Raw genomic sequence first — 102,103 nt, forward strand, 5'->3', positions numbered from 1 at the left:
GATGCCGAAGCTGCGCGGGGAGGCGTTCTGGAGGGAGACGCTGCGCGGCGCCCACTACGTGGTGGCTCCCATGGTGGACCAGAGCGAGCTGGCCTGGAGGCTGCTGAGTCGCCGGCACGGCGCCCAGCTCTGCTACACGCCGATGCTGCACGCCCAGGTCTTCCTGAGGGACGCCAACTACCGCCGGGAGAACCTCTACGGCGAGGCCTGTCCCGAGGACCGGCCGCTCATCGTGCAGGTGGGCGCGGAGCGGGGCAGCGCCTGAGGGAGCTTGCAGGCGGGAGGGGACCGAGGGTTCACGCGGGCTGATGGCGGCAGGGCCGGGGGAACGGCTTCAGACGGAAAGAGGGGAGAATGAGGTCAGATGCGAGGAGGAGATTCTTTGCTCAGAGGGCGGTGAGGCCGTGGCACTGCGCAGAGCTGTGGGTTCCTCATCCCTGGAGCTGCCCGAGGACGTGGGGGGGCCCTGGGCAGCCCGAGCTGGGGGCACCCGGCCCAAGGCAGGGCTTGGAGCTCGATGACCTTCAAGGTCCCGTCCGACCTGAGCCGTGCTGTGACCCTGTGGCTCCTGGTGGCGTTCAGGCCTCTGCCCCTCGCCCTGCAGCCCTGCCTGGTGCCCCACTTTGTTCCGTGGGGAGGAGCGCTGGTTTCTGAGAAGCTCTCTGAAACCACGAGCACAGCGCTTCGCTGTAGTGAAAGAGACAGAAAAGCAAACACAAGGAACGGAGGACACGCTTCGAAGCTCGCTGCGTTTCTGCTTCTTGAGTACTGCGCTACATTCAGGTCCCAAAGAGAGAGGGCCCCGTGGAACTGCAGCGCAGCGCAGGGGAGGACACACAGCACGAGCTGGGCGGTTCTCACACGTGGAGCAGCAAAATGGATGAGGTGGACTCTTTGCTGCGGAAGGGGCTCGTCTGCCCTGGCTGCGAGAAGTCTGTGAAAGTCTGACATCGGTGCTGAGCTCTGCTGGGTGGGGGTGAGGAAAGGGCTGTGCCCCCCGGGGCTCCCAGGGCACGGCCCCCAGCTGCCGCAGCTCTTCCATGAAACAGCTTCAGGTTAACCTAATTGTTCGGGATAAATTGATGCGTAGCATCGATAAAGCTGGAATTTTCTCCGGATCCAGAGACCCACAGGTAGCTCCTTTGTTCAGCACTGCCTGGATGTGCTCCCACGATACAGCTGTTTGTTCCCCAGCAGATCTGAAGGGCTGCCTCCTTTTACCATATGTGAAAGACTCCGCAAATATTTCTTTGCTTCTTCAGTGCTCATCTTTTTTTCATTTTTTTTGCTAGAGGGTTGAGGGTCTTTAGCTGGTCAGCGTCACAGATCTGTTCATTTTTAATTATTTTAGTTGAGAAGTGGCAGTTGTTTGGAACCGTGCCCGTTTTATGGAGCAGTGGGTTGCTTTGGCAGTATATCGTGATTTGTTGACGGTGCATGGAGAAAAAGCTATTGCCTGCTTATTTCACTTGTCTTTGTCTCTTTCCCAGTTCTGTGCCAATGATCCTGAAGTATTTGTCCAAGCAGCGCTGTTGGCTCAGGATTATTGTGATGCTATAGACCTAAATTTGGGTTGCCCCCAGATGATTGCGAAGAGAGGTACGTGCAAATTTGAACCCTGGATAAAGAAAGACGCGGGGTGTTTTGGATATGTGCTTTGGCAGCGGGGCATTAAGGTGACAGAATTAAGACTTGGTGGGGGTGGCATCAGTGCTGTTGAAATCAGACTTAATTACACCCGTTTTAACAGATACAGTTTTGTCGTACCTCAAGCAAAATTAAGGATAGTCACGATTCCTATTTCTCTTGAGCAATAGCTCTTGTGTCTAGAATATCCTTCAGAAAAGTCTTTTTTTTTGCAAGAGCTTCCTTTATTTATTTATCTTTCCTGATTTCAGTTGGCCAAAGAGCTTACATTCACAAAACTACACGTAAAATACCACTGTGCGGGCACTCAGCGTGCCCTGTTTCCTCCATGCTTGCACAGAGTTAATTCACAGTAGCATATACGGGGATAAAACCTGTTGAACCCTTAGGGGTGTTGCAAACATAGCTGTGTTTCGAAAACCAGAGCCTGTGTGTGTGAAAACTTGGGGTGCTGAGGATGGATTTGTTCTGCTTCTGTCAGCGAGTGCCTGGATCTTTGCGTGTGAATGTACGTGCATGTCAGAACCTTACTCTTCCACACGAGTCCATCAGATGCTGCTTTGTTATAGGTCACTATGGAGCATTTCTGCAAGAGGAATGGGATCTTCTTCAGAGAATGAGTAAGTTTATAGAGGCTTACTTTGAGAGCAAATGGGTTGAACTCAGCAGTAAGAGGGAGGAAGGGGTGCAGCGTGTCTGTCTGGGGAGGGCTGTGGGGTTTGGTGGGTTTTTTTACGGTCCGTTTATGCCAGCTGCACTGTGTGGTACTTTGTGATACCCCACTCACAGCTCATCCTGGGTCTGCCGAAGGACCTCAGAAACCTTTCACCTGAGATGAGTCACTGAAGTCCCAGTCTGGTGATGGCTTAGTGGCTCCCCAGTTGCTAAAAGCAGGAGAACACCCAGCACGTTACCAGGGAGAGCGGTTCTGCCTGGAGCCCCCGTTGCCCTTTTCTGATCAGCTCTTTGTGAATCTTCTCTTTCTGCCCACGCCTTACCAAGTTACGCCTCTCTTCTCCAAATTTGTGGAGTATGTTCTTGGGGTTATTGGTAGCAGCTGTGAACAGTGATGTAATGTATTTCTTTCTTTTAGGGAACACATTGGGAACTACTTTCTTGTTAAGGAAGGTTTTGTTCATTGTGTAGAGCCAAGAATGTTCCTTCCCCTTGCTTCAAAGCAAGTGTCTGAACTGCGGAGTTATAGAGTGTTACTTCTGTGGTGTTCCCTGTGGTCCAGGGAATCTTGAATGGTGTTCAGCACAAAGACACTATGGAGAACTTAGATAGACAGTGCTTCTGCCAGCATGTCGTGTGGTCGTTGGGGCACTTCTCTTAGGAGTGAGAGCTGTAAATCAGCGGAGCCTTGAGGTGAGAACAGAACACAGCTCATTGGTTTGGAAGAGAGTTGCCTAGTTAGGCTGTTCTGTACAAGATGGGCAAAGCTTCTGCCTCTTCTTCCTTCTCCACCCAGTACTGTTTTCTCCTTGGATCTGTATACACCTCACTTGCTTCTTCAATAGATCTTCTAGGGTTTGGATTAGAAGAAAACAGGTGCCTTTCCACACTGTGCATCTGACCTCCGGAAGAGAACAGGATTTCAGGCGTGCCACTGCTCAGCATTTTCCTATTGGCTGTCTTCATCAGGTCTCTTTTTGGTAGTGTTCCAATTCCACGTGAGCAGGGTGCCCAGGGCTGTGCCCAGATGGCTTTTGGAGATCTGCAGGAGGAGACCTCCCCAGACCTCTCACCGCAAGCTGTGCCAGTACTCTGCCACCTGCACAGTACCAAAGTGCTTCCTGATGTTGGGTGGAATCCCTGTGTTCCAGTTCCTGCCCGTTGTGCCTTGTCCTGGCACTGGGAATCACTGGAAAGAGCCCGACTGTCTTCATTGCATCCTTCTCCCTTCATGTATTTAGGGATCGATGAGGTCCCCCCGAGCCTTGCCTTTCCCAGGCTGAGCAGCCACAAGTCTCAGCTGCTCCTGACAGAAGAGGCACTGCAGTCCCTGTACACTCTTGGTGGCCCGACACCGCGTTCTTTCCAGTAGGTCTGTGTCTGTTGTGCTGGGGGAGCAGAACTGAACGCAGTGCTCTCGGTGTAGCTTCACCAATGCTGAGCAGAGCGGAAGGGTGACCTCCCTGGGCCTGCTGGCAGTGCCTTGCCTAGTGCAACCAAGAAGAAATCCCATTAGCTTTCATAGCAGCAAGGGCACGTGGAGCCCACCAGGATTCACAGGTCCTTTCCTGCAGAGCGGCTCTGCAGCCACTTGTCTTGGTAGCTTGAATAATAATTTGGAAACAGAGCAGAGGAAATGTGAGCAGGTGAGTGCTAATATCGTTGGCAGAGCAGGAGGAGTGCAGCGCACTGGAACAACGGGAAACGTGTGTCAGTGCGGGAAGTCCTTGAAACTGAACGTGAAATGTGGTAGAGTTAGAGCTGTTACATTCTGAGCACTCTGTGCCTCCTTGTTAAAACACACATTTTATGTATTTATTTTCTACTGTTGCTGAACCCCTGCGGTAAGGATGGCAGAGGACACTGCTAATGGTTTAAGCTGTGATTTTCTCAGGCTTTTTTTTCCATACCGCACGCAGCGTCTGATGACAGCGTTGTGCAGCTCACGTTCCTGCCTGTTCTCTCTCTCCTAGTCCTGCTGGCTAACGAGAAGCTCTCTGTTCCCATCACCTGCAAAATCCGCGTCTTCCCAGAAATTGACAAGACGGTGAAATACGCGCAGATGCTGGAGAAGGCCGGCTGCCAGGTGAGGAGGCAGCTGCTCCCTGCCCTTCGGCGTCGGGCACGTCTCTGTGTGAAGCATCTCGTGATCTTGGTGGGCTGTGGAGATGAATCGGCTGCGTTGCTTTACAGACAGGGAGAATGGGCTGCAGCGGGATGTGTGCACTGGCATTCGTGGATGGCGTGCTAGGTTACTAGTGCCATAGGAAATGTGATTTCAGAGTTTCTCTTGGCATCACTACGCGCCGTGGCATCTTGCCCTGTGGGTGAGCATCTCCACCTGACACGGAGCTGCAGGAGGCAGCGTGAGTGCACGGCATCCACAGGGCTACCAGGAAACAAACAAACCAAAAGCAGTATGGCCACCACCAGTGAAGAAATGGGCTATCTGTCCAGGGTCCAAGTTAAATGAGAGGAGACGGTCTGTAGTTAGAGCCAGTACTCCCATACTTGGGCCTTCTGCTGAGGGGCAAGCCAGATCAATCTGTCATCGGTAGGAGCCAATGCAATAGGAAATCTTTAGCTTTTCCCTAGGTCTGCTCCGTGGCGTGACAAGATCATGAAGTCAAATGAAGCCCTGGACTGTGGCAGGGCAGGTGACCTGGTGATACCTTTCTGTTACACCAGAGTCCTTGCACTTTTTAAAAAGCCCTGGGAACTCAGTGGTGCCCATGAAGTGTATGGGATTCGGAGTAATCTTTTGTCAGTGGATTTGTTCCAGTGGTTCATACACTTAAGAAGTAAATAGGACTTTGTGTTCCAGCTGCTGACTGTCCATGGCCGTACGAAGGAGCAGAAGGGACCCCTTGCTGGCGTGGCATCCTGGGAGCACATTCAAGCTGTCAGGTTAGTGAGCAGTGCTGATTTTAGCAGCAGGTAGATTTTAAGCTCTGCATGCAGTGGCACTGAAGTGTCCCTTTGTGTGACAGGAGCAGAATTTCTGGATTAACTCTGAGCAGTCTTCCCTAATGCTCAGTGTTATATGTCTGGTTTATTCACTGATACAGAAAAGCTGTGAGCATTCCTGTGTTCGCAAATGGAAACATCCAGTGTCTCAGTGACGTGGAAGAGTGTATCCGTAAGACGGGAGTGCACGGTGTCATGAGTGCAGGTAACAAGAACGAGCTTTTACTGTCAGTAGATGAAGATACAAACTGTTTCTTTAGCAGCTCCATACACATTTATATAAAGCCTACATCAGGCTGATGTGTGGTGAGCAACTCTGATGGAAAGCTGAGTGTCCTTTCTCTCCCCTCTTACACTGGGCATTTCTTACCAGGATCTGTTGAACTTGTAGTACCATTGAGTAGACAGCTCCCATCTCATTGCTTGGCAAAAACTCTCCCATGGTCCTGGAATGTTCTCGTGGCATCTGATAATCAGTGAAATAGTTTCTGAATGAGTCTTGATGCAGTAAGTGTCCCCGTGATGACATATTCCTGCGGATGATTCATGTTGAGCTGGACAAGAGAGAACTGGCTGTGCTAGCTACAAGAGTCAGGACAGACATCAGAAAAAGCTTCCAAGCACTCCCACATCTAAAGCAGTGCAACATATTGCCTGGGACATTGCAGAATCTTATTTTTAAGAAAGCACTGGTTAAGAAAGGTTTGTCACACTAGTTGAGCACGGCTTAGTAAGAAGCAGTATCTGCATACTTAAGCCAAACAAATGAGACTATAAACTTAAGACGCTCATTGTCTGAATATTTAACCATTTGGTATTGATTTCTTTTTCTTTTTTTTTTTGACTTTTTGTGTGAAGATTTTAATTAGGTGTGAGCTATTGAACTCAATTAATAATTATATTGTGTATAAAGTGTTGTGAGGTCAGATTATAGCATTTATGGAGCCTCCATTCTTCTTTGTGAGGGTGTGTGACTGGCTGGCACAATCACAACGGAGCTGGCCAAGCTGCAGAGCCTGTCTTTTGTTGTCTGTTTCCATCCTGAAATGAAAGTCTGAGTATTTCTTTTCATTCCCTAGAAGGCAATCTTCATAACCCAGCTTTATTTGAGGGACGAAACCCGCTGGTGTGGGAGATGGCTGAGGAGTATCTGGAGATAGTGCAGAAGTACCCTTGTCCGTTGTCTTACGTTAGGGCTCATCTCTTCAAGCTCTGGCATCACACGTGAGTATCTCCAGGACACTCCTGAGGTTTTCAGGGCTCATTCTTCTTTGCAAGTGTCTGACTTTTCTATACAAGAATTTGTTTGACCGGAATTAGTGTGTTGTAAGGTATTCTTTCCTGGACCTGCCAGGAGAGCACATGGGCTGAAGCCTTCAGCCTTCACTACAGGAAGACAGGGCTTGGGGAATGAAGGAGTTACTGGGACATAAATTAGGGTGTGAGCTGGGAGCACATTGGCTGCTATGTGGCAATGGCCTCTATGCATTCATGCACTTCATGGCAAACATGAGCTCCCTGCCTCCTCGTTCACTGTGAGGCAAGCTGTCTTGCATTTATCCTGGAGTGAGAGCACGTTCATGAGCAGCTCCTGAGGAGCAGCTGATGCGTGGTATGCTCATGTTCACTGATCTCAGAGTACCTTGTTTGCGTGCCCAAACTCACAAGTATTTACCTGAAAGAGTAACAGATACTTAGACCTAAAAGATGATAGAAGATAAACTCCTACCACAGGCAAGCACAGTGAGAAAACTCCACAGAAAGCTTTTATGAAGACATTTTAAGATGATCCCCGTAGACTAGGAATAACGAATGAACGTGACTTGGTGTTTGGGTTTTGCCTCAGGCTTCAAGTTTACCAGCAGCTGCGTGAGGAGTTAGCCAAAGTGAAGACTCTCGAGGGAATCGTAGACGTCAACAGGGAGCTGAAACTGCGCTGCCAGGTACCATGGTGGGCCCTGCTCCCCCCACACAGCTCTGTCTGCACATGGTTGGGACACACCAGGCAGTTCCTGTCTGTTAGGCACCTCCCCGTGTAGCTTACCAACTGTGAGAAGCCCAGACAGCTTTGCATCGGCGAAAGCTGATTTAGGAGTTAGAAATCTGCTTCATTTCTGTATTCCTACAGCTGTTTTGTTGTTTGCTTTTTGTTTTTTTACTATATTGAAACTGGCAGTAGCAGTTTAGTTTCAATGACACTGAGTGGTTTCCTGGAGCTTTAAGTACTATTTAGAATGTTTCCTGAGAACTGCAGGAAAGCTGACAGTAACTCTGTGCTGCAGGAAGAAATGGCGAATCAGAAAGAAGGAGAGAAGCCAAAAGAGGGCTTGCCTTTCTTCCACTGGATCTGCCAGCCATACATCAGGCCAGGGTGAGTTACCTCCATTAACGTGGCTGGGTGCACAGATGCTTTTCCTGCCCTTACTGTCACTGCAGAGCAATTCAATCCTGTTTTAGGAGCTCACGTGCATTTGAAAACAAATGAAAACTCCAGGTTATTTTTATTGTGTCTTTGTCTTTTTTTTTCCTTCTTTCCTGGTTATTGTTTTGTTGGTTGGTTGGATGCTGCTTATCGTATGTATCGTCTCCTTCAAGCTCCCCTCGGGTTTCTCTCCCTCCAGAAAGTAAAAAACAAGAATTCCACTGGAGAAAGAGAACCTGGTGTACCTTCACATCTAAAAGGAATGCCATCTCCTTGTAATTTAGCTATGATACAAATATTTGCAGTTTTCTCTAGGCCGTGACAGTGTCCAGGGAACACCTGCTTCTCCCATTCAGCCAACTTACAGAGGTATTCACCATTTCAGGCCAAAGGAGAGATGCAAGGAGAATGGAACCAAGGAGACTGAAAAAGGCGTGCGAGGGAAACGTTCTCTGGAGGAGGAAGAAGATGGAAATTCGGAGCTTCTGTCAAAGAATAAGCAAAAAAAGAAGTTAAGAAATCCAAATAAAAGCTTTGACCCGTCTTTAAAACGTAAGTTCCATCTGTTGGCATACGTGCACTGCTACTGTGTGAGCTGCCAGCTCTTTCTTGGTCGTGTTTATGTAGATGTGGAAACTTTAAAATAGGGTGGGTTGTCGGGCAGTTTGGTAGTAGGCAGCATGATTCAATTTGTGTTCATTTGGAAAGAAACCTCATACTGAAGAAGTAGGTCAGTAGTCCACAGTAAGCAACTTCTTTAAGCTCAAAATGCTTCACAGACAATGTGGGTTTGGTCACTAGTGTTTGAAATTGGAATTTCAGATGTATTTCAAGCAGATTTCCTCCTCTTTTGCACGGGAATTGAAATTAAAATGTTCATATTTGCATCTAACTTAAACACACTTAAAAACTCCTTGTATCTTTACCTGCTCTGCACTGTTCATGGTGGTACTGTATTTTAATATTCAAAAGAGCCCCCCCCGAGTAGAACAGCACCGTGCTTTGTCTGGTACTGAATTTTTAAATGTACTCTTTCCGTGTGAAACACCGTTGCTGAAATCAGTTCTCTGTCTTTTCCAGCTAAATATGCAAAGTGTGATCAATGTGGAAACCCTAAGGTAAGTCAGGGTCAGGGTCCAGGAAAGCATTTTCACGAGGCAGGGCCGTGTCAGCATCCAGCAATACCTGCATGCTGAGCTCTGGGCTGGGGGCAGGGACTGTTGCTCTGTTCTGGAGCACTGTTGTTATGAGCAGCATTCAGCTGGGACTGCTTTGAGCTGCTGCAACAGGAAGATTTCTCGCTGTGCTCATTATTGGGAAGACGTTTTGCTTGGGGGTTGTCTGGTTCTGAAGCCACCGTTTCATCGCTGGAGCAGTTAACAGCTTGGGCCTTCAAGCAGGACTGTTTGAAATGGGACTTGTTCTCATTTTTTGCGTTGAATTTGCATCACTGTAATGGTGCAGGCAGCTCTTAAAGCGTTGAGAATGGGCATGGGTTTTTTTTGTGTTTTGTTTTTTTTTTTCTGGATTGTATTTTCCTCAGCTGTGTCGTGTAGTGGTTAACGAGGAGCAGGAAAAACAAAGCCAAGCAAAATATTCCCCAGACACAAAGATGTTTTTAATGGGGTGGGGGAAATCACTGGAAGCTCACGGAGGCTGTGTGAGCAGCAGAGGCACCCAGCCAAGCTGTAAAAGAGGCAGATGGAACCGCTGCCCTCCCCTGGAGAAGGGTCAGGCATTACATTAAAACACACGCTAACTTAGGTAGAGCTTAAGCTGCAAAAAGGAAATAAATGGATGTGGTCAGATTGATTATTTCAGGCATAGTTACAGGACAGTTACAAGCATCTGTCAGGCACCTTGTCCTGGCTGGTGCTTCTGTAGAGAAAGGCAGCGAGCTCAGCTGTACCAAGCGGCGTAACCCATGTCCCAAAGTGCTCACAGCGTTCCCTGTGTGCGGTGTGGGACCCAGGCTGCCCACAGAGCGGTGCTGGTGCAGAAGTGGGCTGGGGGTTGGTGGCTTTGGGGCTTGGCTGTGGCTTTGTGGGATGTTCTTCCATTTTCTGTGCACAGTTGAGGGCTGCCCTCCCCGCTCTCTGTGCCATCAGCTCTGTCAGCTTCATTGGATTGAGGTGTAAATGCCTCCGGGCTTTTTCCAAAGGTGTGAATGTGCAGAGCTGGATTGTTGATGCTAATTATAGTTAAATATATATGAATATATATATATATGTTTATTTTTGCTAATAAACTGATACAAGCTTCTTTACACCCCCACCCAGGGCAATAAATGCGTGTTTAACATGTGCCGAGGCTGCTGCAAGAAAAGAGCCTTCAAAGAGACAGCAGACTGCCCAGGTAAGTGCAGCTGCTTGCATTCTGTCCTTACAGGGCACTGAGCAAATGCCTTATCCCACATCCAGCCATTGGGTTGTGTCTGTTAAAATCTACACCTATCTAGCTAAAAGTTTTAGTGCACATTCAAGAGCTCTTGTCTGTATTTCTTTTTATTCCAAGGCCCTGGGCTGGGTTCTTTCCAGCCCCATTTGTTCTAGCTACAGGGAATGCTCTGCTCTGTTTTCCAGTGCATTCACCTCCTTTCAGTTCCTCTTTTTAATTTTTTTTTTCCCCTCTCTCATCCTTGCTTCTTCAGGTCATGGATTACTTTTTAAGACCAAATACGAAAAATCCCTTTTGTGGCAGAGCAGTCAAAGAGCAATTCCAAGCCCAGAGCTCAGTCAGAGAGGAGGCGTGGAAGGGGAGGAGGCTGCTGTGCTGAAGGAGGCTGGTGAGGGCGCAGTGTGAAGCTTTGGAAATGAATCAAGAGCTTCTGCCAGGCCTTTGCTTCCCTGGGCCAAAGAACCTGCCATCTCCAGAGCGCCAGCAGCTGCGTGAACCTGTTCCACAGGTTTGTTTTAAGTCCTGGCCAAGTGTTATTTAAGTAAAAAAAAAACTGCTTACTCAGGGAATTATCCTGCATTTGAAATAAAAAGAATGCAACTGATTTTCTCATGCCGTGTTTCAAAGACTGAGAGCGCGCTGCGTTGAGGTGAGTGGGTCAGGCAGCCTCTGTCTGCTGCCAGCACAGTTGGCATCATTACGTTTATTAATCCTTCGTGTCCTGGTTTTAATATTAGGAAATACATTTCATAGAGTAGAGTGGCCTTCAGGAGTGTTAAAAATAGCCATGTTAATGACTGCTTCGCTAAGGGAAAATGTCCCATGTCTCTGACTTTCAGCTGGCCACGTTTTCAATGCAGTAAGGAACCGAGAGCTGCTTCCAAACGTGACTGAAGCTGGCAGTGGCTGCTGCTCCACACGGTGGGCTAACAAGCAGTGGGTGCACACAGTATGCTGAAAGCTTAACTGCTGACTTAAACAGGTCATGCAGCGTCACCCATGGATGGGGCATGGCTGTTCTGAACACAGCAAGGAGGCCAGGAGTGAGGAGGGAGACTTACAGTTTCTTTCCTCGACGCTCTATTAGGCCAACATTTAATTTGTTTTAGAATCCTAATTAAGGAGATTCTGCCCTTGTCTCTCAGTGTTAGACGTTTGTTTTCTTGTAGCCTCAGCCTCGCTACAAGAAAACAAACAGGAAACTCAGCACACAAGATTCTAGGGCTACAAACTACTACACATGTCTGGAAACAGGGAAGACCCAACCACCCTCCCACCCTGAGGAGCTGCTGAAGTCTTGCTACAGAAACGCAGCACCTTTAGGAAGCAGGCACTGACAGCACGGCCTGGAGCCCTTCTAGCCCATTCTTAACTTCAAAAACAAAACCTTTTCAACAAGTACAGCTGAGCCTGTGCACACATGGACACGCACCCCCACACTGAGCTTGGGGAAGACAGAACTCATCATCAGTTCATATTTCCTCACACCTGCTGCAAACTTACAGTTATGAGTTCGTATGTGGACGGGAACTGTAACCTGAAATAAAACCAAAGCCCTAAGTGGCTGCTGCTATTAGCCAGGAACTGTACGCCTCGTTATCAAGGTTGTAATTCAAACAACTAATGAGAGCTGACAAGAAATAATTAACTTGGTAAGCAGAGGCCCCCATAACAAGTTTCCTAGTTGGTGTTGGGATTTTCCACATTATTTCTTCAGGCATCTTCCCTACCATCACATTATGTGTAGCTTTGCACATCTGTCTGCATGTGGTGATCTTCTGTGGAGCTGCTGCCATCCACTCCCACTGTGAGATCTCTAGAGGGATCCCAGGAGCTAAGAACGCATCTCTGGTTGGAAGCTGGGATTAAATGCTGCCTCACAGCTGTGGCATTCCACAGATTTCTGACAATAAAATAGTTCAAACTCTCCTAACGAGTCTTCCCATTTCATTAGTTCATTACTGGGAAGGAAATACATATTTTCCATGATGTTCTGGGAATAGCATCTTCCAAGCTGAATCAGCTTTCCTAATTTCGGACTCCCCTCGTATTCAAGTTCAGACCCTGACCTGGAAGGTGTTCTCCTCCCTCACCTCGTAAGCAGGAACCAGCACAGAAACCAGGGACAGGGAGAGGTATTTACAGACAGGGATCAGTGTGAGAGAAGCAAGTTCAGAAACGCCTCTGTGCTTTATTTAAAGATGGGAACTGGAAGCCACGTCCCTGCCTCCCGTGGAAATGCTCCCCTCCTTCCCTTGCACAGCCGTAACACGGTGAAGTGTTCTGAACAGAGGTAAGAAAACTCCCTCTTTAACAAAGAGCTCAATGTTCATAAGCACGGATATTCCAGCCCTCACTTTACCCCTTTGCTGCTTTACCCAGTTCCCCAAAACCAGAAAGCTCCATCATTCTCTGCACACTGTGCTGGAGAACATGTACTAAACCAGAAGAGGCTTTTGCATGAGCAACGTTAGCCATTGGAAGACAGGAGCGGACTGGGGCTCCTATGAGCAATTGGGATGACGTTCCTAACCTGACAGCCTGCTTTCAGATCACATCTCACGAGCACACGATCTCATCCCCCAATCTCCACTGTGAGGAAAGGACCGAGCTGCCCTTGGGTTCCCCACTTCAGAAAGCGCCTTATGCTTGACAGTCTGAAATGGACTCATCTGTACAGGATTAGTGATGAAGGCCTATTTGTCCCCACCCCCTCCTGCAAGGCCTTGCTTAACACGCAGCACAGCCACACTTCTCCTCTTGGCTCCTGTCCCAGCACACATCAGAAGAGCACAGTGCTCCTAACGTGGGGCTGGGACGCTGCCCAGGCAGGGCCTGCAACACAGAGCTGTGTGCATCCACCTGCACCTCACTGCACCACCGGAAAAAAGATACAACCTGAACCTTCAACAGATGGCACAGGGGATTATAATTACATCCTATTAAATTAAGATTGAAGAGGTAAAGATGACTAGTCTATCAGTTTCTTAACATGCAGTGCTTGTGAATCAGGAGGCAGTGTTACAACACGAGCAAAGTCGGGCCATTTCCCACTGGTGCTGGGCACACCTGCACCTGCATTACCTAGGGATTACTTTCAGGCTAGGCAATACACTAATTACTCCACTTATCTCTAATCAAAAAACATTGCAGCCAGCAAACTCAGCAAGATTATGTCCTATTTTGTTTCTGTTTCAAAAACCCCTGGGAAGAAATGAACAATTTTAGTGGGAGTAGGGGGAGACAGTGCCCTGCAATGCAGAACGATGGAGAGAAAATGATCCTCCACCCCTGGGCGTCCAGGAGACTGCCTTCCTATATTTGTGGCCACCTTCAGAGGCACTGAAGAGGAGCAGCATCTTACCTGACAGAAAGAAAGCCAACTGCCTTCACTTGGCCACCAGCTCATGAGAAAGCAAAGAATGAAGAATAATAAACACCTGGATCTCAGCATGTATGGACACACAGACTTCACAGTTACGTAACCCACAGGACGATGGAGCACGCCGGTCCAAGCTGTGCATGCATCAAGCAATAGAAAACCTCCATAGGATGAAGGGCAGCAAGATGACTGCCAAACCAGGCCTACCAAGGAAGTCAGGTTTTCAGGTCTTGACACTTGAATTCTTGTTTGAGTCAGGCCATCTCCTGCTAATGAAGCTGCCTTTGAGTTTGTGGCTTTTAACATCTACTAAGATCCCAAGCCTGAACTGTTTGGTGTTGTCAAGACACTGTGTTATGAATGTACCAAGCTTCTAAGTCTCACACGTTTCTCTTTGGAGGTTGATTTAACATATTAGCCAACTTCTGTTCCCTATCTAATTCATTTAGGCCGACCAAGTCATCCTACAAGATAATCTACACCAGCCCCTAAACAGAGAACACGAATACAGAAGCCAAACTAGGATCAGCTGAAGTGCAAACCTCACTTGCAAGCAGACAGTACTTCAGCTCTACTTTTTATATAGTCACAAACAGTGCACTCACAGACCAGTGTATTTTCTTTTTACCCCACCACACATTCACAATTAACAGCTAATTAAAAAAAAAAAAAACATATTTACTTGTATTACCCTCAGCTCTCACAAGAGGGAAGCAAACCAAAGCATTTCAGAGCACTGCTGCCCCATTGCCATCTGCTTCACGCAGGGACAGAGGAGATGGCCTAAGAGCCTCCAGCAGCCAAATTAAGCTGAGTCTTCAGTGTCTTTACATGAATAAATGAATAAATAAATGCTTGAACAGCACTTTCTACACTTTTGTGTAGAGTCTTTATCAGCAGCATTGTTGCTGTTACTGAAGTTTCTTTCTTTCTTTGTCTTAAAGTTGATCCTACGTTGCTTTTCTCCCTCACCCACTGAAGTCTCTCAGATGACAGCAGCTCACAGATGAGGATCCTGCACCCAGCCACGCTCCAAGCACTGAACAATCTCCTCCTCACAGACCTCCCTCTAAAGATCCTGGCAACACAGACCACAGTGGCAGACAGGTTCCGTCCAGACAGCAACCAAACATCCCCAAGCGCTCCAGCAGAAGTCTCATCGTGACAATTTCTGCAGCAGGACTCAAATTAATTGAGCCTTAATTAAAGGGTGAGCTGCCTCTGCTGAAAAATAAAATAAAAAAACAAACCACAATCTTCTTTTTAATAGATCCTCACTAATCTCTAGCCAAATCAGGTAAAGAAAGCAGAATTCCCACATGAGCAGACCAGCAGTTCTGGCCTTCCACCAGGATCTCCCTCCTCATCAACCAAAGCTGCTGCACAAGCACATGAAACCCACTTAAATTAAGCACCACTGAACATGGCCTCAACAAACCAACGTGCTACAGGTGTCACAAAACTTCATCCCACCAATCAGCTTGGTGTTCCCAGAGCATCACTCTGAATTCATCCTATGCGAGTCATTATTTTCCTACGAATTACTTCTCTCTCCTAGAAATTGGAGATAGCAATTTTTCAGCGGAGGAAACAGCTTATGAGTGCAGGTTATGCTGAACTAGACCCGTGCTATGTTGTATTTTCTGATTTTTACACTGGAATGATGTTCGGACTGAAGCAGGAGTTGAGCAGCGTCTGAAGACAGCCCTGATTGCAAGGCCCCAAAGCTCCTGCAGCTTCTTTCACAGGCCGAAGAGTTCCAAGCCAGCAGTTCCACACCAAAGCACGCACTGAGCTTGAACAGTGCCAATGAGTTCAGCAAAAAGAGCAAAACGCTCTGCCTGTCCAAAAGAGGTTGTAAGCATTTTTGTCCAGAGAGGAGAAACCGATCACCTCTGCCCTGCCTATGAACTGCTCTGGGCTGCACCAAGTCAGAAACTGCTGTTGGCACCCAGTAGGCTTAGTGCTGCCGGCAAAGGGGTGCTCACTCTCAAGACAGCACAGTGAAGAGGCAGAAGGCTTCTATTTAGAACAGAGGATTCCTCCCTCTATGGGATGGAACAGAAGCAGCCTAATCAAATTAAGAGTGGAAAATGCACATAAGAAAAAATGGCTGGCTGGTGCGATGCACTTGATTGGGCTGCAACATCACCTTTTCAAGAGCAGGGCATAAGATCTTTTCCTCAGACGTGGCATCACTGGCCCACTTTAGGAAGCAAGTACTTGAAACAATAACATTCAGGTAGCGTGATAGCTCTGAGAGGGCTTTCCTTCAGCACCAGCAAAAGGCATGAATATCACTTTCCCAGAATTTCTGCAGAGATGCACAGCAATTTACCTCAGAAGTCAATTAACCACAGAGCTCACACGAACCGTTGCTTCCACTTTCAGTATCCGAGTCACAAAAAGCACAGAGGGAAAGGGCAACGTCTCAATGTAGCAGCTTCACATACACAGACCAGGATTTCTGCTGGGAGGACATTCCCTCAAACAGCACTTCCTTCATAGTTCATCCAGGCTACAACTCCAACCAGACCTGAAGGCAACACACAGCAGCCTGCAAAACGTCTCCAAGCTTAGCAGAAATTTGGGAGCTTGAGATCAGGACACCTAGAAATTAATTTTAAACACAAAACTCCAAACACTCAAAAAAAAAAAAAAACTTTTCAACCCTGCTGTTTAATGCACTAGGTATAACAACATTTATTAATATTAAAAAAAAAAAAAGCATGAACAATAACATCTGTAGTCAGTTGCCAGACCAGACAGGGCTGGAGCAAAATTCTCAGCTTGCCTTATGGATAAGATGAATGCAAGGCTGCAGTGACTTCAGAAAACTCAGTGCATGTCTCCTTTCATTAACACAAAACACAAACACACACACACACCTGGGCTGCCAGCTTTAATCCCTTTATAAAAGGAAAATGGGAATAAATGCACCTGCAGAGCAGGCATCTAGACTGACTGTTGTAAGCTCTGCTCCAGGACTTGCACGGTGCTCTATGGCATTTATCTGTGCTGCTACAAGTGACTGCTGCACGTGTTGGGAAACCATCACACACCGTGGCAGTATGGTTAGACCAGCAGCAGCATTTGTCTAAGGGAGAGATTTACTGCTATGATAAGGGTGGATTCCCAAAGCCAGGTCATGCACAAGTGGAAAAACATCAGGAACCAGGTCTTTGAAAACAGAGACAAGAGAAAAAAAAAACAAAACACAGATCTAGGTACTCATAACACCCTAAAATAAAGGCCTGAGACTGAATGCATGGAAACAGTGCCACGTGTTTAGCTGTAGGTAAACAAATCACTAAGAGTTTCTCAAAACAATCGCATCTCCCAGTTCCATAATTGAGAGCAACGCACTTAAAAGAGTTTATTTGAAACAAAGAGAAAGCACAGCATTGCTCAGAAACAAGGCAATACCTTCCGGCCAGTGAAATTCATCTCAGATCACTCCTGTCCGTTCAGCTTAACACTACCTGTGTTTGCAGCTCAGAACCAAGAAAGCTAACAGCAGCTGAACAAACCTCAAATCAGCATCTGTATAAATAACCTGCCAACGCTGCATGGAGTGACGGATGAAGGAAAAGGAAGGGAGAATCCTACTAACCCTGAAATGATGACCCATTGCAGGGATGCCGTTTTTAGGAAGAATTTCTTTTCAAGGAGAACTGAAGTTATTGGAATATTCGTATTATTCATCATCAGCCCTGACCCTCTCAATCCAAGCACAAAGTGAGGGAGGCAGGAGCAGTTTGTGAAGCTCAGCAGTTTGTGGGTGTGACACTGAACAGAGTCCCAGAGGGACCATTTCTTTTGGTAATGCATGAAGTGTATCACATGTTGGTGCTCATTCTGGACTGGCTGTTAGCTGGAGTAAGCTCCCCTTGGCTACCTTCTCTCGGAGGAGACTGCAACAAAAAGACCAAAACACATTCTAGTTAGTGACGCGTGAATATCCCACAGCATGCTTCCAAGGAGACCGAAGGAAACACACACAGGTGACGACAAGCAGGACAAGGGCAGATGGAGAGCACACCCCCAAATTCATAAATAATGATGGATTTGCAAAAGCTCTGTGTTTACAAATGCTACAGTTCAAGTTCACAGCTCCTATACAAGTTGAACCAGAAGTTTTAAACCACTCTGTTTACTATGCACATGGTGACATTGGCTGCTGAAGTTGAATCTCACCTGGCACTTGGTTATCACAGAGATGAGTGTACTACAGAATTCAGTACCTTCTGTGTCCTATCCTCCCTACTGGCATTCTTTGCATCTTGGAAAGAATACTGCAAACAATTCATGCATTATTTTATTTCCTCTACTAAAAAAACGTTGCTTCAAGTTTCTTTGGTTTTGGTATGATAAAAGATACGTGCATCATGAATTAGGCAGAATGAATGAGAATCAACTCAAGCATATTAATTTCAAAGGACATTCTGAATTGTACAAGTAGTTCAGCATACTGGCCAGAAATTCTTGTTTCTTCTTCCCATTTCATATTTGGTATCTTAAGAATTAGTCCATTAGTGGCAACAGTAAATCCACTACCCTGCTGAATCTTCAACATATCAACTTTCACATTTTCTGGGGAAAAAGATGATGCTACCTGTAACACTGCTCTGAATCTCTGTTTAACATGCCCATACCTTGACATGGATCTGGTTGCGCAGGACTGCGGCTCGCAGGATCATCGCCTTGGCACGGCGCTGGAACTCTTTGCCCATCAGTAAAGACTTCTCAAAAGTTGTGCTGCGCTGGTCTACATCTCGAGCATAAAGAATCTGCAACCAATACAGAAAACTGTACGCAGGAGCATTGACAGGGCTCCACTGCTGGAAGCCCTCTCTGCACAATGGAACAAAGCTGGTGTATCACGAGTCCGGAGATCAGCCCTACTGAAAATGCCATTCACAGCAGATGAACGCAGTTTCAAAGTATCCCAGGAAGAGAGAATTCTGAAATCTTAGGACAGCTGTTCAGCCCATGACCTGTGGCTCAGATGCACTCACCTTACTGTGCGAGTCTATTCGGGCATTGATCAGTCCCTCCAAAATCAGCTGAGTCAGTTCATCTTCCAGAGCAGCCACTGTGGTATTAAAAGCAGTCGCCATCTTGTGCATATCTGCTGACACATAGGGGCTGAAGTACTAGGAATAAGAACATACTCAGTTACCAAGGGGACTCCCCATCCTCTGAAATACCAGAGAAAAATAATGGCAAAGAGATGGCCTCTCTCACCATTTATCCACCTCTCAGGATTACACCAACAATTACCTGAATAAGGGCACGATTTCGAATTTGAGTATAAAGTGTCCTGACGTGAGGTGCAAGGTACATATCCAGCAGCAGGTTGTCCTGTGCAAAAAAAAAAAAAAAGAAACCATCAGAAGCTGAAGCACAGTCTAGAAAAGATACATAATTAATTCCTATGTTCTTAAAATATATATATAAATATACTTAATCCTAAAGGATATTAATATGCACTACAGCAAGGCAAAAAAACCCACAAGAATGAATAAGAGAATTCACAATCTATTGAAGAACTCAACACATGTTTAAAAAATTGCCTGATTTCTCCTCACCATCTGTGCCTAAACTACTCTCAGTTTCCATCTACCATGTCAGGAGGTAGAAGACACCACAGAAAAGATGAACAGGAAACACGTAGTTACTGTTTCTCACAAAAGGCATACGGAAGGAAACTCTCAGAGTCAGTTCCTGCACTGCTCCCCTGCAACTCACCTTCATCTCATCCAGCATCTTCAGGCATGAAGCATATTTAGATTCATAAAACTTGAAGATGATGTCACGAACCTGTGGCTCCAGCTCCAAAAACAATTTGAAGGAACTACAGATAAACACGGCAGTGATCAGACCTTGGAACCCACCACTTCACACCCCACAGCCTCATCACTCCAAAGTTCAAGATCACAAACTCCAGCTATCATCTGGAGATTCCAAGAACTGACTCCCTAACAGACCGGAGAGCCCAGGTGCAGGAGGGCTGGGAGCCTGGAAGACAGAGATGTAGCATCAGAGCTGTGGTAAAAGAAGCCAAAAGACTTTTGCCAAATCAAGTAGCAGAATTGGGATAAAGTCAGAATCAAGCCATACAACCAGAAGACACAGGCCACATCTGTGTGTGCACAGTACCGTGTGCTAGCCAGCTCTGTGATCCCTTTCAAAGCACAGCACACCTGATGCAGGCTCAATATCCAGCAGCCTTGGGAAGATGATCTATCTTAAGCATGGGAGATCTTCAGAACGTACACTGCTTCTCAGTGCTCTCCTAGTTCTCCATCCCAGAATTTTGAACCCTGGGACCTCAGCCAATAAAAACACTCAGGGTAACAACCCTTTTTCCACATCACCTTAAAATTACTGCTTCCATAGCCTTAGCTGTATGGAATTCAGTACCACACTCATTCAATCTATGACACACAAATATCCATCTATTTCTCCAAACCTTGTAATTCTATTAACCTTGCATCTGTCATAGTTAGAATACATTTTAAGTTATATTCACTGTTAAGTTGTATTAATATGATTAACATAGACTAGAAGTCATATCAAGGTAAATTGTCCAAAGCTGCCTCTCACAGAACTCTGTTACTCCCACTGAGCATCTGACCTGGGCCACTAATGGCAATAGGAAACAGGGCTATGCAGATGTTAGATTTGACTTGGGCTGGAAATTTCTGTTAGAATACCAGCTATGATTAACCACTGTGTTTTGACAGGGAAACTTCACCTAATGCTAAAGCCAAATCATGGTTCAGTTCTTCTTTATCTCCAGAATGAGAGAGCTACTGGTCTTTCCAGAATCCATTCTCATATAAAGTGCCATGTCTACAAAGGATGTCCAGTGGCGTACCAGCTCCTCACAAAGCACCACTCACCTGCTAGAGATAACATTTCGTTGCAGTTCCTGACGATCAAAGGTAGCAAGGGCACAGAGACCACCATACACAGCTACATTGCTAGGAGATAACAGCTAGAGAGAGAGATTGAGAGAGCATGCTCTGAATGGTAGCACTGTCACCGACGAGTGAAATGGCAGAAGGCTGGAATTAAGTATTCTGCTCCAGGCCTTTCCTTTACCCATTAATAAGATTAGTGTTTGTCAAATGCAGAACTCAAGCACAGAGTTATTTGTTTGGTTGTGTTTGCCTTGGTTTTTCTGTAAGACGTGGTTCACAGTACCACCAAACCACACAGGAGTGCTGTCAGGGTAGCTACAGTACTTGAATTTTACAAACTAGTGTTTGAAAGAATTACATTCCCTCCAATCCCATGCAGATCCCTCTTGGTCCTCACCTCAGGGAAATCACAGTGATCAAATGATGCCAACAAGAAGCACTTTGCTGCCTGTTTGTATTTCCGTGCAGCTAGTTCAGCCAAGCCTGGAAATCAGGAAAAGTTAGTCCTCTGTTTATGACAGAATACAAGTTAGGAAAAAAAGTGTAAAATCTCCCACTGTAAAAACTGGGAAAGGGAGTGAAACGTGCACCCCTAGGGTTGCTAATGCCTTCGCTACTGAAGTGAAGCAGGACTCTCAGACAGTAACCAGCATCCTTTAAAATACACCGATGAGAGTTCCATCTCATTAAGCCTTATTAAATTCTGCCTTTCTGGTGAGAAAACAAAGTTTATCAAATATGAGAGAAAAAAAAAATCAAAATATTCTGTCGTCTAAGATTCCTATGGACAGATAAGAAGAAGAAAACCAGGCATACAGAATACAGGAAGCTGAAGGATTCACTCACCTGCTGCACATTTCAGTTTAGTGAGAATTGCTTGTGTCTGGCTGTCTCTTTCTCCCCTTTGCTACAAGATGAGAAAAAGCAGCAGTGAACAAGCAGTTTGAAAGTCATTTTGATTACAAATGTCCTTGGGATATTTCATCCTAATAATTAATTTGCAAATCTCAACAGCAAGATAACTTCACCTTATCTATCTTGGGAAACACGGAAAGCACTGAGGACAAGTCTTTCTGCTTTTACCAGGAGTAAGATCTCCTGCATGCATAGCATGGGAGATAATTAACAATGAATCTCAAAAGGAATAGTGTAGGAGATAAGGATTGGCTGGATTAGAGGAAGAGTAGACTGTAAGATGAAGGAAATCTTCAAGGGAACAATTCGTAGAAGGGGTAATTGAATAAATTAATTTACAAACTTTGGAGACAGAAAACAAAGGGTAAATTCGTGCAAATTAAAAAGCAGGACCTTACTTCTGCAATTTCTGGCGTAGACTCAGCCTTGCTTACATAGCTCAGAACATGAGACCAGTTTTGGAGGTAGACACTGACCTGTAGAGAGCCAGGAACAGCATAGAATAGGCATGAATAATGGTGTTACTTCAACAAGTAGTACAGCTGTGGACATGAAAGGTGCAACTGGAGCAAAGTACAGGTGGACTCCATAGCAGATGGCAGAATGACACCAAGTACCACTCCCCACAGTCCTTCCTACCTTGATGACATTGAGACACATGTTGATAACATGCTTAGCACTGGTGCAGTAATCACGGGCTCGCGAGTAACACTTGAGAGCGTTGCTGAGGTCCCCACAGTCAAGGTAATGATCACCTAAGTCGTCGTGGCCTCTCCTGGAGCACAGGAATTAAAATACTAATGAACTGCCTGCTTAGAAAGGGCAGGGAAAAAAAAGGGGCACAGAGTTTGTTCCGAACAAGTGACTCAGCACACTGACCTAAGGCACTGAATGCAGCTGACATTCCGTGTCAGGTGCCTGGAGGAGCAAAAATGCTCTTCCTTGCACCAGCAGAGCCTTCTGCATCTCACCTGATACTCTCCTTGATGGAGTTCCCTTTGTAGTTTTTCAGATCTGTGTCAAGTTTCTCCAGTTTAAGAAGAGCTTTTTTGCGTGTAGCTTCGACCCAAGCTGTGTCGAGAGGAGGAGGTTCAATTCCGCTATCGGGGACAGCATCAGGAGTATTCTGCAGCTCTCTGAAAGAGTTTGATGTGATTAATACCCTGCAAACTCTTCTGAACAAGTGGCTGAGAAGTACCTGCCACTGTTACCCTCAAAAACAGTACCACCAAATGCACCAAACAGACCAAAGGAAAAAACAAAGGCACTGTGGAACGAAAGAAAGAAAAAGCAAAAAAAGAGAAGGAAAGGAATAGAGAGAGGCAAATATTTAGATGAGGTTTTAATCCATGAATACAAGAGCACCAAGCAGCAGCTTCAATTCCATAATTTACCTAGGGATGCTCATTAAAATCTGCAAGGATTCAACTTCTCACAACATCTACCTGTAGCCCTTTAAAATACTATGACTTCAGAACGAGATCAGATGTCGAAGGAACGTTTTGGTGCGACACACGTAAAGTTCCCCGCAATGGAACACCTGTCTTCAGTAGAAAAGCTCCCCAGGTTTCCCCATCATCTTAGTACCTGGTGGCCTCAGACAGCTTCCTGTGGATTTCTTCATACACATCAACGTTGAAAGTTCTCTGGACAAATGACAGAGCCATCTTGAGAGCTTCCACCCGCAGCTGTGGGCAGTGATCAGCAATGAACTGCAGCCGCTCAATCCGCATCAGACCGCTGTAACTGGATGCGTACTGCTCCAAGTCCTGTAAGCAGAGCTCAGACTTAGAAGGCAAAGATGGCACCACTAAATCAAGACACTACACCACGACCTGCCCAGGTTTTCCTGCAGTCTTGGCTCCTACATGGAGACCAACGTGACTCAGAGAAAGCAGTCAGGTAACATTATTCCATTTCCCCTTTCTTCAAAGGAAAGTAAACTGGAATGTACTGCAAATTCTGAGGAAATTACTATTTTATTTATTTTTCTGTAGTCCTGCTGCTAATTAAAGCTGCTCAGTTAATAACCTAACCACCTGTTAATAATTTTGTCAAGATTTCATCATGTGAACTGAATTTTCCTAAACCAGACACCCATTCCAGACATAGTTTTTCCTAGTAGAATCACTTCCAAATGACAATTTGCATTCTTTTGCTCTTAAAATATTTCCTTTGAGAGCCATAAGGACCTCTTACTCTTGAGGAAGGCTCTGAGGTTTAAATTCTGAACACGTAACAATTGTTAAGCCTGCTCCAGAGCTCAGGCTGTCTGTCCACACTTAATTTGCATCTCATACCATTGTCCATCTCCCCCACCCCCGTGTGCCTAAATTAAGATACAGCTATAGATGTACCATTTTCTAACATGATTCTTGCTTGATTCAGTGCCAAGAACGATGCTGCTCTGAGACTGAAATATGATTGCATGCACAGGAAATCTGGCTTTAGAATTCCTGCTTTATTGGATGAAGAATCCAAAAATACAAAGGCAGGAGCATTCTTTCTTCCAGAGATTCACGTGTGACGCTGCACATCACTTCTGAACTCATGGAGTAATTTCACTTTGCTCCTCAGTTATTTGAATATCAGAGGGGAATTACAGTCCGTCATGTCACACAGTTACGGCGAAAAGAAAACCACTAATTTTTGGGGAACGTTTAGACGTTGCAACAGTAAGAAAGACAAAAAAGGTGGCAACATAACCACTCCATCTCTTTAGCTTCAGAAGAAAACTGAAAGGCGCAGAAATCAAACAAGGTGTCAGGCCACATGCTGACCAAAAAAAAAAAAAAAAGAGATGTCTGAGCAGTAAGGAGCAAACGATCATATGAAGGAAATGACAGAAGGGGTTACTGCTATTCTTACCCTGCTATGCATAGAAGAATATGCATTAATCTCTAAGTAACAATTTGACAAGAGGCAAAATGAAGAAGTTTCTCAGGAAACTGAAAGGAAGAAGGTACGCCCAAGAAACGCAGTCCTTCAGCCCGCAAGCAGCACGTACCAGAGTGGGGTTTTCCACTACATAGTTGATGTCAGGTGCGTTTTGTTGGTCTTCTTGCGGATCGACGTCAATCTGCATGGGCTCCACTGCACCCTGAAACAGCAAGACGTGGTCAAACACAGCTGTCTCCTGCTCAAATGTAAGAAGCTGTGACTCGGTGTACCAAGGACTTGGTGAAATACATACCAAATTTTAATAGAATCATAGAATCAGCTAGGTTGGAAAAGATCTACAAGATCACCTAGTCCAACCATCCACCTACCACCAATAACCCCACTAAACCATGTCTCTCAACGCTATATCTAAATGTTTCTTGAACCCCTCCAGGGACGGTGACTCCACCACCTCCCTGGGCAGCCCGTTCTAGCGCCTGACCACTCTATCAGAAAAGTAGTGTTTCCTAATGTCCAGCCTAAATCTCCCCTGGCGCAACTTGAAGCCATTCCCCCTTGTCCTGTCACTAGTTACAAGAGAGAAAAGGCCGACCCCCAGCTCACTACAACCTCCCTTCAGGTAGTTATAGAGAGCCATGAGGTCTCCTCTGAGCCTCCTCTTCTCCAGGCTGAACAATCCCAGCTCCCTCAGCCGCTCCTCATCAGCCCTGTGCTCCAGACCCCTCCCCAGCTTCGTCGCCCTCCTCTGCACACGCTCCAGGGCCTCAATGTCTTTCTTGCAGTGAGGGGCCCAAAACTGGACACAGTACTCGAGGTGGGGCCTCACTAGGGCTGAGTACAGAGGGAGAATGACTTCCCTACTCCTACTGGCAACACTATTTCTGATACAATACAATAATGGAAAGAAAACTAAAACAAACGCCATAACCTCAGCTCTTAGACAGGTTTAGGATTTTTCTGTGTCAACACTACTGCTCAGAATGAAGCTTTTCCTAAATAAGCCACATTAACGCTCATCATTCACACAGAACTTTTTACTTGATCAGGTAGATCATCCAACAAGAAACTGAAGAAATCAATAAATCTGATTATACAAAGCATCTCAGGCATGCATGCTAAATTCTAAATTACATTCCATTTCTCTGCCTTGTGCAAGAGCAGGCATTAACATTCAGCTCATGAAGCTCCAAAACAGTGGGGGAAAAAAAAAAAAAGTACCCATAAAAACTCACCAGACCCTTTTAAAGCTGCTTTAATGCTTAAAAGTAAAACTCTGAGGTGGGGGAGGGGGAGAAGACCACTGTTACACTTTTTAAAGTCTAAAGAAATGTGAAGAACACAATGCAGACGCTGTGGGAAAATATATCTGCCCTGTGAAAATCTGCCACCCCCTGAACTATCCTGCTACTGTTGTCAGAGCACAGCTGGTGTGCAGAAGAATAGCACAGCTCTGAGACTGATGTGTACCAAGCACGCACGTATCTCAACACTGATATGAAATCTCCCAAACCCCGAAGCAAAAAACAAATTAAGTTTAAACAAGTTTGTTTCCTAGTTTGCTACTTTCTTCCATGAAGAGAAGAGAGGGAGAGTGCAAAGGAAAGTCTGATTGTCCAGATCAGTAACTCAGGAAAGCAGTGTGTAAAACCATTTAAGACACCGTGTATTGAGACCATTATTTTTTCCATTTACATCCACCTTTTTTCTTATAAATGCTAACAATCAGGTTGGTTTTTTTAGACCGCACTTGCCTAGCATAGCAAAAATCTGACCCAGACTCCTTAGGAATCACCACTGTGGAAAATAACAGTAACTCCAGTTAGAGAAACCCAAAGATTTGCACCTCGCTAAGCCGGCAGGCTGCCACTCTGCCTTCCTCCCTAAGCTTCCAGGCACAGAAAAACTGGAATGGGCTGCAAGTCTCACTTGGACACACAAACTCAGATGCTTTCAAGCTAATTCTTCATTTTGAAGGGAAGACAGAAGGCTTATTTAAGAAATTCTCACAATTCAAACAACAACAACAAAAAAACGCTCTCTTGCTACAATTCCAAGCCCACGGGAGCACCCTGCTGGCAGGTACCTCGACAGGCCTCGTGCAAGCTGATGAACTGGCTGAAGCCTCCTGCCACACCTGGGAGGAAGCCACTACCGGAGGGGGTGCGGTACGGAGCAGGCAGCGAGGTGCAGAAACTGCCCCCCGCCCTGCCCTGACCTCCCACAACCCCTCACCCGACAGGGAACTTGTGCTTGCTAAAGGATGGAAGCCGGGTAATTCGCAGAGGGATCCCCGTTACGGACACAGAAGGGGCAGCCTACAACCGCGGTGAGTCCCTTCGGGTGCACCTGTGTCCCGCAGCGCCCTCCGCACCCGCCGCTCTATCGCACCTTCTGCTCGCCCAACCCCGCCTGTAACGCCACAAACCGCCGAGGGGGGCCCGGTTGGAGCCGCTCCGCGCGACGCGGGCGGACCTCAGCGGAACGATGGGCGACCGCACCCCGACCGCGAGAGAGGAGCGCCAGGGCCGCCCGGGAGCGCGACGGAGCCGCGGCGCTGGGCCGACGGGGAAGGCCACACCGCGCCGCCCGGAGGCCACGGAGAGGCAGGGCCGCGGAAGGACAGGGCCGGGCCATCGAACGCCGCGCAGAAGCAACGCCGAACGCGGCCGCGACGGAACGGCGACGCCGGGAGCGGCGGGAGAGAGCCGCCTCATACCTGCAGGTTAAAGACCTGGACGGGCAGCGGCATCCTTCCCTCACTACCGCCACTTCCGGCCGACCTCCCCGCCCCCACCGCCAGCCCGACTTTCACTTCCGGGTCTTGCGGCGCGGCCAGACCGCATCCGACAGGTGAAGCCCTTAAAGGGGCCGCGGCCCGCCGCTCCACCCCGCTGGCACCGGGCGGCGGTGCGGACGGGCCGGGGCTGGGCCGCGCGGGGCTACCGCCCCCCGCGGGGATCGGCCGCGCTCGCCAGACTTCTCGCAGCCCGGCCTAGCGCCGGGGCGGCTTCTCTCGCGAGCGGGTCGGCCCGAGGTGCCCGGGAGCTGCTCTCCGCCGGCCCTGGGGGTTCCGCCGCCTCCCGGAGCCGTCTGGTGGAGGTCGCGGGGGAAACCGGCCGCGGGGCTCCCGGGGGCCATGAGGCGGCCGCGCGGCGCGGCGGGGGCCGGCGGGGCCGCAACATGAGCAGCTCCTGCCTGGGGCTCCGCAGAGCCTGCTTCCTGCTGTCCGTCACCGCCGCCGCCGTCCTCCTCCTGCTGCTGCCCCGGGGGCAGCCCCCCGCCGCGCCCCGCCGCCGCCCGCCGCCCGCCGGGCCCAGCAGGCCCTCCCCGAAGCGGGAGGCGCGGCCCGCGGGGAGCGAAGTGCCCGGGGAGCGCGGCGGCGGCTCGGGGGCCGCGGGGGGCGGTCGGGACCTCACCGGTAGCCCGTGGCCTGCGCGGAGGGTCCGCCTCGGGTCTCCCGGGGGCTCGGCCAGGGAGAGCCTGGAGCTGAAGGACATCTTCATTGCGGTGAAAACGACGAGGAAGTATCACAAGACCCGGCTGGAGCTGCTGTTCCAAACCTGGATCTCCCGGGCTCGGGGACAGGTGAGTGCCGGGCCCAGGACTCTGATATTCTCACCTGCTGCTTCCGTGCTGTGCCTGGACACACCTCACCCTGTGAGGCTGAGGAAAACAGGCCTAAGAACTTCATCTGAATATATTGCTGAGTTCGTTCTCGATTCAGCAGCTTTCTCGCTGTCTGAATCCATTCAGAAACCATTTTTTGAGGACTGGGAAAAGCACTAAATGGTAGGACGAGATCTCCAGTCCTGATGTTGGCTTAGACGCCAGCGTTTTGGATGAAGTAGTTCAGTAATTGAGGTTTTTATGGAGACTGACATAGAACCTGTTCCCTTGTTTAGGAATTTCATTACATTCTAGCATCTTAATGCAGTATTGCCCAGCGGTCAGGCCAGGGTTACTGCCTGCCAGTTTCCACTATGACTTTCATTCTTTCCTCTTAGCTTGCTTAAGAGTTGTGGATGGCTCCCAGCCACAGGGAGGAGGTGAAATTGCATAGGAAAATATTCTCAAATAAGATGGTCGTTCTTAGTTGGAAACTCTTTTCTGTACCCTGGGATAAGGAGACCAACGTTTTGGGTGTTTTTCTGAAATAGTTTCTTCTAGTTTGCAATGCAGGAACTTCTCCAGTAAGGAAAGAGCTGAAGTTGCTGGGGTTCCCCCTGCAATGGCTAATATGAAAGAAATCAATAAGATAAAATAGTTGGCATTCTGACAGGGAACTGAGCAAAGTAGACATCCTTAATTATGGACACACCCTTCTCCTAACTCACTTTTGTCTTCTGCAGACATTTATATTCACAGACTGGGAGGATCGAGAGCTCCGCCTGAAAGCAGGTGAGCTACGTGGTGCAGAAGGGCGCTGTCTTTCATAACTGAGTTTTCTGTTGGTCATGCTTTTCCTAGAAGTCCTTATTTCATCCTGTACAAGCAATTAGGGAAGTTAAGACAGTAGAAAATGCTGTGCCTACTTACCTGGACAAAAGGCTTGGTGCTTTCTGAATACTTTGTTCACCTTTTCCTACGCTTCCTTCCTGTTAGGGAGCTTCAGTCTCTTTGGTCCAAAGTTATATTCCCTTTGCATACAGTCTCGTGGCCATATTTACATACCCTGCAATCTAACCACGTCTCTGGAGATACTCAAAACTCCTCTGGATGCTTTTCTGTGCAAGCTGTTTTAGGGAACCTGCTGGTTCTAGATGGTCTCCCTTCTAACCCCTACAATTCTGTGATATTTATGTACTTGACAACTTTATTCCATATGCACAGTGTGTGAGCCCTGCTTGTCCTAACATTTACTCTCCATGCACATACTGTATGCAGTTTTGATGTACTGTAATAGTGCCAAATGTATACTTGGTCATTTCTGGACCACTTATTCTTCCCAAACTTGATGGGGCTGACGTTTATTACTTTTTTCCCCCCAGGGGATCATATGATCAACACCAACTGTTCTGCTGTCCACACCCGGCAAGCTCTCTGCTGCAAGATGTCTGTGGAATATGATAAATTCCTAGAATCTGGACAAAAGTAGGTGTTTTTGTTGACTTTGTTTCTTTCAGCTGCTCTAGCTAAGACATAGTGATGAGCATAAGGAAGATAGTACAGCAGGAAGCAGTGTTTATAAACAAGGATCATCTGAAACCTAGCAGGGCTTCAGCATCTCTGCAGAATTAGGATCTATAGGTGGTTCCAGCTTCCAAGTTATGTTATTCAGGATAATAGGATATGCTTTTTCTTCTAAGCCTGAAAGACCAGGACTCGGCTGTGAAACTGTAACTCATTTCTTTGTGACAGCTCTGCAGTAACTTTGGTGGTGGTGGTTTTTTTTGTTTATTTGAAGGTGGTTTTGCCATGTGGACGATGACAACTATGTGAATCCACGCACTCTCCTGCGTCTCTTATCTGCCTTCTCACCTAGCCAGGATGTCTACGTGGGGCGACCCAGTCTGGACCATCCCATTGAGGCAGCTGACCATGTCCAAAGTGATGGATCAGTAAGCAGTTCCTCAGTTAGGCTGAGAATCATCCTGAGCCTTTTAATTTTTTTTAAACCATGAGAGTTTATAGGTCCCCCATAAAAACAAGTGATATAATGTACAAGTAATGGTCATTGTCAGAGACAGGGTGCCAGGTTAAATGTAACTGTGGTCTGACCTCACATGCTTATGTACGATAGAGTTGTCTCCTGGGTGGATGTCTGCTTCTCTTCCTTTGCTCACTTATGTTGGTGATCTCCCTCACACTGAGGTGAGTAGGGCCTCCCCACCCTGACTCTTCCTTTTGTTTTAATCGTTTTGGGGGGCTGATACTTGTCGCTTTGTTGTGTTGTTGTTGCTGTGTTTTTGTTTTATTTTTGAAGGGTGGGGCTGTTCAGAGCAGTATCCCACCATTACCAGCTTGAACCAACCTCAGATGGGATGGGTGACAGATTCTCTGTGTATTTAAGGCCTAGCATTTCCAATGCTGTTTGGTTACTATGTTTCCAGGATGTAGAAGCAAAGGTGTCTCAGTTGCAAAGTTCATGAGCTGAAATACAAGTTTTCAGAGGTCCTCTATGTTAACAGGCCTGAAAATAAATCAATTCACTAGCCAGAAAGTCAGTTATAAAGCACCTTGTTAGGAAAAACTGCATAACATAACAGTCTCCCTGGAGCCAAGCATGCAACAAAACAGCTATGATTTCCTCAGGAAGATTGTGCTGGCTGTGGCCCTTGGCTAGAATTGTCAGGGGACAGCTGGAATTCTTTAGAAGTGGCACTGTAGTTTCCCACTTCACATGTGCTCTCTCTCAGTTGTGTAAACTCGATGGTATGCCTGTTGTCATTTCCAAGGTGGTATTTAGAGAGAAGAGCTACCCAGGCTTTCAGCAGCCTGAAGAAGTAACATTAGTCTGCAGTTTTGTTCTGACTCAAGTGCAGTGTGATATCCAGTAGAGCCTAGAGTTCTCCTCCTTGCCCTGCCAATCAGAGAAAAGCTGATTATCAGTAACTAGCATGTGTTTTTTGTTTTTTTTCCTTGTTGCTTCTTCAGAAGACAAGCGTGAAATTCTGGTTTGCCACAGGTGGAGCAGGATTCTGTATCAGCAGAGGTCTCGCTCTGAAGATGAGTCCCTGGGCCAGGTAAACACCTCCCCCTAGCTGAGCTCTATTAATGTGTGTTTGGTAAACTTTGAAGTGTATTTGATCTTGTCTCCTGTGCTCCCACAGCCTGGGTAACTTCATCAGTACTGCAGAAAGAGTGCGTCTTCCTGATGACTGCACGATTGGCTACATCATTGAAGGGCTGCTGGAGGTAAAGCTGCTGCACAGCCCATTGTTCCATTCCCATCTGGAAAATCTGCAGAGGCTACAAGGAGAGTCTGTGCTGCAACAGGTAGGGCTGAGCCTCGTGTCCTGTTCTTGTAATCACACCTCAGACTGATCAGAAAGCAGCCTGTGAATCGACTTAGTACGTTTTGGCAAAGAATGATGCCTATGGAGTAGCTCAGAGCTGTGTGCTGTCAAATTCCTTCATTTAGGTAAAAAGCATACTGCCTCCCTAGACAGTCTGGTCATATAGATGTCCTCTCTTTCAGGGGCACATTCTACTACACTAGATCTAAATATTGTGTTTCTCATTTCCTAATATCTGAGTCACAGTAGCAGCAGGTGTAGAAGAAGGCAACATTTAGTTTGCCTTCATTTGCTATGTGACAAAGTATTGTTGTCTAACAAATTCTGTCTTCGTTCATGCTGTTTAACAATATTAGAATCACAGCTGTAGCAAGTATCTCTTCAATAACTAAGGCATAACTAAATGTTTGATCATTTTAAGACTGACTTGCCTGAATCTCAGGAAACTTAATCAGGATAAATCAGACCTAGGTTTGTTTGCTTCGTTTCTTAAATTGCTGGGATACCAGCAGTAGATGGAGCTATGAGGCTATCCAGATGCTTTGTCTGCCTCTTACTGATTGACAACTATGAACAAACAAAAGTGTAGTTTTGCCCCTATGAAATGCTTGCTTATGTTTTCCTGGCAATATTATTACGCAGTACAAACGTACATTTGGGACATGATGTGATCTCCTTCATGTGAGGGACCTTAAGTGTAGGCTGAGTCTGCCTTCTTTTTGGTCATCATGGTTTCCCTGGGGCTGACTGCTCACCCAAAATGCAGATCTGCAGTTTGACAAAACATCATTGCCTTGTACCTGCAAATGTCTTAATACAATACTTGTATAGAAGAGTAGCAATGAGCTGGAATTCCAAGGATCAAAGCTTTGTTGCCAGGTTTGGCAGCCAGCAGTCCTTTGCATGCCATCCAACACCCAAAATGTTTCTCTTTTCCCTTTTTGCTAAGACACTGCTACTGTAGGCTTCAGACTGTGCCTGAGGAAGAACGGATGTAATTTAGTGAAGGTAGAGATGATAGCAGGATTGGTGCCCTTACAAAACTTGGTTGTAACTCATCTTGTCCATTAAGGCAATGAAACTTTAGCTCCTTTGTTTATTTTCCCAGCTTGCCTTTTGATGAGCAGTGATCCACTTGTTTGCTATCATCCAGTGCCAATATTATGTCAAAACTGACCGTTGTTTCTCAGATGTAACCCACCACTCAAATCACACAGGGTCTCTGGAGTCTCTCTTCATACCTCATTAATAATCATGCTATCCTTATTCTGGGTTTTTTTGTAGTAGTAGTAGTGTTGCAGTTTCTGAGTTTTTATTTGCTTTTCCAGGTAACCCTGAGTTATGGGGACCCTGAGAACAAACACAATGTTGTAAGTGTGGGAGGAGTGTTTGGACTTCAGCAAGACCCAACCAGGTAAGTGTCCACTTTCAAAACAAGATCTCCTTGTCTTGTTTGTTTTTCACCTGCAAGATGACCAAACTCACTGATGGGATTACTTTCGCATGCCAGATCTTGTCACAGTTAAAGGTGGGCAGAGCCACCTTCTCTGCTGTGTTAGGCTGCTGCACATTCAATGCTAGCATGTTCCTGGTCTGGAGAATTTCAATCTCACTTTTTTTTTTTTTTTTCCCCTTCACAGATTTAAATCTGTCCATTGTCTTCTCTATCCTGACACTATTTGGTGCCCCAATAAGAAGATGTCATAACTTTTGACCAGTTGTTGACACCTTTATCCTACCTACTTTGCATAAAACAAGAGTTGCGATGGGCTTTTTTCTTCTGGGACGCAAACAGACGTATCTACAAAGGAGGCAGACTATGTACAGAAGCAAGACTGGCTGATTATGGCAAGAAGGTTTTTGTTCAGCTGCAGCCTGGGACGTTCCAGAGAAGAAAATCTTCTATTTCTTGTTCTTTGGTCCAGTGGCTCTTCGTACCATGGCTCCAGTCATAGGTGTACAAAAGTCACTTTATTTTTTCATCTGATGTCACGTGAGCCCTGCCTATCGTGTGAATCTGCTCAGATGCATCCTAGGCAAATGCAGTACTTAGAATGACAGCATTCTGACCACTGTTAGCAGCTTTCAGAGGCCACTGTCTTGAAGCTGGAATGTTAAAGCAGACTGCAGTCCCCGTGGTGTTGAGGGGGATGAAGTTTTTGCTTGCCTTTTTTGAGAGCAGGACTTAAGAACTTCTGTGGCCTGCCATATAATACCTCCTCTGCCTGGGAGCTGGAACACGGTCTGTTTGTAAACACCACAAGTCCTGGAATTGCTAGGGTAGACAAGGGTGAAAGCCTTTGTCATGGGAAAAACCCTGTGTAAGGGTAAACTGACTCAGGACTGCGTAAGAGTTGCTTACAGTGCACATTCTTCCCAGCAGTCCTTGTGTACCTCCCATGGAGGTGATTGTCAGACTTGGCACACTTACCACTGAATGGCAGTGATTACGATGGTGGTCTGCTAGGTCCAAGACTATTCCCTTGGTATTTGATACTGAAGAAGTATTTGCCATACTAGATGGTAACTGTTTCTCCTCCTTTGCCCCTCGGCAGGTTATATGAGCTAGAGCATGCCCGCTGGCTGATGAAACACCCTGTTCTTGAAGTTGTGCTGTATCCTTCACTGTGAGGGAGGAGGAATGCTAGATAGCTGTAGTGCCCCGAGAAAGTTTTTGATGGTATCATTTGAGATCTGTTAATGGTGTGATTGTGGTTACCCCACTTCAGCTTCTTAAGGTGAGCTTTTGAGGCCAGTGTTTATTTTTCCTCTACATCTTAATGTTTCAATAAGTAATTCAGGCACTTGATAAAAGGAAACTGTGTGCTGATACAAAAGCAGGAGTCCAATGCTGTAGCAGTATCACCTGCTGCTGCATTATAAATAAAATAAGCTTAGCTTTGAAAGTGGAAGAATTGAGGCTCCGTATGTTTAGTTTTGTTACCCCAAACTTTGCCTTTGTGCAGTCTATACCTGCCATGAAGAACAGAGTAAAAAATGATTTTGTAAAGCCACTGACTGCTCTCAAACCCTTCAGAAAATACTTGCTGGCTTAGTGCTAGAGGCTGAGGCTGAATTAAGTGGAGAATAATAGCATGATATTGTTTAACCTGAAACTATGACTAATGGCTAGAAGTTGGACCTGGCAAGGTTCAGATGTCTATCAGCTGTGCTGAGCTGTGTATTTCAGCTAGTTGCTTAACTTCTTCCCATTTGAAAAGTGGTATAACGTAGGCAAACACCTGCAGCGTATTCAAGTATGAAATGTAGCGTAGGTGTCAGCCTCCTGTAATATAGTATTCTCTGCTTTCTATTTTTAAAGTAAAACCTTTCAACAACTGGATGCATTGTCCTCTTTGCATGACTTTATTTAATTTTACAGAGGAGCAAACAAGCTGACTACTCGCTACGGTCCAGCAGCTTGTTCTTAAATTTCATTTTCTTTATCTACTAAGGCAGTGCTTTGACCATGAGGCCCAGGAATAAGAGTGCTGCAGGCAATCAGATGGAAGTCCAGCTAGCACAGTGGCTGTTTCAAACAGGAACATCTGTAATACTGACAGCCTGTTATAGAGAGTGGAGGAGGATTTGTGGCATGTTCTACCTCTCCATTAGGTGTTCTGCTCACTAGAACTGAGGTGTCCTATGGTTTAATGATATGTCATTAACAGCTCTGGTGTTACTGGTATCTATATAAACACTTTTTTCTTTTTTAAACGTTTGTTGGGTTCTTGTTTTCAACCTCCTTGTAGCAAAAAGTTGTGAAGCTGCATAAGCACTTGGTGAGAATTCATCCTCGGTGATTTCTGAGTTCTCCTGCTGGAGCTTTTCTTCCTCTCCTACTGGGAGTAGGAGAGTGGTAGAGTATCTTATGTTAGATACTACAGACAGCACGGGCTGGGTAGTAATGATGTGGCAAAGTGCAGTTCAAAAACGACAGTACTTCATACTGATGGCAGCAGAACTGAGTGGAAGTTCCATGCTATAATCACTTCCCACCCTAAATGGAGCAGGCTGCCTCTTTATCATGCCTAATGCTGGTAGGGTGCTCAGGCTTCTTTTAAGGTTTCTCTTGTTCACAGTGCAGTAGGCTCTATCGATATACTGGGATGCAGCTTCTTAAACTACTGTCTCATACATAAAATGATTCTATTAAATAAATATTTAAGTACGTCAAAGCGTGTGTTTTATCATGTCTGTTGATGCATTCTCTACACCAAAAATGGACCATTCAACCCTGCAATCCAGAAAACTAGTCTCCTGTCAGCCTCTGGTGCTGCCCAATGGATAAAAAGTGTGTAAGAATTAGATGACTTGGATGTGCAGGGGCAGAAATATGGATGAGCAGAATCCTTGCAGCTAATTAATTAAATATTTTTACTAGCTCTGTGTCAGAACTTTCCCATTCTGCACTGCCACAGGAGCTCTTAAGCGTCCTCAGGAAGCAATGGATCAATTGGGTATTACAAGCAGACCTCTGTTTCTATCACTAAAGCATGTTAATTGGATGTGTAATTGCCTGTGCTGCTCTGTTATACGATGTCAGCTCTGCAAAGCAGGAGGCAGTTGGAGCTGCCATGCTCGCTACCCCTGGAATTAAGCTGTGGTGTGGTAACTTAACCCCTTAACGAGTTCTAGACCATTTTTCTGTTGTACCTTGCAGGATGTGGAGCTGTTGGAGTGGCTGCACAGGAGGGGCCGTTAAGATGATCAGAGGGCTGGAGCACCTCTCCTATGGAGAAAGGCCGAGCGAGCTGGGCTTGTTTAGCTTGGAGAAGAGAAGGCTGGGGCGAGACCTCATTGCAGCCTCCCAGTACATGAAGGGAGCTTACAAGCAGGAGAGGGACTGACTTCTTACATGGTCTGATAGCGATAGGACAAGGGGGTATGGCTTCGAAGTACAAGAGGGGACGTTTAGGTCAGATGTTAAGAAGTTTTTTAAACACTGGCGAGGCGCTGGAACAGGCTGCCCAGAGTGGCTGTGGATGCCCCATCCCTGGAGGATTCAAGGCCAGGCTGGATGGGGCCCTGGGCAGCCTTGGCAGGGGGCTGGCACTAGATGACCTACCCTGGTCTCCTTTATGCCTCAGGCAAGAGGATTCTGTGTAGCTACACGTGGTTTTCCAGGCACTGACCATCAGACGAGGGCTGCCCGCAGCTTTTCTCAGCAGCTCTGAGTGATCAGGCAAAGCCTGTCCTTGCAGCTTTTTTTTCTGAGCTCTCTCGCTGTAGCGCTTTAGGGAGAATCAGAGCCGAGAAAGCTCAGCCCGATGCTCGCTGGTTATGCCCAGGATCGCCTCCGAGCCGTGCGCTTTTCGAGCACGCAGCGGCAGCCGCAGCGACGCTTCCCGGAGGGCAGCCCGCACCGCCGGGCCCCGCCTCCCGACCCCAGCACCGCCCAGGTCCCGGCGCCGCGGGCCCGCCCCGGCCGCAGTCCGCCCGCAGCATGGAGCCGGATCTCAGCTTCCGCGGCCGCCGGGCCTTGGTCACCGGGGCCGGCAAAGGTGGGCGGGAGCCGGGAGCGCGGGCGGGGGTGGAGGGGGCGAGCGGGGCCGGGGCTGACGGCGTCTCCCCGCAGGGATCGGACGCGCCGTGGCCGTGGCGCTGAGCGAGGCCGGGGCGCGAGTAACGGCGCTGAGCCGCACCGCGGCGGACCTGGAGAGCCTCGCGAGAGAGGTAGGGACGGCTCCCCCGCCCCCGGCACCCCCCACCCGCACCCCGCGGCGCCGCTGAGCCGGGCCCCCGCCGCAGTGCCCCGGGATCGAGCCGCTGTGCCTGGACCTGGCCGACTGGGACGCCACGGAGGCGGCGCTGGGCGCGGCGGGGCCCTTCGAGCTGCTGGTCAACAACGCGGCCGTGGCGATGCTGCAGCCCTTCCTGCAGGTGACCCGGGAGGCCCTGGAGCGGTGAGCGCCTCGTCAGCTTTCACGCTTTTTTTTAAACGTCGAGGGGAGGTGAAAGCGAAGCGCAGTGAGGTGATAGCACGGCCTGAGCAGCCAGAACCCGGCCGCCTCGCCTCCCAGCTGCCCCAGAGCTTCCAATCCAGCCCCACTGCTAAACTGGAAGCCAGCTGCTGCTGAGGCAGTTTAGAAAGAGAAGACAGAGCCAGCTGAGGGGCTATGGAATGGTCAAGGTGAAAAATTAAATTAGTTTACTTCGATAATGTATATATATTTTTTTCCTAATGTGCCACCGTTTAGGATACAGCTTACGGTGAGTCTGATGCCTTCTGAGATGGGTCCTAATTCGTCCCCATGTTAGAAATGGAATATGCAAGGCTATAGTAAAGGATTTGTTTGAAGCAGACCATAAGGCATACGTATCCTACTTTGATCATCCCGCAGGCGAAAGCCTGACCAAGGAAGAACTATATTCCAAACAGGGGCTGCTTCTACCTCTCTTATAGCAAATTTACTGCTTCAAAGCCTTGTGACGGCCAGATTACATAAGAGGAGCCACGGGTGCCCAGGAATTGCTGCTTAAACTTTAACAGAAGTGCTATATGAGTCTGCCAAAGAACAGAGTCCTGCTAGAAATGGGCAGATGCGTGAGGGCACCTTCCTCTCTGCACACCTCGCTCGCTTCCACTGAGTGCTTTGTTGCTATAGCTCATCAGCCTGGCATTTCTATCTGTGTTTGAGTATCACCAGTGCTTCCAGGACACCCGCAGCATTCGTCCTCTGCTGCCTCTCAGAACGATTCCTCTCTGGCCTGGTCTGCAACCCCATCACTTTTAAATCTGATTTATCTGTAGGTCTTTTGATGTCAACTTCCACGCCGTGCTTCACGTTTCTCAGGTGAGGATGAATTGTCACCGCGGTTGTCTTCACAAACAGCAACAACTAAGTTGTTCTGCACAGCAGAGACAGGTCCTGGCAGGGGGATGGCTATGGGGACCACAGTCCAAAATCAGTGCGACATTTTGTGTGTACAGGGTCAAGGAAGAGAGCTAGGGCCCTGTCTCTTACAAGTGGGAGGCAGCGAGGACATCCTCTGGCTGTTTTTGCTCTTTTGCCTACCATAAGATCCCTACCAAATGAAATCATGCTCTCTCCTTGTTCAGATTCTGCCATCCTTCATTATTTTTTCCCCTCCTCAGATCGTTGCTCGGCAGATGATTGCACAGGGGCTACCAGGTGCAATTGTAAATGTCTCTAGCCAGGCATCTCAGCGTGCCCTGCGGGATCATGCTGTTTACTGTAAGTGCTTCTTTCATTTTGGACTGGCTGGAGACCCACAGCCTCGAAGGTTCCAGCTGCCAGTTCTGGACAGAGTAAAGTACCTCTCTGTGATCCAGACCGAGTGCTGAGCACTTAAATGCTTCCCGTTCTTCCTTCCTCTTTTAAGGTTCTACCAAAAGTGCTTTGGATATGCTGAGCAAGGTAATGGCAATGGAACTGGGACCTCACAAGGTAGGATTCCTTCTGAAAGAGAAGCGTGAAAGCACGTCCTCTCAGAGCAGTTTGGTACATGGTGTGTTGCTCTTGGTCTCAGATAAGGGTGAACACTGTGAATCCCACAGTAGTTATGACCGACATGGGGAAAATTAACTGGAGCGATCCTCAGAAATCTGCTGCCATGATTAACCGGATTCCACTAGGAAAGTTTGCAGGTCAGTCTAGATCTGTTGCCAGGCTGAGCTCTTTCCTCTATCGAAGCTTTCCTCCTAACTGACATCACAGCCACGGCTATCTTGCTTTTTTTGTGAGCAAAGTCACAGCCCTGCTGAGTGGCTGTGGCTGAATTCCCGAAGCATCTGATGACAGGGCAAACTTACCTCCCCTGTCCTAGAGCCCTCTTTGGACAAGCAGAATGCACTTACTCTATTATTCATGAATATGATTTGCAGCGAGCACTGGTGCTTGCTGTGAGTCAAGTATCTATCGTTTGGTCACAGCAATGACTTTTGGATGTCCTGCTCTCAGCCATGCTGTCCTGTGTATCACACTAAGCACAGCCCGGGGGGCAGAGAGATTTCCCTGCTCCGATTACATGCAGAAGCCAAAGACATACCATTTGGGATGCTTGTTTTTCTAGTACAATTGGAGGGGTGCACTGGATGTCCTCTGTGTTTGATTCCAGAGGTGGACGATGTGGTGAACAGCATTCTTTTCCTGCTCAGTGACAAGAGTGCTATGACAACTGGCAGCTCACTGATGGTTGATGGGGGATTTCTCGTCTCCTAAGATGACATCTGCATTTTGCAGCTGGTCTAATTTTCATACTGGTATTGCATAGATGTAGAAGAAATAGAAAATAGTGACAAAGACCCAGTGTTGCTGGACAAGAGGGGCAGCAGAGCTGGAACCTCTTTGAGAATCGAGGCAGAAAGTTACCTTTAGAAGGCTGCTATATAATAAAGATCACATATGCTGTCATGGAGAATGTTTATTGCACCAAATAAGGTTTTATCTTATCACTCTACATGATGATTAGAAATTGGATCTGTCTTTCTTCCAACCCTATTCCCCCCTACAAACACAACCCTCCAGAAGCTTTCCCTGTTCCAACCAAACCCATAAAGCCTGCCTGCATTATCCTTGGGAAGGGAAAGAAGAAGTTAGCAGACACCTCATTGCTTCCTTTGCTCTCTTTAGTAGAAAAAAACAAAACAGAGGCAACAACCTCAGCCCTGCTCTGCAGAGACTGGATTGTGGGGGGAGGCCCTGCTAAAGACTGATGGGGGGGAGCAGCACCATGCTGTCCTAGGGTGTGCACACAAAAAGGCAAATACATTGATTGCACAAGGCTGTTTCACTCACTGAGTTTGGCTAGTGTCCAATTAAGCACCTAATGATTAGTTCTTCAGCTTCACATTTCATTTACTTTGACCCCTTCTGGGGCTGGTTATGATTCCTTCAACAGTCTCAGGCACGTATCTGATAGAGCACCAATTTGTTAACTGTTAGCCACAGTAGGCTGGGCAAGGAGACCCTTCTACTCTTCCAGCTGCTTTTGTCATTCACCACCACTTATATCAGCTTCCTTCCCACTCCCACAAGGATCTTCAGCACGTGTTTCACCTGCAGATGAAACACAGGTGTTTCCAGCACAGGATGGATGTCTCAGCCCTTTCAGCTTGGAGTTCAGGAGAGCCAAAACAGCCTGTTGCCCCAAGGAGCTATCTTGCCTTCCCCATTGTACTTTCCTGGGAGCTGTACAGCCCCCAGCTAGTCTCCTGCCCCCACTGCCCCTTCACATCAACACTGACGTTAAATCAAAGAGACATTTAAAAAACACTGACTTCGTACATGATGAAGGGCCCTACACATCCCAGCCCCCTCCAGAAACACCCAGCTAATATGCAATCTGTCGGAGGACAACAACATGCTGAGCCAGCACCTAGGCCACAGCCCTCAGAACACGGTGCACTTTTTGCCAGGCTTCTTCACGGGCGGTGGGCAGAGCACAGCCCGGATGGCTTCATCAAACACCGTCTTCAAGCCCCGCTGTGTCAGGGCAGAGCACTCAAGGTACTTTACCGACCCTAGGGGAAAGAGAGCTCCAGCTCAAGCACTCCAGTCCTACCAATAAACAGCGTCCCTCACCCACTTCAAAACAAAAAGCTCAATGCCATGAAGCCTTTCCAGCACGTCACTCACCAATCTCCCGAGCCATGGCCAAACCTTGGGGGTAGGTGATGGGAGCCAGTTTCTTATCACGTAACCTTTCAATGGTGTCCTTATCGTCCCTTAAGTCCAGCTTGGTGCCCACCAAGATGATGGGTGTATTTGGGCAGTGGTGTCGGACCTCAGGGTACCACTGAAACAGAGAAGCATGATGAGAAAAGTAGCCATGGCAGTAGGCGCTGCCATGAGGGTGCATTTACTGTTAGGAGCAAGGTTTTTACTGATATCTGTGGTGTAAACACCTGGACAGGATACTTCTACCTGCAACTCTGAGTGTGCTCTGCAGAAAGAGATGGGTGCAGATGTAACAAGCCACTGAAACATGGAATCGTGACAGATGACACCAGCCAGCTCTGCACATAGTACTTCAACTGCATTTTAGTTTCTAGCACATCCCTCATCTTCTTTAAGGCAGATTTGAAAAGGCAAAAACTTAGCCAAAGAAGTCATGAATAAAGAGTAGGTCCCTCTTAAAACCAGCCAACTATTACTTTTGTTTCTTAAAACATGACTGCTAGAAACGTGGGGCTTGTAGGTGTCACCGTGTTGGCTCAGGCAGTGAATTTCACTGTTTCCTCCCTTCCACCAAGAAGGAGAATACAGTACCTTGGCTCTGACATTCTCAAAGGAGGCTGGACTCACAAGGGAGAAGCAGATCAAGAAAACGTCCTGTGGGGGAAACAAGAGGATCAATTGTGTAGAAAGGAACAGCTAGAGATAATGGAGGGAGTGTGGGAAAGGGAGCCTTACAGAAAAAAAAAACCTCTCAACAGCAAGGACTGTTGGCTGTAAGATGCCCTGCCTCGTGAAGGTTGCTAAATTAATTCAGAGAGAGAAGGGATGGACTTTGGGTGTATGACTTCATGTTCATTTACTATACTAGACTCAACATGTTAAGAGCTTGTGACCACAAATACCTTAACAGTGCTACAGTCTTCATCCCTGATGGTGGAGGCCACATAGCAATCACTACAGACAGGAAAAAAATGCCAGCACAGCCCAACAGTGAGCAGTGCCACCAAAAGAGAGCGGGAATATGGAACACAGCTCAGCTTTACAGCAGCTCCACACCATTCCTTGCACCTGAGCTTACCTACAACATGCATAACTGTTCAAATACCATTGCAAAGTAGGAACTAGAACGTGACAGTCTCTTAGGAGAAATTCAGCTGTGATTCTCCTCAAACAACCAGAATTATGGCTGCAGCTGTAAGAACTTAAACAAATGCAGCTTAGATGGCTGTGGGAGCCTCCCTGTCCCCCCTGAGAGCAGTTGTAAGCCAGTCCAAGCCCAGTACTCACTGTTTGTGGGTAGGAAAGAGGCCGCAGTCGGTCATAATCCTCTTGTCCTGCTGTATCCCAGAGGCCTAGATTCACCGGCTTTCCATCTACCATGACATTGGCAGAATAGTTATCAAACCTGCCAAAGAAGAATCCCCCATCAGTGACAATCTTGTTCTGACCCACATGTGACATTATATGAAATCCAGGGGGCCGTGAATCAGGAGGGGTCACTGTGCAATGCAGTTCCAGTGGGGGTACTCTGCTCTCCTCCCATGCACAGCCATACTCCTCACATATGGAGTGCATAGCCTCCTCACCCACAAAACCAACTTTTACACGCACACACAAGGAGGGAAGAGCAGCTGAAGCGTGTTACTCACACAGTGGGGATGTACTCTCCAGGAAAGGCATTCGTGGTGTAACTGATCAGCAAGCAGGTCTTCCCTACAGCTCTGCAGAGGATGAGAGTGACAAGATGAAGGAGGATACAGCAGAAAGCACTGAGGCAGGGAAATTTACCCCTTCCCCACCCAAAAAAATGAGGTTAGGTAAAAAGCTAACATGAGGACACAGATCTGGAGCAGGCTAGAATTTTCTGTCAGGGACCAGGCCTGAACTCACCAGAAGCATTCCACCTCAGCATGCATCTGATACTGTTCTCTTCTACTCCTTTTCTCCACTCCATTGGCCTCAGCAAAACACCAGGCAAAATGCATTTGTTCCAAAACCAAGAGGGGAAATAAACTGGGGTTACGTGCTGGGCGTGCTGTCCCTCAACACATCCATAATAATCTAGCAAAATGGGCAAACAGTGGGTGAAAAAATGTGCAACGGCACACAGCGAGTTATTCAGGCTCTTCAGACACAGGAATTGAATGTCAGTATATACAAAGGATGAAAAAATAAGCATCCATAAACAAAAGCGAACTTCCAAGTGACTTCTGACAGTTTGGAAAGAGATTTTGGCACTAAGGTAGATCTCTAAAATATCAGCTCAGGGCTTTGACAAAGGCAGGTGGGACTGGACGACTCAGGGGCAGCAGCTGGCTGACAGCTGTGTTAGGATATGAAGGGCAATTAGCCCTGTAGGGGAAAGGACAAGCTTAGTTCTAACAGCAGAGAAGTAACAGGAGCGGAAACGACTTATTTATCACTGTAAGAGCTGTGAGCTGTGGAGAACCTTCAAGGAAAACCAATAGTGAGTGCCAGCTGTCTGTTAGAGCTTGAGTGAGCCTGAACAGTCAGAGCTACACCCTACCCAGTTCTCAGAAAAGCGACGTGAGACTTCAGGGGTGCGAGACCGCAGGGAACCCACAGTGCTGCACCGGGACGATGCAGCCAGAACTGCTACACCAACCCACCCTGCTTCTCCTCTGGGCTACGTCCCCTCCTCAGAGCAGGGAGGTTGCGTCACGAGCTACCACGCTCCTCTACACTCTCACGTCCAACTTAGATCCCAGTTCAGCACCTTCCTCCCGCCGCACAGGGAAACCATGCCATTCACAAAATACGCACGTGTCTGTGATTTCAGTTGTTTTGGTGCCCAAGTTCATTCAGCCGCCTTCACTCAAAGCTCACCGCCAGCCTGCAAGACCTTGAGCTGGAGCCCGCTTCCAGCGTGCCCCACTCACAGCCGTTGCTGTCCTCTTTATAACAAGGCTGTGCTGAGCAAGTCTCCCACCGACCTCTCCGGGCCCCTCCAGACAGAAACTGGAAGACCTCACTCCAAGCAGATGTTTGTGGGTGCGGCATGCACGGGAAGGTGGAAGGACCGGTCGCTGACTAAGGCCATTCACACTGACTTCTCTGCATCTTCGCCCCATGCTTGCCGTGGTGATCAGAAACGCAAACAGAGCATTGGGAATAACGAGGGATAATACACAAGACAAGCCAGGAAAAGTTAGGAAGCACCAGAAGCCTACTGCACGCCCATATTTCGAATACAGATGCGTTCTCAGCAAAAGGCGTGCAGAGAAAGCCCAGAGAAAAGAGCAGGAAGGACGGCAAGCCGTGCGGCGAAGCCAGAAGCAGCAACGTGTTTCACCTTGGAACGCAAACAACAAAAGGAGACGCGAGAAAAACCTGCGAGCACCGAGATGGGGAGGGGGAGAGGCTGCGCACTTAAGCCACCCCTGCGAGGAGAAGAACCGAGCAGGGGCACCGACACGGCCACGAGACAGACCTCAGACCCAAGGGAACGCGCTCGCTCCCTCGGCAGCACGCCCATAGACGCGAACGAAGCCCAGCGGCGTTCATTAAGAGACGAAGCCCCGAGTTCACGAACCGCAGCTGCAGCGAAGGCCCCGGGCTCCCTCCGGGGGCAGAGCTCCGGGAGCGGCTCCCGCTCGGCCCGCGGCCCGGAGCCCCGCGCGTCCCTCAGCACCGCGGCGGCCCCGCGGCTCCATCCGCTTCGCGTTCGCCGCGCCCGGCCCGGCGCCTCCCGCTCGCCGAGCCGGCTCGCCTGGGCCGCGGGGCGGGGCCGCGCCGGGCCGGCCCTCCCTCCTCTCGGCGCCGCCGAGCTCGGGCCCGCTTTGTGCGGAGCCGCGAGGGCCGAGGCGCGGGCAGGCCGGCACCGCCACCGCCCCGCGGCCGCCGCGCGCACTCACCCGTCGCCCACCACCACACACTTGATCGCCTGCATCTGCCCGCGATGGCGGCGCCGCCGCGACTCCGCCGCAGTGACAGCCCGCGCGGGCGGGGCGGGGCGAGCCGAGCGCCGCCGAACCGAGCCGAGCCGAGCCGAGCGCCGCCGAGCAGAGCCGAGCGCTGCGGCGGGGGCGGGGCGGGCCCGGCGGGGGCGGAGCGGACGGGGCGTCCCCGGGGGCGGGCGCGGCCTCGCGGGAGGTGCCGGGGCTGAGCGCCCACCGCGGCCTCGTGCCGAGGGCTGGAATGCGGCCCGCACCGCCCGCTCCCCCGGCAGCAGCCGTCCGGCGCTTCGGCCGTTCTCTGCTGGCAGCGCCGCGCCGCCCCCAAGGCCCGGAGCAGCGGGCGGTGCCGCCGTGCGGGCAGCGGCTCCGGGCTCCGATGCGGCGCAGCCCCAGCGCTGAGGAACAAACGCGGAGCAGCCAGAGTCACAGAGCGGCCCGGGGAGGCGGGGACCTTAAAGGTCATCGAGTTGCAACCCCAGTGCTGGGGGACGGCTGCTCGGGCTGCCCGTCCGGCCTGGCCTTGAATGCCTCCTCGGGCACCCCTCATGGACGGGGCACGGCCAGCTCGGTCCCGCAGCAGAGCCCCCTGTGGCCCCTTCCAGCCCTCCACCTCCCCCGCAGGAACAGAGAGAACAGGCTATAGCTGCAGTGCACCCGCTGCAGGCCCTGTCCTGGCACCCAGGGCGCAGTCCCAGCTCGTACCTGGCTTCAGCTCCTGTGCCCCACACACCTCAGAGAGCTTTCAGCTCCAGGACAGACGGACGGGATCTCCCAGAGAGCAGCGCAGCAGCAATGCCCCTCCGCGCCAGCCCAGCAGCCAGCTGGTCGGTGCCACGTGTTATGGAAAACGTAAAAGCTCTTTATTAAAACAGCACAGGAAAGCGATTTAAAAATAAGAATAAAAAAAATCAAGAACGCAAACCAACCAGTCCACGCAAAGTTTTGTTGTCCAGTTGGCTCTTCAAACATTCATTCTTCCCACACAGACTCGCTGGAGAAAGCAGCAGGAGGATCTGATCTGGGAGTCCTGTCCAAGCTCTCCCCTTTCTCGGTGCCTGCCACCTGAGGGATCTCTGCGGCCAAGGAACTGAAACTGCTCCTCCCCGGCCAGTCAGAACCACCGCTCACCTCTAGGGTACGGCCCCAAAAATGACTCGGTTCTGGGGTCCCGAGAAGCTAGGAGGACGGTTTTGCCATAAGTCATAGTGGACTTAAATCTCATTGCATTTTGGCCACGAGAACTCTAATGAAGGGCTGAACTCCACAACAAGGAAGAAAGCAGACTCCTCTCTTGCTGTGTCACTTGGTAGAGGTGTGAACCATGGCCCAAAACCAGGTGTCCAGCTGGGATACGGAGTGCCACTGCACAGCAGTCCCTCTCCATACAGCTGTTCCTGTGTGTTAGAAATGTTCCTGTGCTGCCCATCACTACAGCCAGGGCCACAGAGGGACAAGGCAAAAAGCCAAAGTGAACTGTCAGCCACTGCTTGCGCCCATAACCACTGGGCACACAGAGATTTGTCTTTCCAGCAACTTCTGGACCCCGTGGCTCAGAGTAAAATAAATGGTTCCCACATCCAGGGAACCGTAAACACTGCTACCCGTCATTTACAAGGCTGCGTTGTGAACAGCCCTGGTATCCAAACAAGTGCTTCAGAACAACCGCTTCTCAGGGAACATAAAATCCCACTGGTAATAACAGAGCGTGCTGACAGATTGGCACTGTATAAAAGAGCACAGAAACGGCTTCAAATGCTGTATCGGTGCAGGGTAAGGGCTCTTCATCACAAACTCAGACCCACAAGCCTCTATCCTAGCTGAGTATGGCTCATTCCTCCTTTATGCTGCTGGGAGCAAGATTTCTGAACAAGTGGGGCTTTCTGCTTGCAAGCCTTCAGGTCACCCCGCTCTGACAAAACTGCCTTGCTTACAAGGAACGGGCTGTACCTGAGTAGCTTGTGCTTTTCCTGACAGCAGGTACCTGGATTCTTTAAGCCACACTTTCATTTCCTCGAACTGTGGGTTCCCAAGGAGGATCCCTGCACGTATGCCATGATGGCATTCTGCAATATACTTGCTCGCTGGGCTTCTTCCTCCCTCATCCTGGAGATGTCAGCCTCTTTCATTCTCAGCTTCTCCATCAACATAGAGATTTCACCTTCTTTGTCCAGCAGTGCCTCTCGGTGATTACTTGACAGGACTGTGAAAGAAGAGCAGCATTGGTACAGAAAATTTGGATGTCCCTAGAACAGGAACAAGACACTGTAGGCGTAGCCAAGGGCAGCAGGAGCAGGGTGAGCAACGAGCACGAGACAAGCTGCAAGAAACCTTCAGCTGCACGAGACAATGGGAGAGGTTTTGCAAAGACAAGATGTTACACATTGCTGTGCAGGAAGTCCAAACATTTTGCTTGCTGTGCAAAACAGCGGCATGGAGGGTAAATTTGTACTCAAAGGTAGCAAGAGCCTCTGTCACTACCTGTAAGCATAGCTCAGTTTAAGGCCCAGTGTAGGCTACTACACATTACCATCTGAAAAGCATGGAAGGATCCATCACCTTTCAGCTGTCTCTCCAGGGCTGCAATCTTCTCTCTCAGCCCTTCCTGTGCTGTGCGCTCAGCCTGTAGGTGTCCAATCTGCTCCTGCAATTCCACTTTCACTTTATTTACTTCTGTCACTTTTTCCTGTTCCTTACTGTTCAGGTCCTGACACACAAAGACAAATCCACGATTAACCCACCAACTTCTGCAATTTGTTATGCCCCCATCTGTGTGCTCCACACAAAATTACCTGCTGAAGTTCCTCTATTCGCCTTCTGAGTCCATCAGCATGCAGGCTCAATTGATTGGCCTTGGCTTGGGCCTCACCAACCATCTGTTTCTGTTTGAGGCAGCAGTTCTGAGCTTCGTCCCGTGCTTCAGTCATCAGCCTCAGCTTCTCTTCAAGGTGTTCCAGCCGCTGCTGCTGCAAGATACAAAGAAAAAAGAAAATACATCAGTTCTATTCCATTCCCGTGAAGGGATATTCCCATTTTTGTTCCTGAAATGGTGAAGCCTTGGTTCAGTCAGTTGGTAGCAAAGAACAAGCAAGCACAGGATGTACCTATAATAGATAAAGCACAACTCCCTTGCATTCAGGAGAGAATCTAAGCTGCTTTCTGCTACCAGTGCCACCTCTGGCCTTCACATCTAATGATATTTCTTCACCTCCTCTGTATCCTGAATGGCTCTGAACCACTGCTGTACGTGGCTAAGCTACTGCTGTTCTAGCACAAACGACAGCTTTTCTGTGTTTTAACTCTGTAAAGCATTTTCTTCTGTGTAGTTATGTATACGTAACAATTTTAATCGTTTTTGGTGTATTTTCCTCATCCTCTTCTCTTTTACATGGTGTTTACACATTGCTATTTCCACAAAGTTCAACTCTGCAGTGCCTTTCCATCCAGCAGCAGCAGCCGCCATTTGGGGAAATGCTTCTGAGTCCAGAGAAACAGGAACAGCACAGGAAAGTTGCTGGCAAACATCATCTACACCTGGCTGCCAGCTCCAGAACTTGGTAACTTAGATGAGCTCTTCTATGACAATATCCACATCAGTTCTGACACTACTGGAAGGCGCTGAGCAGATCAGGACACTCTGGAGACAATTCAAAGCAAACTTTTGAGAACTCCTTCCTTAGAAATCAAACTATTTATCGGACAGTGAAGCCCAGACAAGGGAATTACTTATCATCTCCCTACAACAAAAACATAGGCTAGGCAGCGAAATTCTCTCCTTCCCAGAGACAGGGCCCACAGGCAGTGCTTACCTCATCCAACCGTGCCTGATTCCGAACTTTTATTAACTCTTCTTCCGCGTGGCCTCGCTCAGTGAGCGCAGCTGCTTTGACTTGGCTCAGCTCCTGCCATGGAAACATGGAAGATCTTTCCAGACAGAGAAGCTGCATCATTGAAACACTGACCAGAAAACATCAGCAGCTTCCTCATTGCAGGCGACACAACCGTCCCTGTCACTCAGGGACTGGGTGAACAAAACCAAGTTACACACCTTTTCTCACCCTGAGATTGCCACCTAAATTCAGTGAAAGTCACTTACACAGGGGAAAGTAAGAGGTGAAGCTTTCCAAAGACAAGGGAATGGCAGAGGGCAGCAATGGATCTAGGTGGGGGAACAGATCAGGAACATGCAACACAGCCTGGGACTCCCTACATTAAATCTATAGAGTCAAATCGTGGTAAGAATCTAACCACGTTCAGAGGTAACTATTTTTGTCCAAACAGAATCTACAAGTTTCTCCATGGAACCTTCTCATTCCTTACTCCAAAGCCGCAATAATAATTTTAGTTGGTAAGCCAAATGCCGAAGTTGCTGTCTTCTGTTCCTCCCCATTGCACATGACAGTCTTTACATAGTTCAGCACTAGAAGATTCCACAGAGCACCTGTGCATGCTCCTCCTTTCCTAGCTGAATGCACCTAGAGCACCCACACTCACCTCCTCCAGGGCTATCCTGATGGCCTCCAGCCTCTGGACTCTATCTTGCATAGAACGTTCACTGGCCTCCATGTGCTGTGTCAAATGATCCACCTGCACAGCAGCAGAAAACATTTAAACAAGTGCCAGAAAGCCACTCATATCTCCAAGCATAACAGCACGGCCACTGAGCATGAAAAAGAGCATCCCTTCCAGGCAACGTTTAATGAGTTCTTATTTTCAAGTTGGTACAAAAGACCAGAGAATCAATTCAAGTTTTAGTGTGGCTAGCATCTTCCTGCCCTGTGTTTTTTCTATTAAGATTTTCACATCTTCAGAGAAATCTATGGAGATATTTTTATTTTCAAGGGATTTGACACCTCCATAAACACTCCAGACATAGTTGATCACAGCCTCTTGTCCTCTCCATCTCTCAGAAACATGATAGAGAAGATACGAGCAGGCTGAGTCGCCTTAGAGGACTGTTTGCATAGAGCAGGTATATATTAATTTGTTCCAATAATGTATCTTGATTTCGCTGAGCAGGACAAGGTTGCTTACCTTTACCACTATGCCTAGCAAGACTGACACGACGACCAGCCCCCATGCCTCTTCAGCAGAGTCACGTACCACTCTGGCTTATATCCTTACAAGCTACAAAATTTGCTAACAGGTAGAATGCTTTGTGATCTCTTCAGCTAAGCTTTTCTTGTAGAATTGGTCTATTATTCACACAGTAAGCCTAAATCTGCTATTTTTTACACTGAAGTGCAAACAACAGCCTCCAGTGGCCAGGACCAAGGAAAGAGCAACCTCAAGAAGCTACAGAAATGCCCTTCTTACCTCTTTTAAGCGAAGTGATTCCATGTCTTCAAGACTTTGTTTAAATCTTCTTTTTTCCATTTCTAGGCGCTCTGCAGATTAAAAGTAGGCACATCAGCACTAAGGCATTCCTGCCTCACAGGCTGTATTTACACCTCTCTTTGTCTTGCACCACTGACTCACTGACGGTAACGATACTCCATGGGTGCCCAGAAGCTGCTTTTAATCTTCCACTTACCCTCAGCCTGCACAGCCCGCAGCTTCAGCTCCGCTGTTGTGTTGGTCAAGTCCTGTTTTAGCTGGAATAACTGATCCTGCTGCACTTTGCACTTCTTCTCCAACTCATCCACCTAACAGGAAATTACTGTCACGAAGGAGTTTCTTCTCCTATTAGCAGAGCAAGTTAGCTGTACAGAACAATCAGCAGAGACAAACAGGAGCCAAAGCAGAGGACATATGCAGAGCAGAGGCGAACACCAGCCAGGTCCCACCTCCCATCATTGAACTTCCTTTCCTACCTGGTTTCTTAGTAACAAGTTCTTCTCATTGCAGGCAGATAAGTCACGGAAAAGCTTGCCTTCCCGATCAGCACCTTCCTGCAAACAGAAGCAGAATTAAAAAGAACTCATGTACTTACCTTAGTTCTCTGCACTACCAAGTTACCCCCACATAATCCAACCCACCCACAAGCACCACAGCTCCTCTCCACCCCCTGCACTCACCTGTCTCATTTCCACAAAACCATTTGTCACAGCAGCTGTGGCAAACCCGCTAAGGGTACAAGTCATGCTTGCCTAACCCAACCAGCATCCCCCAAACCCACACAAAGCAGGTATGACCCAGAGCCCCATTCTCAAACCTAACTAGGATTTATCCAGCCCACCTGCTTTTGCTGCTGGAGCTCCGCAAAGTGGCGCTCAGCCATGCTGGCTTGCTCCTGTTTCGTGGCACTCAGCAGCTCTCCCAGGTTGTGCACCTTTTGCTCAGACAGAGCCAGGGCCGCTTCAGTCATCTGCAACCTGCACAGAGAAACACTTTCCAGAACTCCTTCTAAGGGAGACACTCCAAGCGAGTGCTACACACCACGTGGTACAAGATGCTAGCATATATTTGGCAGCAGATGAAATTGGGATGGCCAAACAAAGCTTTTTTTTTTTGCCTCTGCATAAAGGACACCACTGATCTGTGCACCCAGCAGCCTCTGTCAGCACTGACTTGGGACTTTCCAAGAGCCCATTTTCAATGAGGTGTTTTCCATACCTGCACCCCTCCAGGATTTGCCCACTCCCACGGGAGAATAAAGCTGGCTCTTATACACCACTGCAAGATTCTTTAAAATTAGGGATGGAATTTTGAACATGGGCAGTGAAAGCGATCTGCTTACTCTGTACACGAGGACACATCCGCTCTGAGGCACCACATAATGAAACTACTTCTAGCTGAACTAGCCAGTGTCATTAGCATTTGAAGCCCAACCACTGCCACGTGCATACAGCTCTACACAGTCTAACAGCACTGTTAGACAGTTCCAGCTCGTTGCTCCTGAACATAAAACCTTGTTGGTCAGGTTCCCCCATGCCTACAGTGGCTCTCAGAGAATACTGACAACTGACAAGGAAAGCAGGTACAGACTCTTGTCAGGCTGTAAACTGAGGAAGGAAAATATCCCCACCCCATCTCCACACTCCTTTTTCTTTTTGTTCACTCTGTAATTCACTTGCTCTTACAGCAATGCACTGTGTTTATACTCAAAGCCTGATCTGGCCATAATTTCTGGGTATTCCTGCAGATATGATTATGTGGAATACTAAGCCAGCCATTCTAGGTTAGCCCCTTTCTCAGCTCTGCTCAGCACCTCCTATACAGTACAGAACATTGGGAAGGTTAAGGTTTTCATCCTCCATACTTGGCTTTCAGTGAATTCATAATAGAGTGCTGCTCATTCAACGCTTCCTGCAGCTGGCTGACACGTCCCGCAGATATCCTGCATTTGGGGAAGAAAGAAAAAAAAAGGGGTGGCTAATTTCTGTCAGGAAATGGAAGGGCCCAATCCTGCTATCTGACAGCAGAAAGCACTCAAATCCAACTCACCTGCTGCTTCGGGCTATCTCTTCTCTCTGTTTGTCTATAGTGTCCATCAAATCCAAGAACTGTGAACAAGGCAGACAAGAACAAGACATCCATGAAAAAATGAACTGCATCAGCTTGAAACATTTATATTTGTCAGCTTTCTCTTCCTAATGACAGCAGGAGACAGCTCAAGCCATTCTCTTGGAAGAAACCAAACTGGAGGTGTGAAGGGGTTCAGCAACATGTCTGACTGAGGGCATTAACTACAGGGGCTCTGCACCACTGAGGGCCAGAAGGAAAATGGAGTTCTATTTCTAGGCTTTCATCGCTCAGAAAACATCAAACCAGTTACTAAAAAAGAAATGAGAGGTACAAATATGGGTGAAAAAAAATCACCAAAACTCCTCCAAAATCCAGAGCAAATACGTTCAGCAGGGGACGTGTCAATACCTGCACTGTTATGGATTTGATTCCTGGGCAATCTAGCTCAGAGAAGGGAGCCTATTTACTGAACGATGCTGTGTACTGTTCATAAACGTATCCAGGCATCTTTAGGTGCACAGTAATCTTATCACTGGGTGGTTCATGGGGACACTGAGGGAAGGCACTGGATTCCAGCTGACCAGTCTGAACTAAAGACATAGGATCGCCGACCTGCTTGGTCTTCTCATCCTTCAGATTCAATATCTCCTTGCTGAGCACGCAAGTTCGGTTCTGTGTCTCGCTGAGGATAGTCTGACGGTCCCGGTTGTGATCCATGGCTTGTTCTGATGCAGAGAGAACAGAAGAGCATGGACATGTTTTTACAGCAACAGAATAGCAAGCACTCAGAATGACACCTGGCTACCAGGTGCACCAGGACCATGGACAAAGGGCACTCTCACCTTATGACACCAGGCAGAGCAGAATCAGAGCAGCAAATGTGGGGTAATCAACAGCCCAGCCACAGGAGAGCCAACAGCCAAGCACATACTGCATTAGGCATAGCCATGCTTGGCTCAGAGGCAAATTAAAGCCCCAGGTGCTCCCATGTTCACATGGATCAGCAGTCACTAATCCAATTCCTCTTGCTGGTCAAAGTGACACCTCCAACTTGACCAGCCCTCAATATAGGACAACAGGAAATAACGCTGAGCACTGTGTATAGGCTGTTAAGAATCGGGGAGGAGGAGGGCCAGCTGCCTTCTGGAGCAGCAAGTACCCTACATCCCTCAAGTGCTGAGACTGGAGAAGAGTTACTGATTCTCTCCCATGCACACAGGGACATGGTTTAATGGTACACTCGGTCGCGTTAGGATGATAGGTGGACTTGATGATCTTCTATAATTCTAAGTCTTACTTACCCACAGCTTTCAGGATGTCACTGGGAACATTGTTCCCAGCCAGTTCCAGCTTCTTCAGGGTCTTGTTGCTCTGCAGGCAGTTTAACAAAGCTCGGCCACCCAGAAGCCCGATGTTATTCCAACGTAAATCTATACAGAAAGCAAACTTTCACCCCAGTAGCCACGTATCTGCTGAAAAATACAAGGCTCAGGAGAAGCCATGCTCTTTATCCCTCTACATGCATGGCTAACTAATCCCATAAGGTCTCAGCACGAACACAGCAGTGACTACCATCTCCCTTTTCAAGTCCAGTGAGAGGGAGGGAAAACAACTGGCAAAGCAGGAAGGCAAAAATGAATCTGATGTGCAGAGAGCCACACAAAAGGTACACAATACCTCTCGTGTTTTCATCTCATGGGCATTCCTTCCACAACCACAACCGCAACTCGTGGTCGAGAAAGAACTGGCACCAAGAGCCACATTTTCCAAAATGAAATTCTAGCAGAATTCCTTAGTAAGAGTAAAGCAAGTGTAAAGTAAGTCCCAGAGCTGGGCATGAGGCATGTTAATGGATCCACAAATGGGTACAAACTCATTCCCTTCTCCACTTGTGCTGCTCCAAGCACAGAATCTTCACCTGCAGGATGTGTTCCAGAGATCCCAGTTACAGTTCCCACCATGCAAAGTGATTCAGGCTAATAACAACTGGGAACAATGCTCACTGGTTGGCAGAGATCAGGGTGGGCTACAACGAGCCCATGTGCACGTGTGTGCGTGTAGGTGGACAACAGCTAGTCACTCTTACCCAACTCCTGAAGGCTGGCGTTTCGTTTCAGTGCCACGGCCAGCTCTCCTGCCCCGTGATGGTTGATCTGGTTATTGCGCAGATCTAGCCGCTGGAGAAAGTTGTTTGCTCCCAGTCCCTGGCAGAAAAAGGAGAAGCCTTCCTCCCACATGCCCAGGCTGTTCCATTCCAGGATTAGGCTAAGGAAAAGCAGACAGGATTGGAGTTCACATAAGGTGACAGTTACAAGAGCCTGAATACCTGGATCGCAGCATCCAGCAACCCTAAGAGAGACTCGGAGAGCAGAGTGCTCTGCATCCCCAGAAGAGGCACCTCCAGTTCCCACTCCTTCACCTAAGCCATGCCTCACAAAGAAACAGCACTGCTGGACATGCCTCCTAGCCCAAGAAATTCTCCCTCATGCTTCGTTCTTTCCCAATTTGACGTCCTATTTGGTAGGAATAACCAAAAAATACATAATTTCTTACCTCCTGATGGATTTGTTCTGCCTAAGAAGTTTTCCCAGTGCCTCAGCTCCCGTGGTTCGCAGGTTATTGCCCTGAAACGAAAGTGCTGAGCGATCAGTGAACAGCGCTTTGCCCCAGTCCAGCTATCCCATCCACCACCACAGCTGTACTCCGGCTGTAATACTGATTTCAGACTGTTAAAGCAGACACACACTCGCCAGCAGGATGCTCTATGGAAGAGCAAGTCAAGCCGCCAGGAATGCACTAATTAATAGAGAAACCTAATGGAAAGCTTCCAACTGACCACGCAGCAACAGACCAACGATCCTCAGCAACAGCTTCCTATCACAGCAGATGAGTAAAACCAAAGACGAGCTGTAAGGCAATTGTAGGAGGCTGCAGCAAAGACTGAGTGACGGGAGAACAGGACATGCACAGAACGGCCCGTGTGTGCTGTGGGGCTGCCTCTAACCCCGGGTAAGCTCGTGTTCCTATTTCCTTCCCCATCTCTCTGTCTTTATTTTACTCTTAACAGACTCACCTTCAAATCCAAAGATTTGACGGTGGTATTGGAACACAGACCGTGCAACAGGAGTTTCACGCCTGGGTACGAAAAGAAAGGAGGCCGTTCGTTTCACAGGTGAAACCCTCTGCCCGGGATGGGCGTAACGCCGTCCCTTAGCGACGGGCCCGGCGCCGGGAGAGCAGCGGGGACGCGGCCCCGCCGAGCTCCGCACCCTCCCCTCCCCGCCGGCCGCTCCCGGCGCAGCCCCGCGCCCACCGTCCTCGCTCAGGCCGCAGTCTCCGAGCGCCAGCTCAGCGAAGGGAGCGGCGCCGGGCAGCAGCCGGCCCAGCGCTCCGCACGTCTCCAGCGAGAGGCTCTGCTCCGCCAGGTCCAGGCGGGCGCGGCCCGGCGCCTCCCCGCGCTCCCTCAGCCGCCGCAGCACGGCCTCCTGCGGCGCCGCGCACAGCCGCGCGTAGCCCCGCCGGAACTCCTCCATGGCCGCGGGGCGGTACCGGCTGTCGCCGGGCGCGGCGCTGCCACCGCGGAGCCGCCGCGCTCCGCCCCGCCCCGCGCACGTCCGGGAGGTGGGGGCGGGCGGCGCCATGGAGGAGCGGGACGGCGGCTTCAGGAAGGTGCGGGGGAGCGGAGCGGAGCGGGCGGCTCCGGCCCGGCTCGGCCTCGCCCCGCTCACCGCCGCTCTCTCCGCGCAGGAGACGGTGGAGCGGCTGCTGCGGCTGCACTTCCGCGACGGGAAGACGCGAGGTACGGGGCGGCGGGCCCGGTCCTGGCGGGGCCTCCCCTCCACCTCCCCCCCCCCCCCCCCCCCCCCCCCCCCCCTTAGCGCCCTGTCCTCGCAGTTAACGGCGACGCGCTGCTGCTGATGGCGGAGATGCTGAAGGTCTTCGTGCGAGGTGAGCCCCCACACCCCCCCCTCCCCATATCCCCCCTGCCCCGCGGCCTCCGGGGAACACCGCCGCCGCAGCGCTGCCGCCGGGGCTGTACCGCAGAAGCGGCGGCGCGAGCAGCGCGGCAGGCACAGGCGGAGGACCTGGAGAAGGTGGACATAGAGCACGTGGAGAAGGTGCTGCCTCAGCTGGTGAGCGAGCGGCGACTGACGCTGCTTCCTTACCTTCATTTGCGGCCCAGCGGCCGCACTGAGGGCGCTTGCTGCGTTTGGAACCGAGAGAAGCCCCTGCCCTTTCCTTACAGCTTCTAGATTTCTAGTGACATCATGAAGCAGAAGTGACATGTCAGCCGCCGGCAGAAGATCCTGACCCAACGGCTCAGTCCGGCTCTAGGAAGAACAGCATCACCTCCTTCTTCCTCTGCCACAGCGCTTCTGTTTCCCGTCTCCTTCACTGCATTTCTGATGTCAGATGCTGTTTTTGAAAAGAGGCCGCCGCTCGCTTGGTTGGGTGGGCCGTCACTGGTTTCCCTCTCGCTGCCTTCCTTCTCTAACAGTGTGCCTAACAGCGTGGCAAAGCTGCTGTTGCCTTCTCAGCTAATGTGAGAAACAGGTGCTGCTTCACAAGACGAGAGGCATGGAAAGACTTAATGGCTGGAAATGTCATCCAAACATCGGGCTCTCCTCATCTCAGCGGGCGGCAGTGGCAGGAACTTCAGGTCCGGCTCCAAGCCTGGCTAATGAATAGGTTGTTAACAGCAGCTCCGTTACAGGCTCTTGCCAAAAACAGGTATCTGATCTTTATTTTATAAATAAACAGTGTCTGTCCTTCACTACCTTCCAGTATTTCTCCAGGGCTGTGACATCAAAGAGCGCTCGGAACCTTTTAACCATTTGATATTCTCCTCAGAAGCTGCTTCCCCTCTGCTATAAATTTGTTCTCACAAAGAAACATCAATAAATCAAAAACGAGTCTCCCTCCCTTGTGCAGGCTCATTGCTGCAATTAATCATCAGAAGTCAAGTTGCTTCAAAGACTTGCACGGTTTTCCCCTCACCCACCCTCTTTCTTTAAATCTTTGTAGAACGAAAGGAAAAAGGACAGAATAACAAACAGCATGTGTGAGAATCCCACATCATGGGACAGCTCGGCCCCTGGGCCGGCAGGGGGGCAGGATGGGGGAGCTGTGAAATAAGAAACCTCGCACATGGAGGAAGGACCCACACAACTGAACCGGCTTTGTTGGGAAGCATGCAGCTTGCTGCACGAGAAGCAGCTGACGGCCGCGTGTCCTGAGGGCTGCACGCTGCTGCTGGCTAGCTGTAGCCTTTGGTTAGTAATAGCGAGCAATTCTGCCCTAGCTGACAGCTGTAGCAGGCACGGGCTCAATAGGTCGCTGTACTGCTTCAGCCAAGAACGATCAAGGTCATCACTCTGGATGTGAGCCGCTTGGAAATTTCAGCCCAAACCACAATTTAATAGACATTCTTTTTGGTGACAGTACCAGCCTAAGCAGTGCCCCAGCCCTCTGAACTGCGGCCTCTTTGCCAAGAGAACTGTTTGTGCAGCTGTACAATGAAACCAGTGAAATAACTGACCTAGTTCGGCTTTCAGCCCCACGACCATAGGGCAAAAAGGGCAACAGCAAAAAATGCAGATAATACTACCTTTGAATGCCCAACACCCCTAGGGATGAGTTAGAAACTACAGCAGGAGAGAGCAAAACGAAGCCAGAATCTGCACGCGGTGCTCTGCGGCACGGTAGGAATTTCTGTAGCAAGTACCTTAGTGAAGAGCCTGCAGATACCACAGCCTCTGGTCCCTGTGAAAGAATCCACCCCTACATTATTACTATTTTTTTTTTTTTTTTTACCTTATCTGGATTCCAAATCATCTCCCCCCATTCTGACTCTTAGTGACACACAAAGGGATCTAAAAACGCTTGACTTCACTTCCCCGGCCCATACCACCAGCATTCCTGACTGAAGAGGACTGCAGATTTGGATGTTAGTGGTAAAGTGGTATTTTAATAGCAGTGGCTAAAACTAACTTTTTTTTTTTCTTTGCATAGGGGAGTAAGACCTGATCTAGTTCTTGAAGATACCCATTTTTCATTCTGCTGAAACAGCAGTAGATTAAACTGAGGCATCACTGTGTTACACAAGGGGCATGCAAAGCAGAACTGACCGAAGCAGTGCACACAGCTGCATGGACTCAGCTGCAGGAGTCAAATCCTCTCCAGAAACCTCTTCTGACGGGCACAGCCGGTATTAGAGTATGCTTGGATAAACCAGCTGTATCTTGATTTTAAAACGATTAGAAAGTTAACTCTGGGGATCTGGTTAAACCCAGTACCCATTCTGCAGCTGTTGCTCATCCCAGCTACAGAGAAGAAGAAACTGGGCCAAGATCTATCAGTGGCTCTGTCAGATTAAGTCATTCCTAATTTTTTGTGAGCAGCAGTTGGGTCAAGATAGAGCAGACACTGACCTCCTAATCCTCAGCCCTGTACTTAACCCGAGAAAGTGCCCCAATAACACTGATATTGCTGTTCATGTCCCCAGACATCTCTTTGTCCATACCATGTACTTACAAGTTACAACTTCTCCAAAACTGATGAAACCAAAACAGCTCAGGCACTTGATGTTACCTGTACTCTTTGAAAACAAAAGTACCACATCTGAAAGCCCAGTACAGTTTCCTGCTGTCCAGAACACTCCTATTTACTCTTAATCCAATGAATCAAACTCTAGCACAAGTACATCATTGCCTATACTGGGAGCCAGCCTATGGCTCTTAGTGGGTCTCCAATATGTCCTGCACAAACTCAGCAAAGCAGCCCTAGCTGCAGTATACTTCTAACTTCTGTGAATGAGCACGACAGAGCACCCAAACCAAGCTACAGACAGTCCTGTGAAACGCAAGCTCAGCCCACGCAACCCTCTGCAGTAGTGAGCTTTAAACATTATTTTAATTTTGCTTTGTTTTGCTACAATACCCCTTTTACAGACGTCATGCACCAGAAAAGCATGCCCTCCAATAAAGCACAATTTAGAGCAGCAGATTTGCACACAGCTCTCTTGCGCTCTCTTCTCCGCTGCCAGTGGCCGCACGCATTCCCTGTTTACGTTCGGGTGTCATATAAGAAATCAATCAGCGTTTTTACTCAAGCATTCTGCTCCCTCCACTTTAAGTCTCCTTCTGCCTCTTCCACCTTTCATGCTTCTCCCTCCCTTCGAGTTTCTTCAAAGCATCTAAAAGCATTTGGAAGTAATTAGACCTGAAGGGAAATGTTGGCCAGGCTGGGAGACAATGACAAGTGCCAGGAACCCTGGGTGCCCTTTCTAGCTACTTTGAAGTTCATTCAGATGGTACAAAGCTCTGTTTTGCTTTGTTGGAAAAAAAAAAAAAATGGGAGGAAGGGAATGAGGCATGACAGGCCCATTGAAAAGGGAGCAGGTTCCTGTGAACCGACAGAAACAGAGCACTGGGGGAAGGAACACATTATCAAAGAGACCGACAAAAAGGCCTCCTCTGGCCACTGTGCTTTATTACATCTCAAAATTGTGCAGATGCACACATAGTTTAGAGGACAATTGTCTGTACAGGGAAAATGGAAAATATGCTGTTACCGTAACACAGAACCCCAGCTTGCCCAATGTGAATCACCGATCCATGGAGAAGTCTTAAAAAACAACAACAAAAAAATACAGCACCATGGCAATTGTGGCACTATAATCTCCAGTGTAAGCACAGTCCTGAACAGTAACACGCATCCCACTGCAGCATCTGCAGGAGGCAAAGTTCAGGACCAGTGCTTCCCTCTGTGCACCAACTGCAATGCAGAGAACAGCTACATCTCAGACCACAGAAGATGTCTGTAGATTGATGGTCACGTGAAGAGGCTCCTATGGGATTTTTCTTTTCCCTGCATTATAGCTGTAGTTACTAACATAAATTATGTGCAGAGAAAATAAAACACTGAGCTCACAGCAGAAACAAACTCCAGATGCATTGCATTAACAGAAACCTGTGTTCTGGGGCAAATGAAAACGATGTAAGTGCAGCAGACCAAGAGTTTCATAGGAAAAGGCAATTTGAACTGTTGTAAGTGATGTGCTTCCCTTAACCCCACTTTCTAGCCATCTATACCCAGAATTACCAGCAAAAAGCAAAGAGGTCTTGTTCTAGTCAGCACTAAACTACAGGTAAAATTGGATTGTACTTTGCTGCTAGAGTTCAAGCAGCCAGACTCAAGTTATCTTTGGAAGTAGAAAGGCAAAAGGTAGGAGGATTTGAACTTAAAAATACGGATGGAATCAAAGTCCTTCACAGACATTATCTAGGAATTATTTTCCCTTCCATTCTCGATTCATATTATTTGCATGCAGGAAATGTTAAATTTAACCTCTAATCTTGCTTCTGTAGTCACAAAGCCCATAAACAGGCCTCCCACACCTCCGAAAGGTGAAACTGGCAGCTGAAAGAAGTAGCAATTTTCTGTTTATAACTAATGTTCATACGTATTAGATGTCTCCAGGACCACCAACAATTTCTTACAAATTCTGAAGTAGTTCGTCAGGAAAGAGGCACAACCGAATGCTCAGTGCAGCTCAGGATGCTTCATCTCTTCCCACCTACAACACAAATATAAGGCCATGAAAACACTTCAGCACGTAGCCCACACTGCATCATTTCTCAATAGCACGATCCCGTCCTGTGGGCTGCTGCGTTCAGGCAATGCTTGGGTTGCATGGAGGAACAGTTCTTCAGCAGATGGAATGGTGAATATGATGTGACTTTCAGGGAAGGGAACTCCATCCTACACATTACTGACACGCACGTTCGAGCACGTTATTAACTTTTCATACCAGCTGCTATAGTGGATAACCTCCATACCTAGGCAAGATGTTATTTTGTGCTTTATCCAGATAATCTTCACTCGAGAAAGTTCTACTCTGAAGTGGAATGGCTCAAGCGGCCTAGAAAAGGGAAACAGTAAAGATACTGTTTCCCATGGACTGTGCAACAGTATCCCAGTACCAGTGGTAGAATCCTAACAGTGGTTTGTGTTGGAAGGGACCTCAAAGCTCACCCAGTTTCAAACCCCTCCATGGGCTGGTTGCCTCCCACCAGCTCAGGCTGCCCAGGGCCCCATCCAGCCCAGCCCTGAGCACCTCCAGGGATGGAGCACTCACAGCTTCTCTGGGCAGCCTGTGCCAGGGCCTCACTGCCCTCACAGTGGAGAATTTCTTCCTATATCTAATGTAAATCTACTCTCTTTTCGTAGAAAATTGTTACCCCTTATCCCATCAAGGACAGATCAGCCAAAACAGGGAAACACACTCCAAGTGACCCTTTGCAGCCTTTCAGTAATTATTTCACACCTTTTGCTATGCTGCTGGAGCTGACAGCCCCACAAAACTAAGTATTAACATTCTATCAGGAAACTAACATTTGGCATTATTAGCCAGGGAATTCCAGATAAGGTTTCATAGTTTTACTGCCTTATAGAACAGGTATTCAGGCATCTCTCCAGTGAAGGCTGAGGTTTAAGGCATAAAATGGTTTGTGACTGACAGGCACTGATACACACGTCCTGCCAGCCTTCTGCTGACATCTTCAAGAGCAGTGTCAACACTGAAAGGGTTTGGCACAGAAGAGCCTACGTTTCTGTGGAGTTCAGTAGGAGAACTCTCCTCTGATTTTGTGATACCTGGCAGCTTCAGCCACTTGGGTACTTTCCCAGGGGCTCTTCTCAGCACCTGTGGAGCTTCGTGCACTCTTGCTGGTTCTGGTCGTTCTGTCTTTTTGTCGCTGCCCACTTCTGGTTCAGGTAGGGATGGAACTGTTGATTCTAAAGATGATGAGGCAGAAGGAACTAATGGTTTGGACAAACATCTGAGGAAGAAATAAGCAAGCAGAATTAAACTTTGGTTTTTTTCCATACTAGCCCCATGTACCACTACATTTAAGCTTTCTAAGTCGGACTGACAAGGCTCTTCTTTTCCATAATACAGACTCTAGGATTTACTTGGTTTAGTCTCTGAAATCCTGCTTTACTATGAAGGACTCATAAAGCTACAAATTCAGGTATGACTGTATGAAGGAGAAATTGAAGTCCTAGCATCTTCAAATCGTATTTCTTTTTAGAAAGGCACTCAATGCCTCCCCTCCCTGAAATACTCAACTGCAACCCTACTCAGTCCCAACATACCTGGCCATTAATAAATCAGCTGCAGAAGGGGAAACTGCAGAGCTCAGCAGGTCCGATTTCAGGTAACAATCTGTTTAAAATGAAACCCAGTGAAATCCAAACACTTGTTTGGTAACATAAAGACATCAACCACAGAATCACATAGCTCTATGCTCAACAAGTATCTGCTGCATACTATAGCAAGTCTTCCACCACCTGACAATCAGGACACTTTCAAGCTATGACTGTTTCTTACACAACTCAAGGTGCATTATTTTGTAATTCAGAACTCACATTCTTGACATTTTCTTTCAGTGCTCTCTCCATCTCGGAAGCTATTATGTAAAATGTGAGCGTTACTCAATTTCTGGGACGAAGAGAAATTCTAAGTGTAAACCCAGCTATCAGAGAACTGAGGACTCATATCTGTTCTCCCATCTCCAGCTAGTCCACACAGCAGGAGGTCTGTAAGAGCATTTCACAGTTGTCTAGTTAACATTTTCTACAGTGAAATTTCCTTCTATAGAATCATTCTTCTATCATTTTTGTCTTCATAGTAGATAATGCCGGCTCCATAGCCTAGCAAATCCCACATCAAATGTACTATATTTATATTTGTGCTTAAAATAACCGGTAGTCTAATCCACTTTTAGTGGGACCAAGCTAGCTCTGATGAGCTTCAGCCATTCTGAAGGGGAACAGTTACCAGCATTCGCAAGGACTGCGTTATCTTCCGTTGGAAGAAATCTGAACATGCTGATACAATTCTTTTCAGTCCTCTATAGGTGCTATACAATCAGCTGAAGAAGAGAGGAAGCTCACTCACCCCTGCGCTCCTCCGATCCAAAATGAATGACAGCAGCTGGAAAGAGTTCAGCCTGCAGCAAAGGGGAAAAAGAAGAGGTTACTGACTGTAGATGCTTCCACAGCCCACCGTGAACATTAGAGAGTGGTTAGACAGCTGTGGACAAACTCAGAGAGTTCAAGATCAGGTCACTGAAGCATCTATAATTCAGAAAAGTCTCAACTTGCGTAGAGCACAGGGCACTCACAGTAAATATGAAGCAAAACTCACAAGCTATTCTCCGATGCACAGATGTTCAGCAGCACATTCATTGTGCCAACAACGTGTTTGTTTTCAATCCAGTTTGAACTGCTAGCTCCTACTTGTTTGGATAACTGCTGTATTCTAACTTTTTTTTCACTCATTTAGCTCATTATGTGATCTAGGTAACGGTAGGACTGCCTTCTTCACATCTGCATTTATCATCTCGATGACCTTTATTTCATCTGCAAATATTATTATTTTGTATTTATATATTTACCTCCAAACCAGACAACAACAAATAGAGCATGCCCAGAACTGAACCCAGAACACCACCGCGATCCCTGTTTTTCAATAATTCCTCAGCAAGTGTTATTTGAGATGCGAGTCAGCCAAAGCATAATTAACTTAGTATGCATTTTAATTACTCTGTGGCACACCTTAAATATATATATATATGCATATAGGTCATGAAGCAATGAATCAAATGAGAACATGTTACAGTGTGTAAATTCATCGAGTCTGATCTCATTAAGTATTGCCTCCGTATAAAAATGATACGGTCCATCACATCAGAGAATGCTGGGAAACACTGCCTGGCCCACCGAGGATGGCCCCAGAAAGATGTGCACCTCATTACCTTGAATCTTTTTGCCTACCCCTTCAGCAGTTCACAAGCAAATTCTGTTCAAACACGTACACAAAGAACACTTTAAAGAGCGTATGATGATCAGTACACACTCCTTTGCCAGCACAGAAGTGCAATAAAGCCAGATTCAGACTTTTCACTTCTGTCATGGAGACAAAGAATGTTGACTAATGGTCTAACATTTTCTCTGGCAAAACAACACCACTATATTGCTTGAACAAAACAAACCAATAAGTCCTGCCAGCATCAGCTGCCCCTCTTCCTACTACCAAGGCACGCTCAGGAACTGCACAGGGCAGGCTGCCTGCTCTTGAGTTTTCTTGAGCCTCTGTTGCCACCATCAGCGCAGTCAGGATACTGGAACTGACGCTTCATCCAGCAAAGCAATTATAATCTCTCAAAGAAAACCAGATCTCTGCAGGAAAGCCTCCAGATTCCTACCTAGTACAGATGTAGATTAATCACGATGGATGAACTGGAGGTGAGATGAATCAGCTTCACCTGCCTTCCTGGTACAAATGTCAATGAGTACCTGGCATTGTGAGCTTATGGACATTAACCCAAAAGGTTCTGTAGACTTCCATATGTAGCAGGGCCTTCACATTAGACTAAAGCAGAAGAGACATCCTCCCATCTACTGCAAGCCTCAGCTCCTGCCTAGCGACCAGGAATCTTCATATCCTCAAAATGACATTTTAGCAGAAAACATTACTTACTAGGTCTTTTACCATGTTACTCCTCAATCAACAGCGCCTAAGATTGCCTGCTCCAGTCACAAAGACAGCTCTCCATAAACTTTTTAATTAAAAAGTACCAGCCACAGTTTAGAAACCCCAGAGAAAATTCTTCCAAGAGCTTTGATGTTTCCGCTGCATTCGTCTGAAGGGATCCCTCTATTTAGGAAATGGGTGGCTTAAAAGGGAGCCCCCCCAGCACCCCCTCCCCGAACACACATACACTCAAGCCCTTTTACACACAACATCCTTTTCATGCCAGCTGCAAGTTGGAAAATGAGGTTTTTGTAGCGTGTTAGTGTTGGAATTTTTTAATAACCTCCCCTCTCTGTTTTTCCCCTCCTGCCCAATTATCTTGGTAAATAATTAACATTCTGAAGGAGATAAGTAAGCACAACATCTCAGAACTCAAAGCCTTTTAGTTCAAAGCCCTGCCTTCCTCTCTCCCTTTCCCCACTGCCACCACCAAAACTTTCTTGTCAATCAAGCTCTGGGCACACACATCAAAGCTCCATGTGGGAATGGCCCCAAGGGGTCAAAGAAAATTCATGGCAGGGCCAATGTGAGGCACAAAGAGAGAGAAAGAAGCACAGACCGAGCGCTAGACAGACACGCTCAACCACAGGAGCACACAAACAGAATGTGCCCCAATATAAACCTCTACCCTATTTACTCACAAGTTGACAAATAATCATAGTTCTGAACTTCAGGCTCCACCACCACAACCGTTTTCCACTGCTGGCTAAACATCAATCCAAAATCTTTTAACTGAAAGGCTCTTAAAGGCACTGGACAGCAGTTCACAGGCACACAGAACGCAACCTCCTTCCCATGGCGGAGCACTTCCCTCCACCACTACCCCGTCCTAGTGCTCAGCCAGCAGGGCTCTGTTGCCAAATTTCTATCTGAGAAGCTCTTCCAGTCTGATCTTTCTCCAGAGTAACGGTTCATTCACACTATCCCTTATCCAGCTTCCTCGTTGCAGAATTCCCAGGTGCCACCCCTATTCCGGGCTCACTGCAGGTGCAGTACAGGAAACAGCCAGCTGGATCTCACTGATACCCCATGAGTTCTCCAGCCAGTCACCAGCAGGACACACAGCCTGAGAGCTTTCTGCAACACTAAATATTATAAATATATATAAATACACTCACGGAGTGGAATAACCTCACTTGTCAAGGAATGCCTCGGCATAAAGATGAGAAGGCGTTAGTATCTCCAGGTCAGGAAAATACACAACCCTAAAGCTGGAGCTTTAGTATTCCCCAGCATCACTTAGGATGCAAAAGTCACATATTGGGCAGAACGTTATTTGAAATATATACTCTGAGGTCAGCTGCTATTTCTTCGTTTACATGTGTCTGTGCCCCTAGAAGATGAATCCTGCAGTTCTTACATTCACTGCACAGGATTCTTTTAAGAATATCATTGAGCAAAGAGAGATTTAGAAACCTCTCCCACCTACACTGGGTGCAGCAGACCAACCAAACGAATCACAGGTTGCTTAAAACAAACATTCAAAAAACTCCACTCTGTGATATGCAAAGAATTATTACAGTATAAGTCAACAGCTAGTTCCTACACTCAAATACCCAGCATTTCTCTTCCCTCCTGCTTTCATTTCCAGCCAAAGGTACAATGCTACTCTTACAGGGAAAATTACAACTACTCAACTATGGAATTATAAAGTTCAAATCACGCTGTACAAGGCATATTTGCAAGATGTAGTTAGATTATCTTTACTGCAAGAGTACCCAGAAATCCAACTGGAAATGGTGTCCTAGTGTGCAGTATATATATATGTGTGTGTGTATAATGAAAAGCAACACACAATGTAAATTAAAAATGTGAGAAACTACCATTAATTTTTCATACCAATGAAAAACTGAGAACTAATGAGAATAAATAACTTATTCGAGGTCACACAAAATGGCAGTAGCAGAAATTACAACTGAATATACATTTCCAGAGAACCAACCAGGGTCGTAGTCATAGCCACCGATGAGGCAAGAAGCAGAAGAACCACTGTCCTGCTTGTCACCCTCTGTATTTAAGGAGGGTCATTCCTAACACACAATTCCCCAGGTTTTTAAAATTTCTCATTAACACAGCTTCACCAATTTGCTTCATTATAGATTTAGATCAACGCTTTCCATTTCTGCTATCGGGAGACCAGCCTGTTACTCACACCGCCACGTTCAGTCAAACTCTGGAGCTACAGTAACCCAAAATTCTATTTCAGACAAACCGAGCGAAGTTACTCAGATACCACAGTGGTGAGCATGGTTTATGACAGCAGAGCATCCTGGTTATAGAGTGGTATATTGGGTCATGATAAAAATATCTATCCTAGAACAAAATTCCACTGTGAATCCAACTGTGACGCACGGGAGAAATATTTCTGATTTATTTTTTTTTTACTGCATGTTTTAGTCATTTGTTCTCTAGAGTACAAAAACGATTTCAGACGGTACCCTCCCCCAGTAACATCTCAATACTTATTCCTTCAGTGGGCATTTCTGGATGCACGCATTCCAAAAATCCTACAACCGAGTACCGCAAAATAGGCGGTATTCATTATTACCGTGCAGTTATGCTGCTCACAGAAAGAATGATGCTTTCAAATCAGGCAGGGGCTGTTGTCTAAGGGGAGCTCGCAGCTGCCAGAATGAGAAGCATTCTTTCCGTTACATGATCTGAAAAGATTAGAGTGCCACAGGTCTGCTGTTAGTTTGATGTTAAAAGATGAATAAGAAAATAAGCACTTCAAAGGAACACGCGCATGGAAGGAGAAACCCAAGCTACCAACATGAAATACTGCACAGTACACACACCCCAAACACATAAACTAGCCCTTGGAAAATTCAACCGGAAAGCCGGTGGATCAAAAGCTTCCTCTAGCAAGACTGCAAAGCATTGCTGAAACAGAAATAAACACCACAGCCATGGTGAAAGGGGCAAAGTGACTAAGTGGCTCTTGTTTATAACCTGAGAACAAAGCTTCTCAATGTGGACTGCAACTGCAAAAGAAGATGGATATTCTGCGGCCAATACGGGGGAAATCTGATCCAGCTTGAACAGGGGCCCTTTAAAATTCATAAGGCAAAGATAAGACTTGAAAGCACTATTTTGAGAAGGCTACTTAAGAAGGAATCCAGGTATAAAGAGTATTCATTGAGCCCTTGAGCTGAGATCAGAAAGATTTGGCCTCCGAAATTAATAGTAGAAGAGGGAATATTTTTGGCAGGATTTCCACTCTAAGCTACGCCATGCAAGAAAGGCCTAATCCTTACTGCACTGACTTGCCCTCATCCAAGTCAGCACAAGAAACAAGTACGTACGGCCGTTACGAGTTACCAGAACTACCACGACAAATAGGAGGTAAGATTCCTACCAAAACCCACTTAGATGAGAAAATCCTGAGTAGCTAATAAAGGGCTGAGGCTTCACACAGGAAGGTGAATGCCATCCTCTGGATGAATTTCAGTATTAATTGCGATTTTCCCTGTTAGTGAGAGGAGTAACACCAAGACCGGCCACTGGAAGTACCTCTGGTGGACTGATTCTTGTGAAGAAGTTTTTTCTGAAATTGCATTCAGATTCTTGCCAAAAGCCAGAAGGCTTCACGCTGCCCAAGTCACAGTCAGCTCCAGTGAATGGAATGCCAGACGTGTTGCCCAAAATGGCATTAACAAATAGGATATGGAAACAGAACTGAAGGCAAAGAAAGGAACAAACAGCTCCTCTGCACTCCTACCCCACAGTATGTGCCAGAGGAAACACTTGGTGCACTCTAAGATCTGATTAAAAAAACTATTTACGTGGAAGAGCGTGGATTCCTTCAGCTCCTCTGAAGAGCTAATATGGCCTCTTGCCCTCTTTGCTGCCTTGACCTTCTCAGTGGCTGGTACTCTTACCTTCTACTAACTCTTTCCTAGTACTAACTCAGCATTAATTACTTTTTCTGCTTACACCCTCCAGATACATGCTACTCAAGTGCCTGGTTCTGGGAGGAGCAAGAAAGGGAAGAGCAGTTCTGAGAAGCTTGGCTAGCCTAGGGAAGCACAAACAGGCAATGATCGCTGTAAGAAACTCAAGGCCAAGTGCTACAACAGGGAAGCCTGTGGTTGTTCAGTTCTGGAGAGCAGAACATTATAAAGCACTTCAAGGGACGTGAGGATAAGGCAGCCAGCAAAAATAACAATAACAAAAATAAAATAGAAAAATCAAAGCAATGTCTTGAAGTCTTCATAGGTTCCAGAATACCTTGTTGCCAGTCTGTGTGCTCACGATAGTTTAAGTCCACACATTTCAGAAGAATTCACTTCAGACATTTCCTTCAGTCCAAATATCTTGGCAAACAAGTTGACAATATTTGGTTTTTTTCCCTGGTTTTGCTTATATCATAAAGGTTCGCCCTTCATTGTAAGCTATCAGATTTAATAAATGTGGTTCCAATCTTAGCAGCTTGGATGTAGTGGGAGAGTGGAGAGAAGAGAAATATTGATAATATTGTGCTCCACCATCTGCAGTGACTCCCATGACTGGCTTCAACACGAACTACAATCACATAAATATATCAACACTTAACTATGCCCACATTACTACCTCAGACCATTTACTTTTTCTTACAGGTATAACCACAGCAGCCTGAAAACTGGAAGATAACCTACTGCTAGCATGAATCCTGGGAAATCTAGGTGCAGCTCTGTGATCCACACCTGACGTTGGACAAGCATTCCCAACCAACCAATTCTTAGCCATATCACACAAAACAGAACTCTACCCACTACAGTACGTTCCTAAAACATCCAGGCTGGCAGCAGTTGATGTCCAGAACGTTTCATGCTGGGGCTCAAGCAGTCTCTGCCTCTGACAGTCTCAACGATGACCAGTGGTTTCTAGAAAATCCCTGAAAGGCGATTTCAAGGTGATAAGGACAGGAGCACCAGCAGGCTCCAACAGCGACAGAAAACAACAGAAAGCAGTGTCAGAAAAATGAAGTACCTAGAACTTCAGGAGCAACAAAATATCCAAGAGGTAAGAACCAAGAATAGGGAAAAGGTTAATTACAGAGGCAGATTTTGAATCTTCAGCATCTTGGATGTACTTAACAACAACAAAAAAATCTTAAAGAAAAAAAACAGTGTCAAAACTCAAAGCCTATTGGATTCTAGAGGAGAATGTGGCGTATGGAAAAGAAATCACTGCAGAGACACTGAAAAGAAGCAGTATATTTTGTAGGAACAGACGAGAAACTGGAGGCTGAGACAGGAAAGCTTGGAAGGCATCCCAGCCAAACCTTAGAAAAAGACGAAACGTTCATTTTATGCAGAAGACATTTGCTGTCGAGAGCTGTGGAGAGACTTTGGAATTATGAAGAAAAGCTTTCCAATAAGTAGGTTAGAAAACTTGCATAAAGGAACTCTAGGTGAGGATGTGTTCAGATGTGACAGCTTAAGACAAAGATGAGAGAAGGTGTGGGGGCACGGAGTAGCGTGCATGTGCCATTCCAAACAGGCCTATACAAGCCACAATTCCAAGGCTGCTTCCCTTGCCTCAGAACAGCTAACAAGTGCATAACATTTTTTATTATCTGCTGTTCCTCTGAATGTTTTCCAAATGTATTATTAGCAATGCAACTATAACCGGTTTCCTTTTCCTGGAGTTTCTCAGAAATCTGAAGACAAAATTTGTCTTTTGCATTTCCCATCATGGTTACCATGTGGGACTTGAGACAGTGTTTTGGATGGCAGATGTGGATGAGATGGCACAAGTCAGAGGAAGCTGGGAGGAACTGCCTTCATGCCTGAGTAGGAAAGTCTCCTGTTTCAAAGAACAAAGTGTTTTCTCCTGGTATTTTTATTATTGATTAAATCATACAAAAACGGCTTTGAAAAGAAAATCATTTGTCACCCCACTCACCACAGTGTTATGTCTTACCAAGACATACGTGTTCACATTCCTGTCTGGCAGGAGAAGCATAGTCTTCTGCAGAGCACATTCAAAGAGATGACATGCCTAAGTAGAGTGTAGGAAGTCTGACAGAAACAGAGTAGTCCTCAGGCTGTGCAGCTGGGCAGAGGCCAAGAGCTACTGCACAGCACTTCCTGAAGCATGGAACCAAACGAGGCTGTGATCCCCAAGAAGCGCAGGACTCTCTAGCAATCCATACCTGTCCTAAGTACTGTGACAATACAAAGAATGCTGACATAAAACCACTCCCAAAACCGCAAATTTCAGCAATGAATCTTGAACAGCGTATAGAAAGAGGAGAGATTTCTCGCTGTGAACACAGGGATACACACTTTGCCTCTCTGAATGTTCAGTAGACTACGGAGCAGCTGCACTTGTATCGTATCCACATGGCCTGGTCATGAAGTTGTGGAATTTGGAAAGCTCCATCAGAAACTACTTCAGAGACATGCTAATTCCTACCTAACTCACCACACTGCCTGAAAGGTCCCTTCTTCTCTCTTGCCGCTGCACCATCCTGCTCTCTCTGAGGCATCAAGCTAAAACTTTCACTGCAGTCTGCTTGGCTCTTTACGCTGCAAGTGATCCTCAGTCCATCAGTGCAAAAGGCCACGAAGCTCTGAATGACACCACATTTTAAACATCGTGAACGTGGGGTAATACAACGGGTAAAATCTCTTCAACAACCTCTCAGCACGTGTAATGTACGTGGCCATGTGTCTGGCCAGAGATTTTTTGTGAAAAGAAAATCCACGACTCTGGATTTGAAAAATTAAACATTTATACAGCAGTTTCAAAACAGTCAGATTTGTGACTAATACAGCCTCTATTTCATGCTGTAGAAATTGAGAACAGCCACCTATCCAAATCCAGTGCCACATCTCCTACTATATCAGGCCAGCTACAAACATAACAAACTGTTCTTGCTTTTTTTAAGGTTAAATACAATTTTAAGAAAGGTTAAATGCAGTTCTAAATATTTTAAGGTTAAATACAGTTCAGACTTCACAAGGCACTAGTTGTATGTATACAACAATATGAACCCCCTTCCCCTGCCACAAAAAAAAGCACATATTGCTGCACAAGGTGGACCTCTTCTGGTGAGGAACTTGTGCTCTGAAGCACCTGGTCCCATTAGTTGTGGCAAAGCAGAGATCTACAGGGATCACAGCAGCACACAGCTTCTTTTTAAAGTAACTAAAGCATATGGCGGCAAGGGGGAGCAGCAAGGCAGAGAGAATCAGAGCACACACGTGTGTCCTTACCTCAGAGAGCGTCAAACTTTCATCGTTCAAGATGACTCTGGGAGGTGCAATAACTGAAGTTAAAAAACAAGTTACAAAACAGGGCCACCCAGCAACCAATACAATAAACACAGCAGGTATGGGAGGGATTACTGCTTTTTCTTTTTTTAAAAAGAGTGACACTTCCACACTGCCCACAAAGGCTCCTTATTAGGTAGAATCATAACATGGCTAAGAGCAGATTATACCTCCCTTGCATTCTGGTGCCGTATTTAGGGGGAAAAAAAAGTATATCCCTCCCCAGATTATATCTCATGACATCACAAGATCTCATATGCATCACAATTAGGAAAAGGCTTTATGAAGTAAGGTCAAATATTAGCAACAGCACACTCACACAAGTAAAACGGCAAATCTGGATCTGCAAGGTGGCTCCTTACAAAATCTTTCACAATGCCAACTGTGAAAAAAAGGAAGAGAGAAAAGTTTGCTGAATTACATTTATTTCTTCAGATACCGGGCAGAAGGGCTAGCAGGTACCTCCAGAGCTACCCTCTGCAACATCTGCAGATCACCTTTTGCCCAAAGGAACACTACACCTGTTACTACTGCAGACTTCTTGGAGAACATGCTTAGATGTGATAGCTCCCTGGTAAAAATCAAAGGACGTTGTCACATCAATTTTTTCCAAGGAAATCCAACAGCAGCTCCAAGATTTGCAGACAGCAAGCAGGTGAGATGCTGCTAACTAATTCTTAGTTTTTCCTTCCACTTAGAAGTATCAAAAATGGCATCGCTGCCAGCTCAAAATAAGATGATCTAAATTAATAACAGCAAAGGTTGCTCTGCACACAGTCTGACTAACTTTTGCAAACTGAAAGTGGCAGAAAGTTCCAGCTCCTGCGTTCTTTATTATAGTAGGTAAAGCTTGTTTCCTTATTTTCATTTTTTTCCTAAGAGGAAGTGCATTACTCCCCTGGCCAGCAGAAAGATCAGCCCAGAGATACTCCTCTTTTGTCAAGCAACTAACCAGTGCTGAGAGAGGTGAGCTGCAGGCACATGGCTGAAGCAGAGGCTGCTCTTACCAGTCTCAGTAGGTCGGAAGAACCCCTGCAGGACATGGCGGTCAGGGAAATGGATTCTCAGCACCACCTAGTCGGAGGCAAAGCACATCAGGTCAGTTGTGCACGGCCATTTGGGAAGGCCTGTCCTTGGCTTCGAATCTGTGCTTTTCTTTTTTAAACAGGGAGATTTGAATCAAAACTCTACAGGCACAGAATAACATACGGGTTGGTAATTACTGTGCAGCTCCTCAGAGGACACACACAGGCTGCCTGGCTTCCCAAGACCATAAGAGAAATGATCTGTACAAACACTATCTTGCACAGTGCAGCAGCATTGTCAATTAGCTCCCTGTGCTAATCAATGCTCAAAAGGCATTACTATCTCCTAAATATGGACAGGTATAGACAGTGAATCAGCATCTTGAAGCACCTGTGGTAGCAGGAATCTGACAGTCACACAGCTCCCAGGCAGTATATCTAAAATAACTTGTACCATTCTATTTCCAGTGCTGGTCAGACAGCACCTAGCTTGAGAACTTAATCTCTTATTTCTTCGCAGCAAATCACAAAACACAAAAACTGCAGTAGGATCATATTTACAAAGTGAGGTTTCTCCAGTCCATAGCATCTTATTTAACCAGTAATGAGATACGACTGAAACTTAACAGTTTACAGAGGAGAGGTGGATAGAAAAGTTCAGTCAGGTAGGCTGACGGTGCATGTAAGGGGGTTTTGAACCATCATCTGGAACAAAACAAAAGGAGTTATACTGCCTGGCACTCAACCACATCATTCTATGTGAGATGATTTTACATGGTACAGCTTTTATGCAAGTCCCACAAACAATTAACAAGGAAGGAATTCGCAAAGTCATCCTGTAAGTAGCTGAAGATCCCGTTGTTCTCACCTGGTTTACAAAGCTACTAACCCCCAAGTTTGGACCAGCCAGGACTGGAAAAAGAACAAAGGCTACCTTTGGGTAACGTTCTATCTTTTCTTTCAGCTGAGCCTCCCTTAAAGACTTGGTCAGCAGTGGAGCGTCTTCCAGGCGTTTCCTAGATACATGAGAGCAGTATTTGAGATGAAACAGTGCATTCATGAAAAAAAAAATAATTCTATTTTCCTGTAAGCAAAGAAATAAGCTTAGTTCCAACAGATCCCTTCCAAACCCATGTTCAGCTTCAGATCTTTTCCTTGTTTCTGGATGTGCTATTTACCAGGATACATTTTGGTGAAAGATTTGATCATATAATTCCAATAACACACAACTATTTGTAAGTTCTCTGCTATTCCTATCCGGTCTGAAGGACCTCATTTTATTTTTGAGAATCATCAAGGTACCTCAGGAACAGCAGCTGCTGAACAGAACCATGACAGGCTTAATTCACCCACTGTACTCAGAGCTGTCAGCTGGTACACCACATCCTAAAATGCTCTGAAAGCATTACTCACAGTTTGAAAAGCAAACACAAAATTAACCTGTACCGTGTTTTCTTTGCGTACTGATTTCTATCAATTCTTGTCTCTTCACAAAATCAGAATTAAATTCTAATTGCACATAAAATATTGTCTTGCATGCAACTAGTCCTTGGTAAGATTCAGCAGCTTAAATCAGAAGCCAACTGATATCACTTTCATGTGGAACTTGTCTTTGTATTTATCCCTGGCTGTGAGGGGGGAAAAGGATTACAAGCATCAGCAAGTTTGGAAATGAGGAAATTTTTGAGGGGGCTGAATTCCAGTAACCCCCAACCAAATGACCCTACATTTGTACCACTAACTACTCCAGACCCACAAGCAGCAGAGCAATTTTCAAGCCCATCTGTGTACTCATGTGGATTTCAGAGGCCTATGGGGAAAAAACCAGCTCCAACTCATCTTGGCTATGGTGCAGATTCATGGATTACTTGCAGAGTTTAAAGGAATGTTGTGATGCTCTTGAAAATAAATACACTGATGAAATTTATTTGAGGACATACTGACAGCGAAGTGCTGTTGTGATAGGGAGGCTACCTTACCTTAAGTCAAGTTTTTAGTTCAGAACTAGAATTTAAGTACAATAAAGTTATAAATAATCAACAACAAGTTACTTAAACAGTGAGGTGCCTTGTTAGCTCAGCTTCCTACAGTTCCTCCGTCTCTTTGTGTGCCCCTCAAGCATTCTCATGTCTTGATTTGTGGTTCCATTTGCATTTGCATTATTTCAATCTGGATAACATCTCAAATTTGGGCTTTTTAAACAAGGTATAATAAAAGGTTACTTCTGCTTCATAAAATATAAGGCTTTTCTTTCTGGCTGAAAAAGCTAGTAATGAAGTCACAGCATCGTTTGGTTTGGAAAGGACCTTAAAGATCATCTAGTTCCAACCTCCCTGCCACGAGCTCAAAGCCCCATCCAACCTGGCCTTAACACTTCCAGGGCATCCACAACTTCTCTGGGCAAGCTGTACCAGTGCCTCACCACCCTCACGGTGGAGAACTCCTTCCCAGTGTCTAAACTAAATCTACCCTCTTCTAGTTTAAAGCAACTACCCCATCCTATCACTGCACTCCCTGATAGGGTCCCTACCCAATATTCCTGCAGTTCCCTTTAGGTATTGGAAGGCTGCTATAAGGTCTCCCCAGAGCCTTTTCTTCTTCTCTAGACTGAACAACCCCATCTCTCTTAGCCTTTCTTCAGAGGAAAAGCGCTCCAGCCCTCTGATCATCTCAAGACCCTCCTCTGGACTTTCTCCAGCAGAAACACATCCTTCTTACATTGAGGGCCGCAAAGCTGAACACAGTACTCCAATGTAGGGCCTCACAAGAGTGGAGCTGAGGGGGAGAATCCCCTCCCTTGACACGCTCATCACGCTGCTTTTGATGCTTACTCAGTGGGAGTTGCTCCTATGAAGCTGTAACACTGTGTTCATACATTTGTCTATTAGAAATTACTAATTCCAGACATTCAATTCCTAGCAGCTAATGTGAAGTCAGATCAAAACAGAAAGCAGGAGTTCACCACTGTTTTGGGCCTCCAGCAAATAAGAGCACATCTAATATAAAGACAGCGGCTTATCTTTCAGAAGAAAGGAGAAGGAAAAAAAAAAAAGACAGGGTGTTAAGTAGCTTTGATTAACTCTTTGAAATGTAGAAGGCAGGAAGGAACCTTTCTTTTACTCCTTTTCTTAGCAAGGGACTGGCCCTGACTAGCTCGAGGTTCTCAGATAAACTTATCACCACATAGGCATCATGATGAAACTTTCAAGTGAAGCTTTCAAGTGAAACAATTATCCCAAACACAAACAGTTAACTAGTTCACACAAAAACAAAGGTTCTTTAAACAGAAACATGGCATAGCCTTTGAAATCAAACGGCACAAAGGGTCGAGGTTTCCAGCACTTATCATTAATTCCATACCCAGTAACTTACCTACAGCCCTTACCCCAGAAACCACAGCCAGCAACAGGGGCACTGTGCGACTGTGTTCAGCAAAAGGATATGAAGCAAACTCAGTCACCAGGAGAAAGGGAACTTGCCTCTCACTCTGCAGTTGTGCCAAACGTTTCCGTACATCATCCACTGTGACTTCAAAAAACTCATCAGGAAGGTCTTCCAGCTCAGCAGGAAGCGGTTCTAGCAGGTCTGGGTGACACAGAAGTGGCTCTCGTTCTACAAGCTACAGAATAAAACCAGGTGTGGGTTAGTCTTAAAAGCACTGCTTTGCTTACACTGCCAGGTTCCTGGAAAAACAAGTGTTTGCAAACTGAATTATAATCACGAGAATTCATGACACTAAGAACATACATTCACTGTGCAGAGCCTGTCAATGTTTCAATTAGACTTTTTTTTTTTTAATAGTTGATAGAGCTGCACCCTAACAGCTAGCTGCTCTCCTCTGTCTGCATAGGAGCCCAGAGTAATAACCTCAGCAGTCACATAACGTGGGGAGAGAGCATTCCCCTGCAGCAAGGGTGATCTTTTCACTAACACAACAGTATTTTGCTAGTTACAAGCTCATTACAAGTATCCCATTCTCAAAATCAAACCTTAGGCTCACTCTACTGCACTCTCTCACCATCCTACAGGCATCACACAACTAGTGCAGGTGCTATTCTAAGTACCAGAGCTTATGAAACACCCTTCTGAGCTGTTCATCTGCCATGTACCCCTGCCTGTCATCATACCTTCTGTTCTCTTTGCTTCACATTCTCTTGCCATACAGCCAAGGGCATCAGTTCCCAGTCAGGTCTCAACCCATTTTTTCTTAATCTGGGGAGCCATCCTTCGACCTACAGAGTTCTCTCAACTCAGTCACTAAGGGGTTTTATCATACACGTTTCAACCTGGTTTCTGGTACGTATCCTCTCTCATCCAACACATAGAGCTCCCTTAGACAGTGAAACCCTTTTGCTCTGCACTTTAAAAAGTACTTGGCACTGAATTCAGCCTTTGTTGCAGGCAGTGGAGACAGACGCTGGGGGAACATTTCGCTGTAAGCATTAGCTGCTGCAAAGGTACTCCTTACATTTATTGGCCAATTTCCCTACACCACAAGTGCTCAGGACAGGCTGCTCAGGCAGCACACAGACCCCCAACAGCCCAGACAACCCTTGCTCCCGCAGGGTGCAGGCAGCCTGCCCCCCCATTTCCAAAGCCCAGAGCTGGAGTTAGAGATCACAATGGCAAACCATGAAGCATCCTGACCTGTAACTGCGGTTGCAGTTGTAAAATCTACAGTATACACACACCAATTTCAAACTTATTAGATGGCGTTCACCACCTCTGAAGGAAGACTGACATTACCTACCCCTTCCAGCTCAGAGAAGATGCTGCCTATGATCCCTAACACCAGAAGCACCACTGCAAGGGTCACATACACAGAAGGCAGTTACATGTCTGTTCACTCTTGAACAATTCAAACTTTTTAAGCCCTAGACATCTTTAAATGCCTGAAGCTTTAGAGCAGTGCACTACGCTACAGGCAGCAAGATTTGCAGGGGGAAGCAGTCCATGACTGAGGAGCTCCACGAGAACAGAAGTTCTGATAGTTAATACAGCATTTCTTCACAGTCAGCCCGACGCAGCTCTAGGCTCTACGAACAAATCTGTTTCCCATTTCTCCCCCCTATATTCCCTTATATATTCTTTCCAATCCAAATGAATGCCTGAACGCCTGCCCTCCATCTCCCTTCCCTCAGGCACAGACCCCTTGGGAACAGAAAGAGTCTCCTTCAATTGTCAAAAGAGACAACAAATTACAAGGCAACGTTCACTCTATTTGCGGGCACTAAAGGGTAATTTGAGAAATTAGAAGAGCGAGGCTGTATGGGTGGGACCCTTGGCTACATTTAGAAAGCTGAGCAGAGCCCGCACTAACTAGAGGGTGAAGGACCCTGATTGCAGCTTTCCCTGGGCGCAGGGAGGAACGCGGGGCTGCTGCAGGGAGCGATGCTGAGCATGCCGAGCCACCCTCTGCCCAGGGGCTGTGGCACAGCGGGGCTCAGCGCTGCGAGCAGGGGCTGGGAAGGCCAGGCCAGCCTCAGTGTTAGCCCGGCCTCCCCACCCATCAGGGGCATCTCATTTCACTCCGAACACACGCGTAGGGAAAAAAAAAAAGACTTCTGGAACGTCCTCCCCTACAGCCATTCTCCAGCCTATCAGAACTACACGCATGCTGACACAAAACCTACTACTTCCCATTGATAAATGCCCCATTCAAGATGCCTCTGTTTAACTGTCTGCAGCATACCTGTACCGGCCCAGCACGGACACAGACGGGAGCTGAAACACGGCCGTGCCACCTTTTCCTGTTTCCCAGCCAACCCTGAAAGCTGCCTACATCGACTTCCAAACTGACACAGTACTTAGCTGCAACTTAACACGAAGAAACAGAAAGTTTTCTGTACAGAAGAGCAGACATGTGAACATCAAGCAAGACTGCAAGCAGGCACCACCACAGTCAGAATTTCCTAGTGTGACATTTTCAGCTAAGTCCCAACAACAGTGAGAGTTATGGAGAGAGCTGTAACGAGCGAAAAATGACCCAAGCGTTTCGAGCTTGTTTATCAAAGTTTCTGCAACTTGATTTCTGAATTGTGTGGAGGTCTGACTCTGATCAAAGAGCTGCATGAGGTATCTACCAGGCACTGCTCAGCAGCCGGAAGACATGACTGTTCTGCCCCCGAGGATGCAAAGGCTGCCACATCATCACATCTCTTCCACCACGCATTCCACATCCACTGGAATCAACCATACATGTTGCTTCCTTACAAGCATGAGAAACACTCTTCAGAGAGAAAGGGTTCTGGTGCTGCTCCACCAATTCTCTCCTTGCCCTAAGTCCAGTGACCAATCACCCTATCCCCGTTTCCTTACCCATTACCATTTACTCACTTAGTTATTCCCGTCAGGCATCTCTCAATCTGAGTACCTTCAATACAGCTTTACTGTAATGTGTCACCCACCAGCCTAAGGTACAGGCAGAATCCAAGTGCAATTTAGGAAACAAAACACACCAGGCTGACCAGCTTATTTCCCAGCCCACGCGTGGTACTCTCTGCAAGCGTGTCAGAAGGCAGCTACCTCCTGTAACAATGAAAGGTGATCGTAAGGCAGCTTCTACCTTCCATTATTTTACCCAGAAGAGTTACACATCTGCTTCCATCTTCCTGCAGTGATACCTGTGTTATGGTTTGTCACCCTCCCAAAATTGCAATTCTTCAAAGTCTCTGCTTCTACTACCAAAGCCGTGACATTACACGCTTCCCAACGGTGGATTGAAGTCATGTATTCACAACAGTGTCTACTACACAACCTATGTAACTGCAGTCTGTGCCATACCACCAACTGGAAAGAAAGCAATTCACTCCGAGGTCACCGCTCTGGCCCTAAGAAGGTGGAGCTGAGGAAAACCTTTCTCTGACTTTAAGGATAGCGGAGGCTGTTGTGCTTTCCAGAGCCCTAAGATCTCCGTGGAGACCCACCTCCTCCCCACCACCTCAGGGAGCTCTAATCTCCAGGGGAATCTGGTGTAAAGTTACCTTCTAATAATTAATGTTCTGACATCAAAGTCAGCACGCAGCTGTCTGTAAACCATCTTTAGCCTAAGAAACGAAGGGACGCCAGCACAGATTTTATCCAGCCTCTCTTCGGCTCCAAAAACCACACACAGGCAAAGCATTAATGGGAAGATTCTTTTACAAAAATGGACCTTTGATGTTTAAAAATAATTTGTTTTGTTTTGTGTTTTTTTTTTCCCCCTCAGGACTGAAAAGGGACAAAAAGCAGATGCCATGTGGCTAGCCCTGCTCTGCTGTTGCTGCTGAGAGCAGAGGATGGCAGGAATGGAGGAGGAACAAAATGTAATCAATCAGCTGCAAAAGCACCAGAGATCAAAGAGCTTGAAAACAGCAGTCAAAATCACATGCTGTTTAACACAAGGGCAGAGCCCCCCCCCCCCCCCCCCGACAGAATCTGCAGCTGCTCCCAGGGCTGCTCTCAAACTGGAGGGGAAGCCGGTTCCTGAAGTGCCTGCGAGTGGTTTGAACCGGACCGCACTTCTGAACAAGATGCTGGATCACACACAAGAGTCCCCAGGCCACCGCAGCTCAGCTCTGTGCCCATCAGCACAGCTTCACATTAAGCTGCAGCCAGTAAAATTATAAAATTAGCTCTGTCTCTCCAGCCAGCGTGCGGAGAAGCGCAGACTGCAGATGGAGAAGAATAGCAGCAAACCCTCACATTCTTCCTTCCTTCCTTCCCAGACACAACTGAAACTCCTCCTTTCCAAATCCCTCATAGGTGTGAGTGTCACTGAAGCAAGCAATGCATTACACTGGACAAATTGCACAGCCTACTGTTTAGTTCTCCATGCTCAGAGTCTGTTCCAAAAGGTTAAATAACACTGATTAAAAGGACCCAAACATGTTTCTAATATACTAAAACATTCACCACTGGGTTGGCAAGGCTTCTTCCTGCTACATTTGTAACTGCTCCAGAGTCCTTCCAGGGTCTGGCTTCTCCTCCTAAACAACTCTGAAACTCATCAAGAATGGACTGCAACCACAAAGAAGTCAACCAAGGTAGAATCTCTACATCAGCGTGAGGGCATACACACAGCCTTGTTAAACTCTCCCTGGACCGAGCTCCCTTGGAACTGCATCAGGCATCTTTTCTTCCTACATATGGCTTTCCTTTGTTTAATCCCTTGGCTGGTTCAGAACCAAAGATAAACACCAAACTCCAACTCTAGGAGGTACTTAAAGCTGGGAAACAACAAAGGAGATCTCTGAAGATTAAATCCAGCCATCCCGGTGACATGGGCAGGGAAGGGACAAAGGAAGGAGCTGGTCACAGAGAACCTGGGACATGAAACTCCCAACACACAACTTCATATCTGAACACAGAAACATGGTTAACACCTCTTATACTTGATTTTATGCTACTTATCAGATGTATCCAGCCTTGCTGAAGGCATCCAATTCCCTACTGCTGCCCTACAGAAAGTATACTTGACATTATTCAGACCATCCTGTAATGACGACGTGGCATTCTTGAGTCATTTCGGTATCGCTATACAGATTAAAGCATTTTTATTTTTAACCAATATATTTTTAACACGGAGACAACAGCAGTGCAGATAGATGCACAATTTGTATTTATGGAAAAAGGGTTAAAGAGAGGTAGGCTTTATTTAAGAAGCAGGATATTTCAAAGCAAGACTGAATACACTTTTATAGGCAAGACTGAAAGGAAGAGGTCTAGGCCTCATTTTTCAATTTCTTCAAGACTGATGCAAATGAAGCTAATAACTTCCCTTCCTATATCTGTGGCCCTTACAGTTTACCATGTGTCACCAGGAGAAACTGCAAGCCAGAGTGACTACAGGCAGAAGAACTGAGGAAGCAGATACTAACAACCACCAGCAGTAAGCACCTCCAGAGAATTACAAAACACAAGCCAGGCCAAACTCTGCTCATTTGTAGTAAAACTACACATGAGACAGCAGACGAACAGGGCTCAGGTGACAAAGCAGGCATTTGTTAAAGAAATTTAGCTTTTTGTGACATTTGAGGCAGAAATAAAACCTCTTCTGGACTAAGTTTCTAATGCACTCGCATTGCCTCCATTAGAGCCAATCGAAAATGCCTCAACGTTCAAAGCTTTTCTTACTTCTGGACAGCACGTAAATTCATAAATTTCCAGCCTTCCTAAGTCCTATGGTAAAAATGCAATACTTTCTTGGCAGAACTGTACGTATGACATCATGGCATCTAACACAAATATTAAAACATCTTTCTCCTCTCAGGAGCTCTGCTTCGGGCAAGGCTAGAACACAAAGAGTCCCGACTGCAAATTATTTTACCTGCTCTTGTTCCTTCTGCAGTTCTTGGCTGCTCTTCGACTTCTTTGGCTTAGAAGGGCCTCCAGGGCTAGAGAAAGTCGTTGGCAGCTCTGAAGATGGCATATCTAACTTGAGAGGTGGTGCAGACACAGAAGAGTCCCCCAGACGCTGTCCACCTCCAAAAAAAGGGACAAACGGGACAGACTTGGACTCTGAGGGAGGACACAGCTCCTCCAAGCTGGCATCCGATTCTCTAATTGAGTCTTGCTCGTCTGTGCAGCTGTTTAAAGGCAAGGCCACATCCCCATGGTCCAAGGCCGTTGGGAATGTGTGTGTCTGAGGTAGGGGCACATCCACTGCTCCTTCAGTAGAGCTTGGCCTCACTATTGGCTCATCACTCTGTGCTGTGGCATCCACAGCTTCCTCCTGATCAGACGAACTGCATTTCTTCATGACAACCCTTAAAGAAGACATTAAAAAAAAAAATCACTTTTAATAACAGTACTGTTCTTCCTACTCTCAACATGATGAAGATGCAATGGAGATGGCCAGACTATAATTTAATAATCTGCTTGCTCTGATTGCTCTGAAATTAGGAGCGGGGCAAAAAACAGAACAGGAACTACTCTCTCCAAAGGAAGAGAAGAAAATTACCATAAAGGAAAAAACACAAACAGTAGTCAGATGTAAAGCACAGTTTTTAATCATTTCTGCCTTCTGTCCATATTGTCAGGAACTGAAGGTACCGGCTAGATGATTGCAGAAAGCCAATCACTGACTCCCACCTCATCAACCCAGGCAGTCAGCAGGAGGCACTGCAGGGTTTGGGAGCGTAAAAGAATAAATAAATAAATAAATAAATAAATAAATAAATAAATAAAAGTCAGAAAAACAGAGGGGAAAAAAAAAAGACAGAAAAGAAAGAAAAAAAAACAACAAAAAGACAAAAAGAAAAAGAAAGAAGCAAACAAGCCCCTTTAATCCGTACAACTTGTCGGTGCCAGCATCTGCAGCTGTGGGAAGCACATCTGGGCAGCAGTTTCAGATAAACAGGCAAATACAATAATTACTGACTGCAGTGATGTTTGTCTTTTTGAACTTTTTTTCGTGCTTTATTTTTTTTCCTGATACTTGAACAAAACAAATTCACCAGAGTGAAAATACAAAACAAATTGCACAAACTTGCTCCTCCCAACCTGACAATAGCACTGCCTCCTGTCAGGCCAAGGGACTTCAGTGTTGTCTTCTCTAGTGCATCTTTTCCTGAGATCTGTAACAAAAACAGAGGAGAAATTATAGCAACTGCTTACCTGGGGGTACGTAAAGAGCCCTTTCTAGAAAGAAGTTTGCATTAAAACCACCACCACACAGCACTGGAAACAACTCAAAACACATTCCTTGTGCAGTTGGAAATGAAACTTGAATCCCTCTGTATTCACCTGTATTGTTTTACCAAATTCACTATTAAATCAGCTGCATAGAATATGACCTGTATTTTTCTGTCGCGGGCATACAATCAAATCTGATCCAGCCTCGGCAAAGCATGATTTTTATGGCAGTAGTTAAACCACAGGCAACGTTTCTGAGCTAGGAGACAGCTGATTTCATTACACACACCTCCCATCTGCTTGTAATGACCTGTTCTAGAATGAAGACAATATGTCCACCGAGGTCAGTGGGAAGTAAAGGGGACAGCTAGGGAGAGCAAATTCCATAATACGCACATACGAAATTTTAAACAAAACATTAATAGCAAAAGATCAAAACAGGGAGAAAAGCAAATATTTATTAAAATGAAACCACTGTTTTGACTCGAGCTTTAAAAGATGTTGGAAAGAAAAACACAAACAGGTCACTGAGCTCATTTTATGGGCTCAGAGGTCTAACCGGCCCAGGGTTACGTTCCAAGAGAACTTTTTTCCATACAGACTTGTCAGGCTTTGAAAAGATCAACATTTTTCTACTTCCCCTCTCAAGAAAGTTCAAAAGAAACACTTTCCAGGTTGGAAAGCAGGGCTAAGTTTTCCTTATATTTTAGAGGCAGAAGAAGAGACGGTTAAGAAGGCTTTGCTGCCTTACCTCATCTCGCATGTAAATACAGACCGGACAGAATTCACCATGTTGTTCCAGAAACTCCCTGCAATAAAGAACAAAATACTGCAGCATCTGTAGAGCTATCCCTTCCAAAACCAATGCAGAGAAATAATAAGGAGCGAAATTAGCTAGAAACACTCTCGTCTCCCTGTTATTCCAGCTCACAGAATCACTATTAGACATTAAGAATGCGTTCCAATGCACTCACTGCTCCTTAAACACTAAGTTCAAATATAAAGAAATAATTCCAGTGAATTCTGAAATGAGTTCATCTTACCAGACAAATTCAACTTCGTTCTTAGTGTGCTTCACTGCCCAATCCGTAACATCACAGAGAAGAGCTTAAAAAGCCCAACTACTGCTTTAAGTTCTGTACTTGGTGACAGTATGGACTACACTTCCTTCAAGGAATGGTCAGTTTCTTTCCATGTATGCATTGCGACAAATTGAATGAAATAGTTCTCTAAAGCAAGTTAATAGAACCATAGAATTGTAGAATTGCCCAGGTTGGAAAGACATTCAAGATCATCAAGTCCAAGCACAACCCAACCTAATGAGCTGAGGACGAAGAGTTGGTCTGTCCTAGAGACAGGGAGATTTAAAAACAGCAGAGGCTTTTAGATTATGGAGACTGGGGACAAAACAATACCAAAGAAAAGGTTGCTGTAGTAGGAGAAAAAAAGTGAAGATAAACCCACAGGTAAGTGCTCCAGTGAGGCAACAATGCAAGGCAATAACTGGCTACCTGCAGAGGAAGACCTCAGTGAATGATTCACGGCATACAGGAGAGGAAGAAATAGCTCAAGGCTGTGAAGAAGACAGCCCCAACATGCTACTCTGAAAAAGATGCTACTCTTCCCATTTTTCTCAAGATAAGCAATTCTGAGAAAACCAAGTAGAAGAGAAGCTTTATTACATATTCACTTGATCAAACGTAGGAGATGGAAAAGAAAAAGACAATTGCTGTCCACTACAGCAAGTCTCAGCTCTCACCCATCCAAGATTATTCATGCACTCAGCAGGGCCCACCACACACAGAGCTGTGTGCACTCCTGCTCTGCCAAAATATGAAGGTATATACTCAGGAGATCCCTCAGAATCCTACCAGAGATCAGTTATTCTGTACCAATGTAAAGTTAATTAATTAAAAAAAAAAAAAAGCCTGTCTAAATTCTACTGAGATAATTGTCACATACTTTCTGTGCCTTTCATGACTGGAGAAGCTTCCATTGTAAACATTAATAAGGCATTGACCAGAATTTTGGACAGACAGCTACTAAGAGTCTTTGTGCTTAACTCTGGGAATGAAGTTTGGTTCCAATGATCAGCATTCAAGCTAAGGAAGAATCATTGCAGATGCTAACCTCTAGCACTGCAGCTGATTTGGCCCAGCCTACAGTTAGGAGGGTGCGCTCTGCCACTTTGATGTGCACTGCATGGTCAGTTTGGCTGAGTGACTGCTTGGACTCCTCCCTTGCACTGTAGAGAAGAACCATTTCACACCGTTACTTTTTGGCTTTATGTTCCCACGTGTCCTACTCAGAAGCAGCTCTCAGCTCCTCCGAGGAGCATTCAATCTGTGCACGGTAGGAGATGAGTCTCTGTACTCAAATGCAACACACTGTTGCACAGTGATTCCAATAACTTTAGGTGTCATCATGATGCTCAACTGGAGGAACATAACACCAATAACTCTGTCAATGTCTTACGCAGTCTCTCTGTTGTGTCCCAAAATACATCACAGTTTAGCAGCTTAGAAGAATACATATGCAATCAATGTTTTGCCAAATATGAATTTATTTACTCTGGTACAAAGTGACAAAACAAACTGAGCAGGGGAGGAGTCAGCCAGTCCCCAGAGCAGAAAAAACAAGGGGGAAACAGCCATTAAACTGTGGGAAAGTTTATCAAGGACATTTACATTTAAGACTCAAAACGTAGCTTCAGTGAAATGTGAGCGGAGTAGCAGCAACAAGGAGTCACTCAGAATTGGGAGCGCCATCTGGGAACCTACAGCACTCCATCCTTGAGTAATCCTCAAGAGTAAGAGCACATCAAAGAGCTCCAGATGGAGGATGTGGGGGAGCAAAGCAGTTACGCACTGACCAGAATTCGGATTTTTGTTTGCTTTAATTGTAGCGGCCTATCTCCAGCCTTGATCTGAAGGTTTAAACTTAAACCTTTCTAAAGAAAGCACGCAGCAGCCCGGTGATACAGGATGAGGCGAGTCGCAACCAAACTGACAAGCTCCACTTGCCAGACTCAACAAATCCATACACAGCAACACGTAAAACCAGCCCTGAGGGACGAGTTCAATCCAGGGAAGTGAGGGGCTGAGAACTGCTATCAGATCAGCTGCAACAGATCAGAATGGGTTGACAGTACCGAGCTACTACTTCTTTTTTGAGGGGGGAGGGAGGGGAAAAAAACACGCTTCTCCCACCCAATGTACCAAATGCCATCATGCAGGAAGTAGGTGACAGATACGCCCACAGCATCCTAATTACAGCCAAGCTTCAGCTTATGAAAAACAATTAAGTTTCTAGTTCAAAGAGAACAAAATAAATAAATAAATAAATAAAACCACCACCAAAACAACCTAAAATAGGTTGCAGCCACGTGCAGTTCCGCAATCACTTATACTCTGCCAAGGACAAAAAGCCATATACAATGCTCTGCAGGAAACAATCTGTAGCAGACGAACAGCTATCTGTTCCAGTGTGACTATTCCTACATGACCCCTTTCCTGCTGTTACTCAGACACTGGAGTCACTGCAGTCACCAGCAGTGATGGAAGGAAAGCTGGTTCCATTACTGCAGGCATTCTCCCATACATCAGGAAGACCCTACTTGCAGATCTGTTTATAAATCCTGCAGCTGCTAGCGTATTCAAAGCAATGGCAGCAAAGCATCAGCATCCAGGACACGCTCAAGCTGTCAGAAACCTCAGAGTTATGCTGGTCTCAAGAGGCATTCTGCAGCTGTCACTTTGCCTGTTCCCAATCCCCTGGTGAGGAGAAGCAAGTCTGCAATAAGGGGTGGCCTCTGCTTACACTCTGGTACAGAACGCAAACCTTGATGATGAAAGGCGAAAAACAAACAAACCAAATCCCACAACTTGTCTCCTGATTGGGAATCTGGAACAAAATAGCACCTAAGAGAATACCTTGAGCACAACCTAACAGGCTATGCATGCTCAGACTTTTGCAGGCGACCCAGAACAGACAGTAATCGTTACTTTGCTTTCAACACTTTTGCTTCCAACCAGGACCACCTGTATCCCTACAGAAATCCTTCATCAAAATGCATAACAAAAATAAAGGGCTGCTGAGATATGGAGGAAACAGAGCAGACTTTTTATAGGTTACAGTTTCTCTCTGGAACCACAGAAAATGGCAGACAAAAGCAGCTCAGAGGAATAAAAACATAAACCTCAGTCATCTATCAGAAAATGCAGATGATCCCCATTTAGGAGGAGAGAAGCTAGGATGCAATGGAACACTCATCTTCACTAAACAGACCAAGAAGAGAGCAAACCAATGTGACTTACACAACCTAGTTCCATTCACCTTTCCAAAATCTCTTTTCCACTTCAGTCCAAGGAACCCTTTGATTGAACAGCCTTCTAAAAATGTGTGAAAAAGGATCTGAACTGAATGTCATTGTTAGTCATTGTTAGAATGGCCTTCAAGCATCCAGACTGCAATCACTTCCACATAAAACAATCTACAGAGCTACTGAAGCTGCCAGAGGGGCAAGAGGACTGAAAAGCAACAGTTCTCTCAGGCCTGATGCTAAAATGGCATCCACCACTCGTGCCCTCAACCAGTCTCTGAAGAACAGACTCCAAGCAAAGATCCCCGGGAGACTTCTTTTTGTATAACTCCTGTAAGCCAGCAGGCTCCTCCTCCAGCTGCTGTTAATCCATTACATTCATTCACTGAGGCAAGCACATACATCAAACACATTGTCATTTCTTTGATGTGCTGTTCTTCAGAAGGGGAACGGCAAGCAGATTAGATTCCTTCATGTAGTGATCTGACAGGGCCTGTAAACATCTTGTGCAAGGCCTGCCGCATGCTGAGAGGAGGAGCAGCCTGACAATAGCTTCCAGACCTTCTTCAGACCCAATTAGCCAAGATGGACGCTGGAGACCCGGGGGAAATTCCAGTGGATTTAGAATACTTCCCCTCACGCACTTACAGCGGCTGAGCATTCCAGGAAAACGTCTCCACTTGGAAACTCAAAGGGAGGGTTCAGCAGAAGTCACAAATTAGTTGACTAGTTAGTCAACTGCGTCAGTGCATACTGGAAAACAGCACAGCCCACGAAATCTGAATGCGTGGCTATAGATCCAGCTTGTTGTGCAAGTCACATACACCACCTCTGCTGCTTTTTGAGTTTAATCTGAAGTCTACAAAGTCCATCCAAGCATCTGAGCTCAGCTTCCAGAGGGCAGAAGGGAACAGCTGCATCTTATGAACTGAAGTTAATAACACTTAGAGCGCAGTGGCAGCTATAACCTCAAAAAAAGCACTGTGCATATTAACTATTAGTGTCACAACAACCTGCAGCAAATAAAAGCTCCGCCAGTCTGGCAGCTCCTGAACTGCAGCAGGCACTCTTCTCCTCCCACAGGGCACCAAGGATGTAGTAGGTTCAAGAGAGGCCTTAAAACACCCAGAAAAATTATACCTGGCCTTTGTTTCTCCACTCCCTTCTTGCCTCTCTCTTTCCTCAACCAGAAAATAAAAATAATTCTTTTCTGTCTAGCATTTACATGAAGACTGTCCCTTCTGACTTAAGAGTAAATGCCAGACAGTAGACCTGACCATTAATCACAGAATCATCATAGAATCATAGAATGGCCTGGGTTGAAAAGGACCTCAAAGATCATCAAGTTTCAACCCCCCTGCTGAGTGCAGGGTTGCCAACCACTAGACCAGGCTGCCCAGAGCCACATCCAGCCTGGCCTTGAATGCCTCCAGGGATGGGGCATCCACAACCTCCTTGGGCAACCTGTTCCAGTGAAATGGAAATGAGAAGAGAAGAATGAGTATGACTCACTTGTACCACTTTAGACTATCTCATGCATTTCCTCAAACTATTGTTTGGTGATACAAAACGCTGAGTAGAAAAACTGACATAAACCATTCCTACCCATCTGCTTCTCCCTTCGAATCTTTATTTCTGACATGTTACAAATCTTGTTGTAACCGTCTGTGAGACAGCTCTTAACTGGATTAGGAAACTGACCTAAGGAAAATTAGCATTATTCTGCTGAATCAGCTACCTAAGCCAATTCCCCACAAAGCTGCGTAAGTACTATGAGGAGAGTTAGATGGGAGTGCAAGAAACAAGCACTAACTGCTCAATCCACTACTACTACAGTGATGTTTTTGACACATGCCATGATCCCACCTCCCTCCCTTGGACCAAGGCTAGGTACTCATTTGATTTTTCCGTGGAGCAGTGGGGGAGCTAAGCTGACAGAAAACCAACAGCACATGACTGGGAGGTTCAAAGAATTTGCTCTTTTACCCTGGAGACAGCTCCAGAGCGACTCAAGTCACACAACCCGACTGTGCTACCCTGACAGACAGAGGCAACATCGGCCAATTCAGCTCCACCAGAACTCTGCTTCTTCAGCTCTTTCAAGCACAGTTCAGAATAAGCAATTTAAAACTTCAGATGAAGTAGTTTCTCCTGCTACATGTCAGTCTAATGCTAACACGTGCCCACAAATGGGCAACTGCTTCCACTCACCACGCATGACATCACTTCGCATCCTCTAAGGCTATGCTGAAAGGCTGAGCTTAACTGAATACTACTTCATCATCCCTTCCTTTCCCAGTGACAGCTCACTCTGTAGCTTTCCTAGCACTACAGCCTCGGACACGTAAGAACATTCCAGACAGAAGGCCACCGTCTCTTTAGATTGATCAATGTTTAAGTGTTTTGAGAAATTAATAAAAAATAGTTCCCAGTTGCACAACACTGTAGCACAGCATCTGTTCAGAGGAGCGAGAAACGAATAGGCAACAGAAGCAAGAAGTTCTCCAGTCACATAAGAAACAGCCAAGAGCAACTGGCAGAAGGCAAGGAATGCAAGAGAAAGAACAAGACAGAAATAAGATTCTGAAGAGACACATTATCGAGAGAAAGGTGAATCCAACTACAATAGAAAAAAAAATAGATTTGGAAATTCTATTTGGAATAGAATGGCTGTCACATCTTCCAAGCCACAAAAAAAGAACTGTCTATAAAGAAAAGTTTATTAGCTTGACATCTTGAAACAATACAGCATCTTTAAGTCAAAACTAAAGACAAAAGAAGGCACTGAATGAAAACTAGACTCAAATAGTAAGATTTCTAACCCATGTATATATTTAATAAAAGCAAGACCAGATTTCCTTCCATTTAAATAGGATTTAATCAGTCTTCCAAAGATACCGTGTTGCCTGCTGAGAGCTCCAGATTTCCTTGAAGATCTGATTGACAGCAAGTCCCCAAAGCAGCAGCAACCTGCTTAAGAACCCCTTCTACCAGAGCAAGCAAGAGTTTGTTGTTTTTTAACTTATTTAACTGCATTTATCTCAAATCACAAACTTTCTAACCTCCACCCTTCCAATTCTCTTCCTCCATCCATGGAACGTTCTCTCCTGGAGAGAGGCCAGTGGAGGGCCACAAAGATGATGAAGGGCCTGGATCATCTCCCCTATGAGGAAAGGCTGAGCAAACTGGGTCTTTTCAGCCTTGAGAAAGGAAGACTCAGAGGGGATCTTATTAACGTTTATAAATATCTTAAGTGTGGGAGTTGAAGAGACATGGCCAACCTCTTTTCAGCGGTCTGTGGGGACAGGACAAGGGGAAATGGCCATAAACTTGAGCATAGGAAGTTCTGCACCAGTGTGCAAAGGAAATTCTTCACGGTGAGGGTGACGGAGCACTGGAACAGGCTGCCCATGGGGGTTGGGGATTCTCCTTCTCTGGAGATATTCAAGACCCACCTGGACGCCAAGCTGTGCAGCCTGCTGTAGGGAGCCTGCTTTGCAGGGGGGTTGGACTCGATGATCTCTAAAGGTCCCTTCCAACCCCTACAATTCTGATTCTGTGATCCCACCAGAGACCAAAGGGAAGAGAGCAAGTAGCTGCCTATTTGGGGTTAAAGCAGAAAACTCTACAACTACAGCTATACACCGTCACACAGATCTGTTCAAACAAGTATTTTTTTCACTGCATTGCTCACCTGGTCTTTGCAAAATGGTTCAGAAGCTCCCACAAAGTCTGCTGACAGAGAAAGGTATCTTGCAAACGGGAGCCATCATCTAACTGCAGTGCAATCCGAACCTGCAGGAAAAACATGCTGAGTTATAAATATTGAATGAAAACCTTTTTCTTCACAACTTTCTTTGGTACGTCAACGATCTCTAGAACCTGCTATCCAAAAAAATGCAACTTCCTTCTAGGCACTTGCTGCAAGCGATAACACTAGATAAAAATGTTGATAAAAATATCTTAGAAGTTAATATTTATAACAAATTATTCTGCCACAAATATTATAATATTAATTCTCCAGCAGGTGATTTATTAGCACTGCAGTCTCCTCTCACATCACTGAAAATTTAACATGACCGTAGGGCTTCAGTTCAGAAAGACATGCTGAATGCAATTAACAGCTTTGCTTTCAGAGTCCAAGCTCCCAATGCACATTTAGTGCTGATAGACAATTACCATGTAAATAATCTGACATGCATCTGCCCTGCTCCTCTCAGCTGCACAACCTGTAATGTATTCTCACGCAGTAAGAATGCACGGCACGATACTAGCTATCATTACTATCTCTGTCTACAGAAACAGCAGGACAACAGATCTGATTTGTAATCAAACAACCACCAGCCTGACCAGTATCACTCTCCAAGGACTTCTCTAGACTCCAGACTTTGCTTCTCCATTAAATATTGTCACGAATTCTAGAGGACATCTATTTGATTATGAAATGTTCCAACACAAAGAAATATTCCTGGCTTTCCAATAACCCTGAAGTGACAGTATAAATAAGAAAAAAAAAACAGAGCCCTTATTAATAAGAAAAATCTCTTGATTCAGAGGAAGGAAAAAAGAGAAGTCACACTGTCTTCCAAATATTGCAATGTTTGCACAGCTATGAGTTCACTGCAGTTGCCCCTCGCTACCACGGCTGCACATCAATGCAGAGTCAAAAAGAAATGACTTTGAAGGAAGCACATGTGCCAGCTAGAGCTGGAAGATGCAGGCAGAGAGGACAGAGAAGGAGCCCAGGCCAAAGCCTGGAGGAATTAAAAAGGAATATGGAGGACCTTTTGAGCAAGCAATTGCTGAGAGCTGAGCAGGAACAAGTGAGAAGAGAAAACAAAAGAGGAGTCTTTTACAGAAGAAGTGTTCAACAGCACTGAAAGCAGCTGACGGGGTCCATGTTACAAGGGAGCTCTATAAAGAACAGCTTCAGTGCAAGAGGCAAACTCAGTCTTAGCCTTGGGTGGAATTTGAAAACGAGACAATGACTGTCACAAGCACATTTAGTAAACTTAGGAAGGAAAGGGAAGGGAAGAGCTTGCCAAACAGCAGCACTGACTAGTTTATCTTTTCCTCCCAATGTTCTGCTGGTTACCCATTTTCCAGCACAGCAAAGCAAGAAGCAGGAGAAAGACGTGAGTTTAAGATGAAGTGAATGCTGGGATGATGATGTCTCCTCTAGGAATCCATCCCACAGCCCCAGATCTGCTCCTCCAAACATTCACTCCCTCTGTCAGCGCTGCTCAGCTCATACACTGTTCTAACAGTGCACTCAAAGGTGGTGGAAAAAACATCAGTTCTCAGGTAACAGATGCCACGTGTTAGGGGATTCGTACTGAAATGCCGCATCAGCCTGAACAGATGCACAGCCAGAGAAAGGATGCTGGAGTCCCAAATGATGTGCCATCACGAGCAGCCAAAAAGCTCTGTTTTGCACGAGCTGAAACTTCATAGCCCTATTAAAGGAGTTCCAATAGCCCAGACAGAAGTGACGCAGCTCCACACGTTGTGATACCCACACAACACAAAGCTCTGTTGACTTTGCACTGATGTGCAAAAAACCTTCCCGAGGCCAAACAAACAACATAACTTGCACATCCACACAGAGAACAACAAGGATGGTTCAAAACCATCTTTCTTAAGTCACTGGAGACCAAACCAACTATTAGCAAGTCCAAAAAGACAATCTATGCGACTTGCAACTCACAAAGACTCCCTAACCACCAAATTTTAACATGCAATTTCAGAGCACGTTGATCAAAAACCTCAAAAATAATTCCGTGTATGCAATTATCGAGTTCTTAAATACCTGCAGGTGGCATTAGAAGGAAGAAAAGAAGAAAAAGGATCAGGCATTTTCCAACCTGGCATGTGAACACCTACATTTATTAGCTCATGAAGCATCCTTTGTACTCTATAGAAAATTTCTACTCGAAAATAAACAAGGGCACTTCCAAAATGAATAAACTGAGGAACAGCCCCAAGGAAAAGGTGCAGCAGCCAAACAATTACACATCAGTTGTAAACTCTACCATTCAGAAAACATTCAGCCTTCTTTCTCACAATGTCTGCCTCTCCATTCCGCCCATTATCTGACCTGCCTAAATAAAAGTTCAAACAAAATCCCTATGAGGTGGTACCCAGCGCTTCTAGTTGGCTGTGTTGGATGAAGTCCACAAAAAGCAGCCTTATTCAAAAGCCTGGGAGGGAAACAAGCCTAGGACAGCAACAACAGCTTTCCTCCAATCTGCGGCTTCCTTCATCCCTACCAGCAACCTCAGAGCTTCCTCCCTCCTTCCCTGAGAGATGAACCAACAAGATGCCATATACTACAGCAATTTCTTTGGAGGAGTGTGTTTGTCATCTGCCGCAGCTCCCGCCAGCCCTTGGAGGACTGCAGACTGTGATCTGCTGGAGACTGGAATTTTTCTACAGAAAGGAAATGGTGGCATCATCAACAACCAGCTAACAGAAGGAAGCAGTTTCCCCACACCGTTAGCATGACCTCCTGCTTTCTTCCGTGCTGAAGACAAGCCTGAGATTACCCTCAGCTCCAGCAGAGTGATGACAGCTGACATCACTGTTCTACCAGAATCTGGCCCTGAAACTCAGACTGCCAGTTGCATCAGTCTCTTGGGCAACAGTTCAAAGCTAAGCATGTCACGAAAGTCACAGTCAGTCAGTTGGAAAAGTCTTCCCAAAAATCCCAGTCTCCATATAAAATAATTGACGATAATTGGCATTGGTCTCTCTAAGTTTACAAACAGATAAGGAAAAAAGACAATAACATTATCACCAGAACCGCGCTGACAGTGCCCATAGATGACCTGCCATCACAGAGGGAATTTAAGTCAATAAAAATGCCACAGAATCAGATTCATCCCAACATTACTTCAACCAACCTTTGTGACTGAGTCCACATTTCGACTGCCACCACGTTAGGCCACAGTGCAGCATCAGTTCAAGTCCCAGAACTATCCAGTTGTTTTAAACTTCCTACAGAATTTGACACTCGTTCTCAGAGACAGGGAATTCTTTTGGACAGCTGCATTTATTTATTTTTACAAAGTATTTTCTTATCCATAAAACTATTTCTAGTGAAGCGTCTGTTCTTAGTCTATGGGGCAGCAGCTCTGTTCAGACTGCACCCTTCCCAAGTATGTTAGCTCTACCTCCTCAGCTCCTCCAAACACCAACAAGCACTCCATAGGAAGTCTTCTTTCTGTAGATAATTTTGTTAAAGCTAATTAAAATTGTTATTTAGTTGTATTTCAACAATGACCAACCTCAAACAGTCTGTGATTCCACCTCATAACCTTCCTCCTACATCACACAGTCCTCCTCAACCTTTCTGATATGCTACCTCTATTTTCTTTAAATAAAACCATTTTTTCCTTCAGTATGAGGCCTCTCAAACTAGATTCAAAGGTCAGGTGGTCATTGCTGTACCATTCTGATAGAACCACTTTCATTTGGAAGAGTTATTTCATGCCTTTTTTTTTTTTTTTTTTTTAAGTGAAAATTGCAGCAGATGCTCCCAGGTTGCACTCTGGTTTTGTTCTGTCTTTTAAATTATGTCATTTTGAGCAGAAACTTCGTCCTACCACAGAGTCAGCAAGGAAACATCAGCACCAGAACAAAGCACCCAGAAGTTTTAAAGGTAAATGGGAACATTAGTGATACCCAAAGCTATAAAACACACCCGTGGCGAACTAGAGTGGAGACTCCAAAGCCTTCTAATAAAACAACGTTCAAATTTCAATGTACGTCTGAGTTTATTTATGTGACAGCCAAAGCAATGACCTATAACAAAATAGCACTATCACAATTTGGCAGGTAGACGTTAAGAGATCAAGAGACCAGAAGATTTTCACAAAACCTGAGAAGCTCCTTATTAAGCAAGTCAGTAAAAAAAGAGATTACTTTAAGCGATAGACAAATTTTCATTTCCAGGCTGTTCAATTAAGATTTTACCACATAAAATGCTTATGCTCAGTAACATATATGCATTAAGTTATGCCTCCAACTGTTAGAATGACACGCATAAGAAGATTTCAGTCTCCTGAAGATTACAATAATTCCTACAGAACAAAGCATCCATAAGCCCTTTGCCAGTAATAACAAATAGGGACGTTAGGCCACTGCTAGACATAGCACATCAGAGAAAATGATAAAGCGGTGTGAATACGCTGTGAATTCTGTAAGAAACAGATTTTAGCAGAGGCAAACCACAGTAATTGAAGTCGAATCTAGAAAAGATAATTAACTCAACTGTTGAGTGAAGTCATCAGCTTTCCGTAAGGTCGTATATATTTACAACTGTCAGCGCTCCAAGACAAACCCCCATACCCTCCACTACCATATGGTGACTTCCAGCCACCAAACTATTTTCCATCACACCTCCACTATTCTTTGGGTGGTCCTTCATAGAGCACTGGCCAAGCCTAAACATGTTCCTGCTCCTTAGATCTGACAGGATCACATCCAGCAGGACTGAAAATTAAACAAATCAGGTCACCGTCTGTAACGAACGTACCGTGTTTCCAATCCCCGCTCTATTACAAGAGACTGGCACCATCTCCAGCTTGGCATTGTTGGGCAGTCTGGCAAATCTCCACTGTAAAGTGAGATCCAACACACTTCTCTGAAACCTAAAGAAAAATACAGCAGATGAAGACACCGGGAACCATCCCATACCACTGTCAGTCCACTTTAGGGACCTAACATCCAGGTCTGGAGCAAGAGAATTATCCAGGGGCAGGCTGTAAGCCATAGAGCATGATGATACAGCATACCAAAAGCCACAGTTTGTAGAAGTCACAGAGAAAATCCCCAACGTATGCTCTGATGAGAGAAACGTCAGAGAAATGTCAACTGAATCATTCACAAGCTGTGCATTCAACAATAAATAACAAGGTGTCTTGCAGCCAGACAGATGGACAACCTCCTGGTTTTCACACTGTAAAGGCACGCAGTCAGAATGCCAGGCAACAGAGGGGTCCTGCAGTGAACTACAGAAAGCGTATGAGGGGGAGAAGCAGGGGCACGTTTTTATGGAAGAATCTCAGTATCTGCCTCAAAAGCGAATGGACTTTGACACTGGACAATCCACTGAGATTAACTGGAGCAAAATAACTTTCTGTAGGATCATCAGAACTGTGCTGTGCGGATCTCTGTCCCCAGCGCTAATGGGGAACGATTTCCTCGTGTATTACCACACAACACCCATACTGCCGTAGCAGCAACGACTAACACCAGCCACAAGCTCAGCAAACAGCGCCAGGACACGTCGGCCCGCTCCACGAGCACCCAGCAGCCGGGCAGCTGCTCCCGCACGGCCTTGCCGGGCCGCGGGCCGAGCAGGGGGCGGGCAGGGGGAGGCCCCCGGCGTGGGAGGGCAGCGCAGGGCCCGGAGCTGGGCCTGGGCCTCGGCCCGCCTCGGAGCTGAAGCAGCGCGGACGACCCCGCGGAGAGACTCACTTCAGGCCGTACTCAGCCGGACTGCCGCCCTGCTTCCTGCAGACCTCCTCGAGGATCTGCGGAGAGAACGGAAACGTCAGGGCCTGGCTCTCAGCTCGGCCCCCGGCTCAGCCCATCCCACCTCGCCCCGCCCCGCGCCGCCCCCGGCCCGGACCCACCTGGAGCAGCACTGTGCCGGGCCCCACCCGCACCGTGACCCGCCGCCCGCTGGGGGCCAACACCGACACCGCCGCGCCCCCCCCGCCCGCCGCCGCCATCTTCCGTCCCGCCGCGGCCGGGGAGGAGCCGGCCTGCCCCCGCCCCGCCCCGCCCCGCCCCCCGAGGCCGCCGGTACGAGCGGGGCCTGCAGCGAGCTCCCAGCGGCGCGCTTTCTCGGCCGGGAGAACGAGCTCGAAGGAAGATCCCCGGGCAGAGCAGGGGCCCGGGCTGCAGCCTCCTCTGGGTCCGGGGACGCTGCCGATCCCCGCGGTCCGCGGCTCGGAGCCGACCCTTCCAGCGGCTGTCCGTAACGCGTGTGATTTCTTTTGGCTGCCGGTGTCGCAGCCAAGCACCTGACAGCGCGGAACAGGCGTCGTTACACCTGAACCTCCTCTTGTCTCGTGACCAGTGCTACGAGCTCGTCCCTTCAGATGAGGTGTGTGTGCCGGGAGGAGCAGGCAGGGCGCCGGGATCCGTGACTTCTCGTGCCACGGCATTGCTCGGAGCAGGCAGGAGCTTCCCTGCACTCCCGGCACCGCCTCTGCTGCGCTGAACGCGTTCCCAGTCAGCCACGGTGCTTTGGTTGCTCCTATCACTAAACTGTGGAGCGCGGGTTAGCCACTGGAATTTCTTTAGCTGAAGCTTTTCCCCACTGCCTCCATCCAGCTCTGCCCTGCCTGGTTTATAAAAGAAAAAGGCCCTTAAAAGGAAAGATGCTTCTTAAAGATAACGCTCCGTCTTCTTAAGCACAGCGGAAATGTGAAAGAAGGGAAGAAACGAGACAGTGGGAGGTTAATGATGGAGACGTCCCTTGGCTGCTGAGCACAGCTTCCCAAGTCCAACATCAGGTCTGCTCAGTAAGATGTGGTGACAGCAATGAAGGGTGTTGCAACGCACAATGCATTGTTTAAACGTAATACTCAAAAATGTCTTTATATTCATCATTTTTGCTCTTTCCATTCTGTTGGGAAGGGCCGTTGTCATACCATGCCTACAAATGGGGCAACAAATGACATGATGTGTCTGTATGATAAGGGAGCGACCCAAGTATCGAATACAAATCAAAGACACCCTGCCCTTCCACTGAGGAATACCTTCACAGAAGGTATGAAGAAGAAGGAACAATTAAAATGGCTGTGTTAATGACAGCTGCTGAGATGGAGCAACCATTAAACTTTAAAAGATACATTTCGGTTTTTATGGAGCCTGAAAATTGCTCTCGTTTCTGGAGGGGGGGTGGCTCTTATTTGATGCTTGAAAAAGGCAGCTGGTTCCTATTTCGCATCTGAAAGTGACACAACCCGTACAGAAAAGTTGCTCCTGTTACAAAAGAAAAAAAAAAAAACCATGGTTGTAATTTCAGCTGAAAATCTTCAAGTTGCAGGAATAGAGATGGGTCTAGCTTTTAATGGCAAGTCATAATCAGAAAGCTGCATGGAGGTTAAGGGTCGCATTACATATCCAGAGCTACTTCGCATCTTAAAGATTTATCTGAAATTAGAAGCACCAGGAGAGAAAGGAGGGGGAGGAAACTAAAACCTGGAGCTCATTAAAGTGCAACAAAGAAAGAGGGGCTCATTAGGGAACAGTGGAAAATATCTTCAACAATTCAGATTTCTGCCACCGTCAGGATGGAGAAGATGCCTGCAAAGCTACCAGCGAGCCACAGCAAAACGGCACCCACCATGCTACAAACTGTTGAGAAACTGCTTCTCGTGGGTGATTACAGCAAAGGAAGCGTAGAACAATCTTTCCCTGAAGTCACCTTTCAGGCAGCCAGCGCTGCTTGGCATTAAATACATATTCCTGACGTTGTGCGTGTTTGCATTCAGTCACACACCCACGTGGAATAATGCATCGTTTTTATTTCTTGAAAACACACACACACACACACTAAAAAAAAAAACCCAACCTTTTTATTCTCTTTCAAATGGATAGGAAGTTAACTGTGAACAACTAGAAATACCTTGTAACCAAAATATGACCCAGAACAAGAGGCACTTATCCCAGTAAGGAGGATTTTGGTCCAGTGTTTCCTCCTGCTGAGTCCCAGGGCACCCAGCCAGGTGCTCACCAGCACAGCATCACACTGAGCTCTGCGCTGTGGGTACGGCTGGGATACACCGTCCCCATAAAGCTCCTTTATCCCCCCCCCACTGATGGTAGAAGAGATGGTGGTAAAGCAGTGGGACCATGAGAAGTGAGATTGTATCTGTTACTAAGTGCTGTCTGTGGGGTGATTTACATCTTCCCCACCACCACAGCTTTTGGTCAACTCAAGACTTAGGAAATGAGCCGGGGAACTTGAGCAGAGCCAGCTCATTTCTGTCTCATCTCCTACTGTATAGCAAGGTCCAGTGAACTCCAACGCACTGAACTGCACTAGGACATAATGGAACGTATTCTACAGGTTATTTCATTTGGAGGGGTACTAAATCAAAAAGCGTCTCCCTTTATGTTACTCCCAATGGTTAAAAATCTCCTGTTGGGCTCCTCCATGCCTTACGCCCACCAACAAAAAAATCCCAATCTTCAGTGCGCGGTGCAGGCGCCTGTGTATTTCTCAGCTCTCACTGAGCCTCCTGCCACGCCGGGCACAATCCGCTCAGCGCAGGGTGGCTCTTATGGAAGGTGAAGCTCTCACACTGACAAACAGATTTCAACAACTGCGTGATATGTGCGTGCGCTTGGACGTTCCCCCAAACTCAGTGTGTCACTGTACCGAAGGTGAACGTCCAGAAGGAAGCAGTCGCTCCTGCCATACCCTCAGAGCCCCGTGCCCTCCCAACAGCCCCCCCTCCTCGCGACAGAGGCGATACGGGCGATGGAAGGATGAGTAAGAATGCTCTGAGAAAAGCCCTGAGTTACCTGAGCAAACAGCGGAACCCGAGGGAGCCCTGTACAGCCAGGACAGGCGTTGTTTGAACCTCTCTGCTTCCCCACTTTGGACAAAAGCCCAAAGATCTACAATGTTAACATGCGCTCCTCTTTGCCCTAGGGCTCTCCAGTGTCCCCGGTGGTACAGAGCTCACCAACTCCAGAGTTCCCCAAAGAGATGGAACATGAAAACGGAGCACATGAGCCCGTCAAAGCAATGGGAGGCATCCCTTTCTCTAAGGAAGGAGGACGAGGCTCAGTGGTATTACCTGTCCCATTTTCTTGCAGTTACTGGGATATGAGCTCCTGGAGCCACTCATGCCAACCACGTGGGTGATCCCGGAGCACTGAGGACTCACAGAGCGACACGTTCCAGCAGCTCCCGGCTGCTCCCCAGCCATGCAGCCCCGCAAACTCCTGCAGCAGCTCCCAGTTCCCAGCAGCTCCATCCTGCAGCCGTGCAGGAGGGATGGGAACGTGCTGCAGTAGGACACAATGATGCACCACTGTGCTGGGCCCAAAAACGTACTGGGGTGTGAGTGCAGGGCTACGCTCAGCTCAGCAGCTTTCCTGGCTCCAGGTACCGTTAGCACCATCAGTATTTGACTAAAAGAAAACACTGACAAAGAAAAATCAGACTGGGGACAGAGCAGAGGCTGAGAGTAATCAAACAAAGAAAAAGCGTGATAATCTGGTTGTGAAGACACCAGCTTTGTGTGTAGGACACTCAGGGCTGAGGATACGCTTCAAAAGTCCAAGCACACTGAAGAAAAAATGCAGCTACAGCAGATGAACAGCCTTAATTTGTGCCCAGCAAAGAAACCCTCCCCATACTATTCCCGGATTCCCCTATTTTCACCTTTCTGATCCCAGATAGATTTCCTGATGAGGACGGCCTGCTGCCCTGCTCCTCTCGGGGCTGCTGAAGCGCAGGAGCTGCCCTTTCTGGTATCTAAACAGAGAGGGCCGTGCGCTAAGTGCAGCATTTTCTCTGCGTGCCCGTGGTCTGTAATGCTGAATCTCGAGATAATTACATTTTTGTGACATGCCTTGCTCTTATGGTTGTCAGGCAGCCCACTAACAGATACTTAACGTTGCCTTTTGACCAGCATTTTTTTTTTTTTTTTAAATACTGCAAATGCCACACCACCACAGAACAACCAGGGAGAGCTGCCGGCAGATCCCCCCCCCCCCCTCAGGTAACTGCGGGGAGCGGCAGGAAAAGTTCCTCGGAGTCCCGAGGTGAGCAGCGCCTGGCGGGAGGGCGCGGGGGGAGCGCTCCCTGCACCCTGCGGGCAGTCCCCGCCAACGCCCCCTGCAAGCAGAGCCGGGCCCCTTCGCTCCCCTTTGTTCCCCGGCTTACAGCAGCCCGCTCCGGCCGCCCACACGGAGCGGAACGCCGCTCTCTCGGGAGAAACGACCGCCTCCCGCTCTTCCAGCGCCCCGCAGGCCGGGCCCGGGCTCCGCTCGGGCCGGCACCTGGAGACCCGGCTCGGGAAGCGGCCGCAGCGGATGCGGGAATGCGCGCGGCTCGGGGACGGCTCCTCCCGCGGGCGGGGGGCGGGAGGC

At 47.0% G+C, this 102,103-nt stretch overlaps 7 protein-coding genes across 23 annotated transcripts; 3 read left to right on the forward strand and 4 right to left on the reverse strand.

Annotated features, from left to right (window-relative positions):
- On the forward strand, positions 1–10,712 carry DUS1L (dihydrouridine synthase 1 like). 2 transcript variants are annotated; one of them, XM_021414818.1, is made up of 13 exons: positions 1–238; positions 1,491–1,599; positions 2,217–2,267; positions 4,296–4,408; positions 5,132–5,229; positions 5,391–5,494; positions 6,369–6,513; positions 7,136–7,232; positions 7,572–7,660; positions 8,097–8,263; positions 8,792–8,829; positions 9,991–10,066; positions 10,362–10,712. In XM_021414818.1, exons 1-13 carry the CDS (start codon positions 2–4, stop codon positions 10,511–10,513), a joined length of 1,476 nt encoding a protein of 491 aa, XP_021270493.1. In that variant the 5' UTR covers position 1; the 3' UTR covers positions 10,514–10,712. The 2 variants fall into 2 exon arrangements, with proteins under 2 accessions (XP_021270493.1, XP_021270494.1); XM_021414819.1 differs by having other exon boundaries at positions 5,147–5,229.
- GPS1 (G protein pathway suppressor 1) lies at positions 16,169–27,821 on the reverse strand. 4 transcript variants are annotated; one of them, XM_021414815.1, is made up of 14 exons: positions 27,652–27,821; positions 24,342–24,434; positions 22,922–23,103; positions 22,306–22,470; positions 21,974–22,109; positions 21,733–21,810; positions 21,266–21,326; positions 20,817–20,902; positions 20,399–20,493; positions 19,242–19,347; positions 18,774–18,854; positions 18,509–18,646; positions 18,146–18,280; positions 16,169–17,404 (listed from the first exon to the last, which is right to left on the reverse strand). In XM_021414815.1, exons 1-14 carry the CDS (start codon positions 27,736–27,738, stop codon positions 17,330–17,332), a joined length of 1,518 nt encoding a protein of 505 aa, XP_021270490.1. In that variant the 5' UTR covers positions 27,739–27,821; the 3' UTR covers positions 16,169–17,329. The 4 variants fall into 4 exon arrangements, with proteins under 4 accessions (XP_021270490.1, XP_021270491.1, XP_021270489.1 ...); XM_021414816.1 differs by lacking the exon at positions 27,652–27,821 and adding an exon at positions 26,952–27,092; XM_021414814.1 differs by lacking the exon at positions 27,652–27,821 and adding an exon at positions 26,624–26,710.
- DCXR (dicarbonyl and L-xylulose reductase) lies at positions 36,536–39,569 on the forward strand. Of its 2 annotated transcripts, none has more exons than XM_021414822.1 (8): positions 36,536–36,695; positions 36,770–36,867; positions 36,943–37,097; positions 37,946–37,988; positions 38,291–38,390; positions 38,539–38,603; positions 38,686–38,803; positions 39,229–39,569. In XM_021414822.1, the coding sequence occupies exons 1-8, from the start codon at positions 36,638–36,640 to the stop codon at positions 39,375–39,377; spliced, it is 786 nt and encodes a 261-aa protein (XP_021270497.1). In that variant the 5' UTR covers positions 36,536–36,637; the 3' UTR covers positions 39,378–39,569. The 2 variants fall into 2 exon arrangements, with proteins under 2 accessions (XP_021270497.1, XP_021270499.1); XM_021414824.1 differs by having other exon boundaries at positions 39,274–39,569.
- Positions 39,565–44,855, reverse strand: RAC3 (ras-related C3 botulinum toxin substrate 3 (rho family, small GTP binding protein Rac3)). 2 transcript variants are annotated; one of them, XM_021414825.1, is made up of 6 exons: positions 44,711–44,855; positions 42,485–42,556; positions 42,123–42,240; positions 41,427–41,489; positions 40,794–40,953; positions 39,565–40,678 (listed from the first exon to the last, which is right to left on the reverse strand). In XM_021414825.1, exons 1-6 carry the CDS (start codon positions 44,743–44,745, stop codon positions 40,548–40,550), a joined length of 579 nt encoding a protein of 192 aa, XP_021270500.1. In that variant the 5' UTR covers positions 44,746–44,855; the 3' UTR covers positions 39,565–40,547. The 2 variants fall into 2 exon arrangements, with proteins under 2 accessions (XP_021270500.1, XP_021270501.1); XM_021414826.1 differs by lacking the exon at positions 44,711–44,855 and adding an exon at positions 44,287–44,478.
- LRRC45 (leucine rich repeat containing 45) lies at positions 42,481–55,704 on the reverse strand. Of its 4 annotated transcripts, XR_002443845.1 has the most exons (21): positions 55,470–55,704; positions 55,230–55,291; positions 54,710–54,780; positions 54,243–54,421; positions 53,458–53,586; positions 52,769–52,881; positions 52,136–52,194; positions 51,951–52,028; positions 50,928–51,063; positions 50,563–50,640; positions 50,283–50,394; positions 50,066–50,136; positions 49,244–49,336; positions 48,559–48,651; positions 47,542–47,715; positions 47,309–47,456; positions 46,700–46,952; positions 45,679–46,146; positions 45,455–45,573; positions 42,726–42,896; positions 42,481–42,556 (listed from the first exon to the last, which is right to left on the reverse strand). XR_002443845.1 is itself a non-coding variant. In XM_021414810.1 (17 exons), the coding sequence occupies exons 1-17, from the start codon at positions 55,687–55,689 to the stop codon at positions 46,756–46,758; spliced, it is 2,013 nt and encodes a 670-aa protein (XP_021270485.1). In that variant the 5' UTR covers positions 55,690–55,704; the 3' UTR covers positions 45,591–46,755. The 4 variants fall into 4 exon arrangements, 1 of the variants encoding a protein (XP_021270485.1); XR_002443843.1 differs by having other exon boundaries at positions 45,679–46,952; XR_002443844.1 differs by lacking the exon at positions 42,726–42,896 and having other exon boundaries at positions 42,501–42,556; positions 45,679–46,952.
- Positions 55,684–58,657, forward strand: CENPX (centromere protein X). Of its 6 annotated transcripts, none has more exons than XM_021414828.1 (5): positions 55,684–55,825; positions 55,904–55,955; positions 56,051–56,104; positions 56,176–56,289; positions 56,403–57,078. In XM_021414828.1, the coding sequence occupies exons 1-5, from the start codon at positions 55,688–55,690 to the stop codon at positions 56,426–56,428; spliced, it is 384 nt and encodes a 127-aa protein (XP_021270503.1). In that variant the 5' UTR covers positions 55,684–55,687; the 3' UTR covers positions 56,429–57,078. The 6 variants fall into 6 exon arrangements, 3 of the variants coding, with proteins under 3 accessions (XP_021270503.1, XP_021270504.1, XP_021270502.1); XM_021414829.1 differs by having other exon boundaries at positions 55,711–55,825; positions 56,201–56,289; XR_002443847.1 differs by adding an exon at positions 58,169–58,657 and having other exon boundaries at positions 55,781–55,955; positions 56,403–56,887.
- Positions 59,626–98,968, reverse strand: ASPSCR1 (ASPSCR1, UBX domain containing tether for SLC2A4). Of its 3 annotated transcripts, none has more exons than XM_021414811.1 (16): positions 98,011–98,968; positions 97,460–97,515; positions 96,516–96,630; positions 91,674–91,774; positions 84,410–84,467; positions 83,527–83,600; positions 82,352–82,790; positions 76,524–76,663; positions 73,979–74,060; positions 73,027–73,093; positions 72,339–72,401; positions 71,963–72,015; positions 63,120–63,171; positions 62,315–62,384; positions 61,814–61,998; positions 59,626–60,734 (listed from the first exon to the last, which is right to left on the reverse strand). In XM_021414811.1, the coding sequence occupies exons 1-16, from the start codon at positions 98,152–98,154 to the stop codon at positions 60,721–60,723; spliced, it is 1,713 nt and encodes a 570-aa protein (XP_021270486.1). In that variant the 5' UTR covers positions 98,155–98,968; the 3' UTR covers positions 59,626–60,720. The 3 variants fall into 3 exon arrangements, 2 of the variants coding, with proteins under 2 accessions (XP_021270486.1, XP_021270487.1); XM_021414812.1 differs by lacking the exon at positions 98,011–98,968 and adding an exon at positions 97,618–98,004; XR_002443846.1 differs by lacking the exons at positions 59,626–60,734; positions 61,814–61,998 and having other exon boundaries at positions 62,332–62,384; positions 71,963–71,999; positions 98,011–98,957.

The sequence above is a fragment of the Numida meleagris genome, chromosome 17 (genome assembly GCF_002078875.1).
Source record: "Numida meleagris isolate 19003 breed g44 Domestic line chromosome 17, NumMel1.0, whole genome shotgun sequence".
NCBI classification, from domain to species: Eukaryota; Metazoa; Chordata; class Aves; order Galliformes; family Numididae; genus Numida; species Numida meleagris.

Bases quoted from the DNA above. Each gene is read 5' to 3' on its own strand.
- LRRC45 (XM_021414810.1), bottom strand. From the start codon at position 55,689: ATGGAGGAGTTCCGGCGGGGCTACGCGCGGCTGTGCGCGGCGCCGCAG. The intron at 52,882-53,457 runs GTAAGTAAGACT...TCTCTGCATCAG, and splicing joins TGACATCCTGAAAGCTGTGG to AACAAGCCATGGATCACAAC. The intron at 50,137-50,282 runs GTAAGTGGAAGA...TTTAATCTGCAG, and splicing joins GCGGGCTGTGCAGGCTGAGG to AGCGCCTAGAAATGGAAAAA.
- GPS1 (XM_021414815.1), bottom strand. From the start codon at position 27,738: ATGAAGATGTCCTTCAGCTCCAGGCTCTCCCTGGCCGAGCCCCCGGGA. The intron at 22,110-22,305 runs GTGAGATGCAGA...CCTGTGCTCCAG, and splicing joins TCCATCAAGGAGAGTATCAG to GAGAGGCCACGACGACTTAG. The intron at 17,405-18,145 runs GTATGGGCATGT...TTTTTGTTGCAG, and splicing joins GCAACCAGATCCATGTCAAG to TCTCCTCCGAGAGAAGGTAG.
- DCXR (XM_021414822.1), top strand. From the start codon at position 36,638: ATGGAGCCGGATCTCAGCTTCCGCGGCCGCCGGGCCTTGGTCACCGGG. The intron at 37,989-38,290 runs GTGAGGATGAAT...TCCCCTCCTCAG, and splicing joins CCGTGCTTCACGTTTCTCAG to ATCGTTGCTCGGCAGATGAT. The intron at 38,391-38,538 runs GTAAGTGCTTCT...TCCTCTTTTAAG, and splicing joins GCGGGATCATGCTGTTTACT to GTTCTACCAAAAGTGCTTTG.
- RAC3 (XM_021414826.1), bottom strand. From the start codon at position 44,360: ATGAACGCCGCTGGGCTTCGTTCGCGTCTATGGGCGTGCTGCCGAGGG. The intron at 42,557-44,286 runs GTCTGTCTCGTG...CATCCTCTGCAG, and splicing joins CGCGTTCCCTTGGGTCTGAG to AGCTGTAGGGAAGACCTGCT. The intron at 41,490-42,122 runs GTGAGTACTGGG...TTTCCCCCACAG, and splicing joins CTCTTTCCTACCCACAAACA to GACGTTTTCTTGATCTGCTT.
- DUS1L (XM_021414818.1), top strand. From the start codon at position 2: ATGCCGAAGCTGCGCGGGGAGGCGTTCTGGAGGGAGACGCTGCGCGGC. The intron at 2,268-4,295 runs GTAAGTTTATAG...TCTCTCTCCTAG, and splicing joins GGATCTTCTTCAGAGAATGA to TCCTGCTGGCTAACGAGAAG. The intron at 5,230-5,390 runs GTTAGTGAGCAG...TCACTGATACAG, and splicing joins GAGCACATTCAAGCTGTCAG to AAAAGCTGTGAGCATTCCTG.
- CENPX (XM_021414828.1), top strand. From the start codon at position 55,688: ATGGCCGCGGGGCGGTACCGGCTGTCGCCGGGCGCGGCGCTGCCACCG. The intron at 55,826-55,903 runs GTGCGGGGGAGC...CTCTCCGCGCAG, and splicing joins GGGACGGCGGCTTCAGGAAG to GAGACGGTGGAGCGGCTGCT. The intron at 56,290-56,402 runs GTGAGCGAGCGG...CTTTCCTTACAG, and splicing joins AGAAGGTGCTGCCTCAGCTG to CTTCTAGATTTCTAGTGACA.
- ASPSCR1 (XM_021414811.1), bottom strand. From the start codon at position 98,154: ATGCCGTGGCACGAGAAGTCACGGATCCCGGCGCCCTGCCTGCTCCTC. The intron at 76,664-82,351 runs GTAAAATAATTT...TTTATTCTGTAG, and splicing joins TGCAGAAGGAACAAGAGCAG to CTTGTAGAACGAGAGCCACT. The intron at 74,061-76,523 runs GCAAGTTCCCTT...TCATGTATCTAG, and splicing joins GCACAACTGCAGAGTGAGAG to GAAACGCCTGGAAGACGCTC.